This window comes from Rattus rattus, chromosome 3, assembly GCF_011064425.1.
Source record: "Rattus rattus isolate New Zealand chromosome 3, Rrattus_CSIRO_v1, whole genome shotgun sequence".
Classification (NCBI taxonomy): Eukaryota; Metazoa; Chordata; class Mammalia; order Rodentia; family Muridae; genus Rattus; species Rattus rattus.
The window spans coordinates 188,526,768-188,670,946 of NC_046156.1; the positions used below are offsets into that span (position 1 = coordinate 188,526,768).

The 144,179-nt window shown below is 42.7% G+C and overlaps 1 protein-coding gene across 1 annotated transcript; it reads right to left on the reverse strand.

The window, feature by feature from the left end:
* Positions 1-49,334: 49,334 nt before the first annotated feature.
* Positions 49,335-118,234, reverse strand: Depdc1b (DEP domain containing 1B). The gene is made up of 11 exons (XM_032896867.1): positions 118,097-118,234; positions 111,009-111,274; positions 82,069-82,204; positions 77,948-78,075; positions 76,720-76,850; positions 74,160-74,207; positions 69,258-69,398; positions 55,932-56,098; positions 53,564-53,740; positions 51,923-52,108; positions 49,335-50,326 (listed from the first exon to the last, which is right to left on the reverse strand). Exons 1-11 carry the CDS (start codon positions 118,142-118,144, stop codon positions 50,165-50,167), a joined length of 1,590 nt encoding a protein of 529 aa, XP_032752758.1. The 5' UTR covers positions 118,145-118,234; the 3' UTR covers positions 49,335-50,164.
* Positions 118,235-144,179: the final 25,945 nt, after the last annotated feature.

The following is a 144,179-nucleotide window of genomic DNA, read 5'->3' on the forward strand; positions in this document are numbered from 1 at the left end:
ACTGATGAAAACACAGCCTGCTTCTTCCAGGAGAAAGGTGGGGCAGATGCAGGTAACAGCGACACTGTCACACACACAGGTAAGTCCTGACCACCAGTGATTAGAACTGTGGGTTATGGAAGTCCAACAGTCTAAATTTAAATCCTGGCTCTTGTAAGCTACCATGTTGAACAAGTTTTAGGACCCTCTCTAAGCCTCAGTTTCCCTTTCTGGAAACCTGCATGACGAATTCTAACACCCATTCCCTAGGGTGGCTACCAAGAGTTACACAGAGAATGAAATTAAATCGTTAAAAAAAAAAAAAAAGATACTTAAAACAAATATTAACTGCTTCTATCATCAAAAAACATTTTTCTTGCCGCTGCTAGTGTTACACTTACTGTTACTTTTACCACCCTGCTCTTGTCAACAGTGTTTGGAAACCCCATACCTTACTGAGAATGGAGATGCCATGCTGCTTGAAGCTGTCCAGTCCAGATACAAGAATTCATCCTGGCAGGGAGATGAGGAGGCCCCCAGCTCGTCAGCTGTCAGAAGAGAGGATTTCAGAGAAAGGAGTTGCTACAGAGGGACCTAAGCCTAGCCTGACCAAAGCAGATAAGTTTGTTCTAAACGGCTTCCTGGGCTGAGGAGGGCCACATGCTCAGAGTCATATGATGAACTGGAGAGTGTGTTAGAGATGCTTAACTCTCTCTGAGGAAAAAAGCTGCAGCATTTGAATAGTCACAAGAATCCTGTGCCTTCTTCTAATGCTATTTGGAATTGTGAAATAAATTTAGTACTGTGCAGGAAAAAAAAAAATGTTGGATGCAATGGGAACTCTGAAGAGAATTTTATTTAGCTCCTGAAAGATACATATTTCTTCCCCTGATCATGTGGTAACAATGTGAGCACTGAATGTGCTTGTTCACCACAGCTCTTTGTCCCTCGGGGGTGGGGAGAACAGCCTGGCTCAGGTTACTCTCAATGTCACGTCTGCCGATTAGCTTCAAAATCTGTGAGCCCCTTTACTCCAAATAGACCAGACGCTGCTTACTCCGTGCCCCCAATTTTACCAAGAGACAGCATAGGACTCGAGTGACTTTTTCTTAAACACATCTAGTTGGCAAAGAGGAGGAGCACAAACCTTGCTGATGGAGAGAAGATACAGGGGAGGGGAGAGACACGACAGCACGGGCTTGAAATAACTTGCTGTGGGGAATCGAATGACGTGGGCAGCTTTTAGGAGTTTAACGAGAAAGACACTTAAATAAAATACTTTTTGAGGTAAAGCGTTCCTGCTGTTATAGGCGGTGCTTGATAAATTAAGGGTGTCGGGTTTCTTATCCCTGCACCTTTTGCTACTAGAGGCTAAATATCGTGTGTGTGTGTGTGTGTGTGTGTGTGTGTGTGTGTGCGTGCGCGCGCACGCGTGTATATATATATGTTTCAAGGTGAAATCCAGCTGTAACTTTTTTACTCTAGCAAACTTCTATTTATAATCAAGACTTCCCATTTTAGAAGTGAGACCTTGTCATTTTTGCTTAATGGTTAAAACAAAGTTGAAGTGTCTAAGAGTACTGCAGACCTTGGCATCCGTAGTCTGTAGACAGGCTTAAGTTCTGCTTCCCCAGGAGTGAGTGACTTATGGTCTAGGGTGTCCTCCCCAGTTTAGGTTTCAATTCAAGGGCTGCAACAGGGCATTTTGTCAGATAGAATCCTACCTACTGCACCCCTCTTCCAAGCACAAGCAGAGACTTTTGGACACACTACGGACCCATGCTCTTGGAGAACTTTGCTTGCTGATGACTGTGGTTTCCAAGGTCATCAGCCTTCATAACATTTTTCCCAAAAGGCATCTGTGGAAAAGGGACTTCGGGGCTGGAATTTATTCTGTTTAGCATTTCTCCTGTTCCGTGCCAAAGGCTTTGCCAGTGGGTGAGCTTATAAAGGGCAATGTAAACACATCCGTGTTTGCCTTCTGAAACAGAAGTTAAACACACTTGTGATATTGCCCATGCTAACCAATAAACCAAGCTGTTCTCACTGAAGAAAAGTATCCTAAAAACCTGGAAAACAGACTAGGGGTAGACCAGGGAACTCCAGGGCTTCTACATATGACAGGGAATGGAGAGGGAATCTGTCTCCAAAAAGGGATAGGGACTTTCCATTTATTTTCTTTTTATTGTATGTATACAAGATGGTACCTGTTTTGCCTGATATATATATATATATGTATATATATATTAAGTTGATTGCTACAGCCAAGCAAATTGACATGCTCCTCCATCTCACAATGATGTGTGTGTGTATGTGTGTGTGTGTGTGTGTGTGTGTGTGTGTGTGTGTGTGTGTGTGTGTGTGTGTGTTTGGTAAAAGTACATAAAATCTACTCTCTTGGCAAATTTCTGATATAAAGTAAGGCTGTCAACTCTAGTTTTTATGCTGCCCACTGGCTAACTTTTCTTACTCTACATGACTCAAAGTTGTACCCTTTGATCTCTTGTCTTTCCCATTTCCCCCATTTTCCTACTGTTCCTATATAATCAGGTTTTTCAGTTCCTTTGATTATTGTCTACTGTGAGTGATGCTATGGTGACCATGCAGATATGCAGCTCCTCCTGGGCAGTAGTTGCATTCCCTTTGGATGCCTGACTTGGAAGAGAGGTTGCTGACTCACGTAGTTCTAATGGTCATTTCCTTACCTACCAATCTACCAGCCCATCAACAGCACACAAGGATTCCCTTTCCTCTGGAGCCTTGCCAACATTTGCTATCACTTCCCTTACACTTATGTTGTAGCCATTCTAACAAGTCGTGTGTACCGATCTGCAATTCCCTGATAATTTGTGATGTTGGCTATATTTTTTTTCTATACCTTCTGTAAGGGAATTTCCATGCAACTGTATTTTCAAGCATTCGTGTGAACAGCACATTGGTTGGCAACCTCTTAGAGTTCATCAGCAAAGCATCAACTTCAGTCTAGTAAAACTGTAATGGTGTTTCTAGCACCAACCTCTTCTGTCCCCCTCTACTGGAAACTGAACAAAGAAAGAAAGTGCCACATGGGGCCAAACCTTGAGACTAGGTGACAAGCTGATGCCTGAGTTCCTTCACTCTTTATCTCCAGAGTCTTCCTACGGTATCTCAGCCCTGAGAGCTTCTGAGCAGGCAGCTAAGCACTGAGGTCCATACTATAAACCAAGTAATCCGTTCTACGCTCGCCTTTGGTATCTTTTTGTTTTTAAACCCTGTCTACATCTTAAGCTGAATTTACAAAATTAAAAATGGCGAATTGATTTCATAAAGAGACAATACTACTAGTGTGACGAAGTCTGCAAATTATACAAAGCAACTACAATGACAAAAGCACTGCTCGCTCCATCTTCCAGGCTCCCCAAGATTGGTCTCTTGAGAGCTTGGAGAGCTGCTTGCCCCAGGTATAATAGTAGATGCACGGGTTGTTTGTGTAAAATTTGTATCTGACAACCCGCGTGACGTGGATTCCAAAGACGAATGCGCAGTGTCCTCTTTGATTTGAAATAGCTCACTGCACCAGCATCAGGCTATGGTAGCCATTTAACCCTGCAACATTTCTCACCAAGGCTGTGGATAGGACTTCTCCCTGGCTATTTTTATTCTCCCACATGGATATCAGCACCAGCTTCTTGGCCATGTAAACCTTCATTGTGTCGCACCTTGGACCAGGTGTCTACATGTATTAATATTTTATTTTATTTTATTTTATTTTATTTTATTTTATTTTATGTCTAGCCACCCTGCTCCTTTCTCTTGCTATACCTCTGGCAGTGATCTTCAAACTAATTCTCTGGAGTCCTCTAAGCACAGTGATATTATTTCCTTATGTGTTTATGTTTACCACTCTTTGTTCTCTTATCCAAAAGAAAATTGGCCAGTACCTTAAGTCAATGTTAAACGATGTCCGTGCAGTAGTTTTCCTCACTAGCTGTGAACGCTTCTGCTGTTTGTCCCATCACCATGAGCTTCTTTTGGTGTAAGACAAGATATTTTTTAATTAGGAAATTACAGATTCAGTTCTAGTTTGTGGTCTGTTTCTTTTCTCCCCTTAATCAATAATGGACTTTGTGTTTCTAAGAAACATTTTCTGCAACCGTGGTTTGTCCGTGTGGCTTTACTATTTAGATGCTAGTACTGTAAACAGTTTCAATACAGTTCATAAAAGTAAGCAATCTCTCCTTTCTTGAAATTGATCTCCCCTGACTTGGTTCTGCTGGAGAGACAATACTGCGAAGGGCACAAAATTTGCAAATGACACAAGAAATTGTTCTTTTTGCTGATGCTCTGAAATCTAAGTGCTGGCTGACATTTTGGGGAAGATCATTGCATTGATAAAATCGGGAAGCACTGATCTGTGGCTTTCTTTCTTTCTTTTTGACTTTATTTGTTCTTCATAAACTCTATTAACAATATAATTTCAATTTCACATAAAGAAGTCAGAAGATTTTCCTTTCCTGCAAGTTTAAAATGTCACTGCAGTGGTTAACATGGTTGAATCATTAAAGTTTCAATGAGCTCCCCTCCACAAATATCTATGCCTGGTAATCACGGGGAAAATAAAGTTGCCTTTTAATAATCTCTCTCCTTCTCTATCTATTTCCCTCTTCCACATCTCTCCCCCCTCTCCTCCCTCTTCCTCCCCCCCATGTGTCTCTCACTCCCTCTTCTCTTTCTTTCAATTAATATTTTATTTTCAAGATCTCCTGTGGCCAGCCCTAGAATCCTGTCCTATCTAAGAACTACATATCTTATCCATATGTCTATATTTATCTATGTATTAATGAACAAATCACTCTCCCATAATCACTTCCCAGTATTTTTCCTCCATTATTTGACATCATCTACTTCCACTTTCATCATTTTAAAAACTAACGTGTCTCACAAATATTCGCAATCCAGGTGTCTACAAAAACAAAATGACTAACAGGTAACTCAGGCAGGACTGAGTATATGCTCCATGGCAGAACTTTTGCAAAGGCCATAGGTGCAATTCTCAGCACAACACACATGTGTGTACACATATGCACACACACAAACACATTCTTTCACACACACAAACACATATACACAAATACATATACAACACACACAAACACGCATACACAGTATGACATGTACATAAAACATAGAATGGAATATTACTCAGATGTTAGAATAAGTAAATATCTGATATAATCTATGACATCAAACAGTTTTGAAAACACAATACTAAATAAAACAAGCAAAAGGACAAGTATTAGTGCATTTATGTGAAGCACCTGCTTTAGCAAATTTATGGAGATAGAGAGTAATCAGAGGTTCCCAGGCTCTAGGATGGAAAGAGAGAGGAGTGTTGTGTCTCTTCTACATGGTGACAACTGCCTAATACTGCACATACAATTAATGTCACCAAATAACATACTTCAAATATTATGATGACAAAGCTAAGTTATATGTTTTTACCACCACCACAACTAAAGGAATACTAAAAGAACAAAGTGTAGCAAATGTCTTTCTTACATGATTCTTTGGGCACAAGCCTTAGCCTACCTAGTTCTGCCATTTTAATGGCTTTCTGTTTTGTCTCCCTCTATAGGGCCCCTATTGTCTTCCCAGAATTCATAATTTGACCTTCACTGTCCATTTCTAATATTTCATGAATATTAATTTTGTCATAATTTTTAACTTCTTGGTGGCAGTTTAAAAAAAAAACTGGTGAGGATTTCATTTAAGCAAATTCCTGTCCTCTATACCTCTTGTCCTTTTGTGTCATGGTATCTTATTCAGAACTTGTGCCCACTCTTTCTTCATGGCTCGTCTTTCAGGCCATCACTTCTCTCTGGCTCTAGGAGAAAATCACAGGGCAGAATTAACATACACCATTGTTATAGCAGACATGGGCGGCTCTGGATACACTCTCCTTCATATCATCTCCCCAGGAGGCGGGTCAAAAGGAGCACTCCTTCTTTTACTATTTTGTTTCCTACACTTTTCTGTGAGGTCAAATAGAGCCCAGGAATCTTGCAGTAAGCAAAAGCTTTTCCTGAGTTTCCAAAGAAGTGTCCGGTTTACTCTCAGCATGTGATGCTTTAGGATATAGTTTTCAACCACCTATGTGTGAGAAGTCTACATACAAATACATCTTCTCTGTGGTTTTCTGCACCCATATTTGATCTTTATTGCAATGTCAGCCCTCTCTAGACATTATCACTGGAGACCCAGTTTGGGGGTTTTGTTAAAGGTGACATCCATATTTTTCTTTACCTCTCCCTCATTTATTCTGACAAGATTTGTGGGAAAAGGTGGGAGACATATTTTCAGTCTCTGCAGTCTGCTTTCTTAAAGGCAAGACCCAATATTTACAAAAGTGAGCTTTAAAACAGACAACTAAGAGGCAGGTTATAGGAGGGAAATGCTTGGTCAGAGGACTCTACACATCTGAAAATCAACCATGAGCCAGGTAGAACAATCCCTCTGCCTTTGCCTGATTGGCTGAGAGTCACAAAGCAACACGCAGACTCCGTGAGCACACGTTCATTTCTCTGAGAAACAATGCTTCTCTTCGGCCTTGCCCATTGGTACCCATCAGGACTCACACTGTGTTCCAGTATCACACAGTAGCTTGTTAGACAAACAGTCTCAAGCCCCTCCCAACTCCAGACCCAGAATGGAAATCTACATTTCAGCAAAAGTCCCAGAGGATTAAAGACGTATAAAACTATAGAAGTACCACTCTCCCTCTACTAGACTCATGCCAAGTTCTATGATTATCCTTCAATCCATCATAAGCCTTTGCTGAATAGGCACATGAATGTGTATGATATTATAATTTCTGTCTCAGTGCATTTTTAATGTCACATAGTAATTTCCGAGTCTCCCACTAGCAGACTAAGCCATGTCCTCATCAACCTGGACTCCAGTACCAGCGCTCTAATTGGCCCCACTTGACTGCCCCTAGTGATGGTTTTAGGACATGCCCCACCAGAAGTGAAAGAATAAAAGAAGGAAAATAACAGCATCACCAAAAACTCTTAAGAAATTTCATCTGACTCTAGTTTCCTACTGTTATACATACCTTCCAAGGATACAAAGAGATCCCCTTTCCTTAGTGTTGTTTCAGAAAATATGAACTTGATTTCTGTGTGTTCGCCATACAGAACAGTCACACCATTCCATCCCACTCCCTGCCCACAGAGGCCAGGATACAAGAGCGAGGCTCTTGTGAGAGGGCAGAGCTTGAGCAAGTGCGGCTGATGGTGAAGACAGGCTTCCCCAGCATGTCTTGCTCAGGCATTGCTGAAGCCATGAAATTTCTCTTGTCAACTGCCCTCACCAGCTGTAGCTACAATTACCATTGGGGGTATTTTGATGAGTTAAGAATAAAAGGCTGGGGGCTGGAGAGATGGCTCAGCGGTTAAGAGCACCGACTGCTCTTCCAGAGGTCCTGAGTTCAAATCCCAGCAACCACATGGTGGCTCACAACCATCTGTAATGGGATCTGATGCCCTCTTCTGGTGTGTCTGAAGACAGTGACAGTGTACTTATACATAATAATAAATAAAATCTTTTAAAAAACAAAAAAAGAATAAAAGGTGATTATTTAAAACTTGCTCCCCTATCTGGGTCATCAAAGCTTCACTAAATACAGTTAGTTTAAAAATGAATGTTTGCAATGTTGAAACAGAACATGATAATTCTAAAAATACTACATGAACCCTTTCTTACTGTGAAAGTCTTCTCTAGAAACTCTAACACAGAGGCAAAGCAATGACTTCATCATTTTCTGGCTGCATCCTGGGAAGCATTTTTTTCCCCAAGGCACAAGGTTCAGCACACAGCAGGGAAGCAGTCAGACTGGTTAGCAGGACTTCCTCAGATTCTCAGGAAGAAATGGTAAGAAATCAAGGAAAACTGGGCTAAAGGAGACACATGCTCTCTGTGGGATCCTGTCCTGCACCAGTCTAAACAAATGACTCTTGTTAAGTCTTCTGATACATGCAGAGCACAAAATGGGGAAAGAAGGAACTTGATAGATTGCACTGCATTGTACTCTATGATATAATATACTACAAACGAGAAATACACAAGGAAATGGCCAAGGAGGGGAATGGATGTGACCTGATAATATTACACATATTCAAGTATTGAAATAGCACACCACGTTCAAGAAACAAGCATAATTACATGTATCATGTTAAAACTGAAGATTTTAAAAGATGATAAAATGAAAAAGTCAACCTTTGAAACATAAACTTACAAGAAAGATTTTTTTAATAACCCTTCACTCTTTATATGTTTAAAATCTCCAATCCAGACATCAGAAGTTAAAATGCTTCAAAATATAAACTTGTCTTAGCATTAACATAATGCCACCCACAGGAAATTCCGCATCAGACATCATGTGTGATTGTGGTCAGAATCCAAATACAGGCATACCAAAAAAATATCATGTAAGATTAGCCTCAGGAAATATGAAAAAGGTGAATGTGAAACATATGGATTTCATATTTAAGTTTAGGTTCTGTGTGTGTGTGTGTGTGTGTGTGTGTGTGTGTTGTGACTTGTAAAACTGCAAACGTCTGTTTTCAGAAGCATTTCATAGAAGCCCAGAAAACATTATACCCAGTCTGTCAACAAAGCTCTTCCTAGGCATAAAATCCACTTTGAAATTCAGTTGGTTAATCACAAATGGCCAGCAAACCTTCTTGAAGTCCTCTGTTCTTCCCAACTCCTCTACATTTTCCTTTTGAATTTACTATAACCCTCTGTTACAGACACACACACACACACACACACACACACACACACACACACACATTCATACTCAGGCCAGAACATCCTTTGTGGTGCCCAGTCGAGGCACCCAGTCCTGCTGTGGAGACAGTTGATGACGACACTCTTGAAAATCTTGCCTTCCCAGTTTTATTCTTTTGTTTCTGTCATTAATTCACATTTTATGGATTTATAACAAACTTCATATTTTTATTTACATATTTACTAATTTTGATCATATTCACACACACCCCAACACACTATTTCTACTAACTCGTCCAGATTCCAACTCCTAAGCCTGCTCCCAAAGTCATGACTAAATTCTTTAATATCTTACAGGTTCTAATTAGTGCTTACCATATAGGTATAGTCACAGTGCTATCCACATGGTTGACCTACCATGGACCATACTCCTAAAGGAAACTGACTCTCACTCCCCCAAGAAGCCATCAACTGTTACTAGCTGCTCAGTTAGGGGTAGAGGCTTATGAGTCATTCAACCCTCCATGCTAGAATGTTGAGGGCCTTGAAATTGTACAGGTCTTGTGCAAGCAATTGTAACTACTCTGAGTTCATGTATACAGAACTCTTGTTCTAGTCCTTCAAACCCTGCCCATATAATCTTCCCATCCCTTCCTCTTTGCCTCAATGTCCCCTGAGCTTTGTGGGAGGGGGTATTACAGTGGGACTTTCTCAGACACAGAAGCTTACTCATATTTTAAAACTTAGATCTTTTACTGAGCAGTTTCCCATGATTCTACACTGACCAACCTGGCACTACATCTGCTCTGGGGCCAGGTCTACCTCTCTGCTCAGCTCTGGTCTGTCTGTTCACTTCTGTGTCCAGTGGCAGAAACTCTTGCCTCTGATTCCTTCTCCCAGAATTCCTCACTCTCCCAGAAGATTCTCCCTCTACTTCCTGTCCAGCTATTGACCTCAGATCTTTATTATAGCCAATCAGATACAATTCTAGATTGCCTCTGGGAGATAAGGAAGAATAATCAAATATTTATAAAGTCTGAGACCAGTGATGGGCCACAGCAATGGCAATGCTACACTCTTACCATAATTTAGCTCTCTCCCAGTTCAGAATTAACCACTGAATATATAGACATATGTCCATACAGTGTACCCACAGAACATGATATAGAAGCCCCATTTACGACTGTGCTCTTCACAGACTTGTGTTTTTGCACTCTGGTATGTGTGCGAGTCACTACATTAACTGCCATCCACTCCACAAAGAAGCGTCTCTGATGAGGACCGTGGGCCACACTAATCTGTGGTATGAGGATTTGGATTTAGGGGGCAGGTGGATACTAAATCAGTTTAGGAAAGCAAAATAACAGTAATAGATCAATTCCTAGGACCTATGCGTTCCCAAGTCAGGGGTTCTTGGTTTATGGTACCAGGCATGCACTTCCTTTGACACAATGGGTCTTCCATTCAGTTTATGTTCAAGCTCTAATTCATTCTTGATTCTCTTCTTACCTCAGTAGGGACTTGACTAGCCTAGAAAACTCAGAATTTGCTTGTGTGTTATCATGTGGACCCAAATCTCTATTCTTCATCTTCTGCTTCAAGAAAACCTGTATTTTCCACTATCTTTATAGCAAAATTGTGTGTGTAGATATGACAGAATAACAATCTCTTCCTGGAAAAATATGCATATCTTCAATAATTACTACAGGCAAGTTCTCTCTCCCTGTTTTCTAAAAATAGTAATTAGATCTGAAGACGTGTTGCTATAAAACATTCTGTGTGGCATTTTCACTTGTTTCTCTTGTCTGTCTTAGAAAATTTGTGGCTGTTGAATAACTAGATAAAATATAGTCATGCATAGGAAGGCATTGTTAATGCCTCTGAGGCTCTTTGGACGGTTCAGAAATGATAACCCCTCTCCCTCTTTAGCTGGTCTCTTGGAGCATCTTCCACTCTGCATACACATACTCCAACATACACACACATGAACTCGATGCACAGACGGTAAGTGAGATTCCTCATCTTCTAATTAAAAGTCATAGTGGACTAGCCATAGGTCTTCTCATTTGGAATCCTTCAAATGACCCTATTTTCTCTTGCTGACTTTGATGTCTTCTTGAATGATCACTAGCACAGTGACTTCCTATTTGCCTGCTTTTGAGGGATTTTTTTTCCAGAGCTGAGGATCGAACCAGGGCCTTGTGCTTGCTAGGCAAGTGCTCCTTGACTGAGCTAAATCCCCAACCCCTGCTTTTGACTTTTAAAGGTCTTTTATCTTTTATCCAATATTCTTGAGTGCAAATGATGAAAAGAAATCCTACAAAGTTAAGGGATTACCCTGGACAATCTCCAAGTATGCAGAGCACTATTGTGCTCATCAGGCACCACGGTACCTTAGTTTCCTACATGTTACTTGTTTTCTGGAATTTTATTTTCTGCTAGAGCACAAAGTCCCGTCTGTTCCAGTATGGTAAAGACATCTCCTGATGATCTTAAACACTGTATAACCAGAGGTGGTATGCCTATAATCCCAGTAATAAAAGTCCAGGCAGAAGTGTCAACGTTTTGAGGTCAACATGAGGTACATAGTGAGACTGTGTTCCAATTTCTCTTTAACCTAATATTGGGAGAGAGTTTAAACATAGTGAATTGAAGTACAGTTCCTTTTGCCATTTAAAATAATCAGAATTGTTGCCTTGGAAAGACCAATGAACATTTATTGATTTCTTAGCCCAAAGCATAGTTCTGTTTTCAGCTAAGATGAGCTTACTCTGAGTTTGTTTTCTTCAAGGGAACCCTCAAGATTTCTGATACTTTCTTTTGTTGTTTCCCCCAAAGTGATGCTCTGCAGGCTCTTTTCTAACAGGAAAACAAAGGCTGAGCTTCAGAATATAAAAACTATCTATGCCTAAGTCTTCAATTATTGTAATGAACAATTTTCCAGATTTATTGCTGACAAAACAGCTTCAAGGAAACATAAATATGTCTAATAAAGGAGAAACTCACATTTCAGACAAACAATGATATGCCTATTTCTTTCCAATGTTTTGGACATAAACCTTTCATTTTTGGCCCTAGGGATAAGGTTGAATGCTAATTTTTTTTCACAATGCTGGAGATGGAACTCCCAGGACCATCCCTGGACACACCCATCAGAACTTTTATTGCCATCATTAATGCTTTATTGATTTGATTTATAAACTCTTTTGGTTGATCTTGCTTCCTCAAGGGCAGAGACTACTTTTAACCCCACTACACCTTACCCAAATTCACAGTAATTAACAGAAAATAGTGGATCAGCAAACATTTCTTGTGTTCTGTAGTTAAGTTTTCTTAACTTTCTTTAAAAAAAATTTCTCTTCTAGTTTCAGACAGAAAGCCATACTGCCTTAGCTTGGTCTGATCATACCATTTCATGCTCAGTATAGAATAGGTAAAGAAGATGGGATCCATTTGTCTATCTTTTGTAGCACATACAAGTATGAGTTCATTCCACAATCTGTAAGTACATAGAATTCCATATTCTGTGCTTTTAAAAAAAATAATTATTTTCCATTATGGTTACAGAAAATCCAATCCCAGTCATCTTGAGGCTACCATCTAGACCATCCACCATTTGAGATTGTATCTCTAGTCCGGTCATTGGTCTATCATGGTCTCCGAACATTGAATTATATTGTCCAAACTAGGTTCTTTGCCCGATAGTGGATGGTTGTCACTCAAAGAGTAGCTGACTCTTCTAGAGCCTTTGACCCACCTCCAAGGCACTGACACTTATCCACAGACACCACACTCTAGGGGTGCAGGACTCTCACATCCTCCGTCCAACATCTCCCCTCCACTGCATCTTTCATTACAATAATTGAAGACTTAGGTGTGTAAAGATGGGAGTGAAGCTCTTCCCCACTTTTTCTTCTATTAGTTTGAGTGTATCTGTTTTTATGTGGAGGTGCTCCAGCTGCCTATGTAGCAGAGAATGGCCTTGTTGAGCACCAATGGGAGGAAAAGCCCTTAGTCCTGCCAAGGCAGGACGCCTGCCCCCCAAAGTGTAGGAATGTCCAGGCTGGGAGGCATGTAGGGGTAGATGTTTGGGGAGGGGGAACACCCTCATAGAAGAAGAGGGAATGGGATGGGGGGTTATGGACAAGAAACCGGAAAGGGAATAACATTTGAAATGTAAATTTTTTAAAAAAAAAGATGGGAGTGAAGAACAAAAGAAGAGAAAAAAGTCAGATGAGAGTGAAGATAGAACAAAAGGAGTGAGAAAAGTCAGAGATGTTTTCAACCATTCCTATTTTACAAAATAAGCTATTTTCACTGTTCACCATAACCACATTTAAAGACAAGCACTAAGACTACTCTAAAATTATTCCATTAAAACAAAAGAATGAAATATGTTTTTTTTTCTTTTGCAAAAAATTAGGGCCAAGAAATAAAGAAGATGTGGGACTGAGAAGGTTCTATTTTAGTAGTATGAAATGCCAATCTCCAACTTCACAGTTCTCAAAATAACATGAACTATCTTCCTTTTAGAAGAAAATAGTCGTGTTCACAATAAGCCTACCTTTTCTTCTGCTTCAACACTGGTAACTTTCTTGACCTGGCCTAGGAGTTACAATGCTAAACCAAATTGACTGACAGAATTCAGGATTGTTCCACATGTTCTGAGAGATCTGAGAAAGTGTGTAACACTTTGAGTCTTTCTTTTTTTTCAAATATATCAAATATATAAAAAGTTAGGCTTGGAGGAGATTCGGGTCAGTGCAAGCAGCCTCTCACCTTTGTGCTCTTGAACTTGCCAATCACTCTGCTGTCGTCCCAGATGGTCATCACTCACTAGAATCTGCAAGTTTATACAACTTGGACATTTTCTTAGCATAAAGTACATAAAACACATTCTTAACCTCTAAAATTTAGTGGACATTTTATGTTGTGTTTACTTTTTCCATGGGAGCCAAGAAAGAAATCTAACATGTCTGACACTTTTAAGAGATGAGCTTGTTTCATAGTCTGAATCCAACTCAAACATCCACAGTTCAAGAGAAAATGCTTAAGAGGAAGTGACTCCAGTGCATTCTCATTTCTTCCAATAATGGGGCTTAATATACATTATGCAATAGAGGATGTAAAGACATGCAATTTATAACCAGTAGGATTTTAATTACTCAGTGAATATTTCAAATGGACAACTGTTTTAAGATCGATCAGTCAATGGGTAAAAAAAAGTTGTGAAATGTTATTTTGGGCTCCTTTTTCTCTGTATTTGCTTTAAACTTCAGTTCTTTATTCACTGTCTTCTAGGAAGAGTAAATAGATGTGTAGAAAGGATACCAGGCCCAAATAGACCTGGCATTCATTCCTGAAGGGTTGTGGTGGGTAAGAACTAAACTAAATGTTTATAAACCGTTTCAGCCCACTGTACCCCCAGCTGGGGAGAGACAGGGACACAGTGACATTCTGCATACCCTATTAAGGCACAGAAACAGGAAATGTCAAAGACTCAGCCCCAGACATGAGTATGCACACAGTGGGAAAAACCACCCAAGATAAGCACAACATGCAGACAGAATTCCAGCAGTCTCAGCAGCAGCATGTGAGTACGAAGGAATAGGGCCATGGGGGTGTCATCTCACAGATACTGACCTGCAGAGAATCACACACAGTTCGCGCCCAACATAAGCTACTTGTCTAGTAGTTGGACTTAAAGTGTAAAATGATGAAAAAGGTGGAGCCAAGCCTGACAGAGAGTATTTCTAATATCCCAGTAGAATGGGAGCTCGCAATAGTGAATTTAAAAGACGGGGTAGTATTTGTGTACAAACTTATATCCACTATGAAGAAAATATGTAACCATTACAGTATTTACATATAAGCCATGAGACAGAATGGATGTTACTCAGAGCCTGTCTACTTCAGTGCTATTTGATCATAATGTCAACCACATCGGAAAGTTTACTACTTGGCAAATTATTTCACAAACATAAATATCAAAATGCACTTCTATACAATGTGTTAGGAACAGTAGTTTTGACTCGTTTCGGTCTGTAATAGAGATTTTGGTATATATATATTCGCAGCCAGTATGCCTGAGTACCAAAGTGGCATTTAATAAGTTTTATTGTTTGCCTTGAGTCAGCTTCATTTCTTAAGTCATCTGTTTATTTGGGGTCAAAGCTGCCCTGCATGCAGTAAGAAATCACATGTCTTGTTCAGAATCAAGCTAGATAGAGAGGCGGCAGCCCTAAAGAGGCCATGTGTATGAAGAAATGCTCCCTAACTTGACTAATGGCTTCACAATACTTGACACTCAACTCTTCAGATACACCTGAATCGCAGGAAAAGGAGTGTGTCTTGCTGTCTCTGGTATGAATTCTCTCTGGCTCCTGTGGTGTAGCCATTGGATGGGTGGGACTCACACTACTGAGACTTCAAGCAGCACTCCAGAAAGTGAACCTTCAATGAACAACCCCCTGGCAGTCAGACTCTTGTTCACCCTGATGATTGGCTCCAGCAGTTCTTACCAGCAAAACAGGATATAATCCTGCTTGGAAGCCCTGTACTGCACAGTTTAGCAAACCTCTATGGTATCCAGTGAATTGATCCTAGCTCTCTGAAGAGTTCTGAGTCTAACAAGGTATGGTGATAATTTAGCCTACTCAAAACCATCCTGGGCTACATAGCAAGACCCTGACTCCAAAACATACATAAGATATCGAAATTCATCCTTACAAATTTATAGCTACTCTCTACATGTTATATTACCTTTTCTCTGGTCATATTATAGATGCAGGTCCAGCTCCTGACTGATAAGGAGCAGTTTCACTGAAAACATGGGATTTGGGCTTGTGTGCATTATGTTCGTGGACTCAAGCAATGTTGAGTTCCTTTATTAGTCACAGAGGGAGGGGAGGGAGGGAGGAGGGGGAGAGAGAGAGAGAGAGAGAGAGAGAGAGAGAGAGAGAGAGAGAGGGTATATTTTTGCACAAGAAGGAAAGATGTTTTAAAAGTTTGTCTCAGACAATTGAGAAGAACTAGACAATTTAAAATCTGTAGGTAGAGCAGTAGGCTGAAAACTCATTCTATTAGCTGAAATTTCAGTCTTGAGCCTGAAACCTATAGGCCAGGCTAGAAACTGATTAATACCCACCCCCAAAACACACACACACACACACACACACACACACACACACACACACACACACAAACACACACACACACTATCCTAGGTAATCACTTTCACTCAGAAACAACAAAAAACTTCATTGCAACACTTTAATTGGTATTTTTATAAAATCACTAGGCACTGTGAGTCTAATGCCTTGACATAGAAAATTAACCACCATGAGATACTACCAAGCATTTGATGCACGAGCATCATAATTCATTATACTACCATGTGTGCTAAGTTCAATAAATTTATGTTGCAAAAATACATGTTGCAATTGTGAGATCAGTGGACATGGTGGTTGACTACTATCATGACTATCATAATGATCACAAGGAAGATGGGGCAGATGACGTTCACTGAATGTCCACAAAAAGAAATGAACAAGATTATGTTCTTAATGATATTTGAGCCATGTCTTAAATAATTCTAGAAGGACTTTCTTTTTCCCTCTATCTCCATCACTCTCTGTCTCTGTCTCTATCTCTGTCTCTCTCCATTGCTCTCTGTTTCTGTCTCTCTCTCCATTGCGCTCTCTCTCTCTCTCTCTCTCTCTCTCTCTCTCTCTCTCTCTCTCTTATAGCCACAGTGTTTATTTGGTCAAAAAGTCAGAGATACACTTTAATAATGTTTCATTTTACTTTACTTCTCTCCAAAGTCTCTATATCAAAGCAGAGGCACTTACGTGGAAAGAATGAATCCCTCATATGCTGGATGAGAACAACTGATTATCTTTAAATAAAACCAACCATCATATACCCACAAGTATCTCTGGGTCTTCCTTTCCAAAATGGAAAAAGTCTTCTTCTTCCATTAGTCCAAGGAGAATAAAATTTCCTTGCAAAACACACAAAATGCCTGTGATATCATACAGGGGAGAACATACATGGTTTGAGAAAGGCTAGTCACATGTTCTCTCTCTTTTTTTTTTTTTTTTTTTTTTCGAGCTGAGGACCCCCAGGGGCCTTAAACGCACAGGCAAGCGCTTTACCACTGAGCTAAATCCCCAACCCTACATGTTCTCATTAAGACCAGAGACTATTATAACTACTTTTTATAGCCACTTGGCCACAATACTGGACTAAAATTTTCATGCTCCAGAGATTCAGGAGATAAAAAAGAAACATTATTCATCAAATGCATTTCAAGATTTACTATAAATGTTGACAGAAAGCTGAGGGATGCTGGTGGAACTAGTCTCTGAGTATATTTAAACAAGCTTATAGCAAGCTCTGAAGACTGGACTATGACATTAGGCTGGACAGATATATCAATTAGACATATTTACTAAAGATTCTGGATTTAATGTGCTAGCTTATATTCCAGGGAGCCTTACAGTTATGGTGTTGGTTGATTAAATAATCAATCATGGTCTACAAAACTTAGAAAGGTAGAAATAGTGAAGAATTATGAACAATCTACATACCTACATGCCCAATTACATGTCTCCAGAACACCTACATATACCAATTATTATTAAGTTATTAGGAGAAACTCTTCCTTATTCCACATATTCATTTTTCAGTTTCTCAATAACAAATGTCTGTGAAACTCAACCCTAAGAAATTCTCAGCATTGCAAACATCATTTTGTGCTATGAACGACACAGGACTTGTAAATCATATTTTTCACAGAAGGCCTAGAGAGAAAGCTCAGTAGTGAAGAATGCTTATGGCTCTTGTAGAGGACCAGAGTTCTGTTTCTAGCATCTGTGTCAGGTGGCTCATAGCTGTAACTGTATCCCCTGTAACTGTCTCCAAGGGATCTAATGCCCTTCTCCAGTTTCATGGACAGTCTCGCACATACACATACCCACAAAGAGAGACACCCACAAACACATATGCATATACATGCATAAAAATAAATCATATTTTAAAAGTTTTGCTAAAACACCATCACCAAAAGCAACTTGGGAAGAAAAGAAGTGTGTTTTTCTTTCTCAGCTTCCAATTTCAGGTAACAGTCACTGAGGGGAGTCAGGGCAGGAACTCAAGCAGGACAGGAATCTGGAGCCAGGAAAGAATGCTGCTCACTAGCTTGCTCCCTGTGGCTTGCTCAGTCTGCTTTCTTATACCATACAAGACCTTGTCTCAGGAGTGGCACTACCCCCTATTGGTCTGGGTCCTCCCATATCAATTGTTAATCAAGAAAATGCCATATGCTTGTCGTGGTTTTAAATATCAATTCACAATCTAGAACAAGCTAAGAAGACAGTCTCAGCTGAGGGATTTCCTACATCAGATTGGATGGTGAGCCTGGCTACGGTTGATTGTGGCCAGCACCATGTGGTTCTCTTGGCTTTTGACCATGAATGTGATTGTGACTAGCTACTTGTATTCCTACCTTGACATTCCCAAAATGATGGACTATAACTGAGGATTGTAAATGAAATAACTTCTTTCTTCTCTTGGAAAAAAAAAAGAAAGGAAGGAAACAACCAAGCAACCAAGCAAGAAAGCATATATATACTCATACAGACTTGCCTCCATGCTGATCTAACGTAGGTGTTTCCTCAGTCGAGTTCCTCCTTCCAGAAAATTCTAGCTGTGTCAAAATTGACAGAAAACTAGCCAGGAATCTTCCTTTCATTGGAAAGCTATGTATGACCTCTTTCTTGTTCAGCCATGGAAAAGTTACAGAGAGCTGTGATACCAGACATCAGGGCAGCAAAGTCCACAACAATATGAAATTACAAAGACTCTGCTTCTGACATTTTGTCAAAGCTCTAGGAGCTATTGTAATTAATGCTCTCAGCACCAATATTCTTCCCAGAGGATGCAAAAATACATTACTTTGCTTATTCATATTCAATGTATCACTATTATAGTCAGTCACAATTTACTAGTTTATACTTCTTTGTATTAAATTTTCCCTGTCAAGTGACTGTTATAATTCTGTCCCCTTACTGGATTCTGATTGATACAGAATCTCTTAAGAAAGACTCCTCCTTAGAAAGTTCAAATTTGTCCCACACATGCATTGATAATATTAATGTTACAGTGTCTCACAGAACTTCTCACAAAGCAAGTAGCTAGTAATAATGGGTCACAATGTTTTTGCCAAAAATGTATCACTATAAATTATGTGTTTTATGAGGCAGTCATTAAGTGGGAACCTTCATATTTGGCTGGTGAAACTGTAAAACTGTCTGAGAGTTGCTCGAAATTTTAAGCATAGAGCTGTGGAATCACCCTGAAATCCTTCTTTCAGAAACACACGCAGACACAAGAAGTGAGAAAGTAAAAGTCACAGAAAAAAAAATGTACTCATAAATGTTTACAGCAACATCATTCGTAGACAAAACATGAAAAAACTCGGTTGATGAACAGAGACATAAAGAATAGTTGTATGCATACAGTGAGATGCTCAGCAATAGGAAGATGAGCCTCCAACACATTATGATAAGTGAGCGAAAACAAAACCATCACAAAAGACCATATGGTGCAGCAGGCATTCTCTTACATGGGTGTCAAGAGTGGGCAGTTCTATAGGAAGTCGACAGCCTAAGGCTGTTGGGGGGAGGGGGGCTAGTAGAAATAGAGCATACTTCCAATGGGTACAGGGTCTTTTTTAGGGTGTCACTTGTTCTATAAGATTGTAGTAATTTTTACACAATGCTCGGAGTGTACTAAACTCAGTAAATGTACTCTGAGCATATCTAAGTATATGTGGATTATAATTCCATTAAAATTGCCTTTAAAAGGTGGTTTTTAATATTGTTTCTAGTTCATGGAATATTTCCAACTGGTACTTAAATACAACCAAGATTTCAACCCAACGAGTCACAAAATCTTTATTGAAAGAAAAAACTTTTTCTGCATATTTGTATCAGCTGCACTGTCTTTGTTTCTAAGGAAATTTGTTTAGAGAGGCATCTAAGAAGTTAGTAGACCATTTTCCTCAGATGACCCTATAATAGGCTTGTTAGTTGTTATGGGAGAGTGCCTGCAGGCTGTCCCTTGTTGAGTGTGACTTAATGTGCAATTAAAAAGCAATGGGAAAGGCAAACTCATTGGAGGTCATATGCAACAAAGATAAGATGATGTGCAATGGAAGTGCCAAGGGCTGCCCTGATTCCCTGTCTGGACCTGGAGGGCTGAGCTCTCCAACACATTTTCCTCTCCCTGGACCCTTCATCCTCAGGGGTAAACAGTACAGAAGCAGGGGATCTCTGAAGAGACAATAAGGTTCTGTGAACCTGAGACATCATCATGTATGTGTTAATATTTTTTCCATCGGTGCTAGGATTAAAGACAAGCACAGCTGAGAGCTATGCAAATCTTACATATGAAAACAAATTTTCAGGCTAAATTCTCAAGACTGATGGTAAACACCATCAGGTGAGGCCAGGAGCACAGGCCCTTGGCAGTCACCAATTCTTTAGGAACATGTACAAATAAAGTAAGATGGAAATGAGAGTCAAAAAACAGTGGACTCTACAAAAGGAAGACCTTTGAGTAAGGTTACATCATCATTGTTAAGGCCATTAACTACATGCAGTGCCATTTTTAAACTAAAAATAGTAAGAACTATTCTATTTCAATATAGGCTTCTGTCTAGCTATTCTTATTGAGAAAAAAAACAGCAACCTGAAAATAATTGAATTCTTTATATGCTTTTTCTCCACGTTGCTCATCTATTCGTTTTCTCCCTGAGGACATAGTGAAGTGTTGTGTTGTAGTGCAGGAGACAAGCACAAGAGGCATCCGCTTCCTTTCTCATACATCTTCTGGATACAGTGAGAGTCCCCAGACAGGTTTTCCATCACGACTCCAAGTGTACAAGCTAAACCTAATTCTAATTGCTACTTACATTAGCTAATCTCACATTTAAATCACAGTGATGACATTTTATCAAGGCTGAGGAAATTGCTTAAGCAATTTCTGTTTACTTGAATGAATTGTAGCCCAGACTCAAGAATGTTAAGGCTGAATTGTAGTCTCGGAAATTTCACCTCATTTCGTTTATATTGTATGTAAAATGGTTAGGTGGTTAAAATCAAATAAGAAAAATCTTTGATTTTTTCATCTGAATAATATAAAATATAAACTGCAGTAAATGAATACAATAAATTCTAATCTATTTAAGTATATTATTATGGAAGTACTATAAATGTATATACAGAATATTTGATACAGATAGAACATTTTAGATACTATTAGATATAGATATAAAATAATAGAGACAGTGAATACTTTTTTAAATTGAAAGAATTTTAAGGGGGCTGGAAAGATGGCTCAGCGGTTAAGAACACTGACTATTCTTCCAGAGGTCCTGAGTTCAATTCCCAGCAACCACGTGGTGGCTCACAACCATCTGTAAAGTGATCAGATAACTTCTGGTGTGTCCGAAAAAAGCTGCAGTGTACTCATCTACAAGAAATAAATAAAAAATATCTTTTTTTAAAAAAAAAGAGTTTTAAGAAAATGCAGGCTTCCAGAAGATAATAAAGACCACAGTCACTTAAAACTCAACTAAGAAACAATAAAAGTTTTTGTTGATTAACTGCTGGACACAATCTAGAAGTCTCTCTCCCTGGAATTGTAGCTGAATACTCTTTAATCACCATGTCAAATGACAATGACATTTCTCTAAAATATCTAATTAGAAAGCCTTCCTTGCGTTTGTTGTACGTTCTACTTGATTCCCAGTAAATACTATAGGGTCATGACTGTGAAAAAGTCATTCAACAGCATTTAATGAAATAAACCTCCACACAAGTTCTAACAAAAGATGACAGCAATTATCAAAATAAATGACTTGGTAGGAATTCAGCTATGACTGGCCTTATAGCTTTTCTGTTGACTGCACAAATAGTTTTCTCTTCTCTGTCATATTTCTTAACATAAAAGTTATTGTGACTTTATTGTTATGAATATAGGCTCCTTTACTGAATAATGCTTCTCAAAATTTTTGCTACCAGGTAACATTTATAGTAATTTTTAAATGTAACTTTCTAGTATTTCTTTTGAAGTATATTTACATTATTCCCATCCTTTCTTCTTCCCCCTTCAACTCCTTTCATGTCCCCAGTCCCTCTCAAAGTCGTGACCACTTAACTATTGGTAGGAATATATGCATATGTACAGCACACACACACACACACACACACACACACACACACACTGCTGAGTACACTTAGTGTTGCTTTTATGTACATATATTCAAGGCTGGTCCCTTCAGATTGGCTAATCTGTCAAGGGGCTCATCTCTGGAGAATACTTCAAGAATTGCTTGCCTGTATCTTTTCCTTTAAGGGCTGCATTTTCTTTCTTTGTTCTTTCTCTTTTTGTTCCATGTCCTGTTAGAGAAAGTTTTGGTCCTCATAAAAACCTGTCTCTGTCTTCACTTTTATTATGATAGACCTTAGTGATATTGATCCTTGTTCCTAACTTCGGCGTTTTCAACATCTGTTCTTAGCTCCTACTGTAACAGAAGCAGAGAGTTTTGATGTTTTGAAGTTTCTGCTAGTCTCTTGGTATTGTGTGGATGGTTTGGTTTTTTGGTATAGTGAATACTATAATCATTGCAAGTGCAGGTTTGTGTCTGAGTTCCTGTTTTCAATTCGTTTGGACATGTAACTGGAAAATGTAGTTAACTTCTGGAGGAATTTCCAAGAATTTTGCAACTCAGGTCTTGCATCCTTTAAAATGGCCATGGAAGACAAAAGAATAGTGAGGGAGAGGGTGTCCAATTAAGTGGGGGATGGGAAAGTGGAATATCCTAGATCAGTTCATCAGTGGCTCTCAGTCCCAGCTGCCCATGCTACCAACCCAGGTAGCACTCTACAAGTGACAGTGAAATATGTTGAGAGAATCTGGTTAAGACAGAACTTTGGGATGCACATTACTCTAAGCATCTTCCCCCAAACATTGTACACTGCATTGAACCTCCCATGCAACACTCTTACAGTCTTTATGCTAGACAAAGTCAAGCCCCGTCTGGTATATATTATTTATTTTGGCTTTGGGGAGACCAGATAGGAAAGTTTCACTGTGAACCATTTGAATAGCTTCATTAACATTTTAAAATATTTTTAATAAAAACAACAGTCATATTTCATCAGGAAATATCATTTTATTGTGTCTTCAATAAAACACAATATGGATGCAGCATTATCAAAGCTTCATAAAATAAAAGATCACTTCAGCTGATGTACACATAATGTACAGAAGTGTGTTTGTTCTTGTAAAATAAAAAGTAAAGATGACTATCCAAAACTTTAGGACACAAGGTCCTTTAAATTAAAACTGAAGTCAAACTTTCTCAGGGCTGGCGCTACACTTATGTAGAAAGGGAAAATAAGCCCTAAAATAAAGAATACATTCACAAGTCTGAAGACAGACACAGGTTAAAGCAGTAAGGTGAGAACTTATAAATTTACAAATGCCTCATGAGAACCAGAATGGTCCTTTCCCAGGCTACACTATTGTCCATGAAAGTGAACTGTGTTGGTTAGCTTGGGGCTTTTTTATTTTGTTGTTGCTGTTTTTATTTTTTTTTGCTTGTTTGTTTGTTTTTACCCTTCTGACCCCTGGATATATGAGAAGGGAATAGCAATAGGTATGACTTCCAGATCCTGCCAGAGTTGCCCAAGAGCTTGCTTTAGCCTATTTAGTCCTGCCATTCACTCTTTTATTTGAAAGATAAAGAATCCAAAGTGGGTTAAGAGAATGGGCCCATAATAAAGTACTTGCCGAGCATGTGCAGAACCCTGGGTTCAATCCCCAGCCCCATGACAAGATAAGAAAGGAGAGGACATGAGAAAGGCAAAGAATAGGAACCCTAAAAACATTAGCTCTCACTGTCAGAATTTAAGAAATAAAACCTCCATAAAACCCACAGCTTAAAAATAAACAGAAGAGAAACAGAGCATGTTTCAAGCTGACACCTAAGGAGAATGACCATCAAGCTCGCTGGAGGCTCTAACGCTGTCCTAAGAGGATCATGTGTAGCCTGATAAACACATTAGACGACACAAGACCATAAATAAGACTGAGGCATTGACCTCATAGTGCACAAAGAAAACTAACCAATTAGTATCAAAGAAAAGACACTGGAATAAATTTAGAATAGAGACACCAGTGAAGCCTAACATCGGTTCTTCACAGCCAATGAATCATTTGCCTAAATGAGCTGAGACACAAGTCCAAAATGGACTCCTTAAGCCAAGCTCTTGGGCCCTAGTCTGAAGGGTTACCCATATCCTGAAGGGTATGGTCTTAATAAAAGCAACTCTGACCATTTATATAAGATGACCTAAAATGTAAGCAAATCCTACTTTACACATGGTGTTCAACAAGGAAATCATCCTTGTTACTGCAACATCCTTAGACATGTTTTTGAAACCCACATCCTTTCTACTTTAATCTCTCTCTCTCTCTCTCTCTCTCTCTCTCTCTCTTCTCTCTCTCTCTCCTCCTCCCTCCTTCCTTGAAAAGAATTGAAATGACTCTTGTGAAGTTTAATATTATTGTTAACAAAAACTATTAGATTGCTATTTTGCACAAAAAAAGGAATTTTATTAAACCGCATTGAGTGGGATCATAAAAGTTACTTTGAAAATAAAATGTTGTCTTATAGTTACTAATAAGATTCTAGATGACTTTTAACACCTTATAAACAAAAAAAAAAACAGTATATCCTGTGATATTTAACCAATATTAATTCTGCTCTGGTTTCTCCATTTTCCATGAGGGTTTTTACATGCCTCTTTGAAGCCTAAATCCCTGGACAGCTCTCTAAGCAGAGGATCTCTGGGTTAATTCCCAGACTGGCAACTTCTGCATCACCTAGCGTGGAAGTGGGCTTTGAATTGCCCAGGCAAATTGCCTGCCTGAGAGTCAACTTGGAGGAAACATGTATTTCCTCCATAGCTTCAGAGACTTCTGTATAGTCACTTGACAGTTGTTTCTGGACCTGTGGTGAAGCAGAATATCCTGGAAGAGGGCAGGAAAGATAGGAAACAACATGCACAATTTAAGAGCACATACCCTCCAACTAGGCCCCACCACCCAGAAGTCACACGCATTCCAAAAGATCAGAAAAAGGAATGCATATGTGTTTGCTGCTCTACAGGTGGTGGGGCCCAGGAGAACAGAGCCAAAAGGTGAGGCTAATTAGCATGCAATATCTAACTTAATTCAGAGCCTCAGATAATTTATACTCTGAGCGGTTAAGCAGGACCACCTGAGTAAAGTGTACAATCATAAGAGCAAGCAGCACGTGGCAAAGACATGTCTTTCCACAGAGGCATATAAACTGATAAAAAAAAAAAAAAACCAGTTGTAATGAGGAATCTGAGGTCACTCATTCCTATCCACTACACCTAGGAGGGACACAAAACACATTCCTAGAACATTTCCATGTTTTGAAGACAGTAAGGTCATAAGACACACTCTCTCTCTCTCTCTCTCTCTCTCTCACACACACACACACACACACACACACACACACACACACACACACACACACACACATATCTTGGAGTTTTCTCACAAGCACTCAGAATGTTCCTCATAGGACTTCATTCTTGGACCATGTCCCAACATATCTGTATGGTCAGATTCAACATGGCAACCCCAACACGGCTGCAGGGAGGCCATTTCACACCCAAATCATAACTCCTGGGATGGCTGAGCACGCAGGTTGTCAGGATGTTCCTCCGGCCTACTGACTCCGACTCCAGCAGGAGAGGTACTCTGAGACGAGTGTTTTAACAAGTCCAGGTGATTCTAGTAAACCCAAAGTCAAACAATTGAGAAGCAACTGTGGACTCTCCCAAAGGCAGCTTGCTCTGTTTGTCACATCCTCAAGTGTTGGCAATTTATGCTGAGTTTTAATGGCTCTCACCAATACAGGAGACGGAATATAAAAGACAGAAAAGTTCAGGGATCTCACAGAAGGAGAGCTCTATATTTGCAAAATTGGTCCAAAATCAGCACTTTCCAGCGCACAGCAGGAAATGGCAAAAAAGAAGAAGAAATGTAATGAGCTGATAAGGCTGAGATATACTTGGCTGTGCGTTTGATCCTCTCCTGGGTAGACTGGCCCTGCCCCTGAATGAGAAAATTAGCAAGAAAAAAAAGCAAAGGAGTGAGCACCGGGCTCAAGGACATCCAATTAGAAAGTGACTTGATAGGATAAAAATAGGATGTACTCATACTTTATCACCAATTATCCGCAGATGATGATGACTACATTTGTTCTGCACTTTTCCGCTGTCTTATTCCTGCATGTACGGAGAGAAGAAAATGAAGAAAAATTCATCCCCTCAGTTTCCCTCAGCTCACCGCCGCCATAGTGTCAGCAGAAACAGGTTCCCCACCGGAGCTCAGAAACATTAGTCCCTTAGCAAAATGGGGCCAAACATTCGCTTTCTCAGTTTTGAGTTTGCTTTTTAAATTTTAAATAATGTAGGAGGTTTTTTTTTTTTTTTCCTTTCCCAGTCAGACAAAAGGTTAAACTTGAGATGATTGCTGAGTGGAGAGGCACGTGATCGGGCAGAAGAAAAAAAAAAAAAGAAGAAGAAGAAAGCGTATGTGTTTTTCAGTGATTAGTTCTCAATTTCTCCCAGCGGAGTACACAGGAAACGGAATTTCCCAAGGCTCCAGGCTCTCTCCTTGCTGGGGCACTCGGGAGCAGTGGGCTAGAGGGCGATGCTCTGAAGTGGATCCCTGATATTCTGATACAGGTGCTAACTCTACCTGGCACTTGGGGAAAAAAGCGTCCTTTTAAATAATCATCCTGTATCCTTTAAGTTATACAGAGAGTAAGTGAAGCTAGAATTCAGAGATTATATCCGTCATAACAATATTTAATGTAAATACATTTGTAAGAGACGTTTGAGTAGAAGACCCTGTGTGAACCCTGTATTGGGGAGAGTGGACAGAAGGGACAGATAAAACACTTCCATATTCCATATTACGCGTGCGTATTCGCATTTCGAATGTAAAGGAGAAACTGCAGCTACACGTTTGTAAACGTACACACTGCCAACTGTGCTCTGACGTGGTCTTTGATTCTGGTAGTGCTCCAGAGGATTCCAGGTTCTACAGGCTCGTGGGGGGGGGGGGGATTCCTACTGCACTGAGAGACAGGAACCAGAGAGCAGGGCAAGAGATGATACAGCGACAAGCACAGGAATCACAGTCCCGACCACGGGGACAAAAGTAACTCTCAGAATGCTTAGATGCCTTTCTTCCCATCTCTTGTGTGTTACATGAACCTATTTCTAGTTAACGTGTGGCTCAGCCCTTGGCACACGCCTTTAACCCCTCTGGCTGGAACACAGACTCACGTTTAGTACTCACCTTTAATCCCAAACAGGGAAGGTAAGGTTAGTTTGTAGAAGAAAGCACTCATGTTTGAAAGTGATGTCTAATTGAGTGGCAGACAAAGTGACGAATCAGAGAAGAGGTTTGACAGAATAGAATCCGCCCAACTCTCATGAGAAGAGAGAGGAAAGGGAAGCTACTTAAGGGAGAGACAGTACAGGAGGAGGAGAATACAGTACAGGAATACAGTAGAGTTCGTGGAGAGCGGTGCAGTGGAGTTGAATGAGAGAGTTGGGCAGCACAGAGAGGCAGGAGGAGGCAGCTTTAGGAGGCAGCTTTACCAGGAGAGTTTTACAGAGACAGATGAAGAGAGAACAAGCTAGATACAGGTAAGGACAGAACAAGCAAGAGAATGAGAAGGGGCCAGAAGATTAGAAAAGATTGCTAGAGTTAGTTTGAGGGCAAACAGAGCAATTCAGAGGTCAAAAGAAAAGGCAGATTGAATAAGTCAGTTGGAAGAGGAGTTTGAGCCGGAAACAGCCAGAGTTCAGAAAGAAGAAAGGGTGAGCTTATTCCGCAGCATGTCTCAGAGGATGAAAACATTCTAGCCCTAGATTAGATTGTACAGAGGCTAGGAACACCAGGGTGAGGCCTGGGTTAGCAGTAAGCCTCGAAGATGACAACTGCACCAGGAGAATAACAGACATTTTTACAGCTGTAAGGCCTAGTGGTTGAAGATGGGGATGAGTAAATTTGGGAATGTTAATCCTGAGTCTTCCCAGACTGTCTAAGTCTCTAAACAAAGTGCACTTTAAAGACTCAGTGTTCTCTCTGCTCACTGGCATGTGTGCTCCAGGAATCTAGTTACGTCGAGTCCCAAGCATGTATATATCTCCACACCCTGGCAACTGGCACATGGCACCCGGCTGGCCTGCACAACCCCTGGTAACTGGAAGATGCATCTAACAAGAATGACCGAAGGTTCAGTCGTCAACTGGCACCAGCAAGGGTAACGGTAACCATGCTGGTAAGAATATTCAGAACCGAGTGGCTTGTGTTGTGACGTCAGCTGTGCCCTCCCCAGTCAAGGCTCCTACCCCATTCCTGAGTTTCATTCTCCAGTCTTTAGTCTTCCAACCAGTTCTGTGCCCTTCTCTTTAGAATAGTCTCCTCGGTAGTTTGTTTTAACTTCTTGAGGATAGATTTTTGGAGAGATAAAGGAATTTTAAGATAAGTACTGGTACTAAGTAATATCATACTTGGACACACACACACACACACTACACATGCACACCACAGGTTTTCCTGTAGTTAAAAAAATGTTTCGAGCAATAGAAGCATTGTGAAGCTAGAAGCATCGTGAAACTGCTCATTTTAACATTTCTTGACCTCTCTTTTCAAAAGATGGGATTCATTCGATTGTTTATTCATTTATAAATTAAAATTAATCTCATTACTGCCTACCTCGTATGAAGCATGTATGGGCCCAGGGCATAACAGGACTTCATGGTGGCACTCAGGCCTTTTCTTTAAGAGGAAAACTATAGTCACAGACTCATGATTTAGTTACATTAAACCTCATAAATGCAACTCTCCTTTGCTCTGCCTAAAACTGTATTGCCCATGCTATTGTAAAAATAACATGGCTTTGTCCTGACAATTGGCCTACATAATATATGAGCTTGAAATAATATTCTGTGGCCATTAAAACAGACAAATGTGGGAATTATATTGTATTAGGTTACCATGTGCATGTCTACATTCCCTGATCACATTTTTCTGTTTGCAGGTTTCTAAAAAACAAAACAAAACAAAACAAAAAAAGCAGCGGTGCTAAAATACACTATTCAGTGAAATTTTTCACTTTAGCTCTATAACACACACTAAGCACTACAATGTTTTCATCTTATGGTTTTGGAGATAGAAAAAAATCAGCTTTACTATGATATTTCTATGCCACTAACTCACCCACTTAAATATAGATTAAGTGCGCACTTTGGTAGGCTTTAGCATATACACCATTATTCCCCCAGCATGACTGTGGCTTCAGAGGCATTAGCAGAGGCCAGAGAAACAGTGGTGAAGAGCACTTGCTGCTCTTGTATAGGACCTTATCGCTTTCCAGAACCCACACGAGCAGCTCACAGCCACGTGTAGTTCCAGCTCTAGGGGACCCAATGCCCTCTCCTGGCCTCTGAAGGCCCCTGCACACATCAGGCATAAACACACACACACACCCACACACACACACACACACACACGCCCACGCTATAACATATAAATATTTTTTTATTTTTTAAGCAGAAATATTTATTTACATTATGTATTTGTGTGTGTGTGGTGTGTGTGTGTGTGTGTGTGTGTGTGTGTGTGTGTGTACGCGTGTGTATGCGCGTGCACGCGCTCTCACCCATGCATTCTGGAGGACAACTTGCAAGAGTCAGATTTGGCAGGAGTTGCCTTTACTGGTTGAGCCATCTCTCTAGCCCCAATTTTATATATACAGATGCTTTCTCATCTGATGAAATCGAGACTGATATTTGATTTTAAAATCATGCAAACTGAGAAATCATAAAATTTGTTTGACATTTCCACAATTAATCACTGCCATTTAAGCCATAAGTTATATTAAAATTTATAATATATGTCATTCATAATTATTATAAAATTATATATGTTATATAATTATATGTCATTCATATTATTCATCATTTATATTCAAATAAGTCATCAAACTAAATATCCTACCACTCTTCTTAAAAATGATTAATAGCTTCAAATGTCTAAGAAATGATTGATACTCTTTATTCATGATTAGTTAGTTTTAAGACTCAAGATCTCCTATAGCAGAAGTTTTCCCATAAAGAAACAGACAGAGAATATTCTGGGCCTTGTAGCTTGACAGTCTTGCTCTTCAGCATTCAGTTTTGATCTATAATCATGCCAAAGCCCTGCTGTAAAGATAGGCTCTGCTCCCATAAAACCTCAACAATGTGGTGGTCTACACAGGTCCTTCACAGTGACAATTGCCAGTAGACATGCCAGTGTGGATAGAAAAATTTCACAAGGACATACTATTGTGATAGAATTGTGGCTCACATCTGGACAGACCTCACAGGGCCAATGCAGCTCCAGGCAAGAGAGGTTTATTGTGGGAGAAGGGGACAAAAGGGGCAAAGGAGACAAAGAGGAGAGAGAGAGAGGAAGGGGCAAAGGTCAGGAAGGGTCTGCCTTTTATTTAGGCTGTGACACAACCACTCACAGGTAAAGGTGGGAGGTAAACCAAATGGACTCTGGGAATGTATGGCCATTGCCATGGCAACAGATGTGCGGGTCTCTGTCGCCTACGGGTGATGTTGCGGTCACCACTGTATTCAGAGGGTGTCTGCAACCAACCAGCCGTAAAGCTGGTTCCTGATATCAACACTGACCCCTAGTCAAAGAGTTACAGGCAGCCAAGAGCTACTAAGAGAGGGAGCATCAGTGTTCTCAGAGATGAGCTCCTTGATGTTATTCAGTCCCAAGTGGTCAGCCTTAAACACTGTGTCATTTAGTGACACTAAATGATTTTAGAATCCTACACTGTCATCTCTTTAGTTTGCCTTTCCACTAAGCAGGATTTATGAAATCATGGTCAGTTTCATGTTAGTCACAAAAAGCCTAAAAAAATAAATGTGCCTATCATTAGCATCTACTGAGCCAATGAGTGACAAGCCCAGGGAATTGGAAAACCCTTGTGTGAATCTCTTACCCATTTCTCCAGCATGGCTAGTTCCAAGTTTGAGTTGTCTTTTTCTGAACACATTTTACTCCAGTACTAAACTATACACAGTGAATTCACCATGAAAAAAAAAAAAACCCTTCAATTACATAAGACACACTATCACATTTCATCTTTCCAAAAATGAATTTAAAATTTTTACTATTAAGTCCTGTTGTGAAAGCATGACTCTCTATCCTTACAGCTCACAGTATTTGGTAGTCACCAGTCATATCAGCATTCAAGTACAGGTTATACACACAGAGAGGACTGCATAGTCAAGGATGGCTACACTAATCTCATGACCTTCCCAATCTTCAGGACTTCCTTACATGGTGATTTGCACCTCAGCCCCCATCAAAAGTTGGGATGTGTGGTCTTTTCTCTCAGAACAAAGTTGTAATGACATAGAAAGTAAAGACACGTGGCTCCCAAAGGTTAAAGCCTGAAGAGCCATATAGATTTTTTTTCTGTTTCCTCAGTGCTAAGAAATTTGGAAAGCATCCAATGTGCTGTAAGGAAGTCCTAATTAACACCAATACAGGGGCCACACAGAGAGACCTCCCACAAGTGCAGCAGCTCAGTCCTCAACTCCAAATGCCATGACCTGTAATCCCAGCACTAAAGAAGCTGCAACAAGGGGATTGTCAAGTGTTAGCCACACTGGGATACGGGAGTGAGAAACTATCTTAAAACAATAAAACAAAAGAAAAGAATCTTCCAAATATCCCAGTTCTTGGCCTCTGGATGACGCTGAGCCCGCCAACCTTCCCAGATGAAGACCATGACCTGGCAGAATTCCACCAGTCATATCTGTTGTTTCCTGTCCAAATTTATGCCCCCACAGTGTCATTTGTTTGAGAGGTGATATTGATCATGACTCTTTGATATCACTTTTTAAGCACAATGTGTCACTATAGACTGAAATTGCAAAAACCACCCAAGTTGATTTGGATAAAACCTTCATTAAGATCTGTTGACTTCTCAAAATCAAAAACACCTTTGTATTCTAGCCATACTCTACAGATAGTACTATGACTCAAAAAAAGAAAGAAAGAAAGAGAGAGAGAGAGAGAGAGAGAGAGAGAGAGAGAGAGAGAGAATGAATGAGAGAGAGTGTTAGTTAGTTTAGGGGTTTTGTGCTTGCTGGCAAAAACTGCACTGCTTCCAGGAAAGGCTTGCTTGCAGCTAGTGGCTGTGGCCACAAGGCAGACATGAACTGTCCTCTGAAGGAGCTCAGCTCAAGCCATGGCCAGAACAGTGAAGTGGACAGTGATATCAAACAGTCATGATCAATATTATCTCTCAAACGAACAATACTGTGGGGACATAAATTGGGACAGAAAACAACAGATATGACTGGTAGATTGCCCCTTGCTGTCATAGGATCTGTAAGCCTTCTATAGCATTTAACCTCAAATGGCAAAAGACAGCCACCAGTAGGTGTGGACCCTACTGCTGAGGGGAAGAAACTACAAGAAGTTCATTGCCAGATTCTGCTCTTAAATCAGCCAGAGAGGTAACATTCAGTTCCTATGAGTGCCTGCACAAGCACTGGTTTTTGCAATAAAATGCCTTGGAGCGGGGTTGGGGATTTAGCTCAGTGGTAGAACCCACAAGGCCCTGGGTTCGGTCCCCAGCTCCAGGAAAAAAAAAATTCCTTGGAGCTAGTAAATAAAATCTCATCTCTGCTCTTCTTTTTGAAAGCACTTTTGTAGAAACTGTCCTATATACTATGGGATGTCCTCCCGTCCGATGTTAGCTCATCATCTGCCATTTCATCACCTTTGAGAACAGCAAAGGTAAGTTGTTTCTAGCAGTATTCAGCACACACTGGAGTAAAGCGCCTAATTCCTAACCTGCTATTAGTCCAAAGCTGTTCTGCATTACCAATCACCTCATTAAAGTAAAAAGAGTTCATGCTGCTTAGAAAGTTACTTGGGTTGCTGAAGAGATGGCTCAGTGGTTAAGAGCATTGACTGCTCTTCCGGAGGTCCTGAGTTCAATTCCCAGAAACCACATGGTGACTCACAACCATCTGTAATGGGATCCAGTGCCCTTTGCTGGTGTGTCTGAAGACAGCTACAGTGTAGTCTCATATATAAAATAAATAAATCATTCTTTTTAAAAAGCTTACTTGGCAACAGAGCCTGCTCAGATTTTTACAAAACGGCCATACTCTCTTACCACTGTCTTACCCTCAGCTCCTTCAACAGCCCCTTACTCACCTTCATTCACCTTTACTGTAGTAAGAATCTCTTGTGTGCTTTATGGAAGCATTACCTGTCAATCAACAAGCTGTTGTCCTATTAGCTTAGGCAGGAAATAGGAGGCGGGAATTCCAGCAGGGAGAAAGGATCCTGGGATAGAGTCAGATGCAGGAAGAGATTCACTCTGAATGCTAATGTAGATGGTCTCACAGACCTGAGGAGAGGTAACTGGCCACATGGCAGCACTTAGAATAGAGCAAACAGGATAACAGAGTTATGAACTAACTGACATGAGCTAAAGCTTTAGGCCTAGGCATTTATCCATAAATACTTCAGTCTCAGAGTCATTATTTCAGGAACTTGAGTGGGTGGAAAAACCCACAGTTACACAAGTTTTTCAATTAAGTTTTGAATCTTAGTTTTCATTAAAAAAGTATTTTCGTATTCATATTTCATAGGGATTTTTATAGTCTCTGGTTAGAATAGTGAAATAGTAGTAATAGGTGTAACCACTGTTGTAACCAGATTCTGTGACAGCCTCCAAAAGCCCTCTCCTGCAATATATACACCTTAATACTACCCCCTTGTATACTGACTAGGATTGCATTGTATAACTAACAGAACATCTCAGAAATGACCGTGCATGGCTGATGACACTGTTCTAGACAGCATCATGGCTTTCATCTTGTTCCCTCTTGGGTGACTCACTTTGGGATCAGCCAACTGTCATGTTATGAGGGCACTCAGCCAGTTTATGGAGGTGACTCTGTAGCAAGAAGAGAAGGCCTCCTGCTGACAGCCACCATCAGCTCATCAATTGCAAGAGTGAATCACATTAGGATGACTCCATCAGCCCGTCAAGCACTTGGAAGATTGCAAAACCTCCCGGTAACTTGGTCACAATTTCCAAAAGATTCCCCAGTTACCCTAATTAAGCTAACAGAACCCCAGACCAATATGTACTGACGTTCAACAAACATTCACTATTCGTTTTAATTAGGGTTTTACTGCTTTGAAGAAACACCATGTACCAAGGCAGTTCTTATAAGGACAGCATTTAATTGGGGCTGGTTTACAGGTTCAGAGGTTCAGTCCATTATCATCAAGGCAGGAACATGGCAGCATCCAGGCAGGCATGGTGTAGGAGGAGCTGAGGGTTCTACATCTTTATCTAAGGCAGCTTCCAGAGAGCTAGGATGAGGGTCATAAAGCCCACGCCCACAGTGACACACTTACTCCAACAAGGCCACACCTCCACTCCCTGGGCCAACCATATTCAAACCATCACACTATTGTTTTTCGAAACCACTAAGTTTCAATCTATTATTAACTAAAAATCTAATGTAAGTAGTAAAAATGGGTTTAGGTATGGACACCCACTCTAACTACTATGAACAGATTTGGGGTTGAATAAAATTAGCCAATGGTATAGAAGATAAAGCAGGCTCAACTGACAGGCTCTGGTCAGTCAACACTATGCAATGGACATGCATCTGTATATTCCTATAGTGGTTACAGATACCACTGGTTGAACCAGCAGCTTTGTTAACCAACAGTCCACAGAGAAAATGTCAACCTATCAGAGTATCATTAGAATGATAGTTTTGGTTTTGCTCTTGGTGTTTGTTTGGAGCAAATAGTTGTTCAGTTTTCTCAGTTCCAAACTTCCCCGTTCCACACACTTCCACACACCTTCCATGACAACAGGTGAATCGCCTTTATGTGTTTCCTTTTCTGGTGCTTATGATAAAGCTCTCAGAAGTGTCCAGTGAAGGCAGCTGAACAAACTACTCACTTGTCACATTTTACAGTAGAGACCATCGCTTAAGTCTCAGCCCTGCTTTTCTCTTGCAAAGAGAATAAAGCAGTCTACTTTGTATGCCTGGACGCCATCTTTGAGATGAGAAAAGGGGTGGAGAAACAACCCTGGAAGATCAGTCACCGGGTCTTCTTTTAGTCAAGAGATGGAGCCCACATGATGGGGCCCATACAGGGACTTGAACAGAAACATTTTACTATGCAGACGTAACAAACTGGAAATGACTATCAGATGCGATAAAATGGTCCGTGATGCCATAAACTGTGAGAATTCAAGGAAAGGTGTATGTGACTGGTGCCCTGAAGCTGGGTTCTGTTCTCAGTAGAGGATATGAGGCACCAGATCACTAGAGACTGGAGGATTTTCCTGACTTAGCCATTCCAGAGCCTGTCGGGGAGCAGGAAGGAACATCTTGGATGTACTCTGTGGGACAGAGGTGTAGCTAGAGGCTAGAGAGGGGGTGCAAAAAGGGGATGGAAATGCTGATGACAATTCTGTAAGGGTTGGAGGTTGGCAGGAGAAACCCAGCCAAGGGCTGAGCAAGGGGTATTCAGTGGGATGTTGGAGATACCAGGGCAGACCAAAGGCCTGGAGCGTGCTGCATCCGGGGGGCTGGAGTGTGGGAACATGGTCAGCTGCTCTGTTCTTGGTTGTGAGGGGATCAAGAGACTTCACATTTTTTGACCAATGGCTGGGGCGGAACACAACCAGAGTCCTCACGTTCCCACCACTGAGGTATCCTTCAAGCATCTCTGAGACCGTAGGAAGAGACAGGACATAGACAAATTGGGAATGCAGTTTAAAGTCTCAACCTGGCTTTCTCCAGATGTCAGCTGCTTTTTTCTCTTCATGGATCATGGCCCAGACCTGAACAGGCCATTAAGTACTCCATATTTTCCTGATGTTTCTGTGGTCTTTATTTGAAATAGCAAGAACTGTATAAAAAGGCAAGTCTCCCAGGGGCTGTTCCTGGTTCTGTTACCTGCCTTTGGATCCCTTAGATACACCTAGTCCTACTTCAAGTTGATATGCCAAGGCAGGGTGGTAAGTCATAGCTCTTCTTCTCCAAAGAGAGGAGAGGGGGGATGGGAGGGTTGAGAGAGGAACTGGAACAAGAAGAAGGAGGGGAAGCTGTAATCAAGATGCAAAGTGAAATAATTAATCATTTAAAAAAACAAGTCACCTCTCCTGTGAGATCGAAAATGACCTCTGCTCATCCCAGGGATGCAGGGATGGTTTGATATGTGAAAATCCATCAATGTAATCCACTATATAAACAAACTCAAAGATAAGAAACACATGGTCATTTCATTAGATGCTGAGAAAGCATTTGACAAAATTCAACACCCCTTCATGATAAAAAGTCCTGGAAAGATCAAGGCTCATATCTAAAAATAGTAAAACCCATATACAGCAAACCAGAAGCTAACATCAAGCTAAATGGAGAGAAACTTGAAGCAATCCCACTAAAATCAGGGACTAAACAAGGCTGCCCACTCTCTCCCTACTTATTCAATATAGTACTCAAAGTCCTAACCAGAGCAATCAGACAGCATAAAGGAGGTCAAAGGGATACAAATTGGAAGGGAAGAAATCAAAATATCACTATTTGCAGATGATATGATAGTGTACTTAAGCGACCCCAAAAGTTCCTCCAGAGAACTACTAAGCCTGATAAACAACTTCAGCAAAGTGTTGGGGTATAAAATTAACTCAAACAAATCAGTAGCCTTCCTCTACTCAAAGGATAAACAGGCCGAGAAAGAAATTAAGGAAATGACACCCTTCGCAATAGTCCCAAATACTATAAAATACCTTGGTGTAACTTTAACCAAACAAGTAAGTTTGTATTTCTCCACCCATAGCTCAGCTCTCAGATCTCATCTGAGACGTTTCTTTGTGTAGTCAGTAGATGGCTGCTAGGACAGAAACACCTAACTGGGCAAAGTTGAGAGAGCAGGCGACTGAAGACTTCCAAGCTCCAGTCCCTCCCCAAGGCTCAGAGGCTGCCACAGAAGACAGTGGCGCAAAGATTGGAAGAGTCAGAGGTTCAGGATGATTGGAGGAAAAGCAGTGTCTTCTGGACATGATGGGACCACTATGCTCAAACTCCAAGCAGATGTGGTGCCCTTCGCAAGATCAGTCCATTCAAAATTCTAGCACAGAACGAGAATGAGTTCATGAGCCAGACGCCCCTAGTTGAGAGACTGTAATGATGGTTGGCTTCTGGGGGGAGGTAGAGTTGGTTTTCTTTTAGGGAGATAAACCTAGTAGGTCAACGATGACGCAATGGATGGCCCCAACCCGGAAGTATATGGAGAGAACACATTGGAGTCAATGATTTTTTTAAATTACAAAAAAAGAGAAGGCATGAAGTAGGGGTTAGAGATATGGAAAAATGTATGGAAAATATATGGAATAAGACCAAAACACATTATATAAAATCCTCAGAGAATTAATAAAAATAGTTTTTAAAAAGACCCTGCTTCAATAGATGCATGAATGTATAGGCCCCAGGATTAAAATTACACTGAAGATACAAAACAAAAAGCTGCACAAGTAAAAGATATTGAAACAAGAGCTTCTGAGATAATTTCTGGTGCATTTCTTCCGAATTTCTAACTTCAGAATTCACTATAGAAAAGAGGGTACAAAGCTGTACTTTTGAAGCAAGTATTTAAGTACTCCCAAGTGTCACTACAGTACAGTAGGGCAGTAAAGAAACGAAAAGATGTGCACAACCGGAAGCCTGGAAATGTCACTGGTGTCTGCAGAGTCTGCTGAGCAACACCCATGAGCAGTGACGGGGAGGACAGTGCTGTGCCCTCGTGTCCTATGGAGGCAAGATTGTGTCCAGTGTCTTAGAAGTACAGGGTACAGCTGAAAGCTGACTTGTGAGAAATCGTCTCCAAACTGAAAAAATAAACATCATGAAGACGAATACGAAAATCCCATCCTAGTAGTGTGTGTTAAAATAAACAGACAAAGCATACCACAGTTGAGTTGTTCATATACGTGTGTTTCAGGAACGGATGGACAATTAGGCAGTTTGACTAATTAGGGATTCTCCCTTTAAGCAGCCATTGATTGTCAGTAGCTCGTGGGACCTTGTGAAATTTCCCATCTATATTGGCGTATCATATAGGGTGAGAAGGGTGTGTGTGTGCGTGTGCGTGTGTGTGTGTGTCTGTGTGTGTGTGTGTGTAACAGTAATAACTGAAGAAAAGATTATGGATTTGAAAGGAAGTAGAGAGGGCTAAAAGAGGGGTTAAAGGGGAAAGAAAAATGGATGGAAGCAAATGCTCAAAAGTTTAAATGAGGAAAAAGTACGAGACCAACATTAACAGCTTAGAATTCAGCTCCTGCTTAAGTATATTCACAACTGCATATGGTTATGAAGTTAGATTTTATTTACAAAAATATTCAGTAGTAAATCAGCCAGGAATAGTGGCACACACCAGTAATTCCAGCACTCAGGATCCTGAGACAGGAGAATCACTGTGAAGTTAAGGAAAGCCCATAATAAGAGACCCTGCACTGATTTTTTATATCAAAAATATTATCAGGGAATTTGAAATAATTTAGAGATGCCTATTTAATAGTCTCATTTTATATTGAGACACTTAGGAAAATACACACACACACACACACACACAAACACACACACACACACACACGCACATATTTTTTAAAGGCTCCCAGTTCTGATTTAAACTTGAAAGCAATCATCATGACACATTCCATTCAATCTTCAGTCTCGCGGGTCTACTTGTTGCTTTGTGACAAGTTTTCCAAGTCCTAAAAACTGTCATTAACACCAGTAATGATACAAAACGAGAGTATATTTTATATAAATGTAACTCAATACATTTGGTGAAAAGACCATTCATTGTGATTGATGTATTCACTGAATTCAAAAGGCAAATCACTGAAGATCCAGGCTTCCTGCAGGAGCAGGAGATTAGCCACATGGAAATCAAAGAACAGTTAAGGGAAACACGGAGTTCACATGTGAAGAAAATATTAAACGCATCTCACTTCAGGCAATAGGCTCGGGCAGTGCGTTTGGGAAGCCGGTTCTAACATTCATTAAGTGTTATGAAAGGGAACAGTACAGACCCAGGGGCATGGGATATTAGGCTGCTGGTAGCAAGATGAAAGCCAATAATAAAAGGATCTGAAACAGAACAGGGACTGGTCATCAACACCAGCAACCCAGCAATGCTCTGACCCATCGTAAGCCCATGGGTGCGAATGAACTCAAGTGAGCCCTGCGAAAAGATAGAAGGAGGAAAGACAGCGTAGCAGCAACCTGGAAAGGATCCAGAATTCCAAAGCGCGCTGGGATCTAAATGAGCCCCTGCTCAAAAACATCTGCACTTAAAAGGAGTCCTTTTGTCCTGCTACAGTTCAGGGAGTCCCTTGCTGCCCATTCCTTTAAAGACCCTTTAGACTTCAAAGCGTCGCGCTAAGCTGGAAAATGTGGGATGCTAAATTGTTTCTGTGGTCACCAGAGCCCGTTCCATCAAAGGGTGCCTTCATACTACGTTCCTTTGCTGACGAACAGTACATCTTCAGTGGTCATCTTACATGAAAGCCCCTAGTGATTCGCATGTCCCTCCAGTTCCCTCGGAGGACTTACCTCTCCCTCCAGCCCGGCACTGTACATTAAAGAGTCCCTTGTCTACAGTTACACGTAGGCGTGCCTGTCGTCTTCCCTGAGCTGAGGCCCTTTCAGAGTTAGACATCTCTCTTTCTCCCTCATTGTCAAGTCTTTGATCTCACACACTAGGCTCCACAATAAGCTGAGGAAATAGAAGGTTCTAACTAAATGGAGAGCTAACCAATCTTTGTGAAGAGATGTCCTACAGCCTGAATACATCTTGTTGAGGGTGTTGGCGTCAACAGAAATGATCCTGAAGGGAAAGCGCAAAGCCAGTGTTGGCACTGGACTGTTTGACCAAATCCTGAAAATGCTCAGGAAGCATGTAATATAGTATAGTATAATATAATATAAATATATATACACGTATGTATGTGTATACTATAAATGGAATTACCGTCGAGTTCTTTCTCAGCAAGTTCATGATTGGTGAATTGACAAGCTCCTGAATCGTCATGTTGATTGTGTATCCTGGCACTTTGCTAACTGTGAGTTTAAATGGCCTCTTGGTTTCTCCGTGTTTGTCACCACACACCCTTAGAAACGGGGAGGACCTGGCTGTTTATTTTCCTACTTGGATGAACTTCATTTCTGTGTGTTTATTTTCCTACTTGGATGAATGTCCATTTCATCTCTGTCTCTTGGCTCATGGCTGTGGCTACACTTTCTAGTTCCACATAGTGAGGGAGAGCAGAGGGGCTGGACATCCTTACTGTGCTCCTGGTCGCAGAGGAAATACCACTCACAGCACACCACAGTCAATTTTATTTCCATCAACACACCAGTGACGTTTGTTCATAGAATTAGAAAAATAATTTAAGTTTATATAAAAGCACAAAATACATAGCTAGACATAGCAATTGAGCCAAAAGAAAAAGATTAATATTACAATACCAATTTTTCAATAATACCACTATACGTCAGAAACAATAGAAACATCATACAGACTTATGGGATAGAATAGAGGATTCAGAAATAAACTTGTATATCTGCAGTCAATTGAGTCTCCTCAAAGGCCCCAAAACCAAACATTGGAGAAGTAGCAGCCTCTTCAACAGATGGTGAGAGGGAACCTTGGATATCCACACGGAGGTGCCTGAAACTTGATCCTCATCTCTCACCCTCCACAAAATCTAACCCAGGAAAGGGTACCAGCGGGAGGGGGAAGATGAGTAGGAGCAAACTATATTATGTGCACGTGTGAAATGTCATATAATGAGCTGCACTGGCTTTTTTTTTTTTTTTACAATTGATACACACTAATTTAAAAAGGAAACAAAATCTTGAAGTTGATCAAAGATCTTAAAGTAAAATCAGAACCTACTAAAGAAAACATGTCTAGATACTGTGATATCTAGATAGTGCGCATCTCTAGATACAAGTGACAGTGGCCTGGATAGGTCTCCAGACCCACAGGAATCCAATGCAAGAATTGACAAAGGAGAACACATCAAATTAAAAAGCTTCCAACCGCAAAAGAAACAGTCAACAGAACAGAGAATATACAGCACAATGTGAGGAACCATGGCAAGTCCTTATTGTCAGGTGGTTAATAGCCAGCATATATAAAGAACTTATAAAATGACAAAAATGAATAATTTTAAAAATGCTCAAATGATTAAATAAATAACTTCCCAAAAGGAGAAATACACATGGCCGGTAAGTACTGAAAAGGTGTTCAGTATCACTCCCCAAGAAGAAAATGAAAATAAAAGCTATAATAAGGTTCTCTATTTCCCCAGTTACAATGGCTATTATATAACAAGCAAAAATGACAAGTGCTGGTGACCAAGATGTGAAGAAAAAAAAGAACATTTCCACCTAATTAGTGGGGATGTAAGTCCATTCAGCCACCATGAAAAATAGCTGTCCCCTTCCAGGGCATCCATCGGAAGGACTTGAAGTCATCATGTAAGAAGCATACAACCATGTTTGTAGCGTCACTGATGATGAGACTCAAGGCATGGAATGAGCCTTGATGCCTCAACAGATCACGAATTGTTTTTGTTGTTGTTCTTGTTTGTTTGTTTGTTTTTAAAGGAAAGAGTAAAAAAGGGAGAAAGAAAAGAGAGGAAGAGAGACAGAGAAACTTGAAATTAAAAGGATAGAGGGAGGAAAGAGTGGAGTGAGAGGAGCGGTGAGGATGTTGACACAGTGTGAACATGCATGGGCCTCACACAGGGAAGCCGACTGAGGTGTGCAATTAATTCTAACAAAAATAAATTCATCAGGAACTAAGAGAGGGGAAAAAAAAGAAAGAGTGGAAGGAGAAAGGAAAAGAGGGAGGGAAGGAGAGAAGGAGGAAGAGACTAAGAGAGGGAGGGAGATAGAAAAAGAAAACTAATTCCCCTTTTGTGAAATTTGCTCAGACTAAGCCCCACACATCCTGCCTGTGCAATAGGATTTAGTGTGGTCAAGGAGGACGTGCTGTGGACCATCAGAGGAAAACACTACAGTTCAGGTCTGGTATTTGTGAGAGGGTACCTCTCCGAACCTCTCTTCTCAATGGCCATTCACTTTGACTAGAGTATTCAATTCCATTCCATGTCAAACCCCTTGTGGCATGCCCCTCCCTGCCCAGGTTCTCATGTCAGTGACTCCTTCACTCTGAGTGGCTTCTCTGATACCTTCTTGGTTCTGGGAAACATGGGGGTTTGTAACCTCCAAATACAATCGACTCTCCTAACCCAAAGCTTAGAGAGCTTGTGCTTTACACAATGTCACTTGCCCAACTGTTCACTGGCAGCTCTACTCACTGAAACCCAAATTCTCTGTTCTAACCAACATGGCTGCTACAAATTCCACTGTGAAAGAGTAACAGATCAGGAGTTGCTCCAGACTCTCCACAAGCACCTTCCCCACTCCATATCTGTAACGCGGAGGGGACGGAGGCTTCCTCCAGTTCTTTCAAGACGGGACTACTGCTTCTTACACACTATTCCTTCTATTATATCAACTGCCCATGAAGTTGTCTCTCATTTTAGCTCTTAGCTGTGTTTTCTTAACTGTTTATTATATGTTAGCACTGGAAACTCCAACAGAATTACCTGGAGAAGTAGGCTTTGCCCCAGATAGCTGTCTCTATATTAACTAGAACACACCTGGTTTAGCAATTAAAACACTGATTTTGTCCTAAAACAAGGCATCATAATAAAGACACCAAGCCCTGCTGCCTGCAGACTGCAGAGAAAAGAGCTCATGCAAAGGGCTGGCTTGGACACAAGTATCCTACCTCAGCGTTTTTCTGCTCAAACTGAACATGAAGACAAAATTTTTCATTTTAAAATCCAGTAATCAGACACTTATTCCACATTATTTGCTGCTGAACTTAGGTGATAATTCTTTTCTCCCATTTTTAAAGAGGATTTGGTGAATGTACTCCAGTTACTATAAAGATGGATGCTTTTTTAGAGTATAATTTTCACACAATTAATGAGCTATGGAAATAACACGGGACAAATCGCTACTCGTTCCTATATGAAGCAATAATTATTTAACACTAGGAAGAACTCTACTTGGAAATCCATCCTTGTTAGATGCACCTTGGCTTCTGACAAGTCAAATGAGCTAAATTAGATACTTCCTAGGGCCTTAAGACGTCACCAAATGCAAGCTCTGAAACAGCAAAGTGGGGGACTTTCTGAAATTAGAACCATCGTCTGTAGGCAGTAATTGTTTCTAACTCTACCTGACATTGTGCTTAGGAAAGCAGAAAGAAATCAGATGGTTATCGAGATAGAACGCGGAGATGATGTGACTCAGGAGGGCTGACTCTTCACTGTATCTTGGGCCTTACGTGGTTTTCTAAGTACCAAAACTCTCCTGTAAGATTTATTAACTTCATGCGTACTTATGTGCACCCCAGGCAGAGTTCAGAGGATGAGATCAGATCCCCTGGACCTGGAACTACAGGTGGTCTGGACCCACCATGTGGGTGCCAGGAACCAAACCCAAGGTCTTGTGCAAGAGCAGCAAGTGCTCTTAACCACGGGGGCAATCTTTCTAACCCAATGCCCCTCCCCCCCCAAAAAAACCTTTCCAAAGGTCAGCCAGCCGCTCAGGAAAGTGAAGCATGAGGATTCACGTGAGTCTAGGAGCTTGAGACCAGCCTTGGGCAAGATAGCAAGGCACTGTCTTTAGTATAAATGGTCACTCAGGCAAAAACGCAGGTTTAAATTTTTAAACTACGCAATTACTAGGCAAGAAGGCTGATGTCATGTGTTATGCTTCCTCTGTGACTTTCAGCATTAAGATATCATGTGATGTAGCTTTAAGCCACGTGGTTCAAAGTGTTAAAAATCTCTCCTGACAGTTTGACTATGAGCTTTTATTAACCGCTGAGTCTAACACACCTGACCTTAAAATACAGGTAAACAGATGCCAGTGTCCGTGACTAGAGACATCCTAGAACCATGAGACCTTAGAGAGTCAGGCAGTGCGTTATCCTGTATAACTATTTTCAGCAGCCAAGTCTTGCTCTCTTACTAAATTAACACTGAGTCTTTCCTTGCCAGGCCTTCTCAAAGGTCATGAATCCCTCATGGAAATAGCGAGTAAAAGGCCTCTACATTCCCATGTTGTCTACAGCAATCAAAACAAATGGAGTTCAATTCTAGATGCCAATTACAGCTTACTTAATTCCATAAAAACAATCCTTAGGCCTCTTTTTTTTATTTTTTAAATAAAGCTTTATTTGTTTTTGCTAAACATAGAACAATAACACATACCACTCCAGAAGACTTTGTTGTTATGACTGGTAGAGGAAGGCTGTTGCTTGTAATGTGTAGAAGAGGATTGAGCCCCTTCTGTTCTTCAGAAAACGTTCTAAATGCTGTCCATCTTCTCATTGGGACAGCAGAAACAGGAGACACGCTGTGAATGGAAGAGATCTAATCAAACACAAGTTACCTTTTGTTCTGGAAAGACGCCCAGGCTGGTAACACTTTATGGAGAACATAATTTGCTCAAGATTATCAGCTGACACAATTTGCTCAACAATCTCCAAGGTGGAATCTGCAACATTTTTGTAGGGATTTGAAACAAAATCGTAGATTCTCTAGAAAATGGTGACATTTTCTACAACAAAACAGACATACACTAAACAACTAAAACGACATTCTACCTCCCAGTTTCTCTCCCTGAATTGGAAGGTAGATGTGAGTCAGGTGAACACTGAAACATTAAAAAGCCTATGAGTACTCCTTATTCTGCTGAACCTATAAACATGTCTGCCACTGATTGAAGATAGGTGCTCTTCGAAAATCAAATAATCCTGCCTTCACTTCCTTAGGTACTGGACTACCCTTTCCTGGCTATGCTGCTTCTGCATACAGTCTTCTACCTCAGCACTAGAAAGCTGAACGGGACAGCATTCAATAAGGAAACAATGTCTAGGGTCTGCAGAGAGTTTCAAACATGAAATGTCCAATCGTCTAATCAAACCCTGGTCTGATAAATTGAATATACACTTCTTGTAGAGTGAAGCACCAATGGCCTACAAATATTTGAAAGACCCAATGACTCAAGGGTGGATGTAGAGAAGTAGAAACTGGCAGGCATGGGAGGCAGGGATGTAAATTGGTGCTACTGGTGGCAACTGGTTTTATCGGCACCAAAGGAGAATAAAGGAACTCCTACATGATTCAGCTACAGCACTCCAACATAGGCTTCTAAGTCAGTGAACCACCCAGATACTAGCATATCCATGTTCACTTCATTCGACTCACAGTAAGTAAGCTACAGACTATGTGTCTTTCAAGGTATAAATGTCTAAAGAAAATGTGGCATGTATATGTACAATGGGATTGTATTGGACTGTTAAAAAATGAAATTATAGCATTCTAAGGAAAACAGTTGCCATTGTGATTATTATGTCAAGTGTAAGGGCAGACTCTGAAAGATAGAAAGTTTTCTCACGCATACATAGGTGTGTGTGTGTGTGTGTGTGTGTGTGTGTGTGTGTGTGTGTGTGTGTGTGTGTAGCATGAAAGTAGAAATGGGAAGGAATCCAAACAGGGGTCAGGGAACAAGGGAAAGCAATGTAAAGTATATGTCATGAAGGCAGGGGGCGATTCAGGGGGAGGCAGGGCGCACGAGAGGGAAGTGGTACTGGGGAGGAGTACGGACCTAAGGTCAAAGGAGAGAGCTGTACATGTACGAGCGAGCCACACGACCAAACCCTTATCTGTTCACATTCTCAAGAAGTAAAACAAGATTAATAAGATTAAGAAATAAAAACATGGCGATATGAGAGGGGGGGAATGAACTATAATATTTGTAGGGGAGCGTTGTGTTACACAGCATGATGTAAAATATTCACATGGAAAAGAAGGGCAGGGTGATCTCCAACTCAAGACTAATTGTGGCTACAGAGCAAGACAGTGTCTCAAGCACACACATATACACACACCAACACACATATTAACAAACATATATAATATAATATATATAATAAACATATACTATACTATGTTGTGGTTTAAATTTATACCACTCTCCACTAAATCCAGTGCTGGATTCATTACTAGGCTATGCCCCATGTGCAATAGAAAGTCAATTCATGGGGCTGGAGAAATGGCTTAGAGAAGACCTCTTTCTTCACAGACTTGGGAACCTGGATTTAGATCCCGCCACCCATATTAAACAGGCATTAAAATGCCTGTTTGTAACCTCAGTGCTGGAGGGTGGAGAGACAGGAGGATGCCTTGGGCTTGCTGGTTACCGGCTTTGTCTTCGTGTTCAGTAAGACACATTGTCTCACAGGAACAAGGTGGATGGCGATGGAGCAGGACAACTCATGGCTTCCGATGGCCTCCACCAGGGTGCACCCCTGCCAGTATGCATGAGTATATTCTGCTACACTTGCATACACATAAAAAGGTGATAAAAAATAAATAAATGCCTTAACTTCCTATGATAAAAAGTAATAACACACATACTCTAGAGTAACCTAAAAGTTTTCTCTTTAAAATCAAGAATAGTGACAGGTGTTATCTCTGTTTGGCATTATATCGGGCCTGGGGGTTACGGGGTGAGGTTTAACCATATCATTTCAATTACTGCAGTAAAAATTACACCTCAAGTTATTTATTATGAATAAATATATATGTACACCATATGATAGTTTCTTGTGTCTGAAAATCCAGCTTAGTTCAGTCCTTTGGGCTCTGAGTTTCTCGAAGAATGCAATTCAGCTGGGGCCAATCACCTCAAAATGGACTAAGGTAGGGCTTAAAAGCCAGACCTCCCTTCTCCACTGGTTGTCCAAATGAAAAAGAGAAGAAAAGAAGGAAGGGAAGGAGGGAGGGAAGGAGGGAGGGAGGGACGGCATGACTGTTCTTAGTGGAGGAGAAGGTTTACTGAAGAGAAAGGGGAGTCCAGAGTCAGCATGACCCTGAGGCCAGGGTCATGTGAGCCAGGCCATGTGAGGACTGGGGAAAGGGAGAGCCAGACCAAGAGGCCAGGAGGGTCAAGGGTACACCAAACAAAAGGCTCAGTAACCAAAATGGCTGGGTTATACAGGGAAGGGCAGCCCTGGTCTGGAGAATTTTAGGGTAGGGGGCTGGGTGTGCCAACCATACCTGTAACAGGTAGGAACAGAGGGACACTGGAAGAGCCTGCTTTGTATGTTAACTAGGCTCCTCAGCCATTTGTCCAAGTTTGGGTCCTAATATTGGCAAGTGGCAGCAGCTCTCACATGCTGAGCCTCTCCTCACCCCATATTCAAGGAACAGAGGCGACATAAGCATTAGCTATCAAGAATGTCTGAAGAGAAGGCTTAGCAGGTACCGGCGATTCTGCCTACCTGTCAACCTGAGTTCTTCCATCCCCAAGACCCACTGACAGCCCCACACACACACAGACACACACACAGACACTTTCACACACACACACATTCACACACACACACACACAGACACACACACAGACACTTTCACACACACACACACACACACAAAACCAAAAACTAATTACTTGCTAATATGTAGAAAATGTAGAAAATCAAACAAAGATGTCACACTGAATGTTTAGAATTAGTAAGAAAGTATAGCAGGGTCACAACAGTCAGTAAGCAAAACTCAGGTTTATAATCCATAAAAGTAGAAGCAAAGAAAGCTTCCAGACACTTAAAATAGAATAAAAAAAAAAGCCATACCGATACTAGCATTTTTCAAAGTATTAAATACTTAGAAACAAAGAACATGTAAACCTTAAAAAAAAAAAAAATTAAACATTATCCCCTACCAAAACACACAAGTGAAAGACTGGCTAGCAGTGTCTTCTTTTACGTCTCTGTTACTGTGGCAAACGCTATGACCAAAAACAACTTGGGGAGGAAAGGGCTTACTTAAGTTTCCTGGAAACACCATGAGGGGTCTGAAGGGACATCAGGGCAGGAACCCACACAGAGGTCAGAGGTATGCTGCTCATTTGGCTTCCTCGCTGTGGCTTGCTTAATTTGCTTACTTAGACAGCCACCTGCTGGAGAGCAGGGCTAACTACAGTGGGCTGGGCCCTCCCACATCAATCATCAATCAAGGGAAAAAAACAGACAGACAGGTACAGGAGACGACTGGGGGGAGGCAAATCTATGCTTTCTGGGTGAGTCCAGACTATGGCAAGCTGTCAAAATCTAACCAGCACAAATGTAAAGGTAGCACTAGTCACCAAACTGATAGTCACAGATTCAACACACTCCAAATCGCAGGGTGTACATGTATATAAATGAGAAGTAGTTACAATCTCATAAAAAATGTCAAGTCTAAAAATATATGCAAAACCTGTACAGCTCTACTAAAGTCAGAATGAAACCATAATCAGAGCAACACCAGTACTCACCCAGACACGGACAGCTCCAACCCAACAAGGGCAGTCTCGGTGAAACCGAGAGTAAAGAAAGCAGACACTGATAGTGCACACACACGGGCTGGCTCATAGAACAGCGTAGGAAAACCGTTGCTACGTGGCATCAGTCATACACTTGGCTTATAGTGCTTATACATACGAACTTTTCAAGAAGCAAGCATAAAACAGAATGCAATCTCTCTCTCTCTCTCTCTCTCTCTCTCTCTCTCTCTCTCTCTCTCTCTCTCTCTCACACACACACACACACACACACACTTCCAAAGACAGCAGACAACAGGGATCTCCACCACAGAGCAAGACTGAGCAGAACTACACTTTGCTTCAACAAAACGTCCAAGTCTAAGAATACTCAATGTCTAAAAAAATCACATTAAATATCTGGAACCGTATTCAAGCATCAGGAATACTTATCTGTTTCTGAATGGGCAAAATCTCTACAGAAGGTAACTCTGCCACAGGGCAGATCTCAAGTACGAAAACACAAAATCACCTAAGGGAATTACTCTCAGAGGTATTTCAGGTGCTCCACCATTTTGAAGAAGAAACAATGAAGTGAGAAGAGAGAAGAGGAAGAAGAGAATGGAGGAGGAAAGAAGAAGGGAGAGGCAGAGACAAGCACAGAGTCAGACAGACAGTCAGTCAGCTAGACAGACATGGGGTGGGGGGCAGACACGCATTCTCCTGAAGCCAATACAAAAGCCAACAGCAAGCCTCACTTCCTTTCTGATACACACACAGAGAGATGTGAAAATATTGGCAAAGGCATTGGAGGAGGCTCCCTAACTTATCTAAATCAATAGCAAAGAAGAAAAACACAAGGCATAGTATATATAAAAAAAAATCAGTATTTATTTACATTCCATGTATTTTTAAAACAATGAAGAAGCTGAAAAATATATTCATAAAGAAAGTAATTCATCTTACTCAACCCATTTATACTTTTCATAAAACCAAAGACTTAATTTAGATGTACAGGTCTAAGGGAGCCCAAAGAATTCTTCCTGCTCAACCTTCCATCTTTAGCTGAGACTCAAATTACAGGACCGTGGGCAGATGCATACTATTCCACATCCACACACACGCAGACCCAGACCGCATACGGGTAATCAAAGAGCAACAGGCAAATCTGCACTAAAAGACACGGCTATCACAGTGCAAAACATTAGGACTTTTCCCAATAACAAAACAAGAAGAAATAAAAATAAAAGCAAACGACAATAAAACTGTGGGATTTACACAGGAGAAATCACAACTGGCAGCTAGCTGGGTCGATGCTACCACAGTAACAGCACAGTGTTGTTCTTATTCAAGTATGTACAGTATCCATAGGCTTGGTTTTCAGACGCATAGGTGAGCAATGCACCAAAACTTTACACACCACAGAAAACAGCAAACGGGAAGGGGACACTTTACCTTTAGATTTTTTAAGCATCCCAAGCCTCTTCGCACCACCACCACACACCTGACGTGATCATTCACTCATTTGTACATCTCTGCAAACAGCATCAAGACTTATAAAAATACTGACAACGGCTCGACATTGAAGGAGTTGGGCGACCTGAAACCACACATTGAGTAGTTTATAACGGCATTCTTGAGTCTCAACCGACTCAAAGTGTCTCTACCACTGAGGTCCCTCAAGCTTCGTCACAGCATCACATCCGGAAACTTCTGGTTCTCTGAAACGGCTGGAAAGGTTTCCTCAGTGCCCACATGAACAGCTGTGGTTTGGCCTTGGGTTTCTCAGGAAACAGAAGTGCTTCGCTCTCTGGGGTAGGAAATCGTTCCTGGTAGACTTCAGGGTAAGATTTCTGAAACTGAACAGGAGTCCAATATGAGACAAAAAAAGACACAAAAGAACCACAAAGATCACACAGTCAAATTGTAAAAGTTCCTGGTCCCCTTTGCTTTCTTTTGCTTTGGTTAAATTATCTGATGCTGATGCCCATACTGCTGCCTTGTCTTTCCTGCAACTCTGTCTTCAAAAGAAGTTTTCCTTGTAATCAAATCCCTCAAACATGTTCCCCCTGTCAGCTATAACTAGACCTCGCTGTGAACACCAGTCACAAGTTCAGTCTGAACTGAAAAGAACTTTTGTTCTACACAGAATCTGGCCCAGCTGTTTTACCATCTCTCTCCTTTTCCAACTCGGACCAGACACCTTCTACCCAACACAGAGAAGAGAGAACACGCTGAAGGGATTACTCCACAGAAAGTGTAAAGGAAGGGAATATATTCTTCCTTTGATTTTACATCACTCAACTCTTCTCCAACATTAGCAGAAGAAAAGTGAGAGAGAAGGCCAGAGCCTGTATAATCAGGGAATAATCCGACATTTGTTATTCGAGAGTCCAGCTTTACAGGGAACTACAGAGCAAGAATAGCGAGGTAGCACTTCTAATGTCTACACATAGTAGGCAGACACAGGAGGATGGATAGGGAAAGGCTGGACTGCACTACAGAGTGAAGCTGTCATTAAAAGAAAGAAACAAACAAAAAGAAAACTAAATATCATCCACCAGAGTGAAGACTGGTCTAAAAGGATGGCCAAAGTACACATAAGGTTGGAATGGAAAATGTCCTCCTGGTACCATGGTTTGAATATTTGATGACTTTGGGACTTTTTGAAAACTGGGAGCTCCAGAGAGCCTGTCTGGAGGAGGTGAATCACTGGAAAAGCAGATCCCTGCAGGTAAGTGACCCTCCCCATTTCCAGGGATGGGCCAGCGATTCTCTGGCCCATGGGGACACGAAGAGCCTCTCTGTATGACCTTGCTGCCAGGCACTCAGTGCTCCAGCATCCCTTGCCTGCCACAAGGAGCAGCCCTGATACCACAAGGAGTCAGCGAACTCTCCTCCAGCCCTTAAGTTGCTTCTATCAGGCCGGCCTTCACACGGACAAAAGCTAAGGGATGGTGTGCACCTTTCTAAATGACGCTGTTCTCTAAACCCTTGGCTTATTGCTTCACTCAGGAGGAATGGAGTTTGGCTGACTGGCATACTGAGTGAAGTCTGAGACAAGAAACCACACTGACGCCACAAATTTCTGCAAGGCAGAAGAGCTTTTGCAAACGCCTAACGCCAAGGTGCAGGAGAGAACCGACTCTGACAGGTGTTGTGAATTCTACGTATGTGCACCTGCACATAGAGCACGCACACTAAATATTTTCCTTACAGTCAGTTTCTGAAGTAACTGTTTAGCTGACTCATATCATGTCAATAGCAAAACAAATGACAAATGTCAGAACCTAACTCTACACAAGAAATGCTCAGTAATGTGAAACCCATACAACTGGGGAAACAATGTAGCGAAACTTGGAATGCAGAACCTAGATCAGATTTACAGAGAGCGAATGGAAGGAACGACTTGAGAAGAGGGGAGGGAGGTGCCTTCAGAGGAACAGCCTCTTTACCTGCTTCAGCTTCTTCTTCTTCTCCTTGTTGGAGAGTTTGTCATCAGCGATGACTTCTTCCAACAACGCTGCCAGGGGCTCCTGGGAGCCATACGCCCTTTGGTACTCAAACTCCTCAGGACTAATTTGACGGCAAAATGAAGGTGCAGACAGGGTGATGTCCATATCAGCTCCTGGGTATTTTATCTGAGATGAACACAGAACTGGAGTAAGTTAGACTATACTTCCAAAATCTGACTCATAAAAACATTAGGAGGCAGAATGTTAAACTAAAACACTAGTAAGATTTTGTGCTTACCAATGCAAGAGCGTGTGTGTGTGTGTGTGTGTGTGTGTGTATTTATATATTATACATATATACGTATGTTAAACACATACATATGTGTATTTGTTTTTTCATGGTAATTATATCCAAAGCAGAGACAAAGGTGAAAAAAACATGTACTTTCTTATGCCACTGACATAAATTCAACTCAAACAATCAAACTAAAAAGCTATTGGCCATATGCAGTCAATATTTAAAATATATTTAAGGTGTTTGACTCTGCAGTGATGCATCTGGGAATTAACTCTTGGAGAAGAGTTGTGGATCAGCTCCCTCCCCGGATATCTAGCTATAAAACGATTTACTAATATATTGCTTGCAATACAGAGAAATAAAGAACTTAAGCACAGCTGGAGATGGTAGCTCATGCCTGTAATCCCAGGACTCAGGAAGCTGAGGGAGGAGGAATGGCCCGAATAAGGCCAGCCTGGGCTACATAATGAGTTCCAGGCCCCCTCAGTCTTCAGTATGAGACCCTGTATTTAAAAACAAAATAAAATGAAACTAAAAACTAAGAAAATATAAAGCCTAGAGCACCACACTTAAGATAATTATGTATACATTTCTATAATGGAATGTGGCATCAATATGGCATCAATCACATAAATATGTCACATACATATCTCATAATGGCATTAATCACATAATAATAATAACCCCAACAGCAGTCACTCATTGAAGGTTGGCTATGTGATAAACACTAGAACATTATTGTAAGCACTTTTTTCTATGTATTAGCCTAAGTATTAGTTATCGTTCTGATTTTACGGATGGGACAAAGAGAGTGAGGCAGAGGCTGAAGCACAGAACATTATTCCTTTGTCGAATAAGGAGGGAGGCAGGGTAAAGAAAAGGGCACACCCTCCATCCACACAGCATTTGCCTCCGGCGTGTGCTCTTGGTACAAGTGTCAATCAAGAGTATTTACAGATGATGTCACATTGTATTACTAAGTAAGAAAAACTAAGTTACTAAAAAAAAAAAATCAAGGAACATAATAAATGGACAGAGGAGGAAAAAAAGATGAATGCATATTGTGGCCATTGTAGTGTAGCTCTAACTCTGCTCATTTTGTGTATATATAATCTGTATTTCCAAACCTGTTCAATGAGTTGGGTTGATACCCATATGGCAAGGACTGATGTAATAAACCAAGCATGCATCCCATGGTTGTTCATGGTAACAGCAAACTCATGCCATGTTTAGTAGCAGACATGCTATAAGCACGTTGTTCCTGCCAACTCACATAATCCTTGGCACGCTTACCTGGCTCCCTGCCGCCAAGTTTACGGAACTGCCTAGGTCTCCCCCTTTACCTGCACTCTGCGCAGGTGAGCCACACGCTCCTCGATGGAGGTCTGCAGGACCAGAGGGACTTTCAGAATCTCCTGGTAGTTGTCCATCAGAAACGTCACCAACCGAGCAGCTAGTAACTCATCTAAATCTACCTCGTCCTTCGAACACAAGATGCACCGGGAAAATGTCTGAACCATCTGCACCAAAACAAAACAGAAGGCAGGGGGACGGTGAAAATGCACAGAAATGAGTGGCCTTGTTGACTTCTCTAAACTGAATGCCAGTTGGCAAGACAAATGTGAATGGTTGGGGTAATATCGGGTGCACATCCCACGGGCACCTAGACACGAGGGGCCAACTCCCATGGGAATGGCCCCCACCCCAACCCCAAAGAGACTCAGGAGAGACAAGGTTGTCTGAGGAGTTGTTAGAACTCCGCATTTCATACAAGGTATAATGCACATATATGTTAGCATGCATGCATACATATACACATGCATATATTCTGAAAATTATATAAATTTAGCACAAAAACTAAAACTATATAAATTTAGCACTTTAAAGTTCAACAAACTTCATAGCTACTTGGCCAAAGAATATCCTAGTTTCATTGCTTGTTTTTACTCTATGTTCCTCAACCATCATATGTTTCCTTGGATAACGTTGTCTCTACAATTGAAATACACACTTGAGAGTTGTCTTTGAACAAAGAAACCATATCATATGATGAGACTTTTAATGATAACCAAAAATAGAAATACATAATTTTTACATAAAATATAAATATAAAAGTGTATAATAAATCTATATAATGTATAATTATAAATAATTATAATATAACAAATAATAAATACATAATTTATAACTATTTTATATAAAATATAATGGCTGATATAAACAATATAGTTTATATAAATTCATATTACTACTTCACTTGACTCTATGCTCTGGATTAAAGTTACATGGTGCAGTCTGTTTAGTAATACTAAGACTTAATTAAGACTTAACTAAGGGGCTGGAGAGATGGCTCAGAGGTTAAGAACACTGACTGCTCTTCCAGAGGTCCTGAGTTCAATTCCCAGCAACCACATGGTAGCTCACAACCATCTGTAATGAGTTCTGATGCCCTCTTCTGGTGCGTATGAAAACAGCTACAGTGTACTTATATATAATAAATAAATCTTTAAGAAAAAAAAGACTTAACTAAGACTTAATACTGTGTCACTTTATCTTCATGTTTGCATATAGAGAGAAAGAAAAAACTTGTGCTTGGAAAAAGAAAATCTTCAGTAGATTTATGAAAGCTTTGAAATCATATATAATAACACTTTATATTTTACATAGAGTGTGGTGTGTGTGTGTGTGTGTGTGTGTGTGTGTGTGTGTGTGTGTGTGTGTGTTGATATAGAGAAGAGGTACAAGTTTTTTCTTTGGCTTTTCAAAAGGTCTCTTTAGCCCAAGAAGGGCTGGAGAGTCACCCCAGTGGGAGTCTCACTCCTCTAAGGTGGGTCCAGGGGATCCCCCAGAAGTAAACCGTGGCTCCGAGAGCATGGAGAGGACACATAAGGTATTAGAGAAACCACCTCTCTGCCAGACTGTGTGAGGAAAACCAGGAGGAGCAGAGTGTAATCCGCAGCAGACAGTGGCAAGAAGACAGGTGACAGGGACATGCCGGCTGGAGCACACAAGTTGCAATCAGGAGAAATTCTAGGAATCTTCCCACCACCAAACTACTAATGAAAACACATGGAATGTATCAAAACTGTTGGAAAAGTAAATTTCCAATCCCCAGATGGATGGATGGATGGATAGATAGATAGATAGATAGATAGATAGATAGACAAACAAACAAATAAATAAATAAATAGGTGATTAGGTGATGTGATGGACATATTAATTAGTTTTAATTAAGTATTTCCATAGTGAATGCATACATCAGAACAGCACATGAATCCATAGATGTATGAGATCCTCCCTCTTCCCGAGGGGTCTCGAGCAGCTGGGCATCTCCTCCCTCCTTGCACCCGTGCAGCTGCTGCTTCTCCCATTGCATGTGCTGTCTCCCTTGCTTGTTACGGAAGCCGTCACAGCGCCTCCTCTCTGGAACAGGAGAATGTGGTTTTCCTGTCTGCTCACCTTCACTGTCTTTGTTGACGGTTGGTAGTCATTCATAAAATGGTAAGAAAAGACACAGCAGCTGTCTCTACAGGGAGAGCCTGTTCCCTACTCCTCTTCACCTCCCACTCTGCTCTTCGGGGACCGTAGAGCAAAAGCAGAGTCTGGGTGGACGGCTGGCCGTGCTCTTGCCTGGCTTCTCAGAACGGGAAACCTGACCCGGTTGCATTTCGGACTGAAAACACAGGTCGCGGGCAGAGGTTAACGACCTACCAGTGTGCGGGTGCCGAAGCCGTCACACAGTGGCGGCATCTCTCTGTTTAAGCAGATCCTCGCCATCATCCTCATCAGCAGCTGTAACTTCCTCCTGTTTTCAGGAGGCAGAAGGAGACAGCAAATCTGAAACGCCTCGGTTGCCATTTGCTCCTTCGGCAGCAAACCTGATTCAAAAGAGAAGTTTCACCGTTCAGTACACAGCCTGCCCGCCTGGGCCTCCTTCCCCACGTTGTTACTGTTAGTTATGAAAAAGGTTTTCACCTGTTCAGTTACACCCGGCAGGGTGTACAACACACGTGCTCTGGGACTTACGAGTCAGCGTAGAAAATACAAACCTTAAGCTGGGATGAGATGTGGGACAAACACAGCCCTTTCCCCTCTCGCCCACAACCACGCAGACAGAAGGAACCAGTTAGCCCATAGCATTCTCTCCCGGGAAACCAGGATCAAAAATGTAGTATAGAAAGTGCATCATGTTAATAGGACAACCAAGATGGATCCCGATAGCTGCAGAAATGCATTTAGTAAATTCAACATCCTGTCACGATAAAGCATCCTCAACAGATTAGGAAGAGAAGGACCATAGTGAGGGGCTGGGGAGATAGGTCAGCAAGTGGGAGCGCTGGCTGCTCTTCCAGAGGACCCGGACCCAGTGCCTACACAGCGGCTCACAACTGTTTGCAGCTCGAGTTGCAGAGGATCAGACACCCTCACAGAGACATACATACATACAGGAAAAACATCAGTGCACATAAAACAAAAATAAATAAATCATTTCAAAAAATCATCTCCAAAACCAAACAAAAACTTGAAAGAACCATGACTACACCCAATGGCCAGAATTTGATCCCTGGGATCCTTGTAAAAGGCGGATGCTGTTGCTTATTTATCTGTAAGCACTCCTATAGCAAGATGGAGGAGAGAGAAGGGATTGCCCAGAAGCACAGGCTGGCTTCTGAGAGTGAAGTGCAGACAAACAATCCGCTCAAAATTGAGGTGGAAGGGAAAAACCAATACCCAGAAGGTTCCCCTCTGTGCCAGACGTGTGTCCCAATACGAGTACACACATGCTCTTATACACACACACACATGCTCTTATACAAACACACAGAGGAAGGGAGGAGGGCTAAGAACATGATCTGTTTGAGAGAGAGACACACAGAGACACGGAGAGACACAAACAGGAAGACAGAGAGACAGAGAAAGATGATTTGCATTATATTATACTGATGAAAGAAGTCAAAGGGTTGGTTTTTTTTTTTTTCTGTATTGAGAAACATGCTCCCGTTCCCCACTTTTTATTCCACACAGCTGTGTTTAACAGCACACAGCTGCAGACATTACACGACCTGACTTTAAAAACACTATGAATGCTGGAGAGATGGCTCAGTGGTTAAGAACACTTATTGCTCTTCTAGAAGAAAAATGTTCAAATCCTAGCACTTGTGTTAGGAACCTCACAAGTGCTGGTAACTCCAGCTTCAAGGGATTCAATGCCCCATTCTGGTCCTGCTGACACCAGCAGACAGAGACACAGACACATAACAGCTCTACTATTCAGACAAAAGGAACAGAATAAACTGTAGAAGTGAACCTATGTCCTTCCACCAGCTGATTTCCAGCACAGGTGCTAAGGACACGCACAGAACAGCCATCCCAACAGTGCAGAAAGCCATCCACATACACAAGGGTGAAAAGAGATCCTGATTCCTTACCAGTCTCACAAAACACAGCCCAAAATGGATTAAAAACTTCAGTGTTAATACAACAAAAGACAGGCTCGCCTCAAAGCCACAGCATCCCAATTCTGGAATTGAAGGCCTGACATGACATAACCAGAACAGAAAGACAAGTGCCTCGTGACCTCAATCGCATATGGAATCTAAATGAAGTGATCTCACAGAACTGAGAGTGGATGATCGATGGTTACGACAGGCCAGGTGAAGTGGCAGTGTTGACTAATGTGTGTTAAGAAGCAGTCGGGTACAACTAGAAGGCTCTGGGACACGTGACATTGCATAGTCAAGTGACGACAGAAAACAATAACGGCAAAAAAGCTGTACAAAAATATTTTGATGTTTTTCTCATTAAAAAAAAAAAAGAAGAAGAAAACCAGCTCTAGGCTAGCAAGATGGCACAGCAGGTGAGGACACTTGCCACCAAGCCCTATGACCTGAGTTTAAATGTGGGACCCACAGAGTAGAAAGTGAAAACTGACTCCCACCAGTTATCTTCTGGCTCCCACAGTACACGTCATGTTGTGCACATCCTCAGATACACATATGATACCATGCACATACAGAAATGTGATTTAAAAGTTTAAACGTCTGTACTTCATTACCAAGGCACTGCACAATCTGCACCTCATACTTAAGCACCAGCACTTCACGGAGCTTAAATCCCTGGGCGCTTAGTGACTAATGATAGGTATCTTCTTATGCGTGCTTATAAGGAGATCATCTTTTATAAAATGTCTATTAAGAGTCCATGCCTGCTTTTACTGTACTGTCTTACTGAAGAGTTTCAAATACATTGCAATGTGTTAATTATTTTACCTGTTACCGTGGCATAATACTAGAGAAAGGGCGATGTAAGGAAGAACTGTTGGCCCCCAGTTTAAGGGTGTCATCAAGAAGAGGAGGGGGTCACACAGTACGGTCACAGGGAAGCACAGAGTGATGAATCCTTACACTCAATCCACTCTCTGTGTCCATACGGACTCCACTCTAGTCCCGTCTATGTGCATGGGCTTTGCCCACATGTATGTCTGAACACCACATGTCTGCCTGGTGCCAATGGAGGCCAGAAGAGGGCACCAGATCAGCCACCATGCGGGTACTGGAACCAAACCAGGGTCCTCTGGAAGAGCAGCCAGAATTCTTAACCACTGAGCCATCTCGCCAGTCCCTCTAACAGTGACTCTAAATCCCATCATTCACACTCAAAATTAACTGTAACATCTGGCTTCAAGTATTTTCTCAGATATATAAGCAGTGCATGTCATTCTCTCTCTCTCTCTCTCTCTCTCTCTCTCTCTCTCTCTCTCTCTCTCAGCATTTTAATGGTGTGTTCCTTTTTTAATGTAATTTTTATTGTCTGGAATATTCGTCTTGTTTTGTTTACTTTTCAATCCACACTATAAATCCACACTAAAGAAATGTCTTTGTCTTCAAGAAGAAAAAAACTAAACATCAACGCTTTTGTGGGCCATTTGCTTATCTGACCTTGGTTTAGAGGGAGACTGAATGACGTGGACATAACCATGGTGGTTCTAGGGGGAAGCAGCATTAGTCACAAATGACAGCCTTCCGGTGGCCTTTGTGAGAGAGGAAACTGTTAGAGAGTTCTAAAGTCACTCACAGGTCAGAAGGGGAAGAGTGTCAGCTAACCACCTCTGCAGACACTGACGAAAAGCACAGGCGTGGGAGATCGCTGGGAACAGATAAAAACAAGGTCCGATTGCCTCAGTTTCAAATCACACCAGTCTAACAGCACCCAGAGGCCACACACACCTCAGGGCTTTTCCTTCCATTGGGAGGTGTGGACAGAAGGTTACTCAGTCCTTTTCTAACACAGAGGCCGAGCACCCAGGCCAGATGTGGGAAGGGAAGAGGTGGAAGGGCACCCTCGGAAGCCCTGCAGACACCACGCCCCTTCCTGGCTCCAGTTTTTCTTCATGTTTAGAGACTGAGCACGCAGACAACATCGACATACGCTTTTATAAGCTGAATGCTTCCCGGCCTGCTAGGCCCACTGGACGGTCAGCCTGGACTTCCCTATGCTTCAGCTCCTTTCTCTCTTTCTACAACTCTGACTGAGCGCGAGGGCCCTGATGGTGTGAATCTCAACATCAAACACACTCCTCACGTTGAGAGGAGATGCTACCGTGGGTGCTTCCCTTGAGCTGGCCCGCCCTGGCTCATGCTGCGTGCGTCTCCAGTTTGGTTACTGGGATGAGGCAGGTACTCATGTCGGCCCCACATCTCCCCTGCCATTACTGTTGCTGTTCATGGGGCGTTCTACCCAGGAGCGGCTCATGCCCACAGGTCACAGCTTTCCTCAAAGTGGTTGCTGCCCTGCTGCAGGGGCATGATTGGTTTAACAAAATTACACAACATTGCTGGTGAATGAACATTTACTTAGGGCCACAGCAACATTATCTACCATTCTCAGAGAAAAAACACAAGTCTAATCTCCCTGACCCCTTTTTCTACATTTTCTGATAGAATATTCCAAGCAGGAGACATTTCTAGTCTTAATGAAGTCAATTAGGTTGCATTTGTATTCACTGTTTAAGTTTTCTGTATGTATAGCTTTGCCTACTGGAGATTACAAGAATCCTCCCCTACGTTTTCCTCTGGCAGGTTTTAGTTTGGTTTGTTATGTTAGAGTCTTCGATCCACACTAATATAAAGTCCAAGCAAGCGCAAAGAGAACAGAAAAGCTCACTTTTCCCAGTTGTTCTAACGTCATTTCCTGGAAACACTACCCTTTCTCTTAGGTTCTCTTGAAAAGCCACTTGCTATTGGTCTATGAAACTGTATTTGGACTTGTTCAAAAAAGTAATGAGCTTTGAAGACTCTTGGGAGGGCCCCAGAGCCCCAGAAAGGCCACAGTCATGTCTGTTGAACAAGGGGGTAATGGTAGGGGGTTAAAGTTTCATTTTTATTGAAAACAGATAAAAAGAAGAAAAAAGATTACACTGACCCAAAGGATTTAAAATACTTATCAGTTGGCAAGAAACTTTTCTTAAAGAAAGACACAGCAAGAGAAACTATTTCTTTAGAGATTATTTTTTAAAGGAAAGGTAAGCAGGTTACCTCGGGAAATTATTCAAAAGTTCTCCATGCTCAAGACAATGTACTTTCCTGCATGAATCTCAAACACAGCACTTTAATAATCTCTTTTGCTTTTAGACTCAGAAAGTTCTTTACTCATGGATGGAGATTTCATGTAGCATTTAAAAATATTTTTATCTTTATCTTGCTGAAACAGTATGGGAAGATTCTTGGACTTCCTTTCCAAAAGTTTTGTCAATCGCCCTAGTGATCACTGATATAAATAACTTATACATTTGGTTACAGCCAAAGAAAAATCTGGGCACTTTCCTAAATTGCTACCTTTACAGAATACCTAACTCTACTTTATTTTACAATCATCACAGACACTTGTGGGTGAACAGACATCTGTGTCTTGGCCCATCTGCATCTGCAAAAGCTCCAGTCAGAAGACTTGAGCCCTGAAAGATGGCTACCACCACCCCCAACATGACGTACACAGAAACAAGAGCCCTCTGTCTGTGCAAGCACACTAACTAGCCCCTCTCCCAGGGAAGAGCTAAGGGACAAGAACTGAGGTGGCCTGGAGAGCATAAGGTAAAGATACTGTTCTACAGGTCACCTGGCCAACCAACCAACCAAAGCAGTGAACACTACCCAGCCACTGGGATAGTCTGCACTATACACACTATACACAACTCTCTAGCATGCACTTACACACACACACACACACACACGCGCACACACACACACACACACACACACACACACACACACACACACACACACACACGGATCTCAGTCTATTGACGGTCCAGTGCGCAATGACTCTAGTGAATGGCATTGCCATTTCCAAGACTCAAGTCAGGAGGAAACAGTAGATATCAAAGAGCTGCCACCTCAGGCTTCGGGTTCTCTGGCAAGGCAGGCAGCACAGCTGAACTGCTACAGTCACACACAGGAACACACGTGAAGCGGGGACAAGCGAACTCCATCAAAGCCTGAGAACAAGCTGGAGTCCATGTCCCCAACTGCAGCCCTTCTACTGGAAGTATCCATGTAGCATCAACTTTACCACCGGTACCTCAAGCCCCAGACCACCAGTTCCTCCCATTTGTCTTTTTAGAAGTCATAAATATAAATTTGTATATGTATCATTTTTATATATATCTTAAACATACACACACACACACACACACAGTTCAAACTAGATATACCTATAGGATGTTAATATAAGCAAGGTTAGTACAAACCAACCGTGGGCCAACATTTCTAAACACCCTGCTTGACTCCGTCTCGTTTGCTGACTTAACTTCATCTAGCCTCAATATGTAAAAAGCTAAATGCTACACGAGTCAGTGGACTTCGTGCTGGAATGTGTCATTAGGACACTTGAGCGTCAAACGCTCGTCTTGGAAAATAAAGATCAACTGTGGATAGCTGGCTTGGTTAGACTGCTGAACCAAACTGAGTAGCTTGTGATCATTGGTAAAGAATAAGATTCACATTGCCAAACATATCAAATAAGATTATTTTTTCCTTTCTGATTCCCTTCCCATAATTTTAAATATTGCTTGATTCCTGAAAGAGGGTCTTGATATGTAGCCCAGGCTGGCCTCAAAGAGATCTCCCTGCCTTGCCCCCTAATTGCTGGGATTATGGCACGGGCCATCACACCCGTGTCCTTTCTTTGAGATGCCCAATTTCATACATCAATACAGATCAACAGCTCTAGTCACAAGGTCTACCATATTCAATCAAGGAAAGGCATGAGCCTCAAGAAATAATATCAGCTAACGTGACAGTCACATGCATTGGAAAATGTTGGACAGTTTTCACCATCTACACAAAATAGACTGATTGCTTACTTCAAAAGATAGCATCCTACTTTAATCAAAACCATGAAGTTTAAGAGATGGATAAATCCTACTAAATTTAACCAATATATTTAGATATTTTCTTTTATCTACTGACTATATTAGATATTCTTTGTTAATCAGGTAAACAAATTATAATTCTCCAGTCTAGGTTTTTTCCTTCTACTACAGGAAGATACTTTAAAAAATGATTTCCAGGGTTGAGGATTTAGCTCAGTGGTAAAGAGCTCGCCTAGCAAGCGCAAGGCCCTGGGTTCCGTCCTCTGCACAAAAAAAAAAAAAAAAAAAAAAAAAAAAAAAATTCCAATACAGTTGCCATATATATATTTATATATATATTATATATTATATATAATATATTATATATATTATATGTTATATATTATATTATATATTATATATATTTATATTTATATATATTATATATATATTTACCAGCCACATTTAATAGTCTGTTCTGATAGCTAAAAGCAATAAATTTCTAAATGCCCGTCATTCTTTACCTCAAATCCTTTATATAACTCTGATAGCAACTGGGGTGTGAGGCCAGCTTTAACTCCTACCTCAGCTCAACTCAAAATGAATAATTGTGAAAGACAAATTATATATACATTAAAAAAAAACCCAACAGATTCAAATTGGAATTTGTGCTTTTAAAAAAAAATGCTCCAAGTCATTCTGTTTCCAAATCAAATAATGTTTCTACAGAACAGTATAGAGATTGAAAAGGAGACGCAACTGTAAGGGCTGACTTTCAGTGCAGTCTTTAGGAGTCTGGTCTAACAGTGCTGGTGGCACTGAGCATGGATAATGAGAAATGACTGGCTCAGTCCGTGGGCCCCTCCAGCATCACGAGAGACATCGTTAGTCACAGATGCACATGTGTAGAAGCCCCCAGTCAGACTCAGCTAGAAACAAAACACTAAGAAGACGCAACAGTCTCCAGGCCCCATAACAGAACTTGGTTGGTGGCACACACCTGTATTCTAGGACTTGTACAGGGGAAGAGGGGGCCAGGAGTTCAAGGTCAGCCTGAGCTCCGGTGAGTTCGAGGCCAGTGGGTGTTCATGAGACTGTATCTAAAAATCAAATCAAAACTATAATGGATCAACTAGGCTCAAATAAAATACCCAAGAGACCCAGTGTATTTAAAATCCCATAATAAACTAGGTCCTCTATTTATACCAAGCGGTGTCATGTCTAAAAACAATCACTCCTAAGACAAGGTGGCTCAGTGGTAAAAACACTGGCTGTGGAAGCTATGCAAATTTGAAAAGAGAAAACCAACCGTACAGAGTTGTCCTCTAATCTCCACATGTGCACCCATGTGTATCATACACAACACATACACACATACACACACACACACACACACACACAAACACACACTAATAAATAAAAATGCTAGAAGTAGTTACTATTGCATATATGATTTACAGTTATTGTCGGAGAACCTACAGAAGCATGAACCTAAAGTATACTAGTACACTGCTATGAGCTCAGGTAACACTCTCATACACCTGACATTTTACTTGAATGATATGGCAGCAGCCACACCTTGCAAAAAAAAAAAAGAAAAAGAAAAAAAAGTATATATATATATGAAAAAAGAAAGGGATGTAAAGAAAAATGAAAGAAGTACAATGGGGGAGGGGAGGCGGGATGCTAGCAGTGGGTGCTGGAGAACAAGGGCACGCTAAGAAAGCCCTCTCAAGTCTGCAGAACTGAGGATATCACACAGCATGCATTTTGACAAGAAAACAGTACTTACAGCTCACAGGGAAATCTGATTTCCAAAAGGAATGGAACAATAGCAATAATGGCCTTCCCCCCGTCTACCATGTTCCTTCATGGCATAAACTCTAAGGTGTAAATCTATATGAAGAATAAAAGCAAGTTTTACATGAACAATAACATTACTGTACTTACTTTGTATATTTCAAGTATCAAACGGTCCTATAAAAACTTGTGTCTTCTAATAAAAAGATTGGCAATGTACCTCCTACACTGTTCACAGTCATACCTAGAGTAATAGATTTAGTCATGAAAAGTCAATGTCGAATTCACATTCTTCTCTACCAACACTTAGAGAAAAGTGATGAACGACACCCTGCTTTTCCTTCAGACAACAACTTGCTGGTCTTTGCTCTGGCTTACAGGTTAGCTATTCTCTTTTGCTCTTTTTCTGAAGCATGACTTAGGCACTCTATCAGTTTTTATTTCAAAAATGCCTATGTGGCTAGCTTTTACTCTGCAGGAAGATACTACACAGGCAGCTGGGGGCAAAATGTCCCCAACAGCCTTACAGCAGCCCCCTGCACCTGTGTAACAGAAGCATGACTGCTGTGGAGAGAACCGACCATTTGCTGACTGGATCGGAGGCCCTGCTCCATGGAAAGGGACTAATGCCTGGTACTACGAACATGGCTTACAAGAAAGAAAGGAAAGGAGCCAGTGGAGAAGCTACCACTGCGGTTATGATAAATGGATATATTCGAGCCGCTATCTCATCAGCTACCTTCTGAATATCTGTGGTTACAGCCATAGGGTGGTGCTGCTCTCCCCGCTTTCAGTGATGACTGTCACTGCAGACACTTCTAACTCATCAGCACTGAGGATAAGTGACTCGTCAATCTTCCAGCATCAGTGGGGCATCCCATCACCCCCACGAGGCTCAGGGAACATCACAAAATGGGGAGAATTCTATATAATACAGAGGACAGGGGTTTTGCTACAAAATGCTGTCTCCCAGCATGGCATAGCTGTCACCCTCCTGAGCTCACAGCAGCTGTGATGGTGTATAACAGACTGGTGCTCAACACTGCATCATGGGTAATGATCTATATAGGCAGTTAAAGATGGCTGCGGGAGGTGAGGAGTTGCCACTCCACCTGAGAAACTGTCCCCAGTTGATGGCTGTTGTGGGGAAAGGAAGCATTTTCTTCAGTGGTATAACCACTAAAAGGTGCAATGGTCCTATAAATAGCGCTTATGACTGCTCGAATAAGGAAATCTAATGAAACTCTTGGGGTTACACACAGGAGAGAGAGAGAAAGAGAGAGAGAGAGAGAGAAGCAGAAGGTATGTTTGTGAAGAGGAATCAGTAGGAATGGAATGGCATAAGAAATAATAATATATTACTTATATATATGGAAATATCTTCATTATTAAATATAATTACTGCATGCTAAAAGCCTATGGAAAATCTGGAGGAAATGGACAATTTCCTAGACAGATACCAGGTAGAAGTTAAATCAGGAACAAATAAATCATCTAAACAACCCCATAACTCTAAAGAAATAGAAGTAGTCATTAAAAGTCTCCCAACCAAAAAGAATCCAGATCCAGATGGGTTCAGTGCAGAATTCTATCAGACCTTCATAGAAGACCTCATACCAATACTGTCCAAACTATTCCACAAAATTCAAACAGACAGAGCACTACCAAATTCCTTCTTTAATCCACAATTATTCTTATACCAAAACCACACAAAGACCCAACAAAGAAAGAGAACTTCAGACCAATTTCCCTTATGAATGTTGACGCAAAAATACTCAATAAAATTCTTGCAAACCGAATCCATCCAAGAACACACCAAAACGATCATCCACCATGATCAAGTAGGCTTCATCCCAGGGATGCAGGAATGGTTTAATATACGAAAATCCATCAATGTAATCCACTATATAAACAAACTCAAAGGTAAGAACTACATGATCATTTCATTAGATGCTGAGAAAGCATTTGACAAAATTCAACACCCCTTCATGATAAAAGTCCTGGAAAGAACAGGAATTCAAGGCCTATATCTAAACATAGTAAAAGCAATATATAGCAAACCAGTAGCTAACATCAAACTAAATGGAGAGAAACTTGAAGCAATCCCACTAAAATCAGGACTAGACAAGGCTGCCCACTCTCTCCCTACTTATTCAATATAGTTCTCGAAGTTCTAGCCAGAGCAATGAGAAACCAAAAGAAGATCAAAGGGATACAAATTGGAAGGGAAAAAAATCAAAATATCACTATTTGCAGATGATATGATAGTGTACTTAAGCAACCCCAAAAGTTCCACCAGAGAACTACTTAACCTGATAAACAACTTCAGCAAAGTGTTGGGGTATAAAATTAATTCAGACAAATCAGTAGCCTTCCTCTACTCAAAGGACAAACAGGCTGAGAAAGAAATTAAGGAAATGACACCCTTCGCAACACTCCCAAATAACATAAAGTATCTTGGTGTGACTTTAACCAAGCAAGTGAAAGATCTGTATGACAAGAACTTGAAATCTCTGAAGAAAGAAATTGAGGAAGATCTCAGAACATGGAAAGATCTTCCATGCTCATAGATTGGCAGAATTAATATAGTAAAGATGGCCATTTTGCCGAAAGCAATCTGCAGATTCAATGCAATCCCCATCAAAATTCCTACTAAATTCTTTATAGAGATAGAAAGAGCAATTTGCAAATTCATTTGGAATAACAAAAAAATCAGGATAGCGAAAATTATACTCAACAATAAAAGGACTTCTGGGGGAATCACCATCCCTGACTTTAAGCAGTATTACAGAGCAATAGTGATAAAAACTGTATGGTATTGGTACAGACAGAGACAGGCAGATAGATCAGTGGAACAGAATTGAAGACCCAGAAATGAACCCACACACCTATAGTCACTTGATCTTTGACAAAGGAGTTAAAACCATCCAATGGAAGAAAGATAGCATTTTCAACAAATAGTGCTGGTTCAACTGGAGGTCAGCATGTAGAAGAATGCAAATCAATTTATTCTTATCACCATGTACAAAGCTTAAGTCCAAGTGGATCAAGGACCTCCATATCTAACCAGATACACTCAAACTAATAGAAGAAAAAGTGGGGAAGAGTCTCGAACACATGGGCACTGGGGAAATTTTCCTGAACAAAACACCAATGGCTTATGCTCTAAGATCAAGAATTGACAAATGGGACCTCATAAAACTGCAAAGCTTCTGTAAGGCAAAGGACACTGTCATTAGGACAAAACGGCAACCAACAGATTGGGAAAAGATCTTTACCAATCTTACATCTGATAGAGGGCTAATATCCAAAATATACAAAGAACTCAAGAAGTTAGCCTCCAGAGAGCCAAATAACCCAATTAAAAATGGGGTACAGGGCTAAATAAAACATTCTCAGCTGAGGATTAATGAATGGTCAAAAAGCACCTAAAGAAATGTTCAACATCCTTAGTCATCAGGGAAATGCAAATCAAAACAATCCTGAGATTCTATCTCACACCAGTCAGAATGGCTAAGATAAAAAAACTCAGGTGACAGCAGATGCTGGCAAGGATGTGGAGAAAGAGGAACACTCCTCCATTGTTGGTGGGACTGCAAACTGGTACAACCATTCTGTAAATCAGTCAGGAGGTTCCTCAGAAAATTGGACATTCCACTACCTGAGGACCCTGCTATACCTCTCCTGGGCATATATCCAAAAGATGCTCCAACATACAACAAAGACACGTGCTCCACTATGTTCATAGCAGCCTTATTTATAATAGCCAGAAGCTGGAAGGAACCCAGATGCCCTTCAACAAAGGAATGGATTCAAAAAATGTGGTACATCTACACAATGGAGTACTACTCAGCTATCAAAAACAATGACTTTATAAAATTCATAGGCAAATGGAATGAACTAGAAAATATCATCCTGAGTGAGGTTACTCAACCACAGAAAAACACACTTGGTATGCACTCACTGATAAGTGGATATTAGCCAAAAAGCTCAAATTACTCAAGATACAATCTACAGACCACAGAAAGCTCAAGAAGAAGGATGACCAAAATGCAGATGCTCCCACTCCTTCTTAAAAGGGGGAAAAATATTCATAGGAGGGGATATAGAGGCAAAGTTTAGAGCAGTGACTCAAGCAATGGCCATTCAGAGCCTGACACACAGGTGGTCCATATTTAAACAGCCATCAAAACTAGATAAGATTGATGAAGCTAGAAAATGTAGGCAGAAAGGGACCAGATGTAGATGTCTCCTGAGAGACACATCTAGAGCATGTCCAATAGAGAGGTCAATGCTAGCAGCAAACCACTGAACTGAGAATAGGACCCCCTTGGGGGGAATTAGAGGAAGGATTGAAAGAGTTGAAGGAGCTTGCAACCCCATAAGAACAACAATGCCAACCAGCCAGAGCTTCCAGGAACTAAACCACTACCGAAAGACTATACATGGACTGACCCAGGGCTCCAACTCCATATGTAGCAGAGAATAGCCTTGTTGGGGCACCAGTGGAAGGGGAAGCCCTTGGTCCTGCCAAGGTTGGACCCCCCATGCAGGGGAATATGGGGGAGGGCAATAAGGGGGATGTATAGGGGGAATACCCGTATGGAGGAGGCGGAGGGGAGTGAATGGGGGCTTATGGACAGGAAACCAGGAAGGGGAATAACCTTTGAAATGTAAGTAAAGAAATATATAATAAAAAAATTTTAAGAAAATGAAATCTCGAAAAAGTAAAAATAAAATAAAAAGAGAATAACATATTAAAGCAAAATTTCAAATGGGAATTTTTTTAAAGAAAAGAAAATGTTTTGAGCTTTTTCTACTGGAACTACCAAGACAGTGACTGTAGAAGCTTCACTATGGGTCTGTTGAGAGCCTGGCTGTGCACTCACCTAATACACTGACGAAAGCATCGAAAAGGTGAAATGTGAGCAGTGGCTCCTTCAGGTGGCCATAGTAATCTGCGATAGTTTTAAAGACATCCTTTTCAAATCCCAAGTACATAGGCTGCTTCCAATCTGTACAGTTGGGCCCTTTTAAAAGAGAGAGAGAGACACACACGTCTGAGTTGTTTTCAGTGTCAGGCTGTTACAAACAAGCTGCTGTAAACAGAGTTGAGCCAGTGTCCTTGACGGCAGGCGGAGCGTCTTTTGTATATACGCCCAGGAGTGGTGTCGTTGGGATTTGAGATAGAACCATTTCCAAGTTTCTGAGAAACTGCCAGATTGATTTTCAAAGTGGCGGTTCATGTGTGTAATTCCCACCAACGATGGAGTGTTCACCTTGCTGTACGTCCTTGCCAGCATGTGCTGTCACTTGCGTTTTAGATCTTAGCCATTCTGACCGGTCTAAGACGGAATCTGAGTCATTTTGATTTGCCTCTCCCTGATGACTAGAGACACTGAACATTTCTTGAAGTGCTTCTCAGCCATTAGAGATTCCTCTGCTGAGAATTCTGTTTAGCTCTGTACCTCATGTTTTAATTGGTTTATTTTGGAGGCTCACAGAGACTGAACCACCAGCCAAAGAGCATGCATGGGCCGGACCTAGGCCCTGTACACATGTGTAATAAATGTGAAACTTCCTCTTCATGTGGGTCCCCAACAACTGGAGCTATGTCTGACTTGGACTCTGTTTCAGCCTTTGGAGCCCTTTCCCCTAGCTGGGCTGCCTTGTCTGGCCTCAGTGTGAGAGAATGCACTTAGTTCTGATGAGACTTAATGTGCCAAGGCAGGTTGGTACCCAGGGAATGGCTAGAAAGAAGGGGGACGGGAGGGTAGGACTGGGAGGAGAGCAGGGATGGGGTTGTGATTGGGATGTAAAGTGATAACGAATTATGAAAAAAGAGAATGATTAATGTGACAACTGCATGTAAGTTCTGTAGTGTGTGTACACAGATATTCAAGATACTCAGGCAAGTTCTCACATGGAAGTGACATATGACCTTGCTCCCACAAATATGATTTATGTTTACTTGAATATAGTATAAAAATGAAGAGCACTAACATATATCCATTTTAAAGGAAAAGCATGCTTTTCTCTTTTTATATAAATCCAACCTTATTCATGTAAATAATTTGCTTTGAAATAGTCAACATTTCCTAGTCTTAATAAAAATCAATGAAATACCAATTTGTTAATGTGTAACAGATGAATTACGAAGAAATTTTTATAGCTTCTTGAGTTCTTAGCTATTAAACTATAATATCCTGCAATCATACAGTTGAGTGAAATGTTTCTCCTAACAAACTATTCCAGACAAATGAAAATTTAAATGCTTTTCAAAAAAAAAAATAACAGGGAAGAGTTTACATTCTATCTTGTAAATTCATTATACATCGCACCCAGATACTGCCCAGCTATCAAAAGAAAACTGATCACTGCAAAGCTGGTGCGAACTCAGAAACTCTGAAGTGGTCTGGCCCTGGCCACGCACGTCCCATGCCAACAGCAGGGCAGAGGAAAGCTCCACGAGAACCTGGGTCCCAGGAAACAAAGGTGATCCATGCGATTTGGCGGCAAATACCCCAGGCACACGATACAATGAGCACACATTGATGACGACATGGTGACCGGCAAACTGGAAGTGCCGGAACCTTCAGGAAGACAGCTCGCCCCAAGAGGGCCACGGAAGAAAAGGAATCCAATCATGGCGACCAGCTCCAGCCCAGCAGAGGACTAAGCCATCAGACCCAAATAGCTAGCGATACCCAGGAGGATGAACCAAGCGGCTAAGATGAATTCAAGGAAATTCTCCCCACAGGATTGCTGGAGCTGAGAGACTCTAGATGTAACACAGAGGAAACCATTCTGGACCATGACATTCGATCCCCAGGATGCCATAAAATGGCTCTTTACGGTGTCCCTAAAAACTCCCTTACTGAGGGCTGGAAACGTGGCTCAGAGGTTAAAAGTGAATACGGCTCCTACTGAGGACCTGAGGTCGGGTCCCAGAACCCACACCAGATGATCACAGCCACTTACAACTGAAGTCTAGTGGATAGGATGCCCTCTCCTGACCTCCACTCACAGAGACATGTGTTCATATACGTAATTAAAAATAAAATCTTTACACAAAAACAAAATCTTTTAGACTTCATATTCTGTTCTTCTCTTAAAGATTAATGATTGGTTAAAATAATAAAATTCCTTTATATGTCCTAGCACATAAACCTAGCAGCAACTGTATAAACTGTCTGCTTCTTTACTCCTCACATAGCAAGGTTAATCAAATATCAGTTGGATGTGTCCCAGCGAGCAAGACACACTGCAGAATTAGTGCTTACCAGAGTCAGTGGTTCACTCTAAACAATTATGTGCCTTAAGAATGTGTTATTATCTTTGATGAAAACATTTTTAAAAATCCCTAAAAGAAAACAGAACATGGACCTTGTCTTTCTTAGTCACCTTGAGCGGTGAGCGTTTCTTTTCTGGGTCTAGAGTTTTCTAAATGTCGCTCCTGACAGATTCTGGAATGAGATGCTCTGGCTGCTCTCCTGTTTCTGAGGCACACGCAAAGAAGCAGAGGGAATCAGTTAATTCAGCTTTGCACTACTTAGCATCCATCTTCGCTCTGCAAACATCCATGAAAGGTTTGACCCACGCCAGAACACCAGGCCCGTGTGTGCACAGTCTACGGTGACTCAGGAAGTGCTTAGAAGAGAAGGAGGAGTAGCAGGCTTGCAGAACAGAAGGCAAGAAGCCCTCAGCAAGTCCTGTCCCATCTTAGAGGACAGGAATCTGCACTTACTAAGATAAGGACAAAGAACATGTCATGACTTTGACAGATTCAAAGTAAATTTTGATAATCATAATTTGGGGAAGCTTAGAAGCTTTAAGTAACTATCCAACAGGCTGAGCTTGTCCTTCAGCTCCTTTTATATTTGCTATATAAGCAAGCCTCTGTGATATGCTGATCTGTAAAGGTTACTCTTAACATATGTGAGGTATGTTCCTCCTCCAGCACTCTGTTTCCTACCCATGGCAATTGTGAAATCACACCTACCCCTACCCAATGTCGCTGTGCCAACCTTGCCGCAGGTGTTTGTGGCTTTGTGTGGCAGATGGAGAACTGAGTTCACGGCTCCCTGTATCCTACCATCCCGGAAAGGCAAACATGACAACCACACCTTAGGGCGTTTCCCCCATATCACAGCTTCATTCCACACTGGTAAGGTCCAAAGCCTTGGTTCTCCAGGAGCTCAGAGTGAGGGTTAGAGCTTCGTGATTGTACCTTCATTCTTGCCAACTCTGGTCAAGGAGGTGACTTATATTTATTTTATTTAAGAAACTTGGGCAAAAAGAATAAAAAAAGCACCTCAGGGCCAGCAAGATGGCAGGCACAGTGGATAAAGGCACTCACAGCCATATCTGACACCAAGGTTCAGGCCCAGAACCATAAGGTGGAAGGAGAGACTAACTCGGACAAGTATCCTCTCGCATACTTGCTGTGGCAAGGGAATGCTAGATACACGCGCGCGCGCACACACACACACACACACACAAACTACAAGTAATTTTTAAAATTCAAGTAAAGTACTTCTTCACAAGTTAAAGACACATTACATTTGGACACATATAGGCATTAAAGTGCCTAAAATATCAACCCAAAATCAATGAAAACTTTAAGAGTTAAACCTGAAGTACTAAGTGTTATATTGCTATACATATTTATAATAGGAGTCTACAAGTAACTCCACACAGGGTCAGGGAGAAAACAAGGCTCAGTGGTTAGTTTCACTCTATAATCAAACAAAAGTGACTCCACTTTAATCAATAATTCAGTTTACTAATTCAATTATTTATACACCTGCTTCTCTCTGCTTAGGCTGATCCTACACAAAAATAAGCAAGTGATTATTTCCTGAAGTCGCTGTGAGATTAAAGAGCTTCTCTAAAACCAAATATTGCTCTCATCAATCAACTAAAATAATGAGAATTCTCATTAAAATCACATGTTTGGGGCAGATCAGACAGTTCCCTGGGTAAAGGCACTGGCCATGCAAACACAATGATCCGAGTGAAGATCCCCAGAATCCACAGTAGAAAGAGCTGACTCCCTAAAGTCATCCTCTGACCTCTACAGATGTATCACAGAATGTGCACATCTGTATGCACAGGACCAATCACACACACACACACACACACACACACACACACACACACACACACACACACATATATGCAGCACAGTATTTGGGTTAAGCTTCCTGAAAATCTCAAGGAAAACATGAGTGATTACCTCACTGTTCCTTCACAGTGCCCATGATAGCCAATGAAATGCAAGTCTCCTGTATGCTGAAGAGATTTCTGTGCCTAGAAACACCTCCTCACACTCACCCTCGTCCAGGTCCATGGATCTTACATGCAGGTCTCTGAAACAGTCTTTCTTGTTCCTCTGCATGCAGACTTCTCTCCTAAGAGAAAACACTCTACCCCTCTTAAAACTCTGCCCTCTGAAAGCAGGGACTGAAGCTGCCCAGCAAACTGGGGATGTAAACATGGTAGACACTTATGCTCTCACTCATTTCTTTCTCCCCTGTGATGAGCTCCTAGGATGGCACGGACTTTGTCTACAGTCAGTTATATCCATGAGACCATGGGAGAACTATAATATAACAACCCTTTCTCTAGGTCATGAATCTACAGTAAAGCACAGTGGTGTCTCTCCAAACAGTTTCCTGCCATCCGCACAGGTGTCAAATCAATGCCCAGGACATTGAGCAGCAATATTTTCTAATTGAAGGCACCAATTCCTGTTAATTCTATAAAACTGGCAGATAATTAGCACTTACAATTTGCCAAACACTTCATAGCTGACAGGACCCAATGAGGAAGTTCTTCTGTAGGAAAAGAAAAGAAAATATAAAAGATATTTTATTCATCTCTTTATAACTCAATCTCTCCCTCCCCCCCCCACCTCTCTCTCTCTCTCTCTCTCAGAGCAAGAGAGAATTATAAAAATACGTATCGTTTGCCCAGGTAATATGAGACATTCCACCAATTTGTGTACCGGAACATTTAAATGACAGAGTTCGTTCTTCAGCAGCAATGTTATAAGATGTACTTAAATAAATCGGGCATAACATTTTCTCTAAGGATGAGATACACTTTATAAACTGCAGTAAGAAGTAAGAGTTGGACGGTTTGTCCAGAGAAACACATGGCATGCACAAGGCCCTGGGTTCAAGCCTCAGCACTAAAAACATAGAAAGAAGTTTATCCTGCAGGTCCATGATAGTTATCATTATACCTATTACCATTTTCCAAATGTTCTAGGTAACTAAAATTCCACTGACGTATTCATCATAGGCTGCTAGTAGGTCAGCCTTACAGCAATGTCAACATTACGCAGATAAGCCCAGCCTAGGGGCTAAAGATGGACTAGAGGTCGCAGCACATGATGCTCTCCCATAGGACCATAATTAGTCCCCAGCTCGGGGAGCTTATAATCACGTGCAACTCCCGCTCTAGGGGATGACGCCCTCTTCTGGCCTCTGTAGGCATAGCACTCACATGCACAAACCTACACAGAGACATATACATAGGTAAAAAAACAAAACCAAGCACCTCCCAGCCAAATCACTGGTCACAGGCCCCTCCCCCGGCACTGCGGCAGAGATGAGCTTGTGTGTGACTGTGGGGTGGGAAGAGCTTGTTGTGTTGAGTTTCACCTAGTGAACAAGCCCAAGGATTATAAGAGCTTTCCTTCTTCCAGAAAAACTTAGCAAAACGAAAGTGCCAGCTGAGGGTAATGGCCCTCCTACACTAGAGGATCTAGACAGGTTTGCAATAACTTCCGCTCCTCTGTGCAAGGAAACCTAACGTTACAGCTTAACCCAGCAGGCCATGAAGTTTCCAGACTGATCTCTGGTCTACCACTGCCGTCCATTCCTGAGGGAGGTGCTAGGACAGGTGAGGGGCTCTCATCTGCCAAAGCAAACTCCACTCCTGTCCAGAGACAACACTTCCTGACGCTTCTCCCCTCACACACAGTGATCCCTTCCTGTGTACACCACTGGCTCAGAGCCTCAGCCTGAGCTTAGCTCATTGTGTCCCCCAAGTCCTGTACCAAGTGGTCCAAGGTCACTTGGTTCTGGTCGTTTCTCAGCATGAAAATTTTAAAGTAAAAGATCAACTCAAAGAGCCAGTCTAGTTCCAACCTAACCCTTATCTATAAGAAAGGGTATTTTTAAATTGGTCTTGGGTCAGGTCTGATGACATCTGCCTGTCAACTGAGGGAAGAGGATCTCAAGTTCAAGGCCAGCCTAGACTACATAGTAAAACCTCGCCACAAACAAACAATCAGTCTGACAATTATAGCCCTCTAGGCACATATAGGTAACATAACATAACTTGTCTTGTTGCAAATTTAAAACAAAATGAAGGTGTGTTTGTTTGTTTTTGACAGATTTATAAACTATCTTGAAGGATAACTGATTTAAAAAAAACAACTTTCAACTTTTAAAGTTACGTCATTTAAATAAATAAATAAATAAATAAATAAATAAATAATAAGGACTCTTCCAGACAATCTAACTCACGGACACCACTCTGAAGAGGCAAGCCAGAAGTCCAGGTGTGGGGCTGAGAAGGTAGTTCTGCTGATAGAGTGCCCACCTAGTGTGCACCAGGCCCTGCGTCCACTGGTCAGCACCATATAAATCACCACCACATGGTAGTGCATGCCTGCGCCTGCAGCATTCAGACGGCAGAGGTGGGAAGTGGCCCTCAGCTGTCCAGCTTGGGCTACGTAACACCCTAACTCAAAACCAGGAAAAAGGAAACCTAAATGCAAGGAGACTTAAAACTGACCTGAGCACTTCTTAGGACTAAGCATTCTCGTGTGTCTGGAGCTTCTCCAGGGACAATAAATATGCAACCACTAAATACCTAGGCAGCTCACACGGAACTAGAGTTCTCAACCTGTGGGTCTTGACCTTTACAGGGTCAAACCACCCTTTCACAGGGGTTACATATCAGATATCCTGCATCAGATATTTACATCATAATTCACAACAGTAGCAATATTATAGTTATGAAATACCAATGAAAAATTGCATGTTTGGAGAGCAGCACATGAGGAATTAAATTAAAGGGTCGCAGCATGAGGAAGGTTGAAATATACTAGATTACCCTCTCCGAGTGCACTGCGCTGAATTCTAACCCTGGACACACATCTTTCTATGCCATCTTAATAAACCAAACGTTGGATAAAAAGCACTAGCACAAAATAGAACCTGTATAGCAAGGTGGTGCACTCAGGTAGGGCTTAACAAGGACAGAACGGGAACTGAAAGACTCGTGCAGCCAGGGTGTGGGTCAGTCAAAGACCAGTGGTCAGCGGGTACTTACTCGACTTGTCGTCCAAGATGACCACTCCCTGCTTGCTGACACTATACACATTATGGATGATGAACTTGGAGTTGACAAGCTTGGTGTTTAAAACTTCCTCCAAGGAATCAAGGCCAAGAATTCTCTGTAAACTAAAAAGGTAGTTTATTCTTAAAATAATTTTCAAAATACTTTAATCATTTTTACAGTACAATAACTGAGCGATACAAAAGGGTGTGTGTGTGTGTGTGTGTGTGTGTGTGCGTGTGTGTGTGCACGTGTGCGCGCGCATGTGTGTGTGTGCGCGTGTGTGTGCGTGCGTGCACGTGTGTGCGTGTGTGTGTATGCACGCACGCGCACTATAGCATATGCACATGCAAGCCAGCATGTGTGCCCATTACACTCATGAGGAAGTCAGAAGGGTGTCACCTTCTCTGGAGCTCTCCCCCCCGTTTTATGAGACCTCGAAGCTCACCTCAATGAGGCGAGCTGACGCAAGCTCCTGGAATCTGTCTGTCTCTATCCTGAGGTGCTACCTGCAGTTACAGACAAGGGCACGTGTGTACCAGTCTTTACACGGGCACTGGGGATTTGAACTGAGGTCCTCCTGCTTTTACAGCAAGCACTCTTAGCCACTGCACATCCCTTCAGCACCTCACAAGAGCAGTCTTTAAAATGCTTCATATATGGCACCCAAACTTTCTAGACAATGGGGTAGAAATGGAATGTGCTTAAAATAACCTAAAATATCATTTTCCAATAGCATACTTCTTAAATTAATAACAACCTGAATTGCAAAAAGCAATTTTTTTTAAGTAAAATGACTTAAGGCTAAAATTTCCACTATATGTTTATTAAACTTAAGATGTCAGTGCTACTAAAAGCTTCAAGAATTTAGGTTGGGGATGGCAGTGCATACTCATACAATCCCAGCGCTCAAAAGGTTGAGCAACATGACAGAAAAGTCGAGGTCAACTTGGCTACCCATCAAGAGCATGTGTAGAGCATGCTTGTAAGGGAGGAAATAACAGTTAGAAAAGAATTTAAACTCCTGCTTTAACTATTACATAACCAACAGTAGAAATGTCTTGAAATCCAGTTAAATTATATTTGTGAAACAGCACAAGGACAGATTATGCAAAGTTGAGATTTTTTAAACATAATTTCAGAACACTAAATATGCAGAGAGTAGGAGAGAGATAAAATAGAGAGAAGATCCCTAGAATTCTCAGATGTCAAATGTGCATACTGTGACAACGTCGTAGACTTCCAGATCTCTTCCACATTGGCCTCGGTCAGCTGTCTGCGGTGGATGAGACGGCAGGCGGGCACCTCTCCAATAGCAATACTGTGGCGCTTGAACCACATCTCAGAGTTCTAATTTGGCAGCAGGGAGGTGGGGTGGGGGAGAAAAGATAAAGGGGGTTGGGATAGTGAGAAAGAGAACACATATGTCAATATAAAATGCTATGGTTTATGAGAATGTTTTGATTTGAAACTTGACTGGTAGTAATGGTTGGAATGATACACTAACTTTCTTTGCATGACCCTCAGGCCTAGGTTTATCAGGATAAATGGTGGAAAAGCTGATGCTGAAGCACTAAAGCGCTGTTATTTCCAACTAACCAGTGGAACCAATGTTTATAAAATCAAAATTAAGTGCAGAAATGTTTGTCTTAATGCACATTGGTCTCGACTGAGTAATCCTTCAAACTAAGAGTAATATACCTTCAAGGATTCTGATTTATGAGCGCTATCCGACACATACAACATTAGGAAGCAACCCGATCCTAGGCAACTGCTAGGGACAGAAAAGGAAGCGCCCTACAAAGACAGCTAAGGATGGTTAGGACATAGGAGTGAAGCCTTCTGGGAAGGAGACAGTTTAGAAAGCTTAAGACAGTCTGCTCCAGTCAGAGTCTCTCCACATCCTCTTTCTGGTAGCTCAGGGCCCACAGTTAGGCTATCAAACACAAGTCAAACACTTCTGTTATCACAGAGAAAAAAAATTTTACCTGTAAAAGGCAAAACATGTTAGAAGACATTTACAACAACTTTCTAGAATACATTCTTGCAAATATAACACTACAGAAAAATCTTAATTTGAAGGGAAGAAAGCCAGGAAAGTTGTATTATTTGTTTCTTGGTTTTGCTTTTTTAAAGGTGGGTGTGTGTGTGTGTGTGTGTGTGTGTGTGTGTGTGTGTGTGTGTGTTGTGTGTGTGTGTGTGTGTGTGTGTGTGTGTGTGTGTGTGTGTGTGTGTGTGTGTGCGTGTGTGTTCAGGTGCTCACAGGAGTCAGCGGCACTGGATTTCCAATGGTTGCTAGCCTGATAACATGGTTGCTAGCCTGGTACAATGGCTGCTGGGAACCAAAGTTGGTCCTCTGCAAGAGCAGAAAGTGCTCTTAATTGCTGAGCCCTCTCTCCTGTCCGTTTTTGTTTTCAAATGACCAAATTACAAATGAAATTCAAAGATGGGTGTGTAAATTTTTAAATATCTAAATCAGGTCTCTGGGCTTAAAGGTAAAAAGGTAGAAAGACTATTAAATATATCTGCAAACCTATTTCCAAAGATATCCTAAAAAGTACTCCGGAATATATATAAAATCTGTAAAGGTCAAAAAGCTGGAAAAATACACTTTGTAATAAAGGATTGAACAAATAAACTATTCACTTTTATAAGAGGCATGATAAAATTAGGCACAGCAGAATGATGTCAGATGCTGACTAATGTGAAAAATGGGGGTAACATACTGTCCTACCTGAAGAACACAAGGCACAAAACAGTCCAGAGTGACTTCACTGTGTTAAAATACACGTGCACCAAAAGGGTACACGGTAAAAACGTTAGCAGGAGTAAATCTCTGTAGGTGTCACAGAGAATTTCTTTTTCTGAAACAACTTAGTCATAGAAGTCATACTTGATCACTCCTGGGAATGTACATGAGCAGCTCTGTTCTTAGCACTTTACAGAGGTGAATTCAGCTGCCTCTCACAGTACCTCTGTCTCACAGAACTCTTCCACAAAAACACGACAGACATCAGAGGAAACCACAGTCAAATAGCCACTCATCACAAAAGCCAGGGCCCATCAATCATCACTACCCAGAAATGACAAAAGGTTTTTTTGTCTCTGTTTTGCCTATTTGAGACTGAGTCTTGCTCTGTTAGCCCAGGCTGGCCTGGAACTCACGAGGTAGCCTAGGCTAGGCTTCAGCTCAAAACCTTGCTTAAGTCTCCAGGCCTGCACCACCACACCAGCCTCTCAAGCTCTTTAAGAAAGATGAATCATTTATTTACTGATGATTAACCTCATTCTAAAAATTGTGTCAAGGTCCCCTGAAGAAAAGGGTCCTGTTCTACCATTCTTGGTTGGATACTCTCCAGAAGAAGGGAACAGGCAATAGTGGATCCCATAACAAGTGGGGAACTTATACCCTTGCCTAGCACGTCAGAGGGCAATACTAGAAAACACAGACCAAAATGTATCCAGAGAGAAGTACGGATGCATGAATATGGCTGGAGAAGGAAGGACGGACGGCCCAAGAGTCCAGAGGGTCAGAGGCTCAGGGGTACCGGCACACTCTGGGCTCCCAGGCATGGAAGACAGTATCTCTGGTACAAGACTCTAAACAGGGCTTGACGCATGCTAGCCATGTCCAGTTGGTCCTTTGGGGTCAGTAGCAACATTAGGATTGCAAAGAAAAGAAAGAGAGAACTGTACGGATGTCTCCAAAGCCTGCTTATTTAACTGTAAAAAACAAAAAACAACAACAACAACAAAAAAAAACAGCCCTACTTAGAGGGATCTATTAGGTGTTAAAATAAACATACTGAAGAGAAGAGGACGACATTCTTAGCATTTGCATATTAACTGTTTCTCAACCAGGAGCTAACACTTGGTTATTGCACACTCCTTAAAGATGAGCAGTCCTCAGATTGCAAGCATTCCTGCAGGCCCCATTCGCTTTCTAACGCTTTAGTTTGTAGCTCACTAATTTTCTCTCGCTAGACTGTGAGAGTAAAGAATGTGTCACACATCACTGACTCTACTGAGCTTGGCACACTTGATCCCCAGGGACACTCTTAATGAATCTCTTCGAATAAGTAAGTGAGGAACTTCCGAATACAGTCTCTCCTGAGTTCCAGGGTCCTGTCTCCATCCACCTGCTCCCCTTTCATAGAAACCATCATCGCCAAGCGATCCCAAATTCATCCCCACCCTTGACAAATCTGCAAGCCCCTGGGGGAGTCCCCACTTCTGTGTCTGGTGTCATTTTTGCCTTGATCGCCTTTTATAGGTCTAAGCTGCTTCATTATCCACTCTAAGCTGAGAGATCACATAATTTCCTTAGGGGGTGAAAAAAAACACAGTTTTTGTTTTCTTTTAATTGGATTGGCTAAAAATATCTTCATCACATCTTTGCAAACAAAAGTATTTTGATGTCTAGCCTTGTAACACCTGATTAACCTAAGTCAATAATGTTTGTAAATTTCTCACAAATTGTCTTATCAAAGTTTCTCTCTGTGTTTTATTTTTTGGCAAAATCTCAATCTTGGTACTCTTGTACTGGGGATATTTTAAGAAAACAAAAAACATTAAAAAACAAAAAAGAGGCCATGTGTCTCACAATATGCTGTTGTTAGAGAGCAGAAGGAGCTTTGTTTGTGCCTTGTTTTGGGTACTGGGGCCACTCCACAGGACAGCCCACCTCCTCGCTCACCTGAGAGGGTAACTGAGACAAACTGCAGGAGACAAGGAGAAAAGTAACCTCTCGGACAGGAAAGGGGGTCACAGGGAGTTGGACAGAAATCTGCTCTGATGAATCATATGCGAACAGCGACCCCATGCTCCATCAGCACGTCAGTGGGCTAGAGTGACAAGGACGGAAGAGCCAATCTTCTGGTAAATGACCCCTCGGCTGATGGTGTCTTTCACGGTGCTTCTCAAACACTCTGCGTAAACACTTGTACAGAAAGACTGGACCAAGCCTGTAACTCACTAGAGGACTCCTCCTGGGTGGAGCCCATCATCTCTCTTTTAAGAAATCAAGACTATTGTTTTAATTAATGTATTTATTGACAATTCCATGCATGTATGTAATACATGCTGGTCACGCACACACACACACACACACAGAGACACACACCCCTTATCGCCTTCTCATTTCTTCCAGACCCTTCCCCCACCAAGTCTCCATCTCTCTCTATTTTGTTTCTGCTGTGTGACCCCCTGGGTTTGCCCAGGGCCAGCCGTGTAGGCATGGGTATGGAGCTATCCACACAACCCAGGGGGACTCAATGACTTCCTCTTCCCCGGCAGCCAGGACTGTCAATATGGAGCCTACAGGTCTTTACTCACAGAACTTACCATCACAATCGGCCTCACTGGAATGTTCTCCTGTGAAGTGCCTGGCGGGGGATCATTCCATTCTGGAAACTTAATAACATCTCTTTGATACAGGGGCTTCTTTGGATATGGCTTCAGGGGCGAGGAAGGAGGAAATCTAAATCCAGGAAGAAATGCTCTATTATTGCAGACAGTAGGAAACAGCCGCTTTTCAGCACTCAGATAAGTGATGAGCCCCTTATTCATTAAATTATCACACATGAATCATGAATAGCAGTCCTCGGCAATAACAAACTTTAAGATATTCTTTCATAATGCCTGGCAGATAATCTTTATAGAAAAAGGTTATAAAATATACATAACATTTTTAATAATAAAACTTGCTTGAACCTGGGGCTTTGTTCGTGTTGCACACGTCTTCTGCCACTGAGCTGCATACATCCTTAGCTCTCCATAAGCTGCACTGAGACAGGCCTCGGTAAGTTTCCTTGGTTGGACTGGAACTTGCTACCTGGTGCAGGCAGGCCCTGAGTTTGCAATTTCCCTGCCTCCAACTTCTCTGATGCTAGGATTGCAGTGTGTATAACTGTGGCTGGCTTCCTATTTGATTTCTTCTTTGCTTCTTTCCTTTGTCTTTAAGATGAGGTCTCACTGCGGTACCCAGGCTTGAACTCCTGGCCCAAGCAACCCTTCTGCTTGTGCTTTCGGGAGAGCGATAACGAGTGTATGTCACCTCACCTGGTTCTAAAGGTGTTCTCACAGAGTTAATACAGGGAAGCCCAGCATTCATCCTGCTGGAATCTATACTGCCTTGTAGCTTCGTTGCTGAAGCTTACAGTTCGTGTGTTCCAAACAGAAGTCACCAACAGAGAAATCCTCATTAGCCCTTGGTGAGGAACAGCACACCACCCTGACATTAGCTTATTTCTTTTCCTCTGCGTGGCTAGGCCTCAGACAGCAGCAGGCTCTCCGCTACCCAGCTATGCCTCTAACCCACCATGTTCGCTTTTATAAATACTTCTCAGAAAGACTAATTCTCCTTCCCTTGAATATCCCACGTGTCACACAAAGATTAAAATACCAACCAAGACATCCATCTTAAGGGCACTAGGAAAACTGTCTAGACGCATTACTCCCCGTATTTCTACCCTGTCCCTCTTCCTGGATCTTCGCCTTATCCAAGCCATTCAACCTTGAACATAAAAACTCTCCTCAAAACGGATTACAAGGTATCAAACAAAGAACTAACGCTAAAGATGAGGAGGTTTCCTCATAAGATGTTTCTCTGTAAAACTAGTAGAAAAGAATACAGTGAAATGCATCAACAGGATGGATGCTGGCTCAGAAGTAGAACTCTTGCATGGCATGTGGGAAGGCCACTGCAATAACAGGTTTAAAAAAAGAAATCTAAGAAACGAGTTTGTTGTTGGCTTTTGTTTTAAAATGTAGACCCAACAAAAGGCTTAGAATCTTCCCATAGGAGCCAGAGAGACGGCACAGTGGTCAAGAGCATGTCGTTGTAGAAGACCCGCTTGGTTCCCTGAATCGATGACGTCAGGCAGCATTCAACAGCTGGCCCCTCCCATTGCAGGGTAGCTAATGACTTCTCTGAGCGCCGTGCTCACATACACGCACCCACACAGAGACAAACATACACAGGTAAATTCTTAAAAAGTCTTCCCTGTGATAGCCATGGGAAAAGTAAATCAGACTATTAAATGTTTTATTCTTTTTTTAGAACGTTTCTTAATTGAGAGTTGCATACATGTACACAAATGTAATTTATTGCCCTCTACTTCTCCAGATCATCCACCTCCCACGCGTTCTCAGCTTTATTTAAAACATATCCCATGAAGTCCAACTTGTACTTTCCATATATGCATGAGCACGGTCACTTCCAGGGGCCATATCCTCAAAGAAATGTGATTCTTCCTCTCTTAGCAGACACTTCAGTAGCTCCACAGCTCAGGTATGAATGCATAAGCCCCACCCCTATCCATGCTGGAGGGTGGATGTCGTGATAGTGTGCAGACAAGCACGGCTGTGTGAGCTTCTAAGAGTCCAGTGGCGTCCAGAGGACCCTGTTGGACCCTGGCCCTCCCCAACCTCTGTCTCTAACCATCCTTTTACCCCTGTCCTTTGCAATGCTAGCGGTGTTACGGATGGTCCCATTTGTGGTCTGACATTCAATGGACACCTTCTCTCACACTTGGACCAGTTGTGAGTTTGTGAGCTGTGTGTCTTAAGGCGATTACCAAACCAGAGAGTTTTAACAGTGCCGGTAGTTTTCAGAGAAAGTTTATATCAAGGTGAATCAGGAAACACAGCAATAACAAGAGCTGTACAGAAAACCACTTCAGGAACAGTCACAAGAGACTTGAAAGGAGCTGAGGCAGGGAGAAGAGCTGATCTCCACGTTCTCTGAAAAGAACATCTAATAACCGCACTGTATTGCAAAAGTCGGTTTGAACCCGAAGAAAAACAATGAGGCCTGGAAATCATCAGATTAAGTTAAATCAGCTGAAACTATCAGCTTACTTACATGCTGATCAGATTATTAAAGTAGATGACAGAAGCTCAAATATAAAATAAATGAAAATTTTAAGCCAGTCGTGGATATTTGACTATGTAGTCCAGGCTGTCTCATAGCATTCAATGCCATTCTCTACTCTTCTATTCCTCTCCTCAACTCCTCTCTCCTTTCTTCCTCCCCTCTCCTTCTTTCCCCCTCTCTTCTTCTTTCAGGCAGGCCCTTGCTATGTAGCCCAGGCTAGCCTTGAACTCAACACCCTCCTGTTTCGGCCTTTCATGTGCTAACATGACAGATACAATGGACCTGAGGTCCAATCTGACTTCTAAAAAGCAACATCACCACAAAGGTCCTCTTTCCAGTCAAGGTTAGAACTTAGGCATGTGCACTCCCACAGACTCTACATACATCCCACAGACCTACACACATTATCCTGGTTCATGGGCTGCCCGCTTAACAGCTCGCTAAGAGTTAAGTAATCCCTAGCCAGCACTCACTCGCTCCTAGTCCCACTCTCAATTATGGTATGAAACCTGGGGACTTGAGTTCCAGACTTGGCTTTCTCTGGAACTGCCTGTGTATCCTTTGGAAGGGGGAAGTCTCTCTAAATAGTGATTTATTGTTCTGTTAGGTGGTCTACAATTTCTCCTCTACTTTACAATCTTCACCCTTATATCTCCACGCACAGAAAGAACTGTCTTCCGAAAGGTAAACTTTACCATATGTGCAGAGTGGTGGCTGAGGATGTGCTAAGCAGTCTCTCCTCCCCTGACCTGGACATCTTCCCTACCAGTGACATCTGTAGCTAGCTCTCTTTCCGCCCAGTCTTGCACCCTTGCCTGAGGGGGAAAAAAAAAGCACAACAGTGCCCTCTGGTGGTGACTGCTGGAGGTGACTTCTGGAGCCGTTGGAAATTACCAGTTTAATCCTAACATTTGATTCTTGTCACCTGGGGCTAGATACTTTGTTAGCTGATCTGCTTCAAATTTCACATGGATGAAATAGGAATGTTTCCCAAATAGTAAAGCAATTTTTTAAACTGGCTCAGAGAGTAAAACACCTCTAAGAAAGCTTTAGAAACTCTTCACTAGGTGGTTGGCACACATCTACAACCACAGCCCTCAGGAATCCGAGGCCAGCCTGGATGACATAGCATCCAGGGATAAGCCAGGATGACATAAGTGGATGGCAGCTCACAGAGAATAACAACCTGTACAGAGAGTAAGTGTGACAGTGGAGAGTGTCACCTCCCACCACAAGGCTCAAAGGAAGAGTGTCTTTTGGATATGACAGGACCATTACACTCAGGACTTCCCAGCAGTGTGGCTGCCTGTGTCCAACCTGACAAGATCAAGCCAGCATGGATGGGGAGGTGCTCACAAGGCCCCACTCCTAGCTGAACGATACTGGCAGATGAGAGTGGCTGCTGGAGGCAGAGTGTTTTCTTCTGGGTGTAGCTTCTCCTCTCGTGAGCTAGTCCTGTCATCGTGCGCATACCTGAACAGCCAACTCCATGGCTATTTCTTTATTTTGCTCATCTTAAGGAAGAAGATGTGAGTTTTGGAAGGGACAGGTAGAGTGGTTTCATGACAGAAGTTGGAGGGTGGAGTGGGGAGTGAGTAAGGTAGAAACAACATTGTATACATTTATGAAATTCTTAAAGAAAAGAAAAGTAAAATTCAACCTAAGATAAAAATAAGTATATAAAGTGTTTGAAAATAAAACAAGTCCTTTATAAAATGTTACTGAAAGACATTAAAGAAAAGGTAAAGTGAGAGATGCTCATTAAATAGGATGCAATGTAATAAAATACCATTTTCCTCATACAGACTGACGCTAGAATGAAACCCCAGAGGGATTATAAATCCTTTTCTTGAAGCCGGTGAGATGACTCTGAAATGTGTGCAAAAATGATGAAATGGGCCAAAAACAATGAAGACACCGGTGAAGCAGAAATCAGTAGAGCCTTTCCTACCAGGTGTGCAGGTGAATAGAGGAGGCGTGGCCTGGTGCTGCCACTGCACAGCCAGGGGCCCCTCCTCTCCCCTCCAGTCACTGACTACTGACAAAGGGCCAGAAAGCTCCATGCTGTGCTGTGGGGGCTTCCTGTGCACTAGAGAGTTTTAGCAGCTTCCCTGGCCTGCAACCAGCTCCCCTGTCGTGCCTACTGTAGCAACCACATATTTCTCTAAGACACTGGCATGGGGGAGGCACAGGGCTAAACAAAGTGAATGCAGCCTCGCACACTCAAGTTTGAAAACACGGTTAATGACAGAACAGACCCAGACCATGCACACAGTGGGAAAGCATGGTCCACTGAGTAAATAAAGCAGGGCCAGTGTGGCCCATTCAGGAAAAGTGGCATTGCATCCCTACAGCAGAGTGCCACATATCCAAAGGTGACCTGCCACCACAGAATCAAGAGGTCGAGTGTCCTCCGCCCTCTTGAGTCTGCATGGGCTGTCGCAGTGATATGATAAATAGAAACTACCAGCAACATTAGCTTTTCCTGGCTTAGAACTCAGTTCCTGACTTGAGAAACTATCCCGTCTTTATGGTAAGACTCCCTCCCAGTAGCCAGACATCAAATTCCCAACCTTACAGGGCCGTCGAACGTCACTAAATCTGCCTGACTTCACTTCACAACGGGTAACTGAAGCACAGGGGGGCACGCATCAGGACCCGCCAGTCAGTGAGGCTGGCAGGATCCCGGGATCTTCTTGGAAACTGGAAGAATGAATTGAGGCTGGAAGTTACAGAAGGTCACATAAATCTCAGAAAAACTGTCACCTGCAGGAACATGGGAAACAGAAAAGATGGCTCTGGTTGAGGAACGCTCCAGGGAACCAGCAAAAGAGCAGACTGTTTTTTTTTTTAAGTTGTAGCGGCAAAGTACAGCAAGAACAATGAATGAGGTGACAGGTGGGCACTGGGTTCATGTTTGTTATTATTATCGTTGTTATTGTTGGACTTAGTAGATACAGAAAAGCATGCAAAGCCATGACTGAGCGATGCAAAAAAAACGAAGCAATTTCTCATCCCCGACCCCTCTCAGTAAAGGTTCACAAGGTAAAACAACATACGCAAAGTTCAAGCAAAGGTGTTTTTAGTATGGTTTCAGCAGGGCCACGAGTATGAAACCGCAAGGCCTTTGCTATAACTTCAGCGAGACTTAAGGCCATGCTGCAGAGACACTGTGACTCAGAGTGATAACAGTTTTCTACGGAAACAGTACTCTGCTTTACTCTCTGACTCGGTCTTCCTACTTAACACAGAATATTCCCACGCCTGGATATGTGGGGTCCTTCCCACCACCCCCACCAAGGAAGTGTCCCGTGGACTGAGCGGAGGTGTACAACTCAATTCATTTCGGATACTACCACCCAGAGGTCCTACCACCCAGAGGCTCTACCAACCACCCAGAGGCTCTACCAACCACCCAGAGGCTCTACCACCCACCCAGAGGCTCTACCAACCACCCAGAGGCTCTACCACCCACCCAGAGGCTCTACCACCCACCCAGAGGCTCTACCACCCAGAGGCCCTACCACCCAGAGGCTCTACCACCCAGAGGCCCTACCAACCACCCAGAGGCCCTACCACCCAGAGGCTGTACCGCCCAGATGCTGTACCACCCAGAGGCTCTACCACCCAGAGGCCCTACCACCCAGAGGCCCTACCACCCAGAGGCCCTACCACCCAGAGCCCCTACCACCCAGAGGCTCTACCGCATCCCGCAGGTTTAAGAGCTCAGCCCCGCAAGACCGTCCTTTACCTCTAGATGTCAAGGAAACCCTCCCAGATTATGAACTATACTCTGAATAACTGACTAAGGTCTCCACAAACCCTCCACCACACCCCATAGGCTCCCTAATTTATTAGGCCAGCTTATACAACTCAGGGGAGCACTGTACTTACATTTACCAGTTTATGCTAAAAGACATGTGAGCCAGATAGACAGACGGATGAAGAATGGTTAGAGATGGGATGAGAATGCATGGGACAGAAGCCCTTTGGTCACCAACCTTCTGTGCCTCCAGATAATGCAAGTTCTCCAACCCAGAAGCTCAAGCCTTGTTGCTCAAGATTCTTTCCAGAAACTCCAGTAGGTGGGGCTAAAAGTTCCAAGAAAAAAAACAAAAAAAAGAAGTCTGCTCTTTTGCTGGTTCCCGTGGAGCATTCCTCAGTCAGAGCCATCTTCTCTGTTTCCCACGTTCCTGCAGGTGACAGTTTTTCTGAGATTCATGCGACCTTCTGTAACTTCCAGCCTCAATTCATTCTCCCAGTTTCCAAGAAGATCCCGGGATCCTGCCAGCCTCACTGACTAGCACGTCCTGATGCATGCCCACAGCACCCAGTCGCTGGGTCTTTCCAAAGACTGAGCCCATCTTGAAGCTGCCCAGGGCCCCAGCACTATGTAACCTTTCAATGACAATCTCAGCATTTATCAAAGCAGACTGTCACAGGTAACAAGACGCCCCTGTCACTCGGGAAATCCCAGGGCTCTTAGCAGTTCTATGACAGGGACAGAGGATACATTTAATACGCCTTCATAAATGTCTAGGCTGACTGTGCTGCAGAGGACTTTTGAGCAGCTCCAGACAGAGCAGCAGCTGACTCAAGGAGATATGACTGTGTGATTTTGTCTAATGGGGCAAGCCATAATAGGATTCCTAAGAAAGCTCGTGATTCAAGTCAACAATACTTCCAGAGTTACCGGCACCCAAGTGGTACAGTTCAAATGAAATTTTGAAAACCAAATCCACTTCAACTTTTCAAAATGAAATGAACAGGCAAGACTTTCAACCTTCGGGGCATTGGAAGTATCTAAGAAAGATATTCCACTGCAGGCGTGGACTATTTCTGGTGAAACAAATGACTCAGAATACTGAGCAAAGAATCTGGAGGAGAACCCTAGGAAGTAGCAGAAGTGGCGGACCTGTGTCCAGTTGCATTTCCAAAGCACTATGAACCAGCCAGCCATCGGTAGATGTGATGACACGCACATCTGGATGGAAACTCAGCTTCTTCCTGGGGAAGGTAAGTGTAGTTGCAAATGAAAGGAAGTTATTATAGCCGGAGGCAAACTATGACACATGATATTTTCCGAGGATGGCCACACAGATTTTCCATCCATATGCTCTTCCCATCCCATCCCGTATGCTCTTCTCATCCCATATGCTCTCCCTGCCCAGCGTGGCTGAGCTTCCCATCCACAGGAGGGTTCTCCACCCATGTGAGTGTGCTAAGCAGTTGCTCTGACAAGCAGAATACAGAAGGGAGGCTCTGCCCGTTGCGGGCACAGACCTCGGCTGTCTACCAACTTTCTCCTCTCGCCCACTGAAAATACTTGGACTTGGGATGCTCATGTTTGGGACACGATCTCTTCTAAGCCACCTACCATGTAAGCCTGGGGACTACCCCAGCCCCATCATACTACACAAAGGCCGTATCACCGGGAGTCGCCTGGGAGAATGAGACCTCATGTAAAGAGAGAGGAACAGATGAACGTGCAGCAAAGGCACCATGGTTGTGAGAGAAGGAACTTACTGATCCACTGTTCAGAAGTAGAAACCTGCTAGTTGTGCTCCTTCTACGTTCTAGACGGGGGAGGGGAGGGGCAGAGGGGGGAAATCTGGGCTTAAAGCTTCATTAGGATCCCAGCCCTGAGAAGGCTAAAGCAGGAGACCTGGGAGCTCAAGGCACACTGGACTGCAATCATGAATTCTAGGGACTCTTGGGCTTATAAAGCCTTTCTCAAAAATAACATAGCTGAGCATTTTTTAAATAGATTAGTCACTTTATGCCACTGAAGTTTGGGTAACATTGTTTCTCAGCCATAGAAAATCAGAACATTGCCTAATTCACACCATGAATCACAATAATGTTGGTTTGTTTGTATCTCCTGCTATGATCACTTACTTCGACAATAAAAATCTTACTACTTTTTCCTCAAAATAAAAATCATCATAGAGACTGGGGAAATGGCTCATCGGGTAAAAGCATTAGGCATGCAGGCTTAAGGCCCTGAGTTCAAGTCCTTAGTACCTATGCAAATCCATACCTATACATGCCCCAGCCTGTAACCTAGAAGTGGAAGGCAGAGAAGGTCAGATCCCTAGAACTTGCTGGCCAGCCTACCCAAAGTCATCATTCAGTTCAGTGGGAAGACACCTGACATATAAGAGACATGCATGTGCGTGCGTGCGCGCGCGCGCGCGCACACACACACACACACACACACACACAGGCCAAAATTCTAATAGAAAAGTCACAGAAGTCACAGCAAAAATATGCAATTTAAGATTAAAATATAAGAAAATAACTCTCAGACTCCAGGTAATGAAGCCTTTTTAAAATATTTCTTTCCTGGGGACTGGTCGAAGGCCACAGTTTGTACATGAAGGTCTTCGACCTTCCAGTTTCTAGTGACTGAATTCAGGTAGCCGTGCTTGACAGTGGTACCTTGACACAGTGAGTTCCAAGCCAGCCAGAGCTAGAAAGTGAGACCAAATAAGTGAGGGGTCAGGAGGGTAATAGTAAAATTAGTAAGTGTTCCATTCATCAAGACACCATTTTAAAAGGGCCTAGAACCGTGTTTTTCAACCTGTGGGTCATGATTCCATTGGGGGTCACGTATCTGATACTTACATTACAATTCACAACAGTAGCAAAATTACGGTTATGAAGTATCAATGAAAATAGTTTTATGTGGGGGTCACCACACATAAGGATCTGAGTCAAGGGGTCACAGCATTAGGAAGGTTGAGAAACACAGAAACACAACCATAGAGGTTTTGTGGTAGAGCACCTATTGTCTATAACATGTGCAAGGCCTATATATATATATGGGGGGGGGCAGAGCAGAACAGCACGGCAGGACAGCAGGGCACAGCATGGGCCAGCATTAGCAGACAAAACTGAAGGCTGAAGATGTAGTTCATTTCCTAGCACTGCAAAGGGAGAATGAGAGGTCTTTGTAACCCATATATCTGATGGAAGATTCATTCACAGAAGACTTTAACTACTAAGAATCTACTAGAAGAAAAAGTTCTAAAGAAAGGCAAAGCTGTCTAGATGTGGAACCGGAACAATGAGCACATAGAAAATGACACCCAGCCTCATCAGCCACCAAGGTAATTCCATGTAACATCACGGGGAGACAGCGCTTCAGACACACTGGGTTGGAAGATGCGTAAATCAGCCCTCAGCACTAGTAGAATAAAAATTGGCATATGAACTCTGGAAAAGGAGTTGTCATTTCCAGCAAGTTGAATGTGCCCAAATCCTCTAAATGCAATACTCTCCTGGATAATGCAGGCTACCCTAAAGTAGCACTGGTCTGTACAGAACAGAGTGACCATGGCAGACCATGACAGCACTGTTGTAAGGGCAGAGCAGGGCAAGCAACCCAAATCCCCACTACAGGGAAACACACTGTGGAACGCTGGTAGACAGAGGACAAATAGCCACGAAAATTCACAAGCTATAATTATATACAGCAGTGTGAATAAATCTTTAAAAACTACAAGAAACAAAAGAACATGTAAGAGAACACACTCTGGTGAGTTTTATATAAACATCAAGGGCAGAGAAAATATTTCCGAAACAAAATTGGGGAGAAGGTTCAGTGGTTAAGGGCACTTGTTGCTCTTGCAAAGAGCCACGTTCAATTCCCAGCATCCACATAGTGGCTCATAGTCATCTGTAACTCCAGTTCCAGGGGATCCAGTGCCCTCTTCTGGCCTACGCAGGCACCAATACTCACATGATATACAGATATACATGTAGGAAAAATACTTCACATAAAATCAGTGTTCAAAGGTAGTAATCAATTGTTTAAAGTCAATATGGATGAGCGGTTCAAGAAAAGTAATAAACCAGAACAGTGGATTAGTTAACACCGAACACTGCTAAGGTCTCGGGAGTGGATGAAACTAGGCAGAGAGGGGCCCATCTTACTGTCAATGCACACATGGCTCAGATGCAGTCTATCAGTTCCTGCGTGAGATGCCTTTCTTTCACAGAGAACACTCAAAGGACCGTGGCTCCCTCTCCTGGGAAACCTTTACAACTGACTTTAAAAACTGTAAAGCATACATTTTGGAATTGTAAAGTCCTGTTGAAGATGGGTTGCATTCCACCTGTGTAGAGACAGAGAGCGGAAAATCGAGCAGCCTCCCTTGTCTCTTAGTGCTCCCTCCACTGCCAGATAATGGCTGGAAAAAAAAAAAAAACCCTTAAAACAATGCACACTGTAACTACGATCCTTTGGGGGTATTTATTTGAAAAAAATTAAAATTATTTTTTAACCAAAAGTACCATAGAATATGCCAGTCATGAGGAAAACACGCTTTCTAAATCTCTGAGGGTCAGCAGGATGGTTCAGTAGTCAAGGACGGTTGCTGCTCTCCTGCACTACCAGAGCTTAGCTCCCAGCAGTTAGGGTAAGCTGCTCACAAACCGCCAGTGCAAGAGATTCCCCCCCCCTTTCTTCTGTATGCTGCACCCCTCCCCCGACACATACACAACATGAATAAAAACAAAGATAAAATTGTGAATAGAACCCTGTAGACTTGACTGGTAGGTAACAGACTTCTCATACTGTTTTAAGCTTTCTTCCATGGCACATGCTGAAATTGTCCCTTGACAGAAATTCACAGCACCCACAGTTTCAGCCAACCTTTCTTTGCCTCAGTGACCTGAGGATTTTATACTAACAAAAGTCAGCAACGAACCCTGCCAGATATCAATTATCATGAGGCCTGGTCTCTCCAAGGCTGCTGCTTCCTAGAAATCCACGAGTTAGATAAATCTGCAACAATTCTAAGGGTTTGACTGTATTCTATAAAGCCCCTGGTCATACTTAGAGGTATGATATATCTATATTTATCTATATATATATGTATGTGTGTGTACATATATGTATATATAGCAAATGTGGTATCATACCATGTAAATACCAAAAATTTGCTAATAATTATATTTCACAAAACTGTTTGAAGGTGTGCCAGGTATATTAGTAGCATCAAAACACAAACAACTTAAAGTCTGATGAAACATGTTCACGATCAAAATAACTTAGAACTACAAAATATTGCAGAACAATGGACAACAAACAGATCAGTGCTGTTTATGACATGGAAGACTTGACTTCATTAAGAAGTTAAACTCCAAACTGATCTACCAATTCCACAGGATTCCATTCAAAAAGCCCAGGAGGAACTGTTACAGGGATAAACACATTGATTTTAGAACAAGTGAGGTAAAGCAAAGGACATGCGTTTAATCCCAGCACTGGGGAGGCAGAGGCCAGCCTGGTCTACAGAACGAGCCCAAGACAACCAGGGTAAACAGAGAATCTGTGCTGTCTCAAAATAAACAAGAAAACAAACAAACAAAGAACTAATTTGAGAAAGGGCAAAGATGGAGAAGTGACAGGAAGCTGATCTCCAGGACTGTCACAAAGCTACAGTGATCAGGACAGCACTGCACAGATACACAGGCTGGGCCTACAGCAATGGCTGGAAATTAAGGAATCAGTATGGCACTGGCTTCCCCTAAGAATACAAGTGAATCAAAAATCAAGGGATGGGGACTGGAAAGGTGGCTCAGAGGTTAAGAACACTGCCTTCTCTTCCAGAGGTCCTGAGGTCAATTCTGGCAACCACACAGGGGCTGATAGCCATCTATAATGCATGGTACCCTCTTCTGGACCCCAGGCATCCTTGCAGGCAAAACACTGTTGATATAATAAGTAAGTAAATCTTTAAAGGAGGTGGGGGACCAATGGATGGGGAAAAAAAGTAATTCTACTCACCACCCTACTAACTGCCTTGTGCTTCTTGCCGACCACCAGGTAGTGTTGCAGAGATAAACTCTTGATAGGGAACCTAGCGGGGCACTCTGGACCCCTTAGTACCTGCTTGTCACGTTGCACGTGAATGGGCTAATACAAAAATACTAGTCTGAGAAGTACAAGATAATCAAGGGTCCAGACCCTCAGAAACGAACTGGGTCACTCTGCCAGGAGGATGAGAGATTTCATAGTGGGAAAGTCAATGGGGACAAGCTCCTGCTGCAGCCAGGTGGGGAACAGACGGGAGCTGTAGTCTTCCTGTTTCTGTCTTCCTGATCCCCGCTTAGGAAAAATGTACCAAACTGCACATGCAAAAGTGGTTCTACGTAGCACACAAAACAGTCTGTGCTGGCCACAGGGGTATTAGGTCATCTCTCCTCAGGCCAACAGCTCCTGTCTACTTTTCCCATGATGCTTCTAGCCCATCATGGAACACACAGGATGGCAGAACCAATTCTTTCCGGAAGACACAGCAGTCTTCCCTTGGGAACGCTCCACCTTGGTCCTGGGTTCCTGCCCGTCTTTCCCTCTCAGGTCACACTTGCATCCCAGTGTGCTGCCTCGGGGAGTTAACTCACACAGGGGTCCATGGATTCCGAAGTGCTCCCTACCTACCACACTAAAGACTGTGTAGAGCTTGTCCTGCTTTGTCACCTCCTTGTCTAATCCAAAGTCCCAAAGAATCCTGTGCTGACACTCATCCATATGCAATGACTTCACAGGGATACAAGAAATAGAAGTTCCTGCTACATATGAGACACAACGGGGTAAACCTTAATGCATAACAAGTAGGTCCTTACGGCGCAAGCTCGTCATTTGCTTTATATAGAGTCTTGCTGGTAGATTCCTTCTATACCAGCCATACTTGCTTTTAACATACAGCAGAAGAGTCGGGCTGTGCCAACACAGGCTTTGGGACCTACTATCTACTATGTGGCCACGTATAAAACAAAGCTGCTGCCCGCAGTCTAGAGGAAGGACAGAGGCAATAGTACTTACTTGGAAGTTGTACAGACACCAACCTTGGTCTCGCTGTGGTGCAAACAACAAGTACATTCAGTTGGAATGCTATCGGTTACAGGGGAATCATTAAAAACCTGCTTCTAAGTGTGGTCAAGACCAAGACGTTGGCATTCCTAGTTTGTAGATGAGGCCACAGAGGGTCAAAGGCTATAAGCAGTTTGTTTACCGTTGCATGGGTGGAAAGCTGTAAATATCTGGGACTAGAACCCACCCTGCCATACTCCAGAGCCTGTTACAGCCCTCCAGTTGCTGAGTTCACAACGTACGGCTCCATTACTGCCCGTGTGATGTGGAAAAGCTACAACCTCTTTTACTAGGAAGGGAGGTGGGCTGAGAACTGCTTGCTTACATAAAGACGGGAGCTCACTCTTCACCGGCTGACCTTCGGACTCCTTTCTCAATGCACACTGGTTATTCTTCTTGAATTATGAAGACATCCAGATAAAAAGAAAATTCCCCCCCATTCTTATCTCCCACCACTCCCTGTATAATGACACCCACGTATTTATTGGCTTCCTCAATGGGCAACACCTGCTACTGATAAAGATTCGACAGAGTGGCACCTTGGAAATAAACCTCTCTGAGGGACTCACGCAAAGCTAACCTTTCTAAAACCTTGAAACAATGTCCTATCTGAGGCCCTAGAACAAGAGATCCAGGGTTGTAATAGTTTGGATGAAAATGCCCCCCCAACCCCCGTGGGCCCATAGAGAGTGGCATCATTAGGAGCCGTGACCTCAGTGGAGCAGATTGGCTTTGTTGGAGGAAGTGGGTCACCGGGGGGTGGGCTTTGAGGTCTCAGACGCTCTAGCCACGCCCAATGTCTCACCCTTACGCTGCCTGCTGATCTGGATGTAGAACTCTCAGCTATCTCTCCAGCACCGTGTCTGCATGTGTTGCCATGAATTCTGCCCTGATGATAACGGACTGAACCTCTGAACTGTAAGCCAGCCCCAGTGAAATGCTTCCTTACAAGAGCTGCTGAGGTCTCCTCACAGCAATGGAAACCCTAGGAAACAGAGTGAAGCAGGGATCTAACTAACAGTGTCCCCACCCCCAACACGAAATTCTAGCAAAATAGTTCAGCAAGACCGCTCAGCAATTAACAGCACTCGCCGCCAAGCCAGATGCCTGACATTGATCCCAAGGCCCCACATGACGGAAGGATAGAACCAACTCTCATAAGCTGACTTCCACACATGCACTGTGGTACATCCCTGCCACTGCATAAATAAATAAAACTAAAACTTAAAAAAAAAAAAAGCTCAGAACTTAAGCTCAATTTTTTCCAAGTCACACACACACACACACACACACACACACACACACACACACACAATACTCCTTCCTCATATCAGAGCGTACGTTTCAATCAAGCAATTGGTAAGACGCTGGCACGAGAGGCACAGAGATGAGTACATAACTGTGTTCCCTGAGGCTCACCTGACACATCTGCCCAGCGCCTTCTGTCCTAGTTTACAAGCTTGCCGACTCCACACACGCACATGGCTTGTCTGTTTCACCTTTCGGCAACTTCAGTACATCAACACATCTTCCAATCTGCATCTCAGAGCAAATTCCCACTGTTCTCGGGGAGCCCTAGTTTAGAATTAGTAGAGAAGGACTAACTAACTCCCATGAGTCTTTGTTTCTGTGTGGATAACATCCGTGGTATACTCCTGTGCGCCCGGAGTCAAAAGAGCTTTCTCTGCTGTCTAAAGGGGGACCAGGAGTATGTCTAGAGTGGGAGACGTCTGAATTTCAGCTCCTTTCTCTACTGAAGCTGGTGAGTGAAAACAGGCAGTGAGAATTCACAGAGAAACATAACGAAGGATCAAAGAAAATAGCAATTTCAAGGACAAACGGAAACCGGTCAATGGATAAACCAGAGAAATATAGAGGGAATGGATTTAAAAACCGGGCAGGGAGTGAATCGCAGAAACATTTCAGGGTCAGGACAGAGAAGCAACTCTTGGTTTTGAAATTAGCATGGATTAATCGCCAGCACAGCTTAGAAGGGATGCTACAGAACTGGGTTGGCAGTCAGGATCCACCTGGTTTGAGTCAGAACAGCGCATCTCAGCATCCTGTCGGCTTGCCTACCGACGCCTGGGCAGCTTGCACTTGGGAAAACAGCCGTGATGGCCTCTAAGCATAGGCTGATTTCCCAGCTCCAGTTCCGTGTGTAATCTCAGTCCAGAGCTCAAGCGGCATAGCTCCTATCCGTGACAGATTTTCCCTGTGCCTCTGGGCTTACTGGGAACTCTAATGTTCCTCCCGCCTTGGAAGGTTACACAGCCATCTGAGTCACTGCCTCGCTTTCAGACAGTCCCTAGGCCTAAAAGGCTGCCCCAACTTTACTCTGCGGCACTGCTTGATCCATCAGTGTAGGTTCTTGCTGCTGTAAACAACGGAAACCAATCCTGGCCAAGTTAACTAGGAAGGAATCTGAAGATATCAAATGGCTCACAAAATCAGTAGAGAGCAAGAAAACAGGATGAAGGGAGGGAAAAGCAGAGAAAAAGTGTTGTGGGGCCCACATAAACCCAACATAACTCAAGTACCGGTCAATGTAGACAACAGAAATATATTTTAATCAGTCCACTACTGGCCATTCCGGCAGCCGGAAAGCTTCAGGAGCTCAACTATGACTCTGAAGAGAAACTGCACAGCATATTTAAAGGATGAGACCACAAAGCAGGGAGGAACAGGGTGGACTGTAGCATCTTCCTATCATATTGTGACATAAGGGATTTGATAGGGGAGTTTTCGCCAATCTGGTTAGGAGTAGGTTCCTGGGAGCGTGAACTTAGTTTGACCTTGACAGCAAGATGGAGAAGTTGTCCTTGAGATGTCTGGACTCTGACAAGTGTTTCCTTACAATAGAAGCTGGTCAGCTATTGGGAAGTCCCCAGCTCCCCTAGGACCTGAGACCTAAAAAAGCAGAGGGCCAGGTGGCATACACAGCCAGAACCACAGGCGAGACCATGCCCTAGAAATAGGCTGGTCCCAAAGCCAGCACTGGTGTGATGTCTCCATCACTGTTCTGTCACAAGAAGCTCCAAGCCGTCCCTTCCCTCTGCGTGAAGATTCAATCCTGGGTGGGGACACCTAAACAGTCAGGAGCAGGCCATGTGTGTGGTACAAGGGAGGAAGAGGATGGGTTCAATCACTCAGGCTCTTTAACAGCCTTCCTTCCCACCGAGGACCACACAAACAGGAGCTCTCAGAAGCAGAAAAGGTTAGAGGATTGGCAACAAGAAAAAAGTTAAAGATTCCATATAAACATAAGCATGTGCATGTACATATTTTTCACTGGTGCTCCAGAACTCCAACCCGGCTGTTCATCACTGACCCTTGTGATATAGCTCAAGGTGGAGAGTCCCTGAGATGTTTACCCACTTCTCAAGGTGCCATACTCCTCGAGATACTAACTGAGAACAAAGGGATCCCAAATACCCAGTAAATACTGACTGAAAACTATTATGGATTGTTAACTGGCTTTAGAAAGACTAAGATTATAGTCCATGCCTCAGTAAGAAAATGTTAAACACTAACAAAAATTCTAAATAAGATAGCTCACTGGATAAAGGCTTCCAAGCCTGATTACCTGAGTTTAACATCACCATTGACATGGTGGAGGAGAGAAAGAATTCCTTCAAGTTGTCCTCTGACTACCACACACACACAGTTACATGCATGCATGCACTCACACATGTAGGCACACACACACACACACACACACACACACACACGCATGTGCACTCGATCTCTTTTAAAGATACTAAATGAGAATCTAGATTTCCTGAATGATAAAAGAGATGGATTGCTGGATCTCGAGCTTAGTGCAGCCTGTGAGGAAGTGAGAATACGAAGCCCTTCCTCCCACACCGCATTCTCATCCAGACGGTGCCAGCTGCTCTCTGTGTTAGAGTCTATGCCAGAATCTATGCCATCACCGTTATTAAATGAACTACTTCAGGACACAGGCTTTGTCGCTGCTCAAAGGTCTTGCCTCGGTTGCTTCCTCATGGAACAGAAGACCTCTCTAGGGATGGAGAGATGGCTCAGTGGTTAGAGTGCTTGTTTCTCCTCACAGGACCCAGCTTCCATTCCCAGCACCTACGTGTCGGCTCACAGTCATCTCTCACTCCGGACAAAGGGCAGCTGACACCCTGGTGCACATACATATACATACATGCTGGCAAAACACTCGTACACATAAAATAAATCTAAAAAGTCTATCCCATAGTCGTGAATTTAAGAAAGTCTGCCTAATCCACCCCTCTAACCACCCATGTTTCTCTCTTCCCACTTATTTCAGACTGGTGCGCTTCTGACTGGTGGCCTTGGTCTTACCTCCCATTCTTTTCTATCCAGATCCTACCCCACCCACAGGACCCCTGCTGAAATAATCCTCTCTCTCTCTCTGTCTCTCTCTCTCTCTCTCTCTCTCTCTCTCTCTCTCTCTCTCTCTCTCTCTCTCTCTCTCTCTGTCTCTCTCTCTCTCTCTCTCTCTCTCTCTCTCTCTCTCTCTCTCTCTTTCTCTCTCTCTCTGTCTCTCTCTGATGTCCTGAAGTGCTCCCTCTACACTGACTGTGTCCTGGATGCAGTCCTACCTAAGCCAGGCAGATAACATAATCATAAGGGAAATGATGTAGCGTGACCCTGAAGTGTATGCCATCAAGAGCCTAACCAACCGTCCTGTCTTAATAGCGGTCTCACGATGTGTTGCCCAAGATAGTCTAGAACGTCTGGATCCCAGTAATCAGCCTGCCTTTCTTTCTTTTTTTTTTTTTTCCATCTTTATTAAATTGAGTATTTCTTATTTACATTTCAAATGTTATTCCCTTTCCTGGTTTCCATGCCAACATCCCCCTAGCCCCTCCCCCTCCCCTTCTATATGGGCTTCCCTCCCAATCCTCCCCCCATTACCACCCTCCCACCAAGAATCCTGTTTGCTGGGGGGGCCAGCCTTTGAGCAGGACCAAGGCACCTTCCACTGGTGCCCTTACTACAGCCTGCCTTTCAAGTAACTGGAAGTACAGACGCAGCACCACATCTGGCCGGCAGACATGGCCACAGCTAGTAACATTAGGTGCCGCTGAGGAATGGAACTGCTGGACTGAAGGAAAGAGACAGGAAGAAAGCTCTTCACTGAGTGTATCTTTTGGACAACATGGAAGCATAACCCGACAAGAAATAGAGAACCTGAAAACAGGAAGATATAAAATGGTCACTAAAATTACTGTGCACACCGAGCAAAATAGATGAGTCACTCCATGGACTGCCTGAGTAGCAATTTTCATTTATTGTTTGCTATGGTTTCCTGTAGATAATGAATTAAATATGCTTTGATTGGTCTGTTTATCCTCTCCATTGCAAAGTCGGGAACAGAAAGAATCATGTTGCATTTCTTTCCTGCCTCGGTATGGGAAGCGTGAGACTCACTATTTAGAATCATCAAAAAAGGACCCCGAAGGAGGCCTGGCAGCACCCACCTGTAATCCCAACACTCAGAGGCAGGAGGACTTGGAGTTCGAGACCAGCATGATGCCATGTATAGCATAACACTATACCAGAGAGCCTCAAAATCTAATTGGCTAGTACAGCCATTTTGGATGTTGCTATGAACGTTTTTCAAAAACTTAAAACCATAACTACCACATGACCCGGCTTTATCACTCCTAGGCATACACTCGAAGGATGCCGATGCTACCTACCACCAAGAGATCTGCACATCCACACTTACTGCGAAATTATTCACAAGAGCGAGGAAACGGAGACCTTCCTGTATGCCCGTCAGCACATGGATGAATAACGAGACTGTCTCATACGAACAGTGGAATTTATTCAGCCACACACAACAATGATATCTGCACCATGATGAAAGGACAGGAGAGCATTACATTCAATGAGGTGACCCGGGTCATGTGTACTTGCTTTTGTATATTTGTATGTATGTAAATGAGGGGTGGAGGGTGGATATAGACTATGAATTAGTAGCAGACCAGAAGGAGGAGACAGGGGGTTGAAGGGGGCAGGGTAGGCAAAAGGACACACGTGACGTGAAGCTAGAAAGGAGGCCTGGGGTGGGAGGATACAATGGAGGAAGGAGATGGAGAGAGCAGGTAGAGGGAAAAATTTTTAAGAAGTCCTAACCTAAAGCTTCTACATTAATAAAAATCAGTCTTGAACGTCTTTGATTACTGACTTTGTAATATAACCTCAGATCAGATATGCTAATACCCCCAGCACTCTTTTTGATCATGATTGACCCTGACTACCCAAGCTCTTTCAGTTGCACAGGAACTCTAAGACTGTTTCTCTTTTTCTTTCAAGACTGGCTAAGAGATTTTAATTGGGGTTGCACTGCAGCTCTAAGTGCTTTTGGTACAATGGCCACTTTCACGGTATTAACTCTAATGGACGGGCATGGGAGATCTTCCCATCTAGTGCCTTCTTGAGCATTAATAAAAAAACCTTCTCTCTGCAATGACCAGAAGTGAATTTAACGACTCATGGCTACTGAGGAGAAGAGTGAATCATTGAATCTTCAGTCCCCAACAGGACCCACATCCTATCCAGGCTAAGGCTGGGGGGTGGGAGGGACACAGAGGAAGAGGGAGCAGGAAGAATATAGCAACCAGAAGATAAGAATATTTGTAAAATGTTATCACAGCCACAGCATGATAGCACGGCACCTGCAGCTGCCTACACTGAAGCCTGCACAAGGCTGGGCCTGGCAACAGCCGACTGTGGGCCAAGGAGGAGTTTATGGGGCCCGACCACGCCCACCAGTCAGCCAAGTGGATAGCTTTACACCCGTGGCCACACAAGTAGGGCTCTGGCTATACTCACAGGTCACAAAACAAGACAGAGAGACAGGAATGTAGGAAAGGGGCTCGAAGGAAGGAAATAGGGCTGGCAGGGGTGGGAAGAAGATAAGTGAGGTGCATTAGAGAAAGAATAAACTACGTACATAGATGCAACTGTGGAAGAACAAATTTAATTAGAGAAGGATATAATTTTTTTAAAGATCTAGTGTATCGGCGGAAGCAGCCAGTCAGGAGCAGAGCACAGGAACATGAAGACTTGGTCCAATCCTGCAGCGATAGCAAAAGCAACAGAGCAAGAGAAGAAGTGGGGGAAGGAATGAAGGATCTTGCCGACCTCTGATTCTGTATTTGGGAAAACGAATGCTTGGGAAAGCAAGAGCCTGCCCAGCTTATCTTTGGGGTAGAGAAAGAATGGAGAAGGGGGTGCAGATTTGGGGGGGGGGTCTTCATCGGGTTCCTTTGCCCTGTCAGGTAAAGGATTAAATGCAGGAAAACCTTGAACACAACAGATAGCAACAGAGAAATTGCAGACACTGCGGACAGGAGCAGACAGTTGCAGAAAGCTGTTTGTTGCAGGTGGGGAAACACTCATATTCAACAAAAACAGAGAAAATGACCCTCTGTGAAGCAGAGCGGGGACTCGGGAAGCCAAAAACACCAGTCTCTTCCAGAGAGCTGGGGATTTTAAGTCTCTGAAAAGTTTTCCTCCCCTGATTTAGAATTGGTCCTTTAAGGAAAGATGGGCCAGTTGCCTGGCCCACATGTAACAGGTCCTGTCCAGCTTTGAACTTGTTGATCCAGCAGGACTGGTGAGAGACAAGAGCCTGTAAAGCATTTGTGTAAATCGGACAGGTTTTTGTCTCAAGTGAGGAGGGTGAGGAAGGAGCCGGCCATCTTCATTACTTAGCTATGGCCCCTCCTGTCTGTCTGTCTGTCTGTCTGTCTGTCTACTAGGAAGTCTAACTCCTAGACCCTCCATGGAAGAGCTAGATGGGAGTCACCTGTAAAATCTATAGCTCAATAGAGTAACTACGGGTAACAAAATCAAGTGAGTATTTCTACTTCGGTTCAAGGGATTTTCAATGTCCCCAACAAATAAAATAATTGAGCCATGTCTGAGGTGATACAGGTGCCAGTGGACAGGATCTGGTCATAAGCATAGTATATTATTCCTGCACTGAGATGCCCCACCATACGCAATTAGTGGGTCAGTTTAAGACAAAAATACACCTAAAACAAAAACATCAGCAGACACAAAATAATCTGATGAATTTACTTGTTCTCTCTTTTAAATCAGTGTTGGCAGAACTAAAAGCAGACCATGTTGCAATAAAGAAACCTCTAGCAAGAGTATTTGGTGTGAGTTTGTACCAATTTCTACAAAACAGAGATAGAGAGAGAGACAGACAGACAGAGACAGAGATAGAGACAGAGACAGAGAGACAGAGAGACAGAGAGAGACAGAGACAGGGAGAGAAGAAAAAAAAGAAAACAGAAAAGGAAAGGGAAGGGAAAGGAAGGGAAAAAGGGAAGGGAAGGAAGGGGGGGGGAGGGGAGGGAGGGGAGGGAGGGAGGGGAGGGGGGGAGGGGAGGAAGGGAAAAGTACACTTTCTACTTTCAATAAATTCAACTGAGCAACTAGATCCTGGATACTTGCCCTCTACTCACTTAAGATGAAGCGAGGTCTCTGAGCCTGCAGACCCGCACCCTTTGTTGTTCTCAGTGCCTCAGACATTTAAACCTGGAATCTGAAAAACTGATCTTTATGGACTTGGTGAAAAGAGTAGCAACAGAAAAATACAAATCACATATATACACTTTGTGGTTTCCTATTTTTAAAAATTTAAAGATGTCCACTAGAGGGAGTAAATGGTTCATCTACTTGAAGATGTGGTACTTAAAACAAGTTCCTTCAAGACTCAGAAGATAATGGTGCGAGAATATTTCATAGGGTCACAGAAAAAAAAAATGACTAAGAGATCACACATCTGCACAAGTTTCTGCCATCACAGACTCAAATAAGACTCTTCAAATCTCTGCTTATTTGCCTACAAACAAGTTGATGTGGCGGGTGTGATATAATTACATCGATTTTAACACAAAATCACATTATAACCACTCCATTAAGAAACGGCAGTTTCTAGAACAAATGAAACTCAAGACGGATGATCAAAATGTGAATGATTCACTCCTTCTTTAAAAGGGGAACAAGAATACCCTTGGCAGGGAAGAGAGAGGCAAAGATTAAAACAGAGACTGAAGGAACACCCATTCAGAGCCTGCCCCACATGTGGCCCATATATATACAGCCACCCAATTAGACAAGATGGATGAAACAAAGAAGTGCAGACCGACAGGAGCCGGATATAGATCGCTCCTGAGAGACACAGCCAGAATACAGCAAATACATAGGCGAATGCCAGCAGCAAACCACTGAACTGAGAATAGTACCCCCGTTGAAGGAATCAGAGAAAGAACTGGAAGAGCTTGAAGGGGCTCGAGACCCCATATGTACAACAATGCCAACCAACCAGAGCTTCCAGGGACTAAGCCACTACCTAAAGACTATACATGGACTGACCCTGGACTCTGACCTCATAGGTAGCAATGAATATCCTAGTAAGAGCACCAGTGGAAGGGGAAGCCCTGGGTCCTGCTAAGACTGAACCCCCAGTGAACTAGACTGTTGGGGGGAGGGCGGCAATGGGGGGGGGGGGGGAGAACACCCATAAGGAAGGGGGAGGGGGGGATGTTTGCTCGAAACCGGAAAGGAATAACATTCAAAATGTATATAAGAAATATTCAAGTTAATAAAAAAAAAAAAAAAAAAAAAAAGCGGCAGTTTCTTTTACTCCTCAAACACCCTTTCTTTCTCTCACTGTACAGTAGAACACCTTCCCCAACCCAACAGTGTTCTATTTTATAGATGAATTGCACTTGCTTATTGACCCATGGGATAGTTAGGTTGTATTAGTAGAGCTACCACAAACACTCATAAATTTTCCATCCGTACACTAAAATTTCACTACTCTAGGGGAAATATCCAATAGAAACAGGAATGGCTGAGATCATCTATATTTATTAACTCCAAAGTGACTGCCAACCTAGGGTTCCTACCATCGACAGAGGTTTCAACCGCGGCATCTCAGTAGCACCTGGTATTGTCGGTGCCTTTATTTCAGCCACTATAATGTTAGCAGCATCCTGCTGAGGCTTTACTGTGCATCTCCGTAAGGTTTGCTATGTAAAACACCTTTACGAGGGCTCGTCTGCTAGCTGTGCGTTTTGAAGCATCTGCTCAAATCCCTCGCTTGGTCTTTGAACGATTGCTCTATTACTGCTGAGTTCAAAGGTTCCTCCTGGGTCCTTGGGCCCAGCCCATCATCTCTGCCTGTTATCTTCTTGTGCTCTTTGTTAGTTCTTTGCCTTGTTTTGTTTTGAGTGTGTGTGTGTGGATTTGGGTGCACTGTGTGTGTGCCTGGAGGTCAGAAGAGGGCTTCAGATCCCTGGATCTGGGGTTGCAGTTGTGACTGCCATGTGGGTACTGGGAAGGGAAACCTGAGTCCTCTGCTACAACAGCAACGAGGCTGAGTCAACTCTCAGACTCCTTTTCATGCTTCTAGTGCTGTCTCGCAGCAACTTTTCTTCCATTTTGATACTTTTCCAAATGTATCTTCTTTTGTGACAGGTGCTTTTGGCGTCCCATATGAATAACTCTCTTCCTAACTTCAAGATGTAGTGCTATGGTTTCACACTTAAATTAATGATCAACTTTGAATTAATTTTTATAGATTTATGAGCTTTAGGTTGAGACTCACTATGGATTATTTTTGCATCCACACACTCGGATATCCAAATGTTGGAAAAATCAATTTGAAATGGATGGAAATATATAGCTTAGCTGGAGAGTACCTCCCTAGCATGCACAAAGCTTTAGTCAATGCCCAGCAGGGCCAAACTTGTTTGCTCTCAAGACTGATCATTTCCTGTCTGACTGTACCTGTATACACCTGGTTCTGAACTTCTCTTGCGCCCCACTGTTCTATGTATCTGGGCCTTCTCCAGTTGAATTTCACCTTCACTGAAAATGCTTCAGACCACAAGTGGTTTAGGGTTGAAAATTTTCTAGATCACAGAATATTTAAAGCATCCCATATGAAAGAAAGGGATCAGAAATAAAAAAAAAAGCATTTTCATTTTGAGCCTAGGTCTTGATGTGCTGGCCCACATATGAACTCAGAGACTAGAAGTATGCACAGGGCCTGCACAGCTTCAAGCCAGACAGAGTCCTAACACTGAGTGGGGCAAGTAGACAAGGGTTCCCTCCCTTAATCAAGAAGCTATCCACAACCGATACTTATTAGCAAAAGAAAAGTGAGTTTTCTCCAATGGCATCTTACTGGGTCCATTAACCACATTTCAGAACAGTGCCATACACAGGAGCGCTTGGCCAACAAAACTAAAAATGGTTGTTGTAGCCTTGTCTCATTCTGCTTTGTTGGGGCATCTTTTTGTCTTATTGATCTTTTACTTATTCATTTTGACTTCTGTTGCAGGAGGTGTTTTGTTTTTTGGTTTTTTTTTTTTTGGTTTTGGTTTTTTTGTTTTTAAGAGAAAGAACATAGAGTTGGGTGGGTACGGAGGTGGGGAGGATCTGGAAGAAATTGGGGGAAGGGGAAAACATGATAAAATAGAGTATAAAAATATTTTCAATTAAAAAATAAAGTCTTAAAAATGGCTTAAAATAAATAATAAATAAATAAACAAATAAATAAAAGCTTGGGGTCCTTCTAGCTACCCACTAATAATGGGAATCAAGGGTCAGCCAGACTCCAGAGCAATCCTGATAAAGATCTACAATGAGCCAAGCATTTCTCCCATTAAAAAGTGCAAAATGAGGGCTCCATTCCTCACTGTATCCAACACATATATGTAATTTCTCTCTTCAAGGCATATAGTCAGGTGGCAGACACATAGTTCTAAGGTAGTACTAGACCCTGTATTTGATCTCTATTAGTACATAAACAAAAAACAAAAGATAAAAGAGTTTTTGCATCTGTATAACTCTAATTGCACAGGCTTGGGAGACCCACTTGCTATATTTAGATGAGCAAAGTTTAGATTGAATGATGCCCACACCTACTTCATTTGAGAAGAATTTATTTTTTTTCCTTTTTAAAGATTTATTTATTATATGTAAGTACACTGTTGCTCTCTTCAGACACACCAGAAAAGGGTATCAGATGTCATTTACAGATGGTTGTGAGCCACCATGTGGTTGCTGGGATTTGAACTCAGGACCTCTGGAAGAGCAGTCAGTGCTCTTAACTACTGAGCCATCTCCCTAGCCCAGGAAGACTTTATTAATGAAGGGATATATTAGTCACTAAGCATCACAAGAACTATGTGGCTACAGGAGCCACACCAAACGTTCCCATGAGTCCCTGTGCTTATTCACCAATAATCTATCTGTTAAGCTATGTCAGCCTCATCTTGTGGAAGCTGAGATAGCCTGGCATAGCACGAGAACACCGACTTTAGAGATGGTCCTTGACTCAAATGGTGGCTCCTCCCTTACTAACTCATGACTGAACATGTTTGGAAACCTAGCTTTATTCATTTCCCAACCTCCATACTTAGGAAAGCCTGGAGTGGTGGTGCACGCCCGTACTCTCTGCACTCAGAAGGCGGGGACAGGACTGTCACTAGTTCAGGTCATCCTGAACTAGAGAACAGGACCCTCTCTCTCCAACATGAGAGGAAATAAGTCATATAGTTAGGAGCAAACTATCACTATATCTTTGGGAGTTGAGGTAAATGACAAATTACATATTGAATTTGCAACATCAGAGACACTCTGGAATGTTAGTTTCTTTCTTTCCAACAAGAACTCCTCTTATTGTCCTTTACAGCACTTTCTAGGCTACTTAGAAAGCACTCCCTTGGGGTTGGGGATTTAGCTCAGTGGTCAGAGCGCCACCTAGGAAGCGCAAGGCCCTGGTTCGGTTCCCAGCTCTGCAAAAAAAAAAAAAAAAAAAAAAAAAAAAAAAAAAAAAAAAAAAGCCTCCCTTCCAAAAACTCTGAATCTTTTTGAGGTATTTTATCAGGATTTTGATCTTTATCAGGATTGCTCAAGTCCACCACCACTGACTGACTCCCCATCCATTTCCAATCTACCCTGCTTTGTCTTATTCTCCCATCCTCAGCCTCTGTGAGAGCCTGGATTCGGTGCTTCTCACCTGAGGAAAGGTGCTGGAGACACATCAGTCACTAAAGGCATCCCTCCCTAGAGCACTACTGTGGGACGCTACCTCTCTCCAGCACCGGTCGCGGAAGCCTGCACGTGCGCAGCAGCTGGCAAACTGTTCAGCTCACTCTCGGTGCACGTCACGGACACCTTCACCAATGATTTATAGGGTTAAACGCACTCCATCCGAGACTAATCTAGGTAACTGGCAAGAGTCAGTTGTTAATTTACAGAATTCCTATGCAGCGCAAAAAAAGTGACAGTGAGCTTTCGGATACTAAATAACAAAGCAGGGCCCTGTTCATGACTCACAAACACTGTTACCAAAACTAAAAAACCAGGGAGAAACCCAGTCGAATCAGCCCTCCAGGCCCATGAGTTCTGTCCTCAGATTCGCCCACGGATGGGTCAAAAGTATGTGAAGAAAAAACTTCCAGCCCGGTGCACTGGGTCCTATCTGTAGTCCCAGCTCTTTAGGACATTAAAGTGACAGGATCACTTTGAACCCTGGGAGTTCAAGGTCAACATGAAAAACCAAACGAGGCCCCCATCTCAAAGATTAAATTCCAAAGAGCAAATCTTGAATTGCCACGGATCAAGTAGTATGCTAGACCCACAAGTGAAAAGTCACCGCTGTAGCCCACCACCATCCCACACGCCCTCAGTCTCTCCTCAGTACGTTTGCCTCAGATTCTGTTCACCTCGCATCCGGCTCAGAATCTTATTGGGAATACGGTGGTTACACCTTTGGTACTTCCTAAAATGCACTGCCACTATTTATGTAGAACTTACATTAGGTATTACAACTTATTAGGTATTAGGCAATCTAGAGGGAATTTAAAGTATGGAGAATGTACTTAGGTTATAGGCAAAGCTATATTTTTACAGAAGGAACTTTAGCATACGCACATACATGGAGTTCCTGGAACCAATGCTTGGTGGACCCTGAAGAACCACTACGCTTAAAAAGGAAACACCATCTGTCTTGTGGATTCTTTTATCAAAAGGGATGCATGGTTAAGTCTTAACACTGCAATGAAGTATTCTAGCAATCATGCTCAGTGGTCAAGAATACATACGTATGGTGTTCTGAGGATTCCAGAGCCTCAGGGGCGCTCAGTGTGAGATAATCTATTTAAGGTCACAGCAGAAAAACTTAGATGCTACTCAGTCAGAGAAGCCTTTCAGAAAGGTCCTAGCTAAATCTTGATGGGTACAAGCAAGGAAGCTCCCTCGAGGGTAATCACTTAAGAAGCCCCGATGCAGCCTGGTGTGCGGAGCCTGGACTAGACTTCCCACTAAGCAGCCAGGCCTCAGATAAGCTGAGACTATCCAAGACCCTAAGTAAAAGTTAGATCAGCAAACGACCGCCAAATGGAGACAGCTGATTGCTCGGATGAGAATCTTGACACGTGGGGACAGGAGGCTCCTGAGGGCGCTCTATGAGGAGGCAGGAAACACACAACGGTACCATCTTTACCCCCACATCCTTGTGACCACCTCACTCTGCTCTGCTCTGCACAGAAGCTAGTCTGAAGGAAACAAAGAAATAGCTCAGGTATAAGACAGCAGCATCTCTTAGCTCAAAGCCATGTGTCCCAGACCAACAGCTCACTGGATGTGCTAAAATCAGGGTCCTCGTCTTCCTGTTAGGGAAAGGAAAGCAAGCAGTGTGCTGCACTCTCCACACTCTCTGCTAACCTTTCTCTAGGGCTTGGCACCAACGGGCTTCTACAGACAGTACAACAGCCCCTCTCTGTTCTACTGATTTGTGTAGCCTCGTTCTCTTTCAGTCTTCTTCTGTCACCTGAATCTCAGGTGAGTCTCCTTGGCCTCCAGCAATCAAGTATACCAACGTTCAGTCAGAAGGCACTGACTGAAGAGAGAGAGCTCCATTTTCCCTCAGGTTACCTGGTGGTAAACGTCCACATCATAAAATACTGTCCGCAAATCCTGTGGAGAAGGGCAGGCTTGCAGTGACAGGCCAGTTAGAGACATTAAGGACATCTAATACAATCCCACGCATATTCCCTGACAAGACCAGACAATCTCCCCGAATATTCCGATCCTTAATGCTCAGCAAAACTAAACCCAGAGGTATTGTTTCACCCTTTTCAGGTTTTCTAAAAGTACTAAGTTACCATAAACCCAGTACTGTTTCACCCTTTCTGATACTCTAGAAGTACTAAGTTACTGCACCCACCCTGCCAGGCATAGAAATTTTCCTTACTGGAAAATCATTGCAAGAAAAGCCTGCTCTGTGGTGCCCTGACAGAGCAAGACAAATGGTGACTGGTTTTATTTTAACAGCCCATTCATCTAGGCGCTTAGCACATTGCAAAGAGAAGTATCATCGCTTCACTGAACCCAGCAAGTTCTTTCACTTCAGGAAGTTTCCAGATGCCGACCAGATGCACTGACTCTGCCTGTGTCCCTTCTTCAGAGTTTGCACACTGCCATTACCTGTACAGGTGACGGTTGTCTTCAAAGTCCTCCTGGCCCCATTTTCCCTTGACGTCTTCGATAACGTGATTCTTGAGGAATTTTCTCAGCAGCTGGACTGTTTGCTTGCGAGTTACCTCGGGGCCAAAGTTTTGACTGTTTCTCAGAAGCTCGTGCAGCCAGTCCACAGCCTCCGATGCCGTGAAGCAATGCTCATAACTCTTGAACCGACAACGATGTTTCCGTAAAGGCATCCTGGCCCGGAAAAGCTCCACTGTTTCGTTCCACTAGGCAAAGGACACAAGGGCATTTAGTCATCCACTAGTGTTTTGTGTTTTTTTTTTTTTTTAAGGTTAATCATCCCAAATATTTAAATCAAGAAATAGCAGTTTTCCATTTAAACTGCTTGAAGACTAGGGACTATTTAGCTTATACAAGATACTAACTTGGATGATAAATGGATTGAACCACAAATTAATACATTAATAGGCAAATAGGTAGGTAGACAGATAAAGTCATTTTTTTTTAAATTAAGACACCCTGGAACAACAGATGGAGCTTTGGTGTTTTACTTTCAGTCTTCAAACTCTTAAAGTCCTGAGGAATAAATAGTTATAAAGTAATGCTTACAAAACAATGTGACTGCAAGTAATGCCACAGACCTACACAGTCAGAAACAGTTACAAAAGTCCACGTTATGGTTATTTTGTTACAACTGAAGCAAGAGCAGAACCTATTTACAGAAGAGAAACAGGGAAAATGCAACTTCTCGAGGGTTGTTCCTCCTTTATTCATTCAATGAGTAGCTACTGAAGACACCCTAGAAAATTCTGCTAGGGCTGACGCTCGCATGCATGAAGCTAATGATAGTAAATAATGGATAGAACTATGCTCATAGCTAGGCACAATACTGCACACTCTAGCTATAACCCCAGCACTCAGGAAGCTGAGGCAGGAGGATTTTGAGTTCAAGGCTAGCCCAGGCCCAACTTAGACTACATAGTGAAACACCAACTACCCCCGAAAATCTTGCCCATTATGCATAATTCCTTTCCAGAAGTCCCATGTTTAATATGGCTTCGCTCATCAAATGCTTACAGACTATTCACTCTGGACAGTAACCACATGGGTTAAGAAGGGAGCTCTGCGTGATCATGAAAAACTGTCCAACGCTAATGAGCTCAAGACAGTAGAGAAAAAGCTGTTTCAAAAGAATCGCTAGTTAGGCATTTCCAATCATACGCACCAACGGTAAAGCACCTCTGTTCTCGTGTGGCAGTGACGTTCTCCCACAACCTTTGCTGGCCTGAGAGATGCTTGGTTGTGAGGCTCCTCTGGAAGAGCACGGTTTAGTGAGGCATGGCGTACTCAGATGCTACAGGGACACAGAAGGCTGAATAGACAGAGCCTAGACTCTGATGCCCAGTGTGACTGGAATAGCAGCCTGCTCTGCTAATGGCTAGCAGGCCAGCCTCATACTCAGTGCTAGCCAAGCCTGCGTATCCTCGGCAACAAAGACTGGAGACATAAAAATAAAAAGGAAAAGCCTATCGCAGTGTCAGTCCTAATGCAGGTACTCAGTAAATCTTACTCAGAGATTGCTAGCACCATTACTATCAGAGTGGGTGTGGCCATTAAAGCTGAACAAGTATGCAGAAAAGATCCCTGAATTGAGTCTCCAAGATTCAGTGCCGTCTCTGTCAATAAACATGTAGCTGTGCACGGTTAACACATCTCTGTAGAAATGTAGAGCAAACTAAAACTCAAAACGGTTGAGATTCTGATATGTGAAAGTCACGGAAGCTAGCTGGTGTGGCAGCATGTACCATAGTCTCCTGGTTAAGGCAAGAGGAATGACTTCAAGGCTACCCTGAGCTACAAAACAAGATATCCCTCCTGTCTCCCTCCCTCCTGCTCCCCATCTCCAAAAAAAGGAATCAAAAGAAGAGCCGTGGAGTTAGGTGCTTCCCAGGGTCAGCCTGCTAAGAAACAGGGTAGCATGCTTAGTGTGCTGGTCTAATCCACTCCAGTCAAATCAGAGTCATGTGGCCCCTGCTTAAATGTGGTTCATGAATCTTTTAAAAAATAAACATCAGATTAGTACACAGCACAGTGATCCTGGCCTTGAACTTAATGAGAGGCTGGGCCACCTCAAAAGGACAGAATCAGTCTCTAAAGAACAGGGGAAACATGAGATGCTGGGTGAGACCAGGGTTCTAATCCCAGATCTTCCATTGACTGTTTGCATAAGGTTTGGTACACATTAAGAACCGTAAAAATAATCCAGTTTCCTTCTGCTCCCAAATGCCAGGGATAGAATCAGTGAGCCTCCTTGTTTACAAGTGAGATTGCTTTAGAGACAGAAAAGCAGGATGTTCATAGGGGAGCTTTCTGCTATGACCCTCCTAGCTCACATCACAGCAGTCTACTGTAGTAGTGAGGGGCTACTGAGAGCATCAGAGACTGGTCACTATACAAAAGCACGCAGGGCTTTCCACAGCCTACGCCAGAGACAACACGAACACTGCAGCGATGTTCCTGGCGTGCCTCAGAACTAATCCCACCCTCAGGAGGCTCTGGACTACTCTCTGCTTCTAGGATGTAAACTCGTGAATGAATGGCTGCCGGTTTTGTTCCTCGGACAGCAGGCAAATGTTCTAATCTTTCTCCCCACTGTGCCTTTGTATGATCCTCACAGTAACTGTTACTATTCTATCGGTGTCCTGAACCTAGGTGAGTGGAGACTAAAAAGGAGGCAGACTAAAGCCTCACGCAAGAGCCGTCTGTATTCAGGGCATCAGACGATTTATATTCTGAGGGAATTCTGAGGGTCAGGCAAGGTCATGAGCAAAGTTCACATGAGCTTAGGCTATCGATATACATTCACATGGACAACTCGTGCTTAGGAACATCATTCTGTATAGTGATGGAGACGAAGACAGGTAATCTAAAGTAATCCCACTCCTACTTATGACGCCTGGGAGGGGCACGGATGCACCTTCCAAGAGCCACCACATTATGGACAAACCGAGAGAGATCACAAGGCTTTTGCCTCTCACAAGCTCTCAAAAATTCTCCTCACCCAGCTTGATTCATGAACCAGGTTCTGATAGTGACTACCTTCCAAAAAGTTAGGGATTTGTTCCAAACTACACAGTGGAAGTCTTTTGTAAACTAATTTTACAAGAGTTTTTTTTTTTTTTTAAGACAGTTGTTTCAATGATGATGAATAAGTAGGTGACTAACTCCTATATGGTCCTGAACTGGGTCTTTCATTTCATTTTTACCATAAAAATATACTTAAGCTGTAAAACTTTTGTTTTCAAGCTAGACATCAGTGCTTAAGAAACTGAAGCTGTTATACATTGTTAGACAGCACAGCAAACCACTGCGGAGGACACAGGCTTGTGTGCTAATAGGTTCTCCAGGCTCCTGCTGAAGGGGCAGGAAGTTGCTGTTGAAAGAAAGAACAGGCCAAGAAAAGGGGAAGGAGAGCCAGGTGTGAAGGACAAGCGAGAACCAGTTAAAAGATTATTTATTCAATAAAAGCTTTAAGACATGGCTGGATTATATTCACAAACTGCTTGCAGTCTTTACTTTTAATAACAACTATATTTCTGGTAAGAGCAACCCTCATGTTGGGGGGGGGGGTTAAAACTGGCTATCACTTCCAAATCTTCCAAATCCCAATGTTTAACATTCGGTTTCTCAAATATCTAATAAAACTGGAAGCTGAATTGACTACTTGCAAAATTCCAATAAAGCTGAAGGGCCTTTATTAATCATCCACATACTTTTCTGTTTAGCTATCTGATTAGTCTGAACTGAACTTTAATGGCACAGGAGGTAGGGGTTAAAAGCAGGCAAAGAAGCATTTTTCTTTCCAGCCTCCTTTGACGTTAATGTGAAAGAGAATCCAGCAGCATCTGTACACTGAACCTCTGCGAGCATGAGGAGAGGCGGCCTGTACAGTTCTGTGAAGACGATTACCTTAGTCAGTGTTCTACTGCTGTGAAGAGACTCCATGACCACAGCAACTCTTACAAAACAAAGCATTAAATCTGGGCTTGCTTCCAGTTTTCAGAGGTTTAGTTCATTCCCATCATGGAGGGAAGCATGGCAACGCGCGGATAGAATGGTGCTGGAGAAGTAGCTAAGAGTTCTCCATGTTCAGCGGCGGGCAGCAGGGAGAGAGACACTGGGCCTGGCCTGGCTCTTAAACCTCAGAGCTTACCCTAGTGACACACTTCCTCCAAAAAGGCCACAACTACTCCAACGAAGCCACACCTCCCAGTCCTTCTCAAGTAGTGCCACTCCCTGATGACTAAGAATTCAAATATGTGAGCCCTTGAGGGCCGTTCTGATTCAAACCACCACAAGGGCATTTAAAACAGTTCCGATCATTATATTCAGTTTTACCATAAGACAGGATAAGGACCTGTCACTCCAAGATTCCCTTTGTTTCCCTTGAACAAGTACTGTGAATAAATTGTGTAGAGGATGAGATACGTTTGTTTTTAATACCCCAAGGGAAGATATAATAATCAACGCTTATTCAAAATTTCAGTCACCCACAGTAAACAGGAATCCGAATAATAGAAAATTCCAAAAATTTACACTTCCTACGTTTTCAATTGCATGCAGCTCTGGGAGGGAGAGTGGAATTGCCTCCTCCCCATCAAGGACGTGAATGAGCTCAATGTTCACTGTGTCCACACCACATATGCCACTCACACAGTAGGCATTTAGTGGTGTTTAGGTTATCAGGGCAATTGGTGAGGTTTCACAGTGCCTGTGCTCAAGTAATCTTTATTTTAATGACCACTAGCACCAAAGTATTACAGTGAATATATAGGGAAGTATTAGTAGAATATATTAATTGCTCCATTTTGTTATTATTGTTGTTATTCTTAGTGTATTAATTTACAAATTAAATCATCATAGGTATATGTACAAAAACCACATGCTATACATAATATATATGAGGTCTGGTACTATCATAGTTTTAAGCATTTGCTGTGTGTCTTGGTCACTGTTCTATTGCTGTGAAGAAACACCATGACCCAAGGCATCTCTTCTACTACAGAAAAGCATTTTAATTGGCAGCTTGTTTAATGTTTGAAGGGCTTCATTCTTTAGCATCATGACAGGGAGCAGGCAGCAGGCACTGGAGAAACAGCTAAGAGTTACATCCTGACACACAGACTGAGACAGGGATTCTGGGCTTAGAATGGACTTTTCAAACCTCAAAACCCACCCCCAGTGACACACTTCCTCCAACAAGGCCACACCTCCCAATCCTTGTAATCATTTCAAACAGTTCCACTCCCTGGTGACAAGGCATTTAAATATATGAGCCTATGAGGGCCAATCTTATTCAAACCAACCACCCTGGGGTTCTTACAACGTATCCTTTCCAGATAAGGGAAGACTGCCATTATAGTTTGCTAAAGCCTACATTTCTAAGACTATCTTTATCTTGATGTCACTGTTCATACCTCTTAGAAGCAAGCCCTAAAGAAAACCTACATTCATTATTCATTATTCATCCATCATTCTGGATGTTTAGTGGATTACACAATGATGCCACCAAACCTCTTCACCTTAGCAATCTTAGCAATCTGACTTTTACCACCTCGCCACACTAAAAAGTAGAAAACGGCCCAGTGAATAAAGTACTTGGCCACACAAGGCTGGCAACCTGAGTTCCATCCTTGCACATAAAGGTGGAAGGAAAGATATGACTTTACACCGTTGTCCTCCAACCTCCTTGCATAAAAATACAAAAACATACAACAACAACAATAATAATGATGATGATGATGATAATGTGGTCTTAATAGAAATGAATCCCTAGATTCTAGATTCAGCCATTTCACTTGCTTTGGCCAATGAAATGAGAACCAAACGTCATGACACCATGAGCCCACTATGTAAAGAATCTGAGCAAATCTGTCAGAGACACTTGATTCGATCAACACTGAGGACTAGGGTACCACGTGACACCACCTACTACAAGTCAAATCACAATGGAAATGAGTTCCATTGGAAAAACCACTGACATGAGTCCAACCTGGACCAATGACCCTATGCAAATATGTGTTTTCAGCCAAATGAAACAGTACCTCAGACCCTAAAATCTTAGGAGAAACTTCACCTGTGGCATGTGCTCTTTTGTGTAAAGAAGATTCATAATCTTTGAGTCTCCAAGTGCCCTGTAAGTCTAATAAAACATAAAGGACAAGCTGCCTGAAACCTAACTTCTCAACCATGGAAGGTGGCTTGACTCCACAGAACACAGGCTGCCTGGTTCTGGAAAAAAAGAAAACTACATCTCTAGCATATGAGTCTAAAACATACGTTTGGCTATTCATACCCACCTTTTCCAGAGTAGAGAGCAGTGAGACTCGATTGCAAGGCAGTGCAGCTAAGAGTCTTCACAGACTAAACTCAAAGTCCTCTAAAACTTTGTATCTATCCCATTGTCCTAATCCGTTTGAGGCAGAAGTCAGTAAAGTTACTTCCTCCTAGAAGTAAGTGTTTGAGTGTCAAAATGTGTTTCCACGAGAAAGATCCTCACCCTGATGCATCGGCAAAGCTTTCAGATCACTTATCAGAACTGATCCTTATGTGAAGTAGGTGCTGACAACTGAAACGCCAGGGGCAGGAACCTTAGAGGGGCAATCCACCTCTGCTCTGCGCACCGTTACAAAGAAGTGTCAAGTGTCAACAATATCACTCAGGAAGGAGTCACGCCCTGCCTGATCACCGCAGTCTGCAAGAGCTACACCCATAGAGTGGTCCTATGGCTACACCCATGGTCGATCTTGCCCTGGAAACTAGAGTAGGTTCCTAGGACAAAGGGGAACACGATCTCCTGACGTTCGGTTCCCATTAAGGCTGAAGGTGTCGTCTACAGCCGAGAATCCAACCACCGGCGGCAGATGAAGTTCATGCCACCTTAGTGGGGCTGGCTCCGGGCCTCGTCTGCCCGCTACAGGGCAAAGTGAACACAGGACCCCAGCAGACACACGACCACCAGCACCCGCAGCCCCCGAGTCTCAGCGGTGACAGCGACGCGGGATCGGATCGGCCCCACTCTCACTCACCAGCCTGGTGGCTCGGTACGGCCCGGGTCCCACTATGCGGTGCTCCATTCCCAACCCGCAGCAGTGGTGGGGCAACGCCAGCACGGACCACAGAACTCACCGCGCCGCAGTTTGAATCACAAGCCGGGAGCTTCAGGGCGCTGATTGGACAGCGCCGGGGCACGTGACAGGAACTGCGTGGTGGGCGGGGCTATGGGTGTCCTGGATTTCATTACCCGAGGTTGCGCCTCTCGCAGCTCACCTCTCGCAGCTAGAAGAAAAGGACACTTCCTCCTCGCCAGAGGGCGCTCAGACGCTCGCAGAGGTGACTGGTCGCGCAGGGTACCGCCTAGCAGGCAATGGATGGCGCTGCCCAAACCCTACCTACCCGGACCTTCCCTGCTGCGAGCCCACTCAGAGCAGGAGCTCTGCAGACTCAGAGCCCAGTGAGCCAAACCTAGCTGGAACCTGTAGATAATTCCTGTCAGCACTCGGGTAGCAAAGAGAGGAAGAAGTGGGTGGTGAAAGGAAGCGAGCTGACAGCTGTCCAAGAGGAAGAACATTTATAAAGCAGATAAAGGCAGTCCGCCATAAGGACTGTACAAAGACTTTCTGAACTATAAGGAGGCCTGGTCAGCTTCTGTTGTGTTCTCTTGATAAAGTACAGTAATCTTTCTCCTCCTTGAACTTACGTTTCGTATTTAGCAATCTGATTGAAATTGTCAGTCCTTTGTTTATGGGGCTGATGAATTCGTCTTCTCTGCACTGAATCACCTACACTTCTGCCCGTTAGAATTGTTGGTCCGACTTGTAACTGATCAAAGAGACAAATGACTTCACTTTCTACTGTATGCCTTTAACTCAGTTTATGGATCCATGCCTGGACTCCTAAGTGAAGACGAGGACGGGAGACTGCTGAACAACTCCTCTTGATCGTAGAAGCTACTATGCAATAAACAGAGAGTGGTTAATTCACTAGACAGTGATTAATTCGGACACTGGTAAAAGTGCTGAGAACAAATAGGGCTGCGCATGAGACACTTGCAGGAACACCCCCTTCAGGAAACATGGTAGAAGAGGGTACAGAAAGAATGAGCTGAGGTATAGGGAAGAAAGCTGCGGGATACTGTCTTCTGGACATACTATGGCTGACCTGGTGGTTGCACTCATGAATTCACGACAAATGTGATTACCTGTACAAGACCTGCACGCGATGGAGCCTGTCAATCAATATTCTAGCATACCAGGGACGGGCACATGAGACCAGTAGTGATGAGATTATTAGAAATTGGAAATTATTGGCTGCTGAGAGACGCGGTCTATTTTCTTCCAGTAAATAGCCCCACAACCATGTTTGGGTACGAAACCCTAATTAAACTCAGAGAGTCATTCAAAAAAAAAAAGAAAGAAAGAAAGAAACCAAGATTACAAAATCAAACCTGGATGCACTCAAGGTGTGTATGTGTGTGTGTGTGTATATATATATATATATATATCTTGACTTCTTACACCTCCAAACATCGTGAAACAGTTCTGCTTGTCTGTGATGAAGGTTGCCAAAAAGACAAAAAGATGCCTGTATACTTTAGTACAAGAGGCAGATGGAAAAGAAATTCTAGAGTTTTGTCCACCATGATGGTATTGCCCACCCTCAAATTATGCTGCTTTCGACTCCCATGGAACTCACAAACAGAAATTTGCTAGATCTAGATTTCCATTTCAATAACAACCAGTGTACTCACAAGCCCAGTGACTTGAAGCCCAGTATTTAATTCCCCTCTACACACTGGCGAAATGGAAATCTTGATGGTTGTCTTGCAGAGTTGATGTTAAGGACTAGAAATAATCCATGAAGGTACTCAAATGATGTGTAGTATATAGCAATGGTTAAAATAATGACCTCAGGAGCTAGAGAGATGGCTCAGCAGTTAACAGCCCATACTGCCTTTACAGAATACCAGAGTTCATATCCCGGCACCCACATCAGGCAGCTCACAATGACCCGTAACTCAAGAAGATCCAGTGCCTGCCTATTCAGACCTCCACAGGCAACTGTGTTCACGTGCACCTACCCACATACAGACACAGGTACCCAGACATAACTAAAGATAAAACATTTTTAAAAGGAGCTACCCTTGAAAACAAAATCATACTAGCTTCTTCAGCAGCATTTTCCCAAGTCCCCTATGAGCCACAGATGATAATTTCCATTAACTTGAAAGGCATATATCCAAAGATCCACAAAGGTAGCCTATGTGGATGTTGTATAAAAACACCACTGGCCATCTATCAGGCCTTTGAGGTCACATAAGAGCAGTTCCACAATTCCCACACACTCCTCCCCAAATCCAGTGCTATCCACCTATTTTTCACTCCTGGCCGGGCTTCTTCCTGTTTCTCAAACACACTCCTGCTTCAGGGTCTGCAGTTTCCTGCCAGGACAGTGCTTACCCAGCATCTTGTACAGCCTTCTCCATCAGTGCTACCCCACAGTCTTCCTACAAGTATTCCCTGACCTCAGCTATGAGGTTTCATAACACACCACTCCTGCACTGCTTTGTTATCTTCAGAACACGTAGCATCTACCTAGATCTGTTTTGGTTTTGGTTTTGGTTTTGGTGGTGGTGGTGGTGGTGGTGGTGGTTTGTTTGTTTGTTTGTTTTATTTTGGTTAGTTGCGAACATGAAACAGGGGAGGGGCATTTTTGTTGTTTGTCTATTCGTTTTCTACCAGTAAGATAAAGATTACTCAATAAAGAGGTTCCACCTTTATGGAGATTTTTTCTTGTTTTTGAAATATGGGGAGGACTTGGCTAGACTATGTGGGCGGAGAAAGGAGAAGGTAGATGTCCTGTAACACTGAACCCAGACATGGCAGCCAGCAATACTTGTTCTGCATAACATTTTAGTGCCCTATTGGATGTCTAGGTAGGAGGAAACCAGGCTTGTAACTCTCTGAGGCCTCTCTTCACTTCTACCTAAAATTTCAAGAATATTTTGGATGATCCAGGAACATTAGGCTCTGTTTCATATATGACTGCAGCAAAGGTTACCACGTCAGAAGTCATTGTCACCAATGACAAAGCACACTGTGACGTCTGACACAGAATGCATCAGCCTATATCTGCAGTTGTTGAATTCCTGGAAATGACACAAAAAAAGTGTCATATACTTAGCTCTTATTTCAGAATACAAAGCAAAGGGGGAAATGGTCTCCCAACGTTCAACTTTTTTTACTACTATTATAATTCCATGTGTGTTGCACATACATGAGAGTAAGTGCACACATATCACATTGTGTGTGCGTGCGTGCGTGTGTGTGTGTGTGTGTGTGTGTGTGTGTGTGTGTGTGTGTGTGTGTGTGTGTGTAAGAAAGGGGGAAGGGAGACCAACTATTCAGTCAGTTCTCCCCAGTAGGTAGTGGGAGTCAAACTCACGGAGTCAGCTTGCATTGCAAGCACTGGTACCTAACAATCCATCTCTCCAAGACACACCTTATGTGCGAAAATACCTGCACGTTCTTGCTGATTTCATGGTATTTAAATAGCTGTGTTTAAATAGTTGCTTGTGTTTGAAGAGAATACTCCTTGATTAGAAGTCACTTACACCTGAGCGTGTGGCACTTCGGGAAAGCTCTGGCCTATCATGTGCTTTTATCTTTCCACATATGCGAATAGCATTTCCTTTTGATTATATGTAGGTTGATCATCAGTGTTAATCTCATCAGGAGATTCAGTTGGGAGTCATTTCTCTGGAATATAAACCAGGAGGTGGAGGATATGGTCTTTCCCACTGTTCCCTTTTCTATGTTCATTCAGAAAGCAGAGTGTGAAGAGGAGCTGACCTGCCCCTGGGACCTTCTTCCTTTGGTGAGAATCCATGCTCTAAAAGTCCTTCAACTTTCCTAGACAATACCATCAGCTGCGGACCCACCATTCAAACATGTAAGCCTATGGGGAACATTTTACATCCAACCATGATTGTCCTAATTATCATATACCTTTGTATCAATATTGAAATGGTTTAACTTCCTTTTTAGAACATTTGAGTGCAAGGGAAATTCTGTAATTTAGTCTATGGTTTTCCATATATGGGTATACTGTAATTCTTTCTTTCTCCCTCCACTGAATGAGCCCAGAAGGAAGCCGTTTGGGTTTTGTTGATGATGTGTACTTGTTTGTTTTTCTCATATAGCCTAAGCTGGTCTTGAACCCAGGACTTCATGCATGGCAGGCAAGCTCTCATTCAGCTCTGCCACATTCTTACATCCATTGTTGCCTCTTTTATTTAAAGATCTATCACTGATGTTAGGTGCCTATGACTTCAACACATGGGAAGCTGCAACAGGAGAATGGTGAATTTGAGGCCAGATTAAGCTATATAATAATACTTTGTCAAGAGCAATAAGTATACATTTCTATTTATATAAATTCATTTGTGAATACAATTATGCACTTGTGTGATATATATGAAAATGTATATACATAGGTATACTTATAAGTATGTATGTATTTTTCTACTTTTATTTACTGCTTTAGTCTATATATTATATAAATATAATCTGCCTCTTCCTTTAAAGAATACCACTTCCTTTTGCCCTTTTAAATTTGCATTGGAGGGCTCATCTGCCCATTCCCACGTACAGGTCAAAAGGCAACATCGAGTGTCTTTCTCTATCTCTATCTCTTCTTTTCTTAGACAGAGTTTCTCACTAAATCTGGAGCATACCAACTGGCTTGACTGGTTGGCCAGTGAGCACCCCCAGATTCTCCTGTGTAGGACTCCAAACTCCGGGATAACAGATAACTTAGTTTGAATTGTTTTACTAATACCTTCAAAATCAAAATGGACCATCAAAATAAAATTCAACAGATATTTATATAAAGACATTTTAGAGGAACCAGTAATTTATGTATCCAAGTAACCTTTACCAGGCATGATATATATGTGTATATGTATACATATCTGTGCATATGTATATGACTTTCAATCATAGTTGAAAAACTAAAAATGATAAAAGCCAATGTCTTTTTTTTTATTATTAACTTGAGTATTTCTTATATACATTTTAATGTTATTCCCTTTCCGGTTTCGGGCAAACATCCCCTCCCCCTCCCCTTCTTTATGGGTGTTCCCTCCCCATCCTCCCCCATTGCCGCCCTCCCCCAACAATCTAGTTCACTGGGGTTCAGTCTTAGCAGGACCCAGGGCTTCCCCTTCCACTGGTGCTCTTACTAGGATATTCATTGCTACCTATGAGGTCAGAGTCCAGGGTCAGTCCATGTATAGTCTTTGGGTAGTGGTTTAGTCCCTGGAAGCTCTGGTTGGTTGGCATTGTTGTACATATGGGGTCTCGAGCCCCTTCAAGCTCTTCCAGTTCTTTCTCTGATTCCTTCAATGGGGGTCCTATTCTCAATTCAGTGGTTTGCTGCTGGCATACGCCTCTGTGTTTGCTGTATTCTGGCTGTGTCTCTCGGGAGAGATCTACATCCGGCTCCTGTCGGCCTGCACTTCTTTGCTTCATCCATCTTGTCTAATTGGATGAAAAGCCAATGTCTTGAATTATCTTTCAGCCCCCTGATTAAAGTTTGGGTTGAACTGGGGTTCACTGAATAGGAACTGTGTATTTAATTACATTACAGTCCCACTAAGTGTAACTCCCAGTTATGTCTCCATTAAATCATTGCACCCATTTCTACATCCTGAGTGTAATAACAGCTTTGATAACTTGCTGTGTGTTCTCTTCTGTGACACACTTAAGTGTGAGACTGTCAATGTGCAAACATTTTCACGGGATGGGTGTCATTACACTGAGAACTGGTTGTCACTGACTTGCCGCTGGCATCAGGAGGCTGCAAGCTGAGCAGCGGAAAGCACTTTGCCTCAAGTATGCTCTGTGTTGGTCGTTGTGTTTCTCAGTCCCTGACCAGAGAGTGGCTGAGCTCTGCCTTGACATCCAGAGGATTCCAAGATATGACATTCAGTCCAGCTCCTCTCATACAAGTCACTCACTGCTTACACAAGACTTTAACTCTTCAGGATGCCCGGGGTGCATTCAGCATTTTTATTGGCATTTTAGTCATCAAAAATGGCTACTTGTAGGGGCTGGAGAGATGGCTTAGTGGTTAACAATGCTTCCTGCTCTTCCGGAGGACCAGAGTTCAGTTCCCATCATCCATATTGAGTGGCTTACAACCGCCTATATCTTCAACTCCAAGGCATATCACTCCCTCTTCTGGCCTCTGCAGGTATATGCATTAAGGTACACACACACACACACACACACACACACACACACACACACACAGAGAGAGAGAGAGAGAGGTGTACACTCAGAGATGTGCAAACACACACACAATAAAGAGAGAGTGAGAAAGAGAGATGCACACACAGATACACAGATATTTCATTTGAAAATAAAATAACTCTTTTAAAAAGTATTCGTTTGCTAAGGTTCTAAGAGTTAAAAGCCTGGCTTGATTTGCACTGCTATTAGTCTGTACCACCACCTCATTCATAAATGGCTCTCCAGAACTCTCATTAATGGCAGTCACCAATAGGAGTAGTGGGTGAAAAAGAAAGTAGTAAAGATGAATAAAAAAATAATTCTTTTAAAAACTATATAATTTCATTGTAATTATTTAACTATTAAATAAAATTATCTCAGCAGTTTAAAAAATGAACGTTCTCAAAATACTCAAGGATCTATTATTTGGCTACTCACTGATTCAACAAGTATGCAGTAGATGATGCGGTCCCTCTTGCCTATAGTTGGCATCACTAAATAAGAAGTGATGAGGAACTAGACATAATAGGAACACACACGCGCACACACACACACACACACACACACACACACACACACACACACTCATACACACATGCATACACCCATGTAAGGGAGGAGATATATCTTGAGGTGATTGAATGCAAACAAGAAAAGCAGAAGATGGTGTGGAGAAATGCTCCTTTTATCCCAATAATAAAAGAAGCTATAACTGACCAAGGGCTATGTGAATAGTGGGTATGGCTGAAATAAGGGAGCTGAGTGGGGAACAACCTTAAGCCAGGAAAAGGAGAAGACCACAGAGAAGCCTGAGACAGGTTCATGCCTACCCTATCCAGAGAGCACAAGGAACCTGACACTGGAGGTGAAGGGAAGTGGGATAGAGATCAGATACAGGGTACAGCAAGGGATACATTATAGTCTGTGGGATCAAAATGTTTGTTTAATGAGAAGTAAATACAATTCTATTAAAATTCTAATTTAATGAAAAGTACATTTAAAATGTTTGAGCAGGCAAGGGCCAAGATCTGAAATGTTTTTAAGTGCTACTCTGGCTACTGTGCCAACAATGATTGGACAGGGAAGACCTGGGTCACAGAGTGGGAACAGGCAAACTGGGCAGGAAGCTGTTGAAATAGCCCAACAGAAAATAATAATAATAATAATAATAATAATAATAATAATAAAATCAGCCTAATACTGGTGTGTAGTGGCATCCAACAAGCAGTTGTTGAAGGAATAAACAAATAAACTAAAGTGAAACTAAACTTCAAAAGGTTTCAATTTTACAAGTTGACGAAACAGCTCAGTAAGTCTAAGTGCTTGTGCTAAGTGTAAAGGCCTGAGTTTGACCCATTTAGAAGAGGAGCAAAATAATCACAGGAGGCAGAGGCGGGGGAGGGAACTGGGTAGGAAGGGGCGGCTGTGGAGAAATGGAGGGGCAGGACCAGGAATGGGGAAAAAACAAGAGGGATGCCCAAAGGGTCAGGAATGTAAATCAAATTATGCAGTAGTAAGGATTCGGGGAAGGGGGTCCCTAAAACTTTCCAGAGACCTGGGATGTGAGAGGCTCCCAGGATTCAATGAAATGACATTAGCCAAAACTGCCCAAAAGTGGGGAGGATAGAACTAGAAGAGACCACATCCAGTAGATAGGAATGACCCTCAATTGAGGCAGGGGACCTCCCACTCATCTTCAAATTTTAACCCAAATTTTTCCCTGTCTAAGTGCAGCAGAGACTGAAGGAAAGGCCATCCAGTAACCACACCAAATCCTGACACTATTACTGAGGCCATATTGTGCCCACAGACGGGAGCCTGGCATGGTTGTCCCCTGAGAGGCTCTACCAGCAACTGACTGAGACAAAGGCAGATACTTACAGTCAACCACTGGATTGAGGTTGGGGACTGATATGGAAGAATTAAAGGAAGGACTGAAGAAGCTGAAGGGGATTGCAATCCCACAGGAAGATCAACAGTGTTAACTCACCTGCACCCTGCAGAGCTCCCAGAGACTAAGACAAAAACCAAGGAGTTTACACGGGCTGGTTTATGGCACAGGGTATGTAGGGCCCCAGTGTGAGAGGATGTGCCTAATCCTGTGGAAACATGATGCCTCAGGGAAGAAGGATGCTGGTGGGGGTGAGGTGGGGGTAGGTAGGCCAGTCAGGGAGCACCCTCTCAGGTGTAGGGGTAGAGTGGGCTGGAGAACTGGGGAAGGGGGACCAGGAAGGGGGCAACTTTTGAAATGTAAATAAATAAAATAATTTAATAACGATTAAAAAAAAAAAAAAAGACCCGAGTTTGAGTTTGATCCCAAGGCCCACACCTACAGGGTGGATGGAGAGTTGACTCCAAAATTTGTCCTCTGTGATCAACATATGAGCCTACACACACACACACACACACACACACACACACACACACACACACACACACACACACACACATCAGTCAACCATTGTAATTGTAAAATGTTTAATTATCCATTTCTGTTCTATGTATGTGGGTTAACTCTCATAATCTCAGCACTGAGGAGGTATAGGCAGGAATACACAATAATTCTAAGTTGTTATTGTTGTTGTTGTTGTTATTCTTATTACTCATTTCTTGTGACTAGAGAGATGGCTCCAGCAAGCTGAAAGCACGTGCTGCTCTTGCAGAGGACCGGGGTCAGTTCTCAGCCCCTACATGAAAGGCTTACTATCAGTAACTCCTGGCCCAGGCGATCAGCACCCTCCTCTGGCTTCCTCAGGCACAAAGCATGTACACAGTGTACTTACATAATTCTAAGCAACACACTAGCATGTACAATTACAACCAACGAACACTTTAAAATTACCAATTTCTTGAAGGAACATTTGATTGATTCTGTAGTTGGCATTTCATATATAAACTCACTCTACAGAATGACCGCCCTTTATATTTTCATATACCATTTACCAGATTTGATCCTGAGTCTGCCCCTCTGCTAATTTTTCTCATCAAAAGTTGTCTGTATTCACCTTTCCTTTCGAGTTTAGAAAGTGCAACCCACCCATACCCGGTGCCTTGGTTTATAACGGTCCCTTCGCCTGCTGCCACCTCATAGTTCTTGTGTCAGAATTCAAAAGTTGTTCTAAATGAGCCTTTGCCAAAGGACATTGCTAAGTGAAGCTTTATATTTGGGTACAAGCTCAACTTGTGGCACATCTTGGCCATGCCAAAGAGCATTTACAACAAAATGTATTTCTCAATAGCTGGAAAAGTAAGACGATGGAAAAGCAATTTGTAGCCAACATTGGCCTGGGGAACGTTGGATGGATTAGAGAAAGATCCTGGAGATAGAAAAGCCATTTAGCAAATCACTGGAGGATTATAGACATGAAATTGCAACCATAACAGAGTGGTGTGTGGAAATAGTATGTGTTCTTGATACTGGTGGATGTCAGTGTTCAATGGACACCTTTGGAAGGGGTTCCAGGTTCTTACTGCCTGGAAGGAGGTGGACAGAGGCACATGGAGAGCAAGAAAAGCAAGAGAATTTAAGAAAGGACACACACTGAGGGAGAGGCAGACTGCAGAAGAAACAGTTTAGTGGCTGAAAGGTCTTCAATGTACACACTGTCAGGACAAGTGTACCATGTAGGGTGATCTTCAGTGTCATCTGCATTCTCTGGGACATATAGTTATGCATACAACTTCACATGTTTCATACCTCAGTGACATGAATCTCCACCTACGGGTAACAGGACAGCGGGGAGTGACTCTCTCCTCCCATACCAGTGGATCCATTTGTGCGGTGTAGTCCCACTATTGGATTTAGTCAAAGGAATTGAAATCAATGTATAGGAGGAATAGCTGCATGCCTCCCAAGTTTGTTACAGCACCATGCCCAATGGCCCAATGCGGAATCAACCTAAGTGTCTATCAGTGAATGAATGAACAATAGAATAAAATAAAAATGTAGAATTTTTATAGCCCCGAGAGAAATAAGGATTTTTCTTTAAAAAGGGAAAGAAGGAAAAGAAAGAGGGAGGGAGATGGAGTATTAAACACCACAATGGAATATTATTTAGCCATAAAAAATGCAGAGATGCTATCATTTGTAGCAGCATAGATGAGAATATACATATATTGATCGAAGTAAGCCAGGCACAGAAAGACTAACACATTTTCTCACTCACTTGAGGAAACTAAAAGTTTAACCACATTAAAGTAGAGAACAGAATGAAATTCAAGGAGTTAGGATGGGTAAGTGGGAGGGAGGAGAGAGAAGATAGACAGTGGGTACCAAATGTAGTAAGTATAAGGAAGTAATTCTAATATTGTAAAGATCGTATGGCAAAGTACATAATAATTATTGTATATCTCTAAGGACATAGAAGAAAAGGGTTTGAAGGTTTATAAACATTTTCATATTTGTCAAGATGGGAATGCTAATTTCCCCCAACCTCATCATTCTATATTTTATGTGTGTGTGTGCGTGCGTGTGTGTGTGTGCGTGCGTGTGTGTGTGTGCGTGTGTGTGTGTGTGTGTGTGTGTGTGTGTTAAATTATAATACTTAACTCCATAAGTGCAAAGATTTAAATCGATTAAAAAGTAAGCAGTTAGGGGCTGGAGAGATGGCTCCGTTGGTTTTCTAGTTAAGCTTCTTGGCTGAAATAAACCCTGTGGCCCAAGGCAACTTGGGAAGAACGGGGCTTATTTCATCACACACATCCAGGTAACAGTCGGAGGGGGGCCAGGGTCTCAAGCGGGAACAGAGGCAGGGATCACCGAGAAAAGCTGCTTCTGGTTTCCTCCTCCTCCTCCTCCTCCTCCCCCTCCTCCTCCTCTTCCTCTTCCTCCCCCCTCCTCCTCCCCTCCTCTTCTTTCTTCCTTACCCCCTCTTCCTCTCCTTCTCCTCCTCTCCTTCTCCCCTTCCCCTCCCCCCTCTAGCCCCCTTCCTTTCCCTCTCTCTCTCTGGCCTGTACTCAGCCTGCTTTCTTATACAACCCAGGACCCCCTGCTCAGGAGTGGCACAGTGGTCTGTGTTCTTCCCCATCCAGCAAGCAAGCAAATACCCCACAAGCATGTCCACAAGACCCATCTGATAAAGACAATCCCTCAAGGACTCCAAACACCACAGACTCATGGGACTGGCAAAGTCCTGGGTTCGTGTACGATGTTAGCAGTGTGTGCAGCAAATGTCAACCAGAACTTCCTTCTCCCCGATGTTTATAGCCTAAGATCACTTCTCTGCAGAGACCTACACTACTGAGATGAGCTAAGGCTGTCTCCTTGGTCAGTTGTATATAAAAATCCTGCCTCCTCATTTGGGTATATAGAATAAACCTGCCCCCTTGATTCAGATTATGAAATAAATGTGCTGAACTTTCAGGCCACTGATAGTATTTCTCTATCAGAGCACATGGCCCATCTGATCACAGCTTTTCTGTGTGTGTGTTTGCTGTTTCTTCATTCCTCATGGGCCCAGTTAGGTCAGTCCCTAAGCTGTACAGGTCACACAGCACACTGCATCAAAAGAATATGGTGGAAAAACAATCCAAGCAAATCCTAATGTCAACTTAGGGCCTTTCACAAGCACACAGGCACACACACAGGCACCTGCATGCACACATACACCCACACCTGTGCAAACACACACACACACACACACACATAAAAAAAAATTACTCAGAATAATGTTTGACTAATAGCTGGGTTTCCTTTGACCCAGTCAAGCCTGCTACCTAAAATGAACTGTAGAAGCCACATAGTTCCCAGTTAGAAGTACAAGGACCTTTCAGTGATTACCAAACACCACGCTAGGTATTGTGCCTAGGCATTATGCACATATAATTAAGGTCCCTGGCCCATTATCTACCATACTAGAGCTATAACAGGACCCCAGATAAGGCTGGCTTCATCACATGAGCCGCGTGAGACAGTACTCTCCAGTTGGTCTTAGAGCTGACGTCAGACATTTATAGCAGAATTGAGTTCTGCAAACCTAGATGAGTCACAAGCAGAAAGACTTAGCCACAAGCCACAGGGAAACAGGAGATGTCTGTGTAAACAAGAAAGAATACCAAGGGATACAGACTTCGTTATGCTCAAAATCACCAAGGTAGCTTATGACTTCAATGTTGTGAATTCTATACACAGTGGCCCCTAGGTCCCATAGCTGGTTTACAGTTTTGACTACTTTCTCCACTGATCTCTACCTACTTAATACCTGATTTTGGTTCTTGACGCCTGATACTCTCAGCAGAGTTAGCCACACCAGGCCGGAACACTGTGATCTGAAAGCCGTGAGCCATTCATTAAGTGTTGTACAGCATCCGTTAGACTTGTGTCATTTCTTGTATAACAATAGGAAACCAATACACATTTTATAGGCAAAACTCTTAAGTGTTTGTCTGGTATAGCCGTGATTAAAAGGAATGTCAATATTTAATGTGTGACTAGCTATAAGAGATGCGAGGGTGACAGTGGGGGATTAAATATGGCTTCAAAGTCACTTCGAGGCTGGAGGAAAGACTGAGCACAAGCCACAGGGAAACAGAAAGTGTCTGTGTATACAAGAAAGAATATTAAGGGATACACACTTCATTATGCTCAAAACCACCAAGGTAAGTTATGACTCAGTTTTACAAATTCTATACACAGACATACCTAGATTCCATAGCTGGTTCATGGTTCTGACTATTGCTAACAGAGTTTCAGATATTTATGACAAGCACAGATTTCTAATCTCAGTGAAACTCTCACCCTGGAAGTCAAGTATAAGTAAGCTATTTCCAGTTTGTAAGTGATCTCACCCAAACACCTGCGATTGTGGGTGCATAATGACCTCGCCGTTCTGTGTTTATCGCGTGCCTCTGCCTGCTGTAGGCTGGTGCACGATGACCTCGCTGTTCTCTGCTTTGCGTGCCTACGTTCTCTTGTAAGCAGCATATTGGCAACTCTGCTATTTGAAAATTCACCGAAGTCATCCACTCTGATCCCCGGAATGACAAAGTTGGAATTTAGAGCTGGCGAGCTGGATCCATCAGTAAGCACACTTGCATTGCAAGTCTGCCGATCTGAGTTCAAATCCTGATTCCTCACGGAAAGAGCTGAGAGCGTCAGCGTGTCATCCATACACCCAGCACCGGGGGAGGCAGAAACGAGAATCTCCGTGGCTTGCTGGCTACCAGCCTAGCTCCAGGTCCATTGAGATACTCTATTTCAGAGAAATAAGGTAAAAAGTGACAAGTGCAGCAGGCACTCAGCTTTCTCTGGCCTGCACGAGTGTGCCCATGAACCCCTGGCGCGCACATGTACGCATACATCGCCCAAATACACGGTATCGACACACTATTTTTTTTTTATTAAAAAAAGGAAGTGGGAATTTAGGCGTACATTTGATTGCTAATGAACCATGAAAATTAACCCACAGTCATATATATTCACATAAAAGGTGAGGGCACAGCGGTGAAAATAGAATTCAAAGAGATGAATGGAGCCATGGGAGGAGGAAGAACAGAGAGGGGAAGAGACTCAGCCAGTCTTCTACTTCAGACCCTGTATCTGCAGTCTTGACTGGGTCCTCCGACCCTGACCCCTACCGCTTCACTGTGTATATAGGCGTGTCTGTCCACCCCAGCCTTTCCCTCCGCAGCTAATCCTGTTCCTGCAGCAGTTCTAATAAGGGATCCTCCCCTTTTTAAGCGTCCCTGGAGCCTCCAGCTCAGCACAGCTATCAAAGGCCTCTAAATTATTCTTGAAGATTGTGAGTACACTGTCACTTTCTTTTTTTTTTCTTTTTTTTTTTTTTTTCTGGTTCTTTTTTTTGGGGCTGGGGTCCGAACCCCGGGCCTTGCGCTTCCTAGGCAAGGGCTCTACCACTGAGCTAAATCCCCAACCCCAAAGGCCTCTAAATTATTCTTAAAGGCCCAAGATTAAAGTTTGGCCTCTGCTGAATTACAGCACATGATGACGTATTATGATGATGACATATTACGATGACGACGTATTATGATGACATATTATAAGAGTTTGCTGGCTACTGACAAACCATGAAAGGCTAAAGTCCGGAATTAGCAGATGATTTGGCTAAACCGCAGCAGCTAAACTCAGTTCTGAAAAAAACTTACCAAGCTGCTTAAAAATCATCTAGATTTTTAAAGAGCTTCATCACAAATGGTCCCCAATAGCAAACATATTTGATGTAGCTGGAGGGCGGGGTTGGGGGTGGGGGTGGGGAATCATTTACAAAAGGAGGTCAGAGGAGGTTAACAGGGAATATGCAGAACCCTGAGAAGGCCTCTGGCTTCACAGGCAACACCTGGAAGGAGTAAGGGACTTCCTGCCAGGCAAAAATTTTTAACAGCAAATTTCCTACTCCTAGCAACAACCGCGGAGGATCATGGGAGCCTGGGCCGTGAAGCCCAACGTGGGGTGGTAGCACCCACACTGGAATCTGAAGTGCTTTGGTGCTCAGCAGCACCAAGCTAGGAACTGAATGTAACTCTGACTGGGAGGCCAGGCCTCTCAGGGAACAAGGGAGGCCTGTGAGCCCGGGCGGGGGAGGGTGTGTGTGCGTGTGTGTGTGTGTGTGTGTGTGTGTGTGTGTGTGTGTGTGTGTGTGTGTGTGTGTGTGTGTCAGGCTCACAAAGGCAACAAGCACCTTTGTGTTCCTCCCAACACTGTGGTCCTTATATCCTTTCAGAGCCCTGTGGCTGACACACACTGTGGGCCTGGGCATCATCTTACCCTTTTGTCCTTAGTAATAATGATTACTTTATGGTGTTTTTTCTTTTACTATTCCTTCCCACTGCCTTCTTTTTCCCTTCCCTTCTCTGCTTCCTTTTGCCCTCCCCCCTTCTTTCTTTTATTCATCTTGCATCTTTTTTTTTTATTTTTTTGCTAATTTGCAAGGGTTCTAATGAGAATTCAAATTGTAGGCTTGTCATTTTACCATATTAGATACTTTGAAACCTATAAATCTTCTGAATACCTAAGATGATATACAGGGTTTTAGATTACAATTATTATTCAGAGGCACACACATGACACAGAAGTCAGAGGACAGCTTGCAGAATTGTCAGTCACACCTTTACCCACAGAGCACGTTCACTACGATTGCTTGCTTGCTTGATTGATTGATTAAAATATGGACGTGTACCTGGAAAGAGAAAGAATAAAGGGTTTTTATTTAAAGGATAACACGCAACATTTGGTGTCAGCCTTCACTAGCTATATCATTTGTGAGTTTCTTCCTTTCATTTAAACTCAAGAGGCTTTCTAGACCCTGAAACCTGTTTGACTGCATTTTCCTTATGTAGCTTTCTCTGAAAAGTGCTAATTGGCTGGATTCTGGAATTGACTGACAGGTAATGGCTTGACTGCAGTTCAGGTAAGAGGCTGTTAGGGACCAGGCTCTGCAGCTCTCACTCAGTTACCCTCAGACCTGTCTTACACAGAGCCCTGACTTCAGGTCTCCGGGAGCAGCCTCCCTAGGGAGACCACAGGAGTGATATAATTGCTTGACCTCCTCCCACAGGCTGAGAACTGGAGCTGGGCTCTGGAAGCCCTGTCTAGCAACAATCAACAATCAGGGGACCCAGAGCAGGATGGTAGGAGTCAAGGTTTCTGCCTACTCTATGCTCCAAGTTGCCAGAGCCGGCATGCTGAAGGAATGTTAGAAGAAGCCCATGGATAAGAGGAAGGTTCCAGGCAGAGCTGGAGTAACCACAGAGCTACAGTGCAAGTCTCAGAATCGAGTAAGTCTCACAGGGGGCTTTTACAGAATGAGGCACCATGATTGCCTCTAATAATGTTGCCTGAAAAACAAACAAACAAATAAAAAGCCCCCAAAAACAAATCTGTACCTCAAACTGGTTGTGCCACTTGCTATAAGCTGTGGGATGTTGTAGCCTGAAGAATTTGAAATATAAAAGGTCTAAAAGTTGTCTAGTTCTTATACTTTCATAGAAGAAGCAGGGGATTGCGGATGGAGGGCTCTTTAAAGAAGTCGGAGACCATTCAGCCAGGAGTGGGGGTGGGGCTCACCCACTTGCAATCCTGGCTTTGTTTTAGGAGATTGAGGCAGGAAGTTCATGGTTTGAGCCCAGCCTGAGATCCTGTCTCAAAAAAAAAAAAAAGAAAAGAAAGAAAGAAAGAAAAGAAAGAAAGAAAGAAAGAAAGAAAGAAAGAGAGAAAAGAGAGAAAAAGAAAGGAAAAGAAAAGAGAAAGAAAGAAAGGAAAAGGAAAAGAAAAGAAAAGAAAAGAAAAGAAAAGAAAAGAAAAGAAAAGAAAAAAAAAAAAAAGCCAGTTTGCAGCAGGCAATTACAGTTATCTTTTAGCAAGGTTGCTCCAGGAGTTATGTCAGAAACCCTAGAGGACTGGTTGGAACAGGTTACTGGGCCCTGCTCCCAGAGTTTCTGATTAAGAATGATTTCTTCAGGCCTGAGACTTGTTTCCAACATGTTCCCAGATGATTGTGGTGATAAAGGTCCAAGGGTCATCTGCTGAGCACCATTGCTTTAAAACTGTATCTTGAGGCCATGTATGATACAATGATACAATGTCCAAGGCACACTTAAAGACAGCAGAGAGGAAGGAACATGGGTAGGGACAGAAAGAGAAGACTGTGGATGAATAAATTGCCCTTGGAGCTAGATGACAAGGTGCATAAGGGGGTCACTGCTATTCTTCTATCTTCTTTTACACTTAAATTTCCTGTTTAAAATTGATATAGGTCTGTAATCCCTGATAAAGCTTAAAGATCTTGAATTCAAGGCTGGCCTGGAAACCTATGGCAACCCTGTATCTAAATAAAAAGTAAAAACCAACTGGGGATATGGTTTGGTGCACTATGGCAAAGGCATGCTGCTATAACACACACACACACACACACACACACACACACACACACACACACACACACCCCACATCACACACACATATCCATATATACCCACCACATACATATCACACACACATTGCCCCACACATGCACATCCATCTCACAAGCACACACACACATTTTACACACACATCACATATACATATGCACAGCACAGACATATACATACTATGCACACACGCACATATTCACATACATATATATCATTCTACACACATATACACCTATCTCTCACACATACACATCATATATACACATTTTTATATACACACATTTTGCACAATACACATCACACATATATACATCACACACACACACACACACACACATCACACACATTATATATACACACGAATAAGCAAACAAATAGTTCTGGGGATATATAGCTCAGTGGTAGAGCACTTGAATACTATGCATTCAAGATCCATGGTTGGGTTTATTTTGCTAAGCAATGTCTTATTCTGTAGTCCAGGCTGCCCCAAATTCACAACCCCTTTTTTAGCCTCCTAAATGCTAGAAATTGTAGGTATCAAGCCCAGCCTCAACATCCGTTTTTGGTGTGGGAAGATGTCTTTAACTCTCAGTGATGGAATTAGGGGTCTTAGTTAAGGTTTTACTGCTGTGAACAGACACCATGACCAAGGCAGCTCCTATAAGAATAACATTTCATTGAGGCTGGCTTACAGGTTCAGAGGTTTAGTCTGTTATTATCAAGGCGGGAACATGGTAGCATCCAGGTAGGCATGGTGCAGGAGGAACTGAGAATTCTACATCATCATCCAAAGGCTGCTAGCAAAATACTGACTTCCAGGCAGATAGAATAAGGATCTTAAAGCCCACACCCACAGTGCCATGCCTATTCCAAAAAGGCAATACCTACTAGAACAGGGACACACCTTCCAATACTGCCATTCTCCCTGGGCCAAGCATATACAAACCATCAAAACTACCAAACCCAACAAGATCTCTTCTTGACCTAAAAGTAAAAAAATCTCAACAAATTAAAAAATAGGCAAGAAACTGCACCTCTCATCTCCAGGGATGGGAGGAGTCTACAGAACTTAACATACCTCAATTTATTGTTCTATGGCCTTGCCACTGAATGTCACCAGCACACGCACGTGTGCCTGGAGCTAACCTCAGAGCTCTCCACCTTCGTTCCTTAGTCCATCTGCAAGGAAATAGGGACAGAAACTCTCCCAGCTACAAACCACCCTAGACTCCCCTTGTGACCAGAGAGAGACACCAATAGATCAGACTCTCTGCTGGTTCAGGTTTAAGCTGTGGGGTCCAGGCTTCTTCTCGGCTAGATGTTGAGGATGAAGTTGTGTTATTTCTCGGTCACTCATATGATGTGACACACATATCACAAACATCACAAACTAGGCACATTGACTTCTAGGATTCCTACAGGGAGACACTTCATTTAGAGCTGCGGTTCTCAATACAATGTTTGTCAGGCAGGAAACTTCAAACCTGATCGCTGCCTGCCTTCTTCCATACTGTGATCTCATAGTCCATGTAGTGTGATCTTGGCACGTGGCCTGGGTCCGGGATCCCCCAAGTGATGCATTATAATATTCAGTTTAATCTGAGAGCCAGTATCCTAAATCAGGGCTTCTTCAACGTTCTTCAGTTGTGGCTCCCCCTTCTTGCCTGAGAAATTTTTACTCAACTCTGGGCATAAAGGTACACAAAATGTTCATTCCAATCAGTTATGGCAGAAAGACATACACAGATCTATTCCAAACTTGTTTGGTTTGCATATACTTTGACTACTTCTTAAAGACAAAATAAAGTTAACATGCTAGTGAGATGAACTCTCAACTTTCTCCGGCATTGTTTTATTGACAAAACAATTACTTGTTGAATGCTAGTGTGTGTGTGTGTGTGTGTGTGTGTGTGTGTGTGTGTGTGTGTGTGTGTCGACAGGGGATGTGGTGGGGGGTTCATCAGGACACACAGCCCTTCTCTTTAGAGTGCTTACAATCTTGATGGGGAAGATAAATGTGAACTGGGTGATTTATATATTTAAATCATTATGGTGTAGAAGCTCGGAAAACTAGGCACATTGACTTCTAGGATTCTAGGAACATAACAGGAAATGGTTCTGAGTAGCAGGGACTTGGCGTCCCTAAGAATTTGAACTGAGATAAAATAATCTAAATTATTGGTAGGCATTTCTCAGGCCAAGGGATGGGGTTTTGTGTCACTGGTTAGGGCGGGGGACAGCCTGAGAGGGTGATGTGGAAAGGTAGGACCGAACAGAGGCACAGAGAGAAATGTACAACAGCTGAGAATCCAAAGATCAAAACGAACAGTAACTGTGGCTGTGAAGCTGGGCAGATGCTGTCTCTGTGGGGCTGCGAGGACAGCCCTCCCCAACTCCCAGCCCAGCAAAGTAGAAAGCTGATACAGCTTACACAGAGAGGCATAATTAAGTCTGTGTTTTACCTTGTAGGTTGGCTAATGGAGAATACTGGCTGGAGCAAGGGAGCATGCTCGCTTTCCAGCAGGAAGGCTCTGTGGCAGCACAGGGAACTGGCACACTCTAGGGCGGGGCCTGCAAACCATCACTGTCACTTCCTGCCAGTGAACAAAGCACACGCCCATTCTGTGGCTTCCTAAAGGTTTCTATAAGCCGTGAGGAGTGTAACTAAACTATTTCCTAAGCACTCTATCCTAACACCCCCTTCCCCATTCCCTTCTTTTATGCCTTCTAGTGAAATGCCGTGTTGAGGTTGAGTTTGACCCTGAGAGTTTGGGGTACATGAGTCTAAGAACTGACATCAAAAGCCTTCATAAGCGGAGCGGAGATGTATGGGGGAAGGGAGAGGGAATGTGGAGGAGCTCGAAACGAATTTGAGTCTTTGAAGGGGAGGAGTGATGCGGGAGAGGAGGGTGGTGTCTCCGCACAGGCTTGGTGTCACTCTCCCCTCGCCCGAAAGCCCCTTTGCTGCTGCTGTATGACCCTGGAAAGAGTCTGAAATAAGGGGCAGCTGTAAGTGGGCCGCACCAGAAAAGACCGAGAGCTGCAGGAAGATGGTGCAGGTGCTCCTGAGAATTGGGGAATTTTAGCTGTGACAGCTAGCTGAGAGACGGTTTAAAAAGGAAAAGGAAAAAGGAGAGGAGAGGAGGGGAGGGGAGGGGAGGGGAGGGGAGGTAAAAAAGAATGCTGAATGTTGTTTAAAATAGTTTTTTGTTATTGTTTATTTGTTGTTGGTTGGGTTTTGTTTCTCAAGACAGTTTGTATATATAGCCCAGCCTACCCTGGAACTTGCTCTGTAGACTAGGCTGGCCTTGAACTCAGAAACCCACTTGCTTCTGCCTCCAGAGTTCTGGAATTAAAGGCTTGCGAGCTCAGCAGAGCTGGCCCCACTCCTCATCTGAGTAAAGCAGGAGCACTAGCCCTTGGAGCCCAGGCCCAGAGTCGCTGGCTGGCTGACCAACTTAGCTTCTACCCAGCCCAGATTCAAGGCTCTGAGTTGTCCCACCCCAACATCTTCCCCATCTATGAACTGTTGAACCATGCTCAAGGGGCTGGTCCTGCAGAGTCAAAGCTTTAGGATCTCCATGACACGGGACAACAATAAGATATCCAAGGGAAGTCCTCTTGAGGGTCCAATATTGATAGGATAGCACAGGCCAGAGGCCTTGAACCGGACCGATGAACTTTGCAGTTCTATTTGGGCAGAAGGGTACAATCTGTGACACACTGTAGCTTCCATGGTGAGATTTTTTTTTTCTTTTGGGAGGAAGCTTCAGGGGTGGAGGGCAGACATGGAGGGACAAGAAGATGAGTGGGATTGGAGTACATGATGTGAAATTATGTATCATCAGTAAACAGGTTTTTTCAAGCATATATAGAGCCAGGTGTAGTCGCCCATGCTGATAGTCCTGGCACATGGGAGGCTGGGACAGGGAGATGTACAATTTGGAGTTAGCCTAGGCAGCATAGTGAAGATCTGTCTAAAAGAATAACTAGTCAGTGTGGTTAGGTATACCCCCACAATCTCTCAAGGCCATTCTTCCCTGTGTGTGGTGAATTTAAAGCCAGTATAAGTTACATGAAACATTGTTTCAACAACAAAAAAGTACATACAATGCTGTATACACTACTCCAGAGGTTGAGACTTGAAGAATGACTTTACCCCAAGAGTCCAAGACCAGCCTGGTCAATATAACAAGACTTTATGTCAACAAAACAAGGTAAATAGTGTGGTAGTTTGAATATGCTTAGCACAGGGAGTGGCACTATTAGGAGGTGTGGCCTTGCTGGCAGAAGTGTGCCACTGTAGGGTGGGAAATGAGACTTTCCTCCTAACCACATGAGAGCCAGTCTTCTAACAGCCTTCAGAAGAAGATGCAGAACTCTCAGCTCCTCCTGCACCATGCCTGCCTGGATGCTGCCATGCTCCTGTCTTGATGATAATGGACTGAACCTCTGAACCTGTAAGCCAGCCCCAATTAAATGTTGCCCTTGTAAGAGTTGCCTTGGTCATGGTGTCCGTTCATAGCAGTAAAACCTTAACTAAGACAATAAGTAAATAAATAAACAAACTAACTAACAAACAGGAGAAAAGCATACACCATTCTTTGGCTATGGAGGTCTTCCAGAGAGTAAAGTACTTGCTATGCAAGCATGGAGACCTGAGCCCAGATTCTCTACAGCCACAATAGCCTGTCTAGATTCTTTACACCCATAGCCTTGCTGGGGCACAGCAGCACAAACCCGTAACTCCACGGCTAGGGTGCTAGAAAGCAGAAGGCCCCAGGGGCTCAGTGGCCAGCTAGTCTAGCCAAAATGATGAGGCTCAGATTCAAAAGATTAGGTGGAGAGCAGCAGAGAAAGATATCTGAAGTCGTCTCTGGCCTCCAAACATGTATGAACAGGCAAGCATGCCCCCCATAGAAACATACAATTCCTAAGTCATATGAACATATCCTTAAAATATTTTAAAAATTAAAATGCTTCCTAATGTTTTTCGGCAAAGCAGTTTTAACATCGAGTGACCGGCATGGTGGTGTGCTGTGCATTTGCACTCCTGTGCACTGCTCTAGAACAATCCAGAACATTCTAGAACTCTTCTTTCCCTTCATTTCTGCCTTCCACTGGATATTTCTTATTATCCACTGTTAAAAGACTCAATCGAAACTTTACAAGTTTTGTTTCTTTAGTGTAGGTACCAGGACATGAACCCACTAGGGCCTCCCGCACACTCTAACGTTCTTAAATACCTCTCAATACTCCAGCGTGAGTCAACGCTTTGGTCCATGAAATCAAGTGCTTCAAGAGTAGAGCAGAGGTGACTAGTCTGATAGGAAAGGACTGAAAAATAAGGAAAAAAGGAATAAAACTCCAACGCATCATTGCAAAGTACCTTCATTATAAGGCAGATGCACAGCGATTTAACAGCAGAAAACGGACCCCTTGGTTAGTGACGGTCACTTCAGGTTATTGGGTTATTATTTTGTTTCTTAGGAAGGTCTGGCAAAGCAGCCAGGCCTGGCCTCAAATGTTCTCTCCTGCCTCCACTTCCCAAGCTGTGAACCATGCTTCACCAGCGCAAGGAAGCTAAGCTTTTACGTAGGATTCAGTTCAAGGGAACGTCACACCAATGGAAACTGGCCTGGAGGGGATAGTTGGCTCTCTTTCTAATCCCCATCTCTCTGGGAAAATAAACAGGTGTTGTTTTAGCAAGAGACTCCATTTTTTAATTGGGGTGATTGCTAGTAGATAAAGTACTTGCTATGAAAGCCTAAGGAATATGACCCCTCAACACCATGTAAAAGCTGGACACTGTGATGTGTCCCTGTAATCCTTGCACACACACATACACACACACACACCATACATATAATACATATGCACCCATGTACACATGCACATATGCATACACATAAACACATATGCATACACATAAATATGTACACATATACTGTGATGGTTTGAATATGCTTGGCCCAGGGAGTGGCACTATTAGAAGGTTTGGTGTTGTTGGAGTAGGTGTGGCCTTGTTGGAGGAAGTGTATCATTATAGGTGTGGGCTTTAAGACTTTCATCCTAGCTCCCTGGAAGCCAGTCTTCAACTAGCTGCCTTCAGAACAAAAAGTAGAACTCTCAGCTCCTCTTAAACCGTGACTGCCTGGACTCTGCCATGCTCCCACCTTGATGATAATGGACTGAACCTCTGAACCGGTAAGCCAGCCCCAATTAAATGTCCTTGTAAGAGTTGCCTTGGTCATGATGTTTGTTGACAACAGTAAAACCCTGAGTAAGACACAAACATAAATGCACATGCCTATATATATATATATATATATGTATATATATATACACATATATATATGTATATATATACACACACATAAATGCATGTATATTCACATACATAAACATACATACACATAGATGTACATACACATACACATAAATACACATATACATATGCACACACATAAACATATATACATAAGGCACATACACATAATACAAACACACACACACATACACACGCACACGCACACGCACACGCACAGGCACATGCACCATGGCTCTACTTGGATTTGTACCTGGTCTTTTGGCAAGAACTTAGGATCCAAAACAATGGCCTCCTGTGAGTTTTACTTAATTAGAAACAGCTCCTAATTTTCCCATCCCTTAGCCATCATCCCCAGTCACAGTGCTATTTACTCTGTGGTTACCTCAGAAATATATTTATACAGCATTTGTCTTTTGGTGATTGGTTTATTTTACTGACTGTGATGTCCTTAGAGTTCATCCATGTTGGAACATTATCAGAATTGTTCTTTTCGAAGGCTGAACAATATTGCATTGGTTTTATACACCACAATTTACTTACTCATTTACCCATCAATGAGTCATTTTAACTGTTCCCACTTTTCGGCTTTGTGAACATGGCACACAGATGTCTTTAAAAGACTTGATTTTGGGGGAGTACGCAGCCCAAAGTGGAGTTGCAAGTCACATGAAATTTTACTTCTGTTCAGTAGCTCAGCATCTGTTGTCATACTAGCCCTTAAACACAACACAAGAGTTTCAGCTTCTGATAGCCTGAGCTTGATCTCCAAGACTCACATGGTAGAAACAGGAAACAGGCTCCCACAAGTCATCCTTTAGCCTTCACACATGTACTGCACATACATGCCAACATACATGCATGCATACATACATACATACATACATACATACATACATACATACATACATACATACATACATAGGTAGGGGATTGGTGTGGTGTTACTGTATTCAAATACTGAATTCTGTACTTCAAGAGCTGGTTGCTCCCACTACCCTATGGGGAGATCCTTAGGGACGAGGGGATCCTATCATATACCAGCTTTTGTTGTATAAGTCTTGCCATCCAAGTTATCCCTGATTTGGTTAATAAGGATGCCTACAGCCTGGACTAGGCAGAAGAAAGGGCACCCCTTGGTTTGTGGGCCTTGGGGTTTGAGGAGAGACTCGAGGAGAAGGAGGAGGAGGAGGTTACCTGGATAGCATGGATCGATTGTGAACACAAGGCCATGAGGACTGGCCTGCTGGAACAGAAGCAGCCCAATGAAACATGGCAAGTGACGTCTCATGGCTTTTGGCAGGCAAGTAGACAAAATAGAATAGAGGGCTGATGTCTGCCCAGCTCTAGTGCTTTTAATCTGGGAGCTATATGGTCTAGATGCCCCCCTCAAAATAATATTTACCACAGCATAAACAAACAAACAAACCTTTTAAAAAGCTTATTTTTAAAAAGGGAGAGGAAAGAAGATTAAAATGCAACAATAGGGCTGGAGAGATGGCTCAGCACTGACTGCTCTTCCAAAGGTCCTGAGTTCAAATCCCAGCAACCACATGGTGGCTCACAACCATCTGTAATGGGATCTGATGCCCTCCTCTGATGTATCCGAAGACAGCTACAGTGTACTTATATATAATAAATAAATTTTAAATAAAGCAACAATAGCCTGAAGATATATCTCAGTTGGCTGACTACTTGCCTGGCATGCACAAATATATATCCACACCTATCCAGGCATGGAGGCGCATTCTGATGACCAAGCTCTTGAGAGGTGGAGGCAGGAGGATCATAAGTTCAAGGTCACATTCAGCCATATGACAGACAGGCCAACCTGGGCTATGTGGAGGGGGGAATGAAAAGGAATAATGAAGCTTCTGTGCCACCATGTAAATGTCCCTGGGGATAACAGATCATTATAAAACCCAAGAACAGAAATCAGATTTGTTTTATTGATTCATGTGCTGCTCTATACTCTGATGGTCTACAGCCTGCATAATCAATCCAGGTAGTCACTAGTAACCCATCGGGAAGGAGTGAGAGAGGAAGGGGATTACTCGATGAGAAAGACACAAACACACACACACATACAGACACACACACACACACACACACACACACACACACACACACACACACACAGACACACACACAGACACACACACACACACACACACACACACACACACACACACACACACACACACACACACACACACACACACATACACACACACACACACACACACAAACACATACACACACACACATACACAGCTCACACACACAGCTCTCACACATACACAACACAGGCACACACACCCACACAAACACATACACACACACACATACACACACACACAAACACATACACACACACATACACACACACCAGCACCCCAGCAGCTGGATGCTGACCTCTCTCTTCCAGTCAAGGCCAAGAAATAAGGTGTTGTTCCTTTGCTTATACAAACAAAACACATGCAGACAAAATATATTCCACCTTATGCAAAATATTCTCCAGTGCAGGAAATAAATGACAACCGGGGGATGGGCTTTGAATGAGGAATTACCACAGGAGGCTTCCTTCTTCTCCAGCAGGAGTAAAACTGATTCCGATTCACA

What these genes read in the sequence shown, in the direction of transcription:
- Depdc1b (XM_032896867.1), bottom strand. Translation starts at nt 118,144, where the DNA reads ATGGAGCACCGCATAGTGGGACCCGGGCCGTACCGAGCCACCAGGCTG. An exon ending in TGCTTTCGTCAGTGTATTAG is followed by an intron (nt 56,099 to 69,257) that starts GTGAGTGCACAG and finishes CTTTTGAATCAG; the next exon opens with GTTTGCTGCCGAAGGAGCAA. An exon ending in AGAAGAAGAAGCTGAAGCAG is followed by an intron (nt 50,327 to 51,922) that starts GTAAAGAGGCTG and finishes ACTCCTGTTCAG; the next exon opens with TTTCAGAAATCTTACCCTGA.